At 44.6% G+C, this 139021-nt stretch overlaps 1 protein-coding gene across 5 annotated transcripts; it reads left to right on the forward strand.

The window, feature by feature from the left end:
- Positions 1–66171: 66171 nt before the first annotated feature.
- Positions 66172–120644, forward strand: ESD (esterase D). Of its 5 annotated transcripts, XM_029602880.1 has the most exons (10): positions 66232–66310; positions 78244–78299; positions 79011–79088; positions 79493–79581; positions 84435–84533; positions 89434–89558; positions 96525–96644; positions 105862–105960; positions 114872–115039; positions 119505–120644. In XM_029602880.1, the coding sequence occupies exons 3-10, from the start codon at positions 79021–79023 to the stop codon at positions 119583–119585; spliced, it is 849 nt and encodes a 282-aa protein (XP_029458740.1). In that variant the 5' UTR covers positions 66232–66310; positions 78244–78299; positions 79011–79020; the 3' UTR covers positions 119586–120644. The 5 variants fall into 5 exon arrangements, with proteins under 5 accessions (XP_029458738.1, XP_029458740.1, XP_029458742.1 ...); XM_029602878.1 differs by lacking the exon at positions 78244–78299 and having other exon boundaries at positions 66172–66310; XM_029602882.1 differs by lacking the exons at positions 66232–66310; positions 78244–78299 and adding an exon at positions 66420–66527.
- The last annotated feature ends 18377 nt before the right edge of the window (positions 120645–139021 follow it).

Genomic DNA, 139021 nt, shown 5'->3' on the forward strand with positions numbered 1-139021 from the left:
CGCTACTGCCAGTCGCGCTTCTGGCGCTCGGCTCTCACCCTCCTCGTCTGAGCTTGACGCGCCTTCGCCAATGTCCATCCCTGCCGACGCTTCCGCATTGCTCTTGTTCTGCGCCGCGATTCGTTTTCCGTGTTGTTGTCCCTTCTTGGTCGTCCTTCCGCGCGTTTGCGCTGACCCGGCCGATTTCTGTGCTCCGGAGTCACTGTCCTGTGTAGCCGCCGCTCCGCCGACTACCGGGCTGTACCATGGCGGTGGTACCTGCCACCATGGGGGGTACATGTGTTGCTGCCATTGCTGTGAGCCGTATGTGCTTCCGCCCTGGCCGCCTTGGGTCAATGCTTCCGGAGGTGGGCAAGATGCCCCCATCGCTGACATGGCCCCTGCACCCATCGCTGGCATGGCTCCTGGACCCATCGCTGTCCACATGGGCCATCCCCACTGCGGCACTCCGCCCGTTCCCATTTCCCGCTGCGGCGTGGGCCCTCCGGGGTTGTTTTGTCCAGCCGGGGCTGAGTTATGCTGCCGCTGCCTGCCTCGACCCTTCTCCGCCCGGGCCGTCTCCGTCGGTCCTGCTCCCTTCTTGCTCCTGTTCGGCGGTCTCGGGGTCCTCAGGGCTCCCCCTCTGCCCTTCCCTTCGCCTAGAGCAGGTTCTGCCTGCTTGCCGCGTGGCTTTACGGCCTGCCGCTGCCGTGCACCCCCCCGTGCCCTTGCTGCTCCTCTGCCCGGCATGCTCGTGATTAATCCACACACGAAACTCTTTTAAATTTATTATTGTTATTGTTATTTTGTTGTACTCACAGTTCGCAGTTTGCGGGGTGGGAGGGGGCGCTGGCCGAGTCCTTGCGTCGCTGCTGGCTCCGTCCCGGGTCCTTGTGCCGGCTGCCGTCTGCCTGCTCCGCTCCGAGGGTCGTTCTGCGCCTTCCTAGGCTGCCCTCTCGCTGCTGTCTCCTAGTATTCTCTCTGCTTCCGTCTCCCTTACTCACGTGGCCGCAGCGTCTGGTTCCTGCTGCCTGGTGTGCTGGCTCCTGCTGGCCAAAACTCACCGCTCCGGGAATCGGGGCTCGTGTCCTGCTCCCCCACGTGGTCGGTCCTCCCCACGTGGTCACCGGGCTCGCTCGCTACCGTGGGTCTCCCTCGGGTCTCCCCCGGATCTTCCACTGGCCTCCGCTTCGCTCCGTTCGCGTGGTTTATTTATTTATATATATATATTTTTTTTTTTTTTTTTTTTTTTGCTGGGTAGCGATTGGGCTCCGGGCTCCGAGGTACTCGCGCCGCCGATCGCTGTCCGGCCGCCGTTCGGGCCCTCTCTGCTTGCCCTTCCGCCTGCCGACCCCGATCCGAAGATTGCAAGCGCTGTCCCGGAAAAAGACCGGGCTCAGCGCTCGCTGCTGGTTAAAGGGGGCGCCAGCCTCGCGATACCAGCGAGGCTGACGTCACCCGCGTGATGACGCGGCGGCCTCGCCGTGCCGCGTCATCACGCTCCTCCCCCGCCCCCACGCTGCAGCGGCCTTGCCGGGCCGCGCTTGCGATCGCGCCCCTCCTCCGGACCCGTGCCGCCCTTGCGCCGCCGCGCGGCCTCCCGGTCCCCCAGGTAAGCGCCGTCGGGGGGGGGGGGGAAGGAAACCGGCGGGGGGGGCCCTCCCCTCGGCAAGCGCCATGTTAAAGGGGGGGCCCTCCCCGCATGGCGCGACTCGGCCCCTACTTTCCTGGGTGGTAGCTCCTAATATGGAACCTAACATCGTGTAACTAAGCAAGGGTTATTTTTCCCTATATGCAGCTCCTTGCACTTGTCCACATTAAATTTCATCTGCCATTTGGATGCCCAATCTTCAAGTCTTGCAAGGTCCTCCTGTAATGTATCACAGTCTGCTTGTGATTTAACTACTCTGAATAATTTTGTATCATCTGCAAATTTGATAACCTCACTCGTCGAGTGAGTGGTAGAGCAATACAGATTTCGTTTGCTATCTAAGAGTTAGTGCATATAGATGTTACAAATTATATACAAGATTTGTGAGCACGTATAGGTGTTATAAGTACATATAAGAATTAAAAGTACATCTCAGTGTCGTAGGTATTATTGTCCATAAGTGTTATAGTATAATAAGTTAGTGCCCATGTAAAGGCATTACAGTACAAATTCTGGGTGTGTGTAAACAATGTTGGTTATATATTTTCACAGGGTTGCAAGTGTTTTTATCGAAAAGGTTTGAGTTACCGGATAATAAAGTTGAGGGGGTTATTGATTCACTGTGTTATTTAATAATCTTATTTCTGTTTATTTTCAGTTTTATTAAACTTGATCCAGTTCTGGCATGACTTGTAACTGCCACATTCATATACTGTACAAGAATGAAGATATATAGTGTGTGCCCTTGAAAATAAGGAGCCTATGAGCTAAAAGTATCACCTGGCACCATCATATTCCAGATCATCAAAAGGACAACAATGCCCATTACATCTTACTTAGAGGATTTCTGCCATCCCTCTGATTTTCCTATGAGCAGACCTAAGTGAGGTGGGATTATATATGCATACACACTCACAAAGACATACACATACAATCTCAGATATATCTATGCGTTCTGTGAGATACACATGCAGCCTAACCTAGATCTTCCACACCCACCTAAAGCATCGGTCTTTCCCCACTCTCACCCAATGGATGCCAGACACTTTCTAGCCATCCTCTGTCTTTTCCCTATTCTCACCTCTGCTCAACCCCCACCCCCTTCTTTATTTAACCCCTGATCTTCCCTGGGTTTCCATCAATCTGACTTTTTGTGCAATCATCCAATAATTTTTCCTTTTGGTCTGCATGGACCACTGAAGCAGCCACCAAGCCATCTCTTCCAGTAGGCCCCAGCAATCCTCACCACTGCTAATTGTATATTCATGACAATCTCTAAACACATTAGGTGCAGTTTTCAGCTGCCTGCAGTACTGCAAAGTACATGAGTACTTTTGTACTCATGCATCTTTTACATGCATAGTTTTCCTTTGAAAAGTTATGTGGCGGAGGAAAAGGGGGAGGTGAGGGCAAAACTCTGCGCATTTGAAAATGAAACCTATGCACAAACTCTCTCCCTCCCTCACCCTGAACACCCCCCTGGCTAACAGTCCATGCACTGTGGAAGTAGTTTTAGTTGCAATTAGACTGCAATTTTCATGCGGTGGGGCTAACTTTAGTTTCCAGACTTGCTCCCTTTGAAAATAGTCCTCCTAATAAATATTAGCAGTGTAATTCAAGCTTGTTACACAGTCTAATTTTATGAAGTAAGTGAAAAGTTTGGAAATTGGTCCTAAATCTGCAAATATTAGATTACAATATATCATAAACGTTTACATTAGGGGTGACCAATTTCAGTCCTCAAGAGCCACAAATAGTTCTGGTTTTAAGGATAGCCACAATTAATATGCATGAGTTAAATTTGCATGTACTGCCTCTACTGTATGCAGATATATCTCATGCATATTAATTGTGGCTATTCTGAAAACCAGGCCTGTCTGTGGCTCTTGAAGACTGAGGTTGGCCAGCCCTGATACATATCCTATTTATAAACAGGTTCTGAGCCATCAGACAGAAAGCATGGAGGTTGAGGAATAAATTTCAGGGTGGCTGACATCAATATGTGCAAGAATAAAAAGTGGTATCTCTTAGCTCAGATACCGTGGTGAATCATAATTCTAAAATTCCAGCATGGTTGTACCTTTCACTTTTATTGCTTCTGTTTCGGGATGGTTTTCATAAGATTATACTATAAAACTGTTTTTTCTGATTGTGAAAGTCTTTCTAACTGTAATTTAAGATTAGCAATTATTTTGACTAGGTGTTCAGTCTTTATTCTCTTAACTTACCTAAAAAATCTGAATTATTAGCCAGCTGTGTATGTTTCTTATATGATACTAAAGTGCAAGTGGTTAATGCATGAAAACTAGTTTACACACTTTATCAATGCTGTTTGCAGATAGTGTTAACAAGAAATCTATGATAAGGAAGTAATGAAATGGAAAACAAAGCAAAACACCTCATTATCTTTTATTGCAGTTTAAAGGTATGTGCACAATTGCTTGCAGACACAATGCAAAAATCCTTAATTACACATCAGAGACAGGTAATTAAGTTTTTATAATACCGTCCACATGCATGCACATACTTGTATATACATACTGTAGCATCTGTGGTAAAACATGCCTCATTTACATCTCATTAACATCGACCATTAACACGTGGGATAAAAATAATGTTTACACATGTTAACGACTAATATTAGTGCATGTTAGTATACCGGCTCCTTAAAGTCATCATTTAATATTCTACACGTGGACACTGGAATGTTAATTAAATTCAGAAAACTTAATTAAAGTAATCTTAAAAGGGCTAGTTTAAGTTGTCAGAACATGAAGCCCAACAAGGGTAACGTCATTGAATTAGGTCCAGCAGGCAGCTATCTAAAGCCATTAGTGACTGTCCAGTAGCCATAACCAATGTAAAACACTTTAGTAGAATGAGTTAAAAAAATAAAACTGAAGAAAAGGATGTAGCTCATAATTGGTGATGAATGACTACAAATGTCAAGCTTTGGAAAGCAGGGCAGCAGACATACCTTGCTGCATAAAATGAGAAATTACATACAGGAATTGTTTTCTAATTCCACAAATGCATTATGCAAACTCTTAGAAGAGCTGAGTGAAATGCTTCCCTAAGGATGTACTATCATATCTAACACTGTGTGATCTAGGAGGAGAAAATAATAATACCCTCAAAGTTCTTGTTTAAAAAAAACCAAACTATTTTATTTGTAATTTGGAGCTTGGTACATGCTGCAAAGAAACCTGCTTTTCTCCCCTGCAGTCATACAGCCCCTTCCAGAGCCTACAAAACAGACATTCAACCAACAGCAGCTTTCTCCTTCATTCAGTATATGTTAGATGAATCCCAGCTGGTGTTGGCAGTCACAGCATCATGTCCAGTGTGACATGACATTTTATGCAAGATGTGGTTAAAAGTTTTCATAATTCACTTAAAAAAATTATTTAAAAAATACTCCCCTCTTTTTTAGTACACAAAAAGCCTGTCATGGTCCCATGTTTTGCTGCTCTGATTCAGGAACAAAATCTTCATTACAATGTACATTGTGCTGGCTCTCTTGTCCCAAATCTTTTAAGTACCTAGCAATTCCTCTGGCCTCTAGGATCAAGTTTAGAATCAATGAGCCTGATTTTCAAAAGCATTTGCACACTTAAAACTGGGTTTTGCATGTGTAAGTGCCCTTTACCCATGTAAGTGGGCTTTGAAAATTGCTACAATATATGCCACTGAATTGTCAATAGGTTTTACCTGTGTTACCTGCACTTAATGCCGGTAAATGGCTTTTGAAAATTGCTATGATTGTATGTTACATTTACATATGTAACTCATTTGAAAATTTATCTGCAAGTGTAGAATGTCAGCCTGTTTTGAAACATAGTTCCAAACATACTAACCATTTTTTTCTATAGATACAGAATGGGAAAAAAAAATCCTAGTAAATCAAACCCAAAATGGGGAAATTCTTTAGCAGATCTGGGCCATAGTATGTTAGAAAGCAGAAAATTCACCCCCAAAGCAGATGTTAGCAATGCTACAAGGGAAAATCAGTCTTTGAACTAGGCAATTTTCTGGAAGGATTTGGAGTTCAGCTAATAGATGAAGGTAAGAAGGAGTAAATTAAGGGAGCAGGTAATGTATTTCTGTATGCTTTTATGCCGGGCTGTCTGTACAAAGCTTCCCGGTGTGAATTCCAAGAAGAGTATGCAACTTAGTTATGTTTACCTGAAAAGCAGCCTGCATAAAACAAATAGATATTTCCAAAGGTCTGAATCAACCCATTTATGAGATTATTAAAATATAACCTTAGTTATCAATAGTTTTTGGAATAATCCTTTTCCTTCATTTTATTCAATTGATAGAACTATCAAATTGCATCGCTAAAATAAAGGAGCCAACTCACCCTGGCTAAGATGGAGGATGTCATCATATTTTTGGGACTTTATTGTGAATATGTTTCATTCAAAAAAATTTTTAAAAAATGAATATGGAGGCGGTAGGAGGTTAATGATTATAACTTGCAACAAATTGGTGCAGGGACACCTACACTATATATGAAACCTTCTACTTTTTCCAAAAAGGTTTTTCTTTGATAGTAAAATTTTTTTTTTTTAAAACAACATAGACTCACATGGTGTGTAGATATTGGATTTAACAATGGAAGCAATATAAGACAGTTATAAAATAAATAAAAAAAATTTTCTCCACAGCGATAGAACAGTATTCTGTTCTTGATTTGATTATAAATTAGTGGATCACTGTTTCTAGTGGTGGTTATATAGAGTAAGATGGAGGAAGGCCACAAAAGGGGAGGTGCTCTTGCTTCTGGAACAAGTGAGGAGGCAGAAGCTTGGGGGTGGGCTGGTGAGCATAATTTAAAGGTGGACCACCAGCCTCTTTCAGTGTTTTTTTCAGGGTAAGGGTTTGCTTCCTCTGCTTTCCCTCAATGTGCTCCCCCCTCGCGGCCTACCTTGTTTCCTGCCCCATTCCACAATGGAGGTCTTCAGCATCTTGTTGCATCTGCAATTGATCAAATATGAGAGGGCCAATGGTTTGAGAGCCTTGCTGGCTCCAAGTCGCCCAGCTGCGGACAAGCTTAAGGAGTCAGACACGAGATCGTAGCACATGAAGCCATGAAGTTTTCAGGTGAGACAGAGGGTCCGGGTGAATAGCTGTGGATTTAATTTTAAAAAAGGATCTACTTTTTCCTGTCTTAGTGGTGTTCGCTCTTGGTGTCCCTGGCTGCAGAGCTTTCCCTACCCACCCTGACCAGTGGTTGGTGGTCTTTTCTGCTTGGTATGGGCTGAAGCTGAGAAGGCTCGGGGAGTGGAATCTGTGGAGGAGTGGGCATTTTGTGGTTCAACCGGGTCAAGTCAGCAGTGGCACAGGTTCTATGAGTACAGAATTGTGTGTGGGAGGTTCATGTTGATCAGCCCTCATCGAGTTCTGCGTGGGCCTCGATTGAGTATAGGTGGGGGGAGGGTCCCAGTTGCAGCTGCTACCATCTAAAAGGAGGCATGAGAGCACAGATTGCAAGCCAGTGAGTGATGGTACCCAATCCCTGTTTGGGAAGTTGCTTCAGTCCTGTAGTCATGGCTAAGACCATCCGTGAATGTGCATGCTAAGGGCCATCACCGTATTTGGAATATGGGAGTTGTAGGTTGGTCAAAGCAGCACACACTGGACCGAGAATTGGCTGATCAGCCTCAGAAGTGAACAGAATTTATTCCTGTGGCTGGCTCATTCGGGCAAAGTTGGAGGCCTTATGTCATCAGGCCATACAGCGGGTCATGCAAAGCTTACAGATCCTAGGTTGGGTGCAATCTAGTCACATCCCAATTGCTAGAGTACCTGAGGATGCGATTCAACACTAGGTTGGGCAAGGTGTTCCTCACGTCGGATAGGGTGACAAAGTTGCAAGTTCAGGTCCGCCAGCTACTGCGGCTTTTGGTACCCAGGGTTTGAGATTATTTGCAGGTCCTGGTTTCTATCGCATCTACACTAGATTTATTTCCATGGGCATTTGCACACGTGGCCTCTTCAGAGAGCACTTTTGTCTCGCTAGAATCCGTAATCTGAGGAATTTTGGCTTCCACCACCACTTCAGGAACACTCCCGGTCCAGTCTCTTGTGGTGGCTTTGTCAAGCCAATTAGGAGAAAGGGGTGGAGCTGGAGATCAAGATTGGGTGATGGTGACCATCAATGCCAGCCTGAGGAGTTGGTGGACCATTTGCCAAGGGCAAACAGGTCAAGGTCGGTGGCTGACAATCAAAGCATTGTAGTTTGTCAATCAGTTAGAGACAAAATTGGTTCATATGGTGGTGCTCTCATTTCTTCCGCAGTTGCAAGGTCGTGTGGTGCAAATCTTGTCAGACAATGTGATGACGGTGATGTTCTAGGGATATCCCAAGTCTTACTAACAGGACAAGCAGCTAAGATGGACTCTGATGTCAAAAAATAGACATTGGCCTGTATAGCTATCTGCACCCAAATGCAGATATGAGAGAGAGACTTTGCAGTTGCTGTGAACGAGATCAGCTTGACAGATTTATAGGCCCTGCATATATGTATGGATCCAGAGAGGTAAGAAAACATAAGAACAATGGGTGCTGCATGAATCTGTGCAGCCAGAATACTAGGGTCCTCTTTTTATGACTCTGGAGCCAATCCCAGAGCAGGACTTATCAGTTCACTGTCAGATGTGAACAACTGGCAGTTGTCACGATGTCCCCTCTCTGAACCTGGAGAAAGAAACAAAGGACTCTTCAAGAGCAGGAAGCCATAGCCTATCAAAACCTTAATTGCATATTCACCTGACTATGCATGAAGCTGCTGAATTATGCATAGGTGAGCCATTTAAAGCAACAGGGAGCAAACACTACCCATAGAGAAGAAGAAGAGGACCCATCCAAGTGCTGCTGCCTCCCCAGTGCACCTGAGCTGAAAGAAAGATTAATCTCCTCTGAGTTGTTCATGAGTAGAGGAGCCAAGTGTACCTTGTTGCTTGCCAGTAATAAGATGAAGCCCTTCTCAGCTCTGGGTGCCCTTACCTGGAGTCAGATCCTGCCACAGCATTTCACAGAGATCAGACTTCACTGAATGTCCGCTGCATTGGTAAGAAATTAAGAATTCCCATCTTGCTCCCTAGCAGTGGGTCAGAAAGATAGGTTTTTTAGCTCAATAAGCAAGTCTATGCTAGGGGATGTCAAGCTAGCATTAACTCTAATCTGATAAGCACTGGATATCAAGCATGCTTTTGTAACTATTGTTTTCTTATTGTTGATCCCTAATGATAAGTGCTGTCCTTATATTAGTCAAAATACGAAAAAATCCAGCTATATATGGAACTCTATGGAAAACTATGGAAAACACTTACATTGCAACCGTCATACGTAGCCGCAGTAGAATAATGGCTTATATGTGTCAAGCCCTTGCAACTCTGGGCTTGAATAATCATAGGTTGCTGTAAGTGTTAAGATGCAAACATTGTGTGAACACTACTAATGTCTGCATACCGCTTTCCACCAGTTGGGTAAATGGTATCTTACGTCCTGAAGTACTCGCTCCAACACAGCAGTGTTTCGGAGTGTAGACTCCTTCCTCAGGGAACTTCAGGGAGGTAGTTTACTGGTGCAATTTGTAAGATGATGGTTATGGTCAGTCAATTAGCGGTGAATAACACTGGCTGAGATCGGTGCCCCAAAAGTGAGCAGCCTTGCCGTGATTCTTGCCGCTGCTCACTTTTGGGGCACCGATCTCAGCCAGTGTTATTCACCGCTAATTGACTGACCATAACCATCATCTTACAAATTGCACCAGTAAACTACCTCCCTGAAGTTCCCTGAGGAAGGAGTCTACACTCCGAAACACTGCTGTGTTGGAGCGAGCACTTCAGGACGTAAGATACCATTTACCCAACTGGTGGAAAGCGGTATGCAGACATTAGTAGTGTTCACACAATGTTTGCATCTTAACACTTACAGCAACCTATGATTATTCAAGCCCAGAGTTGCAAGGGCTTGACACATATAAGCCATTATTCTACTGCGGCTACGTATGACGGTTGCAATGTAAGTGTTTTCCATAGTTTTCCATAGAGTTCCATATATAGCTGGATTTTTTCGTATTTTGACAAGTTCTGATTTTCAGCTATCTCGAGTTTCTATAACCACTGTCCTTATATTAGTGCCATTATGATAGCTCCTGAATAAATAAGATTTTACTGAGACAAAATGGTCCACATGTGTATCTCATATTAATTGGAAGGATCACTGGAAAAAGGAAGCCGTGTGAAGGGGGTAAGACCCAGAAATCCCCCTAAAGTATATATCAAATGCCCAGGAGGAAACAAAAGATGCATGGTGTCTCAGGAAGCCTAGGAGCTTTTTGCTTGTGCAGAATGACACCTGGAAGCTTTGGTGGCATCTCATGTGACCAGAGTGGACAATGTACAGGTGGATTATCTCAATCGGCAGGTGGTGGTTCCTGGTGAATGGGAGTTGTCCACAAAGGCAATGGATCTCATACAAGTCAGGTGGGGGTTCCCCTAAGCTGGATCTAATGATTTATTTATATTTTTATATTCCACTTTTCTTGTTTTTTATGATTTTGAGGCAGAATGCCAAGGAAGATCGGTTCTCCAGTCACAGGCAAGAGGTTAGCTCCAAAGGGCTCGATGCAGTGGTCCTTCCATGGCCAATGGGAGTTTTGTTGTATGTCTTTCGTCATAGGCAGAGTATTACATCATATCAAGAGACATCCAGGAAGTGTGATTCTAGTGGTTCCGGTGTGGCCTCACCAGCTATGGTTTGCAGATCTGATAAATCTTGTAGTAAATGGATCCCTAAGGCTAGAACATCTGCAGGAATTTCTTCGTCAGGGACCAATCTTCTCATATCAGGTGGATTACTCTTGTCTCATGGTCTGGCTTTTGAAAGGAAGCATTTGTACCTGAAGGGATACTCAGAAGCAGTTATTATTACCTTCCTTCAAGCCAGAAGGGCTTCCACTTCCTTGACTTATGTCAGTGTGTGGAAAGTGTTTGAGACATAGTGTCTCAAAGAAGAATTTAACTATGCATGTGTCAGTGTCTCACTTTTTGGCCTTTTTGCAGAAGGGTCTAGTGAAGGATTTAGTGAAGGATCTGGCTTATAACTCACTTTGAGTTCAGATAGCAGCTTTAGTCTGTTTTCGAGGTAAGGTATTTGGGGTATGTCTGGCTTCGCATCCAGATGTAGTCCATTTTCTTAGAGGAGTGAAACATTTGTGTCCTCTGGTATGCAGAATGTGCCCCTCATGGAACCTTAATCTGGTCTTTCGGATTCTCTGTGAATCACCATTTGAGCAGTTGAGACAGATATCTCTAAAGGATTTTCCTAGTGCCAATTTATTCAGCCAGGAGGATTTTAGACCTTCAGGCCTTGTTGTGTAGAGATCCTTTTCTTCAGATTTTGGATGATGGGGTATAGTTGCATATAGTATCTTTTTTTTTACCGAAGATAGTCTCCCCCTTTCATCACAGTCAGATGGTGGAAATCTCCACCTTTCAAAATTTAGATGCGGCAACACCATATGTGAGGGAACTCCATTTATTGGATGTCTGCCAGGCTTTGCTGCAATATCTCAATGTCACCAATGATTTTTGAAGATCTGATCACCTCTTTATACTGTTTAGTGGCACAAAGAAAGGGTATAAGGCTTCCAAGGCTACAATTGTGCGGTAGCCAACATCCTGCCTAGTTTAGGGGAGCTTTTGTATATCCCATGCATCTGGACTGATCTGGGGTATGAACAGGAAAGGAAAATTGATTCTTACCTGCTAATTTTCATTCCTGGAATACCACAGATCAGTTCAGAGCCTCCACCCTATTCAGAAAGACCAATATCTCTTCTATGTAAGTAGTGAAGTTGTTTCATTGATTGTGGCTTGAGAGTTTTAGATTCCCGTGAGGGTCTCTATCTTTCCCCTACTCAGCATAGAGGGGGTATTTCATCTTGGCTTGGATACAGGTCAATACTGAGGGACTGCAGGTGGCACACTATGTAGCAGTAATACAAAAGTTTTTATTCTGGGCATCTATCTGCAGGTATGGATGAAAACCCATGAGCCTGAATTGATCTGTGATATTCCAGGAATAAAAATTAGCAGGTAAGACCCATTTTTCTTTTCTCACACAAATTAGATGGTGGCTACATCGCCATCATCTTGGAGATTATTCCTTGCTTACATACTTTCTATGTCAATGTTTTCTTGTATGTGAACCTTTTCTTTTTTTTTTTATAATTAAGAGTTTTATTGAGTGTCAAACAAGCATACAACAATAAAATACAGTTTTAACAATAACAAAAAAGTGTTGACTTTCTTTTATACAGATAGAAAAAGAATCCAAATTCCCCCCCCCCCCCCCACCTTAACTCATGAGCTCAAAGTAGATGCATGAATAGGAGTACACAGTATTGTGGCATTACAGAAAAGAAAGAAAATACAAACCGGTCCAGTTAGGAACCTTAATGATTTCAACTTCAATAACAATATAATTTTGTATGTTCCCAAATCAGAAAATGTCTCCACCTGTCACAAAACCTTGCCTTGCTTTTTAATAAAGTAGCTGAAATGGCTGCCATTCTACAACAGAAGTGTGTTCTCTGCTGAACTTTCTGTACTGAGGGGATGTCACGCGACTTCCACTGAAGAGCCAGCTAAATTCTAGTTGCGATAAATACATGTGAACCATTTCTGCTTGACATTTTCCCTCTTTCCTAAGCAGGTCAGGTCCCTGGGATTCATCCCCGTCAATAGCACATATCACTTGGTCAATAAGTTATTTACCTTATCCGAAGCATTTGTTTTTTAGGTGCTCATTCTTACAGTTGCCAGCAGACTGTAGAATGTGTTGATCTACTACACCACCTACCACACCTCGGAAAAGATTGCTGCACACTCTTATGCTTTCAGTTATACAGATATCCTTGAGGATGCATGTCACTTTGCCCTAAGATGACTCAGGCATGTAAGGCAGCATTGTTTGCACATTATCTTTCTCTTTTCTCCAGCAGACCATTTTCAGTATTGAGGGTCATTCATTGCAAGTGATGGCTTGCCCCAGGCAGTGGTGCTTTTTTTTTTTTTTTCTCAGCATTCAGAGTGTGCACATGTCAGGTGATATTATGAAATTCTCTGTCAGCACATTGTAAGTATTTTACTGTGCTTGGGGCAGCATCCTGCAGTGCCAACAGTTCTTTCCTCATTCTTTCAATGGCTTCTATGGCTAAGTCTAAAAGCAAAGAACATCAAGTAGCATTGTCTGAATTATCAAGAAGGCTCCTCACCCAATAAAAATGTTGCTAGCAGTAATTTATTGGTTTGACAATTGCTTGGTTTCCATTGTAAATATTACTACCCTTATTATAAGGCTTCGTAGTAACTGCATGGAGCGGCAAATACTATCATAATAAGCTTGCTGGGAAGACTGGATGGACCATCTGAACCTTTTCTGTCATCATTAGTATGTTATGTTATTACTATCTATATCTATATGATCCCACTATGCAAACTACTGGTGGATAGGAATTACATTCTTCTTATACACCGATGACATACAGTTCTATATTCCATTCTCCAAATCTGTTGAAAATACAGTAGCAACACTTTCAACCTATATGAAAACAATTCAGCAGGAACTATTGCAACTTTAACATTAAACCCTAAAAAGACTGAAATCATCTGGTTAAGCAGACGCTCTTTGATAGCTAAACCACTGGCTCTAGACCTAGGTAACTTCCAAATTACTCCCTCAAATCAAGTAAGGGATCTAGGTATACAGCTAGATGAGAACTTACTATGAAAAAGCACATCAACAAATTAATTAATACAGATTAAGCCAAGATGCATATATTACATTGGCTGAAACCTCTATTAACTTTTGAAGACTTCAGAACTGTATTACAAACTCTAATATTCTCAAACCTAGACTACTGTAACTCCTTATTTCTCAGCCTTCCCGGTTGCCTCTTAAAACCATTATAAATACTACAAAATGCCTCAGCAAGGCTCTTGTTAGGATCCAGGAAATTCAATCACATTATACCCTCGGTAATTTCTCTATGCTGGCTGCCAATACAATCCAGAATCTATTTTAAAGTATTAACGCTAATTTTCAAAATAATTCACTCTAGTAACACCAGTATGATAGATGTGACATTACAACCATAGACACCGCAGAGAATACTAAGATCATAAATAAAGGACTACTGACTTTTCCAACAATACGGAGCACACATCTGAAGCAGGTAAGAGAACGTGTATTTTCCATAGCGGGCCCAAAACTCTGGAACTCTTTACCTGAAATGCTACGATTGAAACCAGACAGAAAGAGATTTAAAAGTGAACTATAAACATGGCTATTCAAAAATGCATACAACCTAATTTTAACATCAGAAAGTAAAGATCTACAATAAAAGAAAGACAGGAGATACTAATGATGCTTGTGAAACAAATTAACGAGAGATTGTAAGAATCTCAATACAAAAGACAGAATAATATGCAAAATTTACTTTGTTAATTTTTATTTCTACTTTAATTTATTCTATTTTATTTTTGTACTTCACATACTATTGTCCTGAATCTTTAACTAATAAGTAATTAAACAATTCAACTGATAGATGTTAATACCTGGTAATGAATACTTCCTATGTAATGCATCATTATTTGCAGATTTATACCTATGAATGTCATTATTGTAAACTGTTGTGATCTTTATTTGGAATGACAGTATATAAAATGTCTAAATAAATAAATATTATGTTATTCCTGTGGATAAATTCCATCACTCATTCTAACCTCTCTGCATTTGCTAATGCAGCCTTAATATCTTCCCATGACCCCTACAACCTTGCGCAGGGGTCATGGGAAGATGAGCATATTATCACAAGGTCTGCAGATCAGCACTCTACACTTTCAGTAGATCTATCCTCACACATTGCATTATTTATCGGGGCCATTTCTAAACTTCCATAAGCAAGGGTGTGCATTGTTTGTGTTTGACAAAGGTGGCCTTTTCTTCCCCCCAATACTGAGATTTTTCATTTGGCTGCATAATTCCAATTAGGCTTGCTGGGAAACTATGGTATCCTTCCAGAAGCATAATGCTACATACCTTCCAGCAGGGTTCTCCAGTTGTACCATATTCCAGTACTGATGATTATCATTGCCTTGGTTTTCATCACATTCTCACCGGGCATCTTGGAATTGTGGCATATAGCTGCTAATATGGGCCAAGGCCTGACATTTTACAATACAATGCAGATTGGGTTTTCCCCCCACTGAATTAGCATTTCAATAAACTGTATGTTGAATACCCTATAGCACTGTTTCTACTCTTCTGTCCTTCCTTGTATTGCTCACCATCACTGTTTTGTTGATTGGATTTCTTGGGTCATCAGTCTAGGGCTCATACGCCTTCCTATGGGTGATTACAGGTATGGTTACTCTATGCTCCTGGTCCGGTATCATGGGGTAGATGGGTAAGCTGTAGAGATCCTGAAAAGCAATGCAGAAACATGGCAGTTGTGTCAACACATCTCAGGTCTTCCACCAGGCATTCCAGAGCCTGCTGTGAGGTATCACAGCTGGGATGTCTTCCCTCAGTCTCTGCGGCTCTTGCAATCTCACACTTAAGGGTATGGTTGTTCTACTACAATGTTTCTGGACTCATTGCTTTCCTGCATGGGAGGTCTATGCATGCATATCACTTAGTGCATGCATCTTGTCTCGGAATTTGCACAGCTGATAAGGGCTTGCCTTCATCTTGGGGAGCTAATGGTGACTAGACATGGACCACAAGACAGGCAGTATGAGCTAAGGGCATCCTTAAAGCAGCCAAAAGTGAGTTGCGATGCTCAGCACTATGGGCTCTTTCCCAGCAGGCTATGAACTGGGGAGACCAGGATTCAAGTCCCACTGTCACTCCTTGTGACCTTGGGCAAGTTACGTTACCCTCCATTGCCTCAGGTACAAGCTTAGGGGATCATTTATCAAAGGGCCTTTTCGCATGCGATAGAATGCAAATTAGGGGGAGGGGAGGAGTCGGGACAGGGAGGGGAGGAGACGGGGCGGGGAAGGGTGGAGTCGGCTGTGTCTTCGCTGCTGGCGATAATGTTACTAACATTATCGCCGGCAGTAGCAAGCCGAATAGCACTACCTTTCATGGTGGCGCTATTTGGTGCGAAAGCCGGCACACCACCGTGGTGCAAAGGCTGCGGGCTTTTGCAGGCCCGCCCCCCCCCCTTCACCCTCCCCCCCCCCCATTTTCACAGGCCTTAGATTGTAAGCCCTCTGGAGATAGGGAAATACCTTCAGTACCTGAATGTTATCCTCTGAAGTGCCAAAAAGCAGAATATTAAAAAAATCTAAATAAATAAAATAAATTATTAACATGAGGTAGGTAATATACAGGCCATGGGCACTGTGCATTTAGTATTACTGTTCTGAATGTGGGCAAGCGTGTATGTGGGTGCCATATAACATTATGCTTATCCTTTTTTGGATGGGGCTTGGTTATTCCATGAAGTAATAGGCAATATGTTTACAGAAATATTGTGGCTTTATCTAGTTGAGACATGGGACCATGAAGGCCATTGATGCTTATGGGACATGGCTGCAGCTAGGTTGGTGGGGAGCCCTTGGCAAATGAGATGTTGCTACCATGGGCATGTGGCGGGGTTGACCACATGCTGGGGTGCACGTCAAGTGCAATGTTTGAAAGCTGGCCAGGCAGAAAATACAAAGTAGTGTGATATCCCTACTCCTATATTGCATTGGTAGCTGAGAGCAAAACGAGTTGCCTGTCAAGTCTATGGCTTTGATGGCTGGGATTGGCCCCCTTTCCACCCAAAATTGTGTTAGCTTGCTAGAATAGACTAGAACATCATTGCACAGCAGAGAACTTCATCAGTAATCAAGGATCGAATTGCAGGATAACCTGAAGGGCGAGCCTTCAATGTCGCTGTGTCTTATGGAGCATTTGATGAATGGAAATTCAGCAGGTGAGGGCACAGTCACCCCTGGGATTTGAGAATATGTTAGTAATTGATCTTTAGTAATTGAATTGTATGCAATTGACCTATGCTGTGGCCATATCCTATCCATCCAGTAAAGATCCTTTCAAATAATGGTGTGATAGAGTTGTCTCTTACAAATATGATAGGAAATTTGGGATGGGGGGTGGTTAATTATAGGTAGGCGATAGGAGGTGGTCACATCTGAGATGGTTGATTTAAAAAGCTTATGTGTATCATATAGAGTAGAATGAGGTGTGCTCTTCCACTGTCAATAGTATCCTAAATTATTATTCTTTCCCTACTGCTATAAATAACATTTCATAACTTAGGAGACAAGAAAGCTATTTTATCTCAATGGAAGAATAACCCTTATATTCTTCATGTGATGTTTTGAAAAGAGGATTAAGAAATAGCAGGAGGCTTGAAAATGCAAGAATGCTTTTACAGCCAAAATTGTATATTCAGTTATAACAAAGAACAAAAAAATTGTCTTTGAATGAAGGTATTTTATCCAAATTATCCTGAATCATCAAGATAAATACAGAGATTAAATGAAAAAGCAAAGCTATCTTTCTCCGTCATTTGTAATTTCTCAGTCTATTCTATAACACTTTTTTTTTCTTTTGTGTTTTATTGTAAGATTTTTGAACAGGGTGGAAAAATATTTGGAAAAAGCTAGGCTCTGGCCACACATTATAAGAGCCAGGAAAAATATGGGTTTTTTTCTCTTTATAATGTACTCCTTTTTATTGCTTTAACTTTTTTTATGGTTCTTTTAGTTTCTTTTCCTCTTTTTGAAGAATGCTCTTCCTCTTTCTTCCTTCCATTAGCTAGCTCCCTCCTCTCAGCCCCTTCCTCTCCTCTTCCCTAAAGCTCTCTCCCATGGCCATTAACCATATCTTAACTTTGGCAGGCTGGCAAGGCCCACACTCGCCCTCAGGTGCATGTCTTCCTCCAGTGGCCCATTGGGAACCAAAACTGTGACTCTTCCTCGGCCAGTTTAATAGGGAGTCCCTCCATCATGCTCTCCTCCGGTGGCTCTGCCAGCAGGGCTTTCCTAGCTAGGGTGCTCTTTTTTTTTTTCAGTTGCCCTGCACTGGGCCAAACCAGCACGCTCCCCTCTCCTAGTGGGGCTCTGCTGGGCTAAGTCAGCATGCTGTGCACTCCCATGAGGGTCCCACATCAGATGCGCCAACATGTTGTCTTCCCCTAGTAACCCTGCACTGAACCATGCTGCCATGTGCTCCTCCCCAGAAGTTCCACACAGGTAAATCTCCTCAGTATAGCCCTTACACCGTGTATCTGACTTTCAAAGGGAAAGTACACGGATAGTTTCCTATGAAAATTGCTTATAAGGTCTATAAATGAAAAGTACGAATGGACTTTGTGTGGAAAAACAATTGGTGCAAAACATTGCTTGTAGGTGTGAAAATCAAATCTACGTGTGCTGTTTTCCTAACAAGCCCTACCCGATCCCACAAATATTAATTCTCTGTCATCCTAAATAAATATGCACTGTGGAAGCCTGAATGTACTTATAGCCAAGCAGAAGGGGAAACTTTCAGAAAAACAGCTTACTCATAGCTCTGAAAATTGTCCTTCCTCTGAACCTACCCTATCCACATGCACTCACACATACCCACAAATACACACACAAACATGCATATATATACACAGACACACCTTACTAACCCTCGGGGAAAAATGCAAAAGACACCAAATGTCACCATAACCAAAGCAGATTTTAAAAAAAATACAAAAATAAATTCATGTTTTAAATTCTAATATTTTCTTTCTTTCTGGGGAGGTGGTCCCAGCACCTCTTCATGGGCAGAAGTTGACTGAGGGCTGTCTGCTTGTCTTTGGGGTAGGGCTGCCTTTAGGGAGAAGCAAATAGGGGCAAATGCCTTGGGCCCTGTCCTTAGGGGAGCCCCATACCCCATGCTAGCCCCATTCCTAGCACTATAATTTCAGCATTCCAGGGCCCCACTGTAGTTAATTTGACCTGAGCCTGCACTCTCCTGACGTCAGGCCAGCTCAGGGGCCTCCTCCTCCTCCATCTGCTGCTCCACAGATGGAGCAGCAGAGCGTCATGGCAATGCTATAAGAAAGAAAAAAAAAATGGTTAGTCAAGATGCCACATCGACAACACAGAAATAGAAGTTGTTAAACAGAAAAGAAGGCAACAAATACAGTTATGCCTAGAAAAGGGGGCATCTTCTCCAGGGAAATTCCCAGAGAATGCATGCATGCTTCCACAGGTGCAAGCTGCACTAGAAGATTCTGCGCCTTTAGAGAGGCTGCTGGCTTCTTTAAGTATTCAATAATAATAATAATAATAATAACAAAAGATGTGGAAAAAAGTCTGATATAAGGGGTGAGAGTTACACTTATGGGCATTTCCAAAGAATGGTAGAATGCACAAAAGAGAGCAGACATATATTTATATCAAGAAAGAAAAAGACAAGGCACATTACTTAGGAAAAAAGAAACAGTATTCCATTGCATAAAACAAAAGACTGTATCTAAAATATAGAAAAGTAATCCACAACACGCATACACAAGCATGCACACAACAGCGGGAGAAAGAAGGAAAGAGGTATTGTGGAAAAGTTAGACTAAATGATATACACAAAACAGGAGCAAACATCAGATTACACTTTGCCATGCCAGAACCACCCAAGAAAAGGTAGATATATAGACTAGCACCATGCACAAACGTGCACAGAGAAATAATCACAGGCTGGATCCCTTCCACCAGCCAAAGCAAGTTTTTGCAGCCCTTGTACTCATGAAGGTCCTCTAGCAATCACTGAAGGTCTCTTGCCCTCACCATTATAACCTCCCACTCCAACTACCAACCAAGAGCAGAACACCCATGGGGTCCTGATCAGTTTGAAAAACATCAAATAAAGAAGGCACTCAGTGTACAGAGTTCAGAACTTCCAAAGAAAAGTATTAGCCTATGGAAAAGGCTCATTCATACTCTGGAAACACATACTGGAATTATCAATAGCATATGCCAACCCTACCCTTCTCGTAGTAACATAGTAATGATGGCAGAAAAAGACCATATGGTCCATCTAGTCTGCCCAGCAAGTTTCTTATGGTAGTAACTGCTAGGGGTGTGCATTCATTTCCTACATATTTGTAATCCGCAACATATAGGGCCATATTCGTTGTATTCGTGGGGAAGCGAAACGTATTGCGATTCCCCACGAATACAACAAATCTTCGCCGAATTATTCAGCCGTCTAAAGGAGCCAATTTAAACAACCTCCCCCCACACCCTCCTGACCCCCCCCCCAAGGCTTACCAGAACTCCCTGGTGGTTCAGCAGGGGGTCCGGGAGCCATCTCCTGCACTCACACCCTCGGCTGCCGGTATTCAAAATGGCGCCGATAGCCTTTGACCTACTATGTCACAGGGGCTACCGGTGCCATTGGTCAGCCCCTGTCACATGGTAGGAGCAATGGATGGCCGGCACCATCTTGTGCTCCTAGCATGTGACAGGGGCTGACCAATGGCACCGGTAGCCCCAGTGACATTGTAAGGGCAAAGGCTATCAGTGCCATTTTGATTACTGGCAGCCGACGGCCCGAGTGCAGGAGATTGCTCCCGAACCCCCGCTGGACCACCAGGGACTTTTGGCAAGTCTTGGGGGACCATCCTGACCCGCACAAGACTTGCCAAAAGTCCAGCAGGAGTCCGGGAGCAACCTCCTGCTCTCAGGCCATTGGATGCCAGTATTCAAAATGGCGCCAATAGCCTTTGCCCTCACTATGTCACAGGGGCCGGCGGTCAGCCCCTGTGACATGGCGCCGGCCATCCATTGCTCCTACTATGTCACAGGGGCTGACCAATGGCACCGGTAGCCCCTGTGACATAGAAGGTCAAACGCTATCAGTGCCATTTTGAATACCAGCAGCCGAAGGTGTGAGTGCAGGAGATGGCTCCGGACCTCCCGCTGGACCACCAGGGAGTTTTGGTAAGTCTTGGGGGGGTCAGGAGGGTGGGGGATTGTACTTAATTCAATTAACGCATGTATGTATCGGGGGCCTCCCTTACCGAATGCAACATATCTGCCCCCCGACGAATACGAATCCCAAATGCAATGTATGGCATCCCTCTGCACATCCCTAGTAACTGCCAGTCCATGCAGGTTACCCCCAAGCCTTTTATGGGGTGAGCAGCCTTGATAATTCAGATAATGCTGCTTGAACATGCTTTGCTGTTAGACTTGGCTGTAAAAGCAGTCCTGCGCTTTCTCCCTAATGTCTGCATATCAGTACCCTGGACCATAAAAGTCAGGGCCCAGTGTTGGCTGTCATCTGAATCCAATTCCTCTTTCACCTCCACCATTGAAGCGGAGAGCGATTTTGCAATTGCGTCAAAATCAGAAAAGCTAATTGTTTAAGGGTACTAACTGACGCTCCATAAAGTTACCCCCATGCACCCTTTACTTCATTTCCATGCTTTAGCCTTGAGGGATCCATAGTTTTTATCCCATGCCTTTTTGAATTTGCTTACTGTTTTTGTCCTCACCACTTCTTCTAGAAGGGTATTCTAGGCATCCACCAAGAAGAAATGTTTCCTGATGTTGGTTCTGAGTCATCCCCACTGGAGTTTCAATTAGTGACCCCTAGTTCTACTATCTGCTTTCCAAAGGAAAAGGTTTGAAATTCATTCATCATTAAAACCTTTCAGGTATCTGAAGGTCTATAATCACATCTCTCCTGCATCTCCTTGTTATGTTCTGTGTGTCTAGAGTTAGACAGTGGGCCCCTGGGTCGTGGTAAGGGTAGACTCCAACCACAGGGAGGAGCCCTGTGGTGACTCACCATGACAGGCGGAGTCTCAGTGATGATGGACAACAGAGAAATAACTTTATTATACTGCAATGATTCCCAAGGAACGGGTAATGGACTTAGTCCAAGATGTAGGACCTGCAAGCAGGTCTTTTCCGATGATAGCCCGCAGCGCGGGATGGTCCTAGAAATACTTCCTCTCAGTGGTACTTGTGTAAGCTATCTCTGGTAGAGGCCCATAGTGCAGAATAGGCCGGAGATAGTAGATGGATGTACACAAGGTAATAGAGAGCCGGTGGTAACCCGCAGCACGGGGTGCCTGAAGAATACCTTCTCTTGCTGGTGTCTGTGCAGGCGATATCTGGTAGTGGTCCGCAATGTGGGGTAGACCGGACGCTGGTGGCAAGTTGCACAAAATGGTATGGATCCGGTAGTGGTCCGCAGAGCGGGGTAAGCCGAGAATCTATACAGTGAAGGTAGAGGCAGGTGGAGAGCAGGCACTGTACTCACTCGGCACTGAAGAAGTAAATTGAAGCATAGGCACCGAGAAGACCTGGAATGGAGCAGGGCCAGGTTGTCCAAGGAAAGATGCAGGGCTCACTGAAAGAGAGCAGACGCAGTGAGAGAGGCCCTCCGAGGAGTGGATAGCCCTGAGTGTGAGCAAGGCCCCTGAGGAGCGGGTACCGAGAACACTCAGACAGGAACAGCAACCAGAGTCGCAGGAAGGCAGAATAAGCAGGACTGGAATCCTTGCTAACTCATTATACTGAAGGTCAGCTGAGCTTAAGTAGTAGAAGCAGGTGTCATCATGCGGTGGGGACGCCCCCGAGGTTCTCGCCATTTCGTGCTCAAGAAGGGGCCAGTCGTGCGCGCTCGTGCCCTAGGCTACCCTGGAAGTAAGATGGCTGCCAGGAGTGACAAGCCGTCCCGGGAACACCATGAGGGTCAGCATGGAGAAACAGAGACAGCTTTCTTCCCCAGACTAGAAGCAGAGGAGAGAAAAGAGGTGAGCAGTAGAGGTCGCAGCCACCTGCGACTGACGGGCGCAACACTCCTCTCCTTCAGGGTATACATATTTAGTTCCTTCAGCCTCTCCTCATAAGTCTTCTGAAACACACCATTTTGGTCACCCTTCTCTGGACCATCCTGTCTCTATCCCTTTTGAGATATGGTCTCCAGAACTGAACACAGTACTCCAGGTGAGGCCTCACCAAGGACATGTACAAGGGCATTATCACCTCCTTTTCCTTACTGATTATGCAACCCAGCATGCTTTTGGCTTTAGCTACCACCTTGTCATATTGCTTCACTGCCTTCAGATTGCCAGACACTATCATCACTAGGTCCCTCTCCCAGTCTGTGCACATTAGACTTTCACCTCAATCCAAAAGAGCTGTATGTGATGACCATAACCCAGAGGTATGACTCTGCATTTCTAGGCATTGAATCCCAGCTGCCAAGTCTTCAACCAACCTTCAAGCTTTCTTAAATCACTTTTCATTTTCTCTACTCCTTCAGGTGTATCCACTCTGTTTCAGATCTTAGTATCATCCGCAAATAGACAAACTTTACCTTCTGTCCCTTCCACAATGTCACTCACAACAATATTGAACAGAGCTAGTGCCAAAACAGATTTCTGTGGAACTCCACTTAACACGGTTCTCTCTTCAGAGTAGATTCCATTTACCATTACACACTGTTTCCTGTCAAGTCAACCAGTTTTTAATCCATCCACCACCTTGGCGCCAATTCCAAAGCTTCTCATTTTATTCACAAGCCTCCTATGCGGTATCGTATCAAAAGCTTTGCAGAAATCCAAGTAAATCGCATTGAGTGCTCTTCCTTGATCCAATTCTTAAGTCATCTACTCAAAAAAATCAATCAGATTTGTCTGACAGGAACTTCCCCTGGTAAATCCATGCTGCCTTGGGTCTAGCAACCCACCATATTGTAGATAGTTCAGTAAGATGAGACATGCCAGGCTTACCTGAGTTTGGAGAATGACTCATTAATGGTTGTCATCCTTCTACTGTTAATCCAAAAGACTAGCTGGGGGAGGCTGAGCTGCTGGCTGGGGTGCTGCCCATTATAAGCTCCTAGGCAATGAGCATCAGTATGCACTGTCTACATTTTATACCACGTCCAGCATCACTGCTAAGGCACTTCCTTACTAGTATTTTTAAGAGACCACATATGTTTATACTGCTGTTTTGTAAGAATAAAAGTTTTCAGAGAAAGGGCAAAACAATCACTTTTTGGCTTCTAGATGTGTCCATTTATGTGACATGGTTCTTTATATTCATCCCTGTTCAGAGCAGTGACAGCAGGAAGTGTGCATAGCATTCTGTTATACAGAACACTATGCCAATATATATGACGGATGTAGTATAGAAGGTGGCAAGATGTGTAAAAGGTGGAAGGTATGAAGATAGAACCCTTATTATGATGACTGCTGGGGATGCACAGAAGGTGATGCAGGAGAAATCACTTGTATATAATAGAGGAGGCCCAAGTGCCTAGTACTCCTAGCCTTGCTGCCCTCCTTGTATTCATGTGGGAATGGGGTAGTAAGATAGAATGGCCATAACAGCAAAGTAGAGATTGAGGATTGCATGGTGTGTGTAAGCAGCTAAATTCCTGTGAATGTTGTCCCTTTATGGACAAGACAATTGTTAGTGCAGGATAGAGACTAAAGAATGTGTAAGTTGAAAAAGATATCCTTAACATTTTAATGCATGCTGACCCTGTATGGCAGCAGTTCCTCATGCACTGCATCTTGCTAAGCTATTTGTGTATTTGTTTTTCACTAAGCAGTTTTGTACGTACGTGTAAGTGGTGGCAGTTTCCCTAATGAATCCTATAGAGCTAGGGCAAATAAATGATGTACCATCTTTAAAAATGGCACGGGCCATCCAGTGCTCCTACCATGTGACAGGGGCCGGCCAATGGCACTGATACCCTGTCACATGGTAAGGGCAAAGGGCCATCGGCGCCATTTTGATTAGTGGCAGCTGACGGCCCGAGAGCGGGAGATCACACCCGGGACCCCCACTGGACCACCAGGTACCTGTAAAATGTTTTTGGGGGGGGTCGGGAGGGTGGCGAAGCAAAGGGATTAGTTTTAAAGGGTCGGGGTGGGTTTTTTGTTTATCGGCTCGGGCACAGCCGATAAACAAAACCACGATCGGGCCCGATGAAAAAAACCCCACATGTGAATCGGAACCGGAATCCAAACCGATTCCGGTTCCGATTCACATCTCTACTTCATAACAACTTTGTTTTAGATATAATAAGGAAGGAAAAACATACACCTAAGTAAGGAGTACTTCAATGCCCAGAAATTAGACTATTAAAAAACAAAAGTCTTCAAAATAGCCTAAAATAGCCTAAAATATCCTAGACTCTGAAGGTCAATTTCTAAAAAATTTAGTCCGAACAGATAAATTCTCAGCAAATGGATTCTGTGCTTGGACAGGGCCTCAGATCAGCTATGTGAGTGAAGGTGGTGTCAGCATCTAAGCAAGCAGCTGTAGGAGTCAGCGTTGTTATTTTGTGTGGTCCAGTGTATACCGGATCTTTTATCAATGCATGATAAAGCCTTTAAGGAATTTTTGCTGGCTAAATGGCATGCTTTTGAGATGCAAAATAAGCAACATCAGTCTGAGCCTATTCTCTTTTGGGAGATGGCGAAAGTCGTGCGTAGGGGTGAAATTATTGGCTATTCCCTTCATCATAAATGGGAGTTAGATGGACCTTACCAATCAACTGAATCAATGAAAGTGGGATCTTAATGCCCATTCAACTCCAGAGCTCCAGTGCAGACTTCTTTTTTTTAAAGAAAACTTTAAATGAGAATTTACATAAGAGAGCAACAACATCTTTGTATTCGTTGAAACAAAGTATTTCTTTTTGGAAATCCTTCTGGTAAGATGCTGGCTAATTTAATAAGGGGAAAACGTAAGTCAGTATTTGACTAAAGCCTAAGGGGTAGTGATGGGAAATTGGTCACTTCCACCGCTGACATAGGTGCTATTTTCCAGGATTATTATCACCGATTGTATACTGCAGACAAGGAAGATCTTGCTGCTAGAATCCAGTTATGGAGAAGATCTCCTTACTGACTTTGTCCCCTGAGCAGTTGGAAAGTCTGAATGTACCATTTAGGGTAGAAGAGATTGCTTCCGTGGTTAAAGCTTGTTGCTGCATTATGTTCTAATGTAAACCGAGGTGATGTTCCCATACGTTCCGGCTGTATATAAAAAACCCTTAAATAAATAAATAAATAAGGAACTAACAAATTTCAAAGCATCTGGTCCCAATGGGCTGACATCTCTTTTCTACAAAACGCTGAATCCTGCTGTGTTGCTGAGTATGAAGCGTTTGTTTGATGCCATGGTTGTACAGGGTGAGATGCCTGATACGCTTCATATGGCGAATATAGTTGTGCTCCCTAAGCCTGGACAAGACTCTCAGTGTTGTGTCCGTCAGTGCCCGACTCCCTCTCTCCGACCTCCTTACTTCTCTGGCGCCTCCCTCTCCGTCCGCGGGAAGATTGGCTGCCGCGGCGTTCTCCTGCCACTTGTCCTCGAGAGTTCCCGGACCGGCTCGACGCTGCAACCGCCATGTTTCCTGGAGGCCTAGGGGCGCGTGTGCGCGGCGCAGCTCCGATTGAAGTACCTGCATTGGCGCAAACCTCAGGGGCGTCCCCCGAAGATGACGACACCCGCGACAGATATTTAAGGTCTTGGAATTTGCTAACACATCGAGTTAGCAAGGGTTTCGCTACCTAAGCTACTCTGCCTCCTCAGACTTACCAGAGGTACCCGTTCCTCAGGGGCCTCGCTCTCTCCTTGTTTTTTCAGGTGACAGTCTGGAACCGGTACTCGCTCCTCGAGGGCCCTGATCCCAGATTTGCTTTGTATACTCCTCTGCCTGGAAGTCTTCACTACCAACTATATCAGCTACATCAGTGAGTTATCATCATTCTCTCTGAGCTGTCCCTGGAACCAGGTACTCGCTCCGAGGGCCTATACTTTCCAGCTCCTGGGCTTCATGGGGACATTGTGTGAATGTTACCATCTGCATACCCTGCCTACTCACTATATCTCAGTCTCTCTTCAGCTCAGCCTCCAGGGATCGCTGTTCCAGTATCTGAGGGACTACAACCCAGCCGGGCTTACCAGCTCACTACTGCCATCTCTGGTGGTTCAGTATATTAATAAAAGAACTAGTGTGTGTCTCCTAACTCTGAGCCTGACCGGTGGTCCCTCTCGGGATCATCCCCTGGGGGCGTGGTCATCTGCAACTGGTCCAAGGATCCACCCTCAACTCTCTTATATAACTACAGATCCCGAACAGATTGCTAACTACTCTCTGATTGCTTCTCCCATCTGTCATCAGATCAATAACAGAATAACACTCAGGAATCATCTGCTTATAGACCAGTTTCTTTATTAAATGTAGACATTTAAGTTTATGCTGAGGTTTTGGCTAATTGTCTGGCTGATATTCTACTATTCTTGATCTCACCAGAACAAGCGGGTTTTGTTAAAGGTAGATGCTCCAGTATTAATATTCGACGTATTTCCCTACTGTTTGACTTATGTAAATGCCACCATCTTATCGACCGAGTCCTGGTTGGGTTCGATGCCAAAAAGGCCTTTGACAGAGTCTCATGGTCTTTTTTGAACTCTGTTCTGGGTAAATTTGGGTTTTTGGGTTTTTTCTTCCAGGCAATCCGGGAGCTCAAATCTAGGTTAACTGCTCCTTTGCAGTTATATACACACACACACATATATATACACACACACACACACACACACACACACACACACACACACACACACATATATATATATATATATATATACACACACAAATATATATATATACACATACACACACACATATATATATATATGCACACACATATATATATATATATACATACACACACACACATATATATATATATACAGACACACACACACACACATATATATATATATTTATATATATATATATACTAGTGGTACCCCGCCATGCGTTGGAGTGGCAGAGTCAGGTTCTTTTCCCTCCCTCCCCCTTCCCCTTGCTCATTTACCTCAGTCACTCATCCTCCTCCCCCTTGGTCACTCACCCCCCCTTCCCTTCCCTCCCCTGTCCCCACTCCAACTCTCTCCCCTCACACTCACCTCTCCCCTCATTCTCCCTCCCCTGAAAGACTTTAGTCTTTCTATTTCTGTGGGAACCCCCCCACCCCAAAAAAACCCCCCAATCCCAACCCTTTAAATCAAATAATAACCCCCCCCCAAGACCTGGGAAATTAAAATTGTTGGTGCTACATGTGGTCTGTCCCTGGGCGTCTGTGCGCATTATGCAGCCAAATAGAGGAGTGCCTAACCATATTTGCACTCCCAAATTTGTTTTGTGGTCTGGGGAGGGCTATTTTGGTGCGTTCCCGAGATCGTGCAAGTTTAGTGTATGTATTTGTGTGTGAACCTCCCCCTTCCCCCAAAAAACAACCCTATGAGAAACGTTCTCTTAAACTAACCACCCCACACTCTCCTGCCCCCCCTCCCCCAGCCCTGTGAAAAACAGTAGCCCCCCCCTGCCCCCCCCCAGAATTGCCAAATGAATGAAACCTGCCCCCCCCCTTGTGACCCCTCCCCAAGATGTTCGCAATAAATTCATTACCACCCCCAACTCTCCAGACCCCCCGAGACCTGATAAAAATGTCAGTCGGTGGAGCGGGTGTTCAGGAGTGGTCCGGGAGCGATGTATTGGCGTTGGTCCGTCAGCTGCGAGCACTGAAACAGGTTCCGACGGCCCTTTGCCCTTACTATGTCAGTGGGGTGGAGCAATGGCAGCGGTAGGTCCTCTGACATAGTAAGGGCAAAGGGCCGCCGGCTGCCAGTCCTGAAAATGGCACCGAGGGGCCCTCGCCCTTACTATGTCACATGGGCTACTGCCGCCATTGGTGTCCCCGAGTGGCCTAGTAAGGGAAAGGTTCGCCGGCGCCATTTTGATTGCTGGCAGGCGACGTCCGTAGTGCATGCGATGTGTCCCGGACCGGTCCTGGCTCCCAGCTGGAGTAGCCTGGACTTTTGTCCGGGTTTGTGTGTGCTCGGAGGGTGTGGGAAGTAAGTAAAAATGGCATGTGCGTGGGGGGTGTGAGGAGGGTGTTTTTGAGTGTGGTGGGAGGCTGTGGGAAGTAAATCAATTTGGCATGTGCGTGGGGGGTGTGAGGAGGGTGTTTTTGAGTGTGGTGGGAGGCTGTGGGAAGTAAATCAATTTGGCATGTGTGTGGGGGGTGTGAGGAGGGTGGTGGGTGTATTTTATCTGTAAAGGAAATAGTTATCTTCCGGCGAAAAAAGTGTGCGAATGTGTTAAAATGGAAGTGAAACGTGGACCTTGACTGGCGAAATGATTAGTGTAGCGTGTGTTAGTATAAGGTGTAACAGATGGCGCTTACGTCCAGCAGATGTCACTGTTTTCTGGAAAACATCTTTAAACCTATTTTACCTGTCACAGGTGTGACATATCTGTAATGTAAGTACAGAAGAACCTTCCTGTATGTGAAATGAATGTTGTGTCCAAATTTGAAAGCAATTGGTTCAGTGGTTTCTGAGATTAGCGATTTTGTCCAAACTTTAACATTTTTACTTATATAGATATACACACACACACACACATATATATACCCAGATTAGTCTCCTTGCGTTCCCTGCCTCCAGGCCTGTCTTCTAGGCTCTTACTGACTTGTTCATCCTGCCTATAGACACCCCTTATTCCTCTTCCTTGAAGCTTTTACCCCCCTCTTACTGTACTTCTTGATCCAAGCTTTTACATTGTGAACCTCATGCTCTCTCCTTTTAGTTCCCCCCTTTTAATACAATGTAATCTCTGAGTATCATCTTCTCTATTCTTTTGTAATTATCATGTTGAATTGTTGTAATTTCAGTTTTGAATTCGCCATTTGATTGTGTTATTTATTCGCTCTTCTTCAAACCTGAACTATCGTTGCCCAGTTGGCATTGATTCCCCACCCTTATCTCCTTGTTTCAATGTATTTTCCACTCATTTTGTTAAAATGTGAACCGGCATGATGTTTCACACTAATGCTGGTATATAAAAGCTATTAAATAAATAAAAAAAAAAATATATATATATAGATATAGATATATATATACATACACACACATATATATATACACACGTACAGACACACACACACACATATATGTATATATATATATATATATATATATATACACACACACACGTACACACACATATATATACATACACACACACACACACACACACACATATATATACGTACACACACATACACATATATACATACACACGTACACACACATATATATATACACACACACACACACACACACACATATAGGAAAATTAGTTTCTTACCTGATAATTTTCATTCCTGTAGTACCACGGATCAGTCCACACTGGGTTTTGCCCCCCCTCTAGCAGATGGAGACAGAGAAGTTTTCAAAACAAAACTCTGCCTTATATAGGATGGTGTCACCTACAGTCCGGCAGTATTACTAATGTCAAAGCAGAATGGCTCTCAAAAACCACCGTAACTATGTACAATAACCCTTCAACAAGAAAAATAACTGGCTCACTTAACACACATAGGAACCGAACCTGTAGAACCACTTGAGGACAGTCAATCAAATTTCTGCAGATCTGAAAGCAAATCAATCAATAACGGAGCGGACTCACCTTTACTTCCATGTCTCCCACGGGCGGGACTTTGGACTGATCTGTGGTACTACAGGAACAAAAATTATCAGGTAAGAAACTAGTTTTCCTTTCCCTGTACGTACTCAGATCAGTCCAGACTCCTGGGATGTACCAGAGCTTTTTCACCTGGGATGGGATCCGGAGAGGCCCGCTCGAAGCATTGCTTCTCCAAAGCCTCCTTCACCCGGTACCTGAACATCCTTTTCGCACCGAGTCAATGATGGACTGTAACGTCACCATGCGAAAACGAGGTACCCTGAGGCAGCGGTTTACGTGCTTCAAATCCAGAATGGGTCTTTCTTGGGTACTATGAAGTAAATGGAATACCACCCTTTTCGCTATTTCGCCTGAGGAACTGGGGTAACGGCGCCAAGCTGCAGAAGGCATTGCAAGGTATCTTATACTGCCTGCTGTTTCTCTTTGTAACCGCATGGGGAGACCAGAAACCGATCCGGAAGGCAGTGTGCAAAATCTGAAACGTAGCCTTGATTTATCACAGTAAGGACCCACTGGTCCGACGTCACCTTGACCCATTCCTCGTAAAACAGGGACAATCTGCCCTGACAGCTGGTACCGAGGAATGGGTCGGCGTCCCTTCATTGTGAAGACTTGGCCCCAGATGCGGACTGGGTAGTACCGATTCTGCCAAAGCGCCAGCCACAAAAGGGCTGAGACCAGATCTGTTGCCGACTTGACACTTGCCGAAAGGAAGAATCTGGAGCTCTGGATGGATGAAATCTCCAATTCCCTCTGAATCAAGACCGTGAAGAAAAAGAACCCCTCGACTTGGGCCTGTCCTCTGGCAGTCGGTGAACCTTATTCTCCCCCAGGGAATGAATCATATCCTCGAGGTCCTTTCCAAAAAGCAACTTACCCTTGAAAGGCAACGACCCTTGGATGAAATATCCACCGACAAGTTCCTTAACCACAGGAGCCGACGAGCTGAGACCGCCAACACCATGGATCTGGTCGAAGTCCGTAACAGATCATAGAGTGCATCCGCACTGTAAGCAATTGAAGCTTCCAGACGCTCTGCTTGCTGGGCTTCTGCATCGGAAAGACCAGCGTTAGCCTGTTGTTGCTGAACCCAGCGAAGGCCCGCTCTTAACGAAAAACTGCTGCACATAGCTGCCCGCTCTCCCAGTGCCAAGACATCAAAAATTTTCTTGAGCTGAAGCTCCAAGTTTCTATCCTGCAGGTCCTTTAACGGCTGTAGCACCCGTAACCGGGATCGTGGTCTTTTTGGTGACTGCAGACACCGCCGCGTCCATCTTGGGCACCCGCAGCAGGTCAATTGCTTCCTCCGGCAGAGGATATAGCTTATCCATAGCCTTGCTAACTTTCAATTCCAGATCTGGAGTATCCCATTCTCTGAATAGCAAGTCCGTGACAGAAAAATGAAAAGAAAAGGAAGTAGCCTGGCCCCTCAGGCCCAACAACACTGGGTCCATGGCCCCTAGTCTAGACTCCTCTGGCAGCCCATCTATGCCTAGCTCTCCGAGTATGGCAGGGATAAGCAGAGCCAATTCCTCCCTCCTAAACAGACGGACTACTTTAGGGTCATCTCCTTCCACAATATGAGAGCCCCGTGCTGGATTCTGTGGATGCTGATCAGGGTCTGTATCCACCCCCATCAGAGGCTTGCCCTGCGAGTCCCGGTCCCCTGGGTCTGTATCCTGACCTATGGAATCAGTATTGGTCTGAGGAGCCCCTGTACGCAAAGGGCGCTTAGCTTTTGAGGACCCGGAGTCTCCCTTAGACTTGGACCATTTACGAGAGACTTAAGACCATTTGAGGAAGTTTTACCCCCAGCCTGCAGTTTCCCTACCTTCCTGGCTTTAAAAGACTTATAGAGAAATAAAATAAACTCCGAGGAGAAAGAGGAAGAAGAGGAGTCAGAAACCCCCTTGGGGCTATCCTCCGTTGCAGGTGATAAGGCTGTAAAGATTCGCTCCCTCCGGGAACCCCTGGCTGAGGAGAGAGAGGAGGCGGGATAATTCCCTCCCCCATCGCTGCACGATTCGCTGATCTAAAAGACAGCGTGGGATCAGATCTGCCTCAGCTGATCGCGATGCAGCTAACACCGAAGGAGCTCGGGCAGACTTGCCTTTAACCATTTTCACAGCCCCGGAGTATCCCTCCCCCCCCCCGGGAAGATACGCCGAGCACAGACCCTCCCGGGAAAGATGCGCGCGGGCCGAGCCACACGCAGAAGATCGCGGCATCGGGCCTGAGGAAGCTAAAATTCAATTCTGATAAAAATAGAATTTTCAAATGCTACAAAATGCAGCTGCACGCTTGATTACTAACACACACCGCCACGAACACATTACTCCAGCTCTACAACTCCTACACTGGCTTCCGATTGCATCTAGGATAATATTCAAAGTTCTCACCCTTATACACAAGACATTATATAACTAAGACATGCATTGGTATTCCGAGTTCTTTACATTCCATACATCGGACAGACCAATTAGAAAAATGCACCAGGCTAAGCTAAATACTCCAACGCTGAAACAAATAAGATATGTCACAACGAGAGAACGAACATTTACGATAGCTGGAATTAACATGTGGAACAAACTTCCCACTGATCTACGCCTGAAACCCTGCCACAAGAAATTCAAACAGAATTTAAAAACATGGCTGTTCAAACAAGCCTACAATTTGTGAACCTTTCTCTTCAAACTAAAATTTAACATGACATTATATAATACTATCTTCTCATTCCAATCAGTTACTATTAATTACATTAAACACACTATGGTGTCCTATTTACCTGCAATATGATTAATATTGTAATTATCTCCCATCTAATTCTGATCTGAAAATATCTGTATTGTTAACAATGGACTATTAAGTTGATCCGCCAGTCTTATACCCCTAGCTAATTTCTAATTTGATTTATTTCAATTATTGTAAGTTCTATGTTATCAGCTATATAGCATTACTTATATCTGTTGGATTGTAAAGCTTGTTGCTAATTTAATGTTCATTGTAAACCGAGGTGATGTTTGCTAACGAGCCGCGGTATATAAAATTCCTTAAATAAATAAATAAATAGAAAAACAATCACAGTCCGCCAATGCGCCAAATCAGGGAGGGAAGAGAGAGCCGCAGCGCCGCTAACACCGATCGAAAACGAAAGAAAATCAAAACTTTTTTTTTCAACACTTGCCCGGCAGGTCCAAAGCCCTGATCCGGCTGGGTGGAGTGAACCGGGCTCCCCGGTATCGCACCCAGAGCTGCCAGCTGGGAGCAGGAGGGCTTTCAACCATGTAATGCAGCTGCCTCAAGACCAGTGGGGGATGGTCCCCTCAGGACCTTACAAACCCCCTGGGAGGCTCAGGACAGACATTGCTCCTTTTTCTTTTCTTTTAAACAAAGTAAAAAGGTTTTAAAGAACAAAATCTCTCTAACTCTCACAAATCTCTCTACTCTAACTCCAATGAGCAATCAGCACAGACTGTAGGTTTTGCACCTCCACCATCTGCTGGAGAGAGAGAAATACTGCCAGACTGTAGGTGGCACCATCCTATATAAGGCAGTTTTGTTTTGAAAACTTCTCTGTCTCCATCTGCTAGGGGGGGGGGGGGGGGGCAAAACACAGGAGTCTAGACTGATCTGGGTACATACAGGAAAATATATATACACATACATACACATATATAGACACACACATAAACACATATATATATATATATATATATATATATATACACACACATACATACACACATATATATATACACACATACACATATATACTCACAAGCTCACACACACATTCTTTCTCTCTCACAGACACTCAGGTGTCTCCAGCTCTTCTTTGGTTGGGATTTGCCAGCAGCCCTGGTCCCTCCTCTTCATTTCAGCTGCTGACAGAATGAGCCACGGCACGCACAGCAACAGCAGGTTGGCAGCACTGTCAGAAAACAAGGCAGCAGTTCCTACAACCCTGATTACAAGCAGGGAGAAGTCTGGTAGTGAAAAATGGCTAAATCATTGAGTTTGTTATTTTAAAACTTGCTCGCAGCGGAAGTTATATTTTTAAGACATAACTTCCATGGCAAGCAAGTTGCAGAAAAGGGGGAGGATCAGAGCACAACTCATGAGCATTGTAGTTGCTGGGGCCATGGCCCCTCTGGACGACCCGACGCCCATGATCTACAGTCTGAACATGCGCAAATTTCTTTCTGTTGTCTCCCACCTATGATCAGTGCCTAAAAGAGCATGCAGCTGATTGGTGCGGCAGCTCAGAGCAACAGGTAAGAACATAAGAACATAAGAAAATGACATACTGGGTCAGACCAAGGGTCCATCAAGCCCAGCATCCTGTTTCCAACAGTGGCCAATCCAGGCCATAAGAACCTGGCAAGTACCCAAAAACTAAGTCTATTCCATGTAACCATTGCTAATGGCAGTGGCTATTCTCTAAGTGAACTTAATAGCAGGTAATGGACTTCTCCTCCAAGAACTTATCCAATCCTTTTTTAAACACAGCTATACTAACTGCACGAACCACATTCTCTGGCAACAAATTCCAGAGTTTAATTGTGCGTTGAGTAAAAAAGAACTTTCTCCGATTAGTTTTAAATGTGCCCCATGCTAACTTCATGGAGTGCCCCCTAGTCTTTCTACTATCCGAAAGAGTAAATAACCGATTCACATCTACCCGTTCTAGACCTCTCATGATTTTAAACACCTCTATCATATCCCCCCTCAGTTGTCTCTTCTCTAAGCTGAAAAGTCCTAACCTCTTTAGTCTTTCCTCATAGGGGAGTTGTTCCATTCCCTTTATCATTTTGGTAGCCCTTCTCTGTACCTTCTCCATTGCAATTATATCTTTTTTGAGATGCGGCGACCAGAATTGTACCCAGTATTCAAGGTGCGGTCTCACCATGGAGCGATACAGAGGCATTATGACATTTTCCGTTTTATTCATCATTCCTTTTCTAATAATTCCCAACATTCTGTTTGCTTCTTTGACTGCCGCAGCACACTGCACCGACGATTTCAATGTGTTATCCACTATGACACCTAGATCTCTTTCTTGGGTTGTAGCACCTAATATGGAACCCAACATTGTGTAATTATAGCATGGGTTATTTTTCCCTATATGCATCACCTTGCACTTATCCACATTAAATTTCATCTGCCATTTGGATGCCCAATTTTCCAGTCTCACAAGGTCTTCCTGCAATTTATCACAATCTGCTTGTGATTTAACGACTCTGAACAATTTTGTGTCATCTGCAAATTTGATTATCTCACTCGTCGTATTTCTTTCCAGATCATTTATAAATATATTGAAAAGTAAGGTCCTAATACAGATCCCTGAGGCACTCCACTGTCTACTCCCTTCCACTGAGAAAATTGTCCATTTAATCCTACTCTCTGTTTCCTGTCTTTTAGCCAGTTTGCAATCCACGAAAGGACATCGCCACCTATCCCATGACTTTTTACTTTTCCTAGAAGCCTCTCATGAGGAACTTTGTCAAACGCCTTCTGAAAATCCAAGTATACTATATCTACCGGTTCACCTTTATCCACATGTTTATTAACTCCTTCAAAAAAGTGAAGCAGATTTGTGAGGCAAGACTTGCCCTGGGTAAAGCCATGCTGACTTTGTTCCATTAAACCATGTCTTTCTATATGTTCTGTGATTTTGATGTTTAGAACACAGTTTCCACTATTTTTCCTGGCACTGAAGTCAGGCTAACCGGTCTGTAGTTTCCCGGATCGCCCCTGGAGCCCTTTTTAAATATTGGGGTTACATTTGCTATCCTCCAGTCTTCAGGTACAATGGATGATTTTAATGATAAGTTACAAATTTTTACTAATAGGTCTGAAATTTCATTTTTTAGTTCCTTCAGAACTCTGGGGTGTATACCATCCGGTCCAGGTGATTTACTACTCTTCAGTTTGTCAATCAGGCCTACCACATCTTCTAGGTTCACCGTGATTTGATTCAGTCCATCTGAATCATTACCCATGAAAACCTTCTCCATTACGGGTACCTCCCCAACATCCTCTTCAGTAAACACCGAAGCAAAGAAATCATTTAATCTTTCCGCGATGGCCTTATCTTCTCTAAGTGCCCCTTTAACCCCTCGATCATCTAACGGTCCAACTGACTCCCTCACAGGCTTTCTGCTTCGGATATATTTTAAAAAGTTTTTACTGTGAGTTTTTGCCTCTACAGCCAACTTCTTTTCAAATTCTCTCTTAGCCTGTCTTATCCATGTCTTACATTTAACTTGCCAATGTTTATGCTTTATCCTATTTTCTTCTGTTGGATCCTTCTTCCAATTTTTGAATGAAGATCTTTTGGCTAAAATAGCTTCTTTCACCTCCCCTTTTAACCATGCCGGTAATCGTTTTGCCTTCTTTCCACCTTTCTTAATGTGTGGAATACATCTGGACTGTGCTTCTAGAATGGTATTTTTTAACAATGACCACGCCTCTTGGACATTTTTTACTTTTGTAGCTGCTCCTTTCAGTTTTTTTCTAACAATTTTTCTCATTTTATCAAAGTTTCCCTTTTGAAAGTTTAGCACGAGAGCCTTGGATTTGCACACTGTTCCTTTTCCAGTCATTAAATCAAATTTGATCATATTATGATCACTATTGCCAAGCGGCCCCACCACCGTTACCTCTCTCACCAAGTCCTGTGCTCCACTGAGAATTAGATCTAAAATTTCTCCCTCTCTCGTCGGTTCCTGAACCAATTGCTCCATAAAGCTATCATTTATTCCATCCAGGAACGTTATCTCTCTAGTGTGACTCGATGATACATTTACCCGGTCTATATTGGGGTAATTGAAGTCTACTATATAAGAACAGTTAATTATTAAGTGCAACGAACTACACTTGTCTCACAAAATAAACGTCGCATAGATTATAATTTTTTAGATTTTTTTATGTGCATAGAATTTATCTGGAACAGTGGACCATCATAACACCCTTGGTTTTTTAGGCAGTAAGCCACACTTTCAACCTTACAGGGTCATGTTTAATCATCGGTCCATTAAATGTCTTTTGTCTTCTTTATTCAAATGTTCTCTTTCTCCTTCTTTTTTATCTTTTTTATAATTAGTAAAATCCTTTGCAATAAATTTAAAGACGGAATTGCCTTACTTGTGCGGAGCGCCGCTGCGCTTCCGACCTTTATCTCCTGTGCCGCCGCGCTATTATCTCCAGCGCTGTCGTGCTTTGTAGGCGAAGAATACTTCTGGGTTTTATGTTGAACTTCCGATTGAATGTGCTCACACACTTTAGAGCTCCTGCAGTCCGACGTACGTTTCGCAATTTGCGCTGCTTCAGGGACTGATCGGGAAGTTGTAGGGTCTAGGCTTGAAAAAATGCAAGGTTAATTCCTGCCGAGATAGCTTCGATATTTAAATGCTGCTATCCAGTTCATATGGTATTTAATACCGCAGTCAGCCGCCTAATCCTCACAACGCCGACAAGAGGATTAGGCGGCTGACTGCGGTATTAAATACCATATGAACTGGATAGCAGCATTTAAATATCGAAGTTATCTCGGCGGGAATTAACCTTGCATTTTTTCAAGCCTAGACCCTACAACTTCCCGATCAGTCCCTGAAGCAGCGCAAATTGCGAAACGTACGTCGGACTGCAGGAGCTCTAAAGTGTGTGAGCACATTCAATCGGAAGTTCAACATAAAACCCAGAAGTATTCTTCGCCTACAAAGCACGACAGCGCTGGAGATAATAGCGCGGCGGCACAGGAGATAAAGGTCGGAAGCGCAGCGGCGCTCCGCACAAGTAAGGCAATTCCGTCTTTAAATTTATTGCAAAGGATTTTACTAATTATAAAAAAGATAAAAAAGAAGGAGAAAGAGAACATTTGAATAAAGAAGACAAAAGACATTTAATGGACCGATGATTAAACATGACCCTGTAAGGTTGAAAGTGTGGCTTACTGCCTAAAAAACCAAGGGTGTTATGATGGTCCACTGTTCCAGATAAATTCTATGCACATAAAAAAATCTAAAAAATTATAATCTATGCGACGTTTATTTTGTGAGGTAATTGAAGTCTCCCATTATTACCGCACTACCAATTTGGTTAGCTTCCCTAATTTCTCTTAGCATTTCACTGTCCATCTCACCATCTTGACCAGGTGGACGGTAGTATACCCCTATCACTGTAGTCTTCCCTGACACACAAGGGATTTCTATCCATAAAGATTCAATTTTGTATTTAGTCTCATGCAGGATGTTTATCCTGTTGGACTCTATGCCATCCCGGACATAAAGCGCCACACCTCCTCCCGACTGCTTCTCTCTGTCATTGCGATATAATTTGTACCCCGGTATAGCACTGTCCCATTGGTTATCCTCTTTCCACCATGTCTCTGAGATGCCAATTAAGTCTATGTCATCATTTACTGCTATACATTCTAATTCTCCCATCTTACTTCTTAGACTTCTGGCATTAGCATACAAACATTTCAAAGTTTGTTTTTTGTTTGTATTTTTATTCTGCTTTTTAATTGATAGGGATAAGTTAGAATTTTTTAGCTCAGGTGAGTTTTTAGTTACAGGCACTTGGACTACTTTTCTAATTATTGGAACCTCACTGTCGGGTGCCCTAATTCTAATGCATCATTAGTATCCTTTAAAGATACCTCTCTCCGAACCATGCGCTGCTGAGCGACTGTCGGCTTTCCCCTTTGTTCTAGTTTAAAAGCTGCTCTATCTCCTTTTTAAAGGTTAGCGCCAGCAGCCTGGTTCCACCCTGGTTAAGGTGGAGCCCATCCCTTCGGAAGAGACTCCCCCTTCCCCAAAAGGTTCCCCAGTTCCTAACAAAACTGAATCCCTCTTCCTTGCACCATCGTCTCATCCACGCATTGAGACTCCAGAGCTCTGCCTGCCTCTGGTGACCTGCGCGTGGAACAGGGAGCATTTCAGAGAATGCTACCCTGGAGGTTCTGGATTTAATCTTTCTACCTAAGAGCCTAAATTTGGCTTCCAGAACCTCCCTCCCACATTTTCCTATGTCGTTGGTGCCCTCATGTAATATGATTGGCCCCCGGCCCAGCCACCATATTCTAGATTTCTGCAACCTACGTTGATCAGGTTTTATTTATTTATTTATTTATTTATTTACGGATTTATATACCGAAGGTTCCTGTATAATATACATATCACCCCGGTTTACAATGAACAGTAACTATCGCTTCAAGTTAGCGGTTTACAATGAACATAGTTAATCCAAGAAACAGAAAAAAATATATATATATAACAATGCTAACAATTAATAAATAACAATTAATAGATGAAAAATAAATGCAATAACAATTAATAAATAATTAATAAATAAACAACAATAAATATCAATGAAAAATGGCAATAAAAAATGACAATAAATAAAATACAATAGCAGTTGGTAAAATAACATGAGGGTTAATGAGAAAAATAACATGGTTAAATAACAAGGTTATGTGAAATATGCTGGGGTAATCGGAAAATATGTGACTGATTTTCTTCCTGCTCTTGGTTCTACGGGAATGCTTGTTTGAATAACCAAGTCTTAAGTTTCTTTTTGAATGTAGCGTGGCATGGTTCAAGGCGAAGGTCTGGAGGAAGCGAGTTCCAGAGTGAAGGGCCCGCTGTGGATAGAGCGCGTTTCCTCAGCGAGGATTTAGCCGGTTGGGTGGTTAGTCTGTTTTGATAAGCGCTTCTGGTCGGTTTTGTAGATGTGTGTAGTTGAATTTGGAATGTTAACTTGAGCGGTGCGATGTTGTGCAAAGCTTTATGTATCATCATTAAGGATTTGAATTGGATCCTGAATTTAATCGGGAGCCAGTGGAGATGAAGAAGGATTGGGGTAATATGATCTCTTTTTTTGGCATTTGAGAGGATTCTTGCTGAGGCATTAAGGACCATCTGAAGTGGTTTTGTGGTGCATGCTGGTAGGCCTAGAAGGAGGGAGTTGCAGTAGTCCAGTTTTGGGAGTATGATGGCCTGTAGTACCATGCGGAAGTCTCTGTATAGGAGGAGTGGTTTTAGTTTCTTTAAGGTTTGTAGTTTAAAGAAACATTCTTTTGTAGTGTTATTAACGAATTTGTTGAGGCTGAATCCACTGTCTAGGATGACTCCCAGGTCTTTTATTTGTTGCGAAAAGGTATCTTGGCTTTGGCTAGCATTAAGAGGTGTGGGTGGGACATAGTTTTCCGGTGCTATAATGAGAATTTCAGTTTTGTTTGTGTTTAGGACTAGGTTGAGGCTGGAGAGAAGATTGTTGATAGTTGACAGACAATTATTCCAGTGTGACATAGCTTTGTGTAGTGAGTCTTCTATAGGGATGAGGATTTGTATGTCATCCGCATATAGAAAGTGACTATTTTACACTGTCTGGTTACATTTCCCACCAAAACATTTTTTAAACCCACAAGCATTTTACTTACTCAAAATTGGGCAAAAGTAAAGGACTCCACTGAAGAGCCAAATTTAATTGAAGCAAGCCTCTTATTCTCCATTTTTATTTACTGTCCCAGTATCTGTAACTTCAACATCGCACGTTTTCCCACCAACATATTTAAAAACATATAGCTATGCAGTAACACATTTTTGCAAACCTCCGATATCTGTTAAAGTTTTGGCTTTCGATATAGTTTTATTGGGGGGGTTCAGGAAAGAAAAACTTATTTTTAATTCCATATACCAGGGGCCTCCTTCTACTTCAATATCGTTCATCATATGAGCTACACCCACAGCTCTGATCTCCTTTTACAGGTTCTAAGTTCACTTGACTACAAGGCGTGGCATTGACTTAACTGTGACCACCTGACATGAGGTTGCATAGAATGACAACCATTTTTTTTAAAATACGAGTTTCCTTCTGTTATTTTGCTAAGTCGAACATTTACGTGAATCAGAGATCTGGCAGGGGTGGTGGGGAGTCGGGTTGCGTTGTGCAAGGCTATAAGAGTCGCCAAGGGCACCTAAGACAAACATGTATGTGAACCAGAGATCTACATTTGTAACCGGACACTAAATATCTGTGGGGAAAACCGGACTGTTCGGTTCAAAATCGGGCAGTTGATCACTCGACGCCCACTGCCTTTCCCGACCAGCCACAAAACTAGCGCAGAGAGAGAGACTATCGAGCAGGGTGACTACACTGAGCACACCTGACACTATGTCCCTGAGTTGCTCGGGGGTCGCAAAGTGTTCTGTTGGAAAAGGTTTGAAAGCGCCGAGTTGGCAGTTGGTAGCGGGATATGCTAAAATCCTCTGGTTAAAGGCATCTCTACCCTGAGGATACCAAGGAGCCAGGCGGCCAAGCACGCACTTTGTATCAATAAAGATTGCTTAAACCTGGCAGCTCTGCCACTGCAGCCTGCCGCGACCACGCTGCACGCTGCCCCCACAGCCCGAGTCGGCCCTCCCTGCACGATCGGGGCAGGCCCATCGGGGCCAGGGGAGGTGGACCTGAGGCAAGGCACCCGCGAGGTCACCGCTCCAGATACAGGCAAGGCTCTTTAAATAAACATCCTAAATAAAAGTGAACCGTGCATCCCGGCAAGCCCTCCCCCGGAAGCCCCGACGTCATGACCGGCTCTACAAAGCCCTTTAAAGGGCGCACACGACTCCAGGCATCGCGCGCCTGGCGTCGCTCGCCTAAGGAGCACGACAAAGGGGCCACCCCCTTTGTGCGCCCCTTCGTGCACACCTCATCGAAGAATCACTTTTTTACAGATCGTCTCTCAGCATTCAGCATTCAATCAGCATCAAACTACAATCACCCAGCACGCAGCATTCAATCAGCATCAAACTACAATCGCCCAGCACGCAGCATTCAATCAGCATCAAACTACAATCACCCAGCACGCAGCATTCAATCAGCATCAAACTACAATCGCCCAGCTCGCAGCATTCAATCAGCAAACTACAATCGCCCAGCACGCAGCATTCAACCAGCATCAAACTACAATCGCCCAGCACGCAGCATTCAATCAGCATCAAACTACAATCGCCCAGCACGCAGCATTCAATCAGCATCAAACTACAATCGCCCAGCACGCAGCATTCAACCAGCATCAAACTACAATTGCCCAACACGCAGCATACAACCAGCTTCAGACTTCAATCACCCAGCACTCAACACTCTACCAGCCTCAAAATTAGGCTCTTCCGTACTTGACTTCATCTTCTTTCAAACATCCACCTCAGTAATCGATCTTTACTAGACCAATCACATTCATCATGATCACCTCCTACATTCCAGTTCTAAAATACTCGAACTTCACCACCAATATAATGAGAACAAAGTCTAACACTTCATACTACAAGTCTCTCATTCCAATAATGACTTCCCCCATCACTCAAATCATAGGATTAATGACGTTTTCCATCCTGCTTCTGAACACACAATCCCTACTAAAAAAGGCCATACTATTAGGTGATATACTCACTGATGAGTCCCCTGACATATGTGCAATTACAGAGACCTGGCTCAAAGGCTCAGACGTCTCCATAATAAATCAACTACCAACAGACTTATACGATATGTTCTCCATTCCGAGACCTAAAAAGAAAGGAGGGGGACTTCTCCTGGCTGCAAAAAAGAAATTCAGTCTCACCCTGCAACCCACCTTACCTCCTCACAAGATTGAAATTGGTCTCTTTAAATCAAAAGACCTTCAAATTTGTTTGATTTATGCCCCTCCCTGGCATAATGGAAAAAAACCCTTCTCCCCTTGTGGAATACATTACAAAACACATTGACATCAGCATACCTGCCATCATCCTAGGAGATCTAAACCTCCATTTTGACCGCTCCCCTCTCACACCAGCATGTGAAGCCACACTCGCTACACTAAATGCAATCGGATTTAAGCAAATGGTCCCAGGCCCAACTCACAAGGCAGGCCATACCCTGGATGTCATATTCACGAACTCTCTCTTACACCCTGACCACCCCCAATGCACCCCCATACCTTGGTCAGACCACTACCGAGTAGACACTCGCTGTACTCTCAACTGTAACCCCCATGCGACACCCCCTAAGAAAAGAACCATAGAATTTAGAAAAAAATGCCAAACGGAAGACATCATTGAAGTGCTTACAGAAGATCTCCATAAATTAGATCTCTCTGATGCCAATTCTGCCTGCCTCTCTTGGCACCAACTCACCAGCTGCATTGCAAATCGACTCTGTCCTATACTAACGAAAGAGATCAGCTCTGAAAAGAAAAATAAAAAACCATGGTACACCATGGACCTTAGAAATATGAAACGCGAACTCCGTAAACTGGAAAAGAGATGGCGTAGAAACCAAGATCAAACACATCTACAAAAATTCAAATCTCTACTCCACGAGTATCATAAAACAACAGATGAAGTCAAGAAAAACTTTTACACAGCAAAAATTCATCAATACCAGTTTAACCCGCGTGCCCTCTTCCAATACGTTTCTAACATAATTTCCCCCCCAATAAACATCAACCCAGAAAATGAAGATAAAAATAAATGTGAGAAACCAGCTACCTATTTTCACGACAAGGTTGCTAATATCATGGCTCGCTTCACCTCTCCCGCTCCACCGGTATCCCTATTTTCCACAAGCACCATGATCCTCTCACCCACACTCTCAAATTTCGAAACTACAACTGCATCAGAAATTGAATCAATTCTTAAAAAAATCAAACCTGCCATGCACCCCATTGATATCATGCCAACAAAAACTCTCCTTTCCATTCCTACAAGGATTGCCCCTCCCATTTCTAACATCATCAACAAATCCATAACGGCTGGTGTTTTTCCTACGCAACTCAAGCACGCAATAATAAAGCCTACACTCAAAAAATCAGACCTGGATCCCTCTGAACCCGCCAACTATCGTCCAGTTTCGAACCTCCCTTTCTTGTCAAAAATCATAGAGAAAGTCATCAACAAGCAACTCACAGACTTTCTAGACGAAAATCGATTACTATTCCCTTCACAATATGGTTTCCGTAAGAACCATAGCACTGAAACTCTGCTAGTGTCCCTCTCAGATTCAATACTAAAAACCCTAGATACTGGTCATTCTTACTTACTGGCTCTACTTGATATTTCTTCTGCTTTTGACACTGTCAACCACAATACCCTTCTTTCCCTCCTCTCACAAATTGGCATCGCCGGCACTGCCTTATGCTGGATCCAATCTTTCCTGAAAGACAGGACATACAGTGTCAAGATGGGATGCCAAGTTTCGAAACCCAGAAATCTATCTCAAGGTGTCCCACAAGGATCGTCTCTTTCTTCAACACTGTTCAACATATACCTTTCTCCTCTCTGTCGACTCCTGGTGAAACTGGACCTTCGTCATTTCATATACGCCGATGATGTACAGATCCTCATCCCCATCAATGATTCACTCGCTAATGCTCTGAAAACTTGGGATATGGCACTGGCTGAAATAAAAAAATCTTCTCACAGAAAACTTCCTAGCAATAAACACTGCCAAGACAGAGCTCCTCATCATCACGCCACACAATAACATCTCCTCTAACACCACACTACTTTCAACATCAGACCCTCCCCATTTGCAGCAAGTCCGCAGCCTTGGCGTTGATTGACAATCATTTTTCCTTAAAGAAATTCATCTCGGCCACAATCAAGAATGGTTTCTTCAAGCTACATACACTAAAAAGAATTAAACCGCTTCTACATTCACATGACTTCCGGACAGTGTTACAATCAACAATACTGCCGAAACTAGACTACTGTAACGCCTTACTACTAGGTCTCCCTAAAAACACAATTCAACCTTTACAGATGCTACAAAATGCTGCAGCACGCTTACTCACCAATACTCGCCGACATGAACACATCACACCAGCGCTCATGTTCCTGCACTGGCTTCCTGTAGCATCCAGAATTATATTCAAAGTACTATCCCTCATTCATAAGTCGATCCATAACCAAGAGATGCAATGGTTCTCCGAACATTTTATTTTCCGTACATCGAAGAGACCAATAAGAAATATCCACCAAGCTAAACTGGCCTATTCTCCTCTTAAACACATCAGACACGTTGCCACAAGAGACCGCGCTTTCTCCATAGCCGGAATTAACATCTGGAACAAAATGCCCACGGACCTGCGTCTCGAACCCTGCCATAAGAAATTCAAACAAAACCTCAAAACCTGGTTGTTCGAACAAGCTTACACGTAATGAACACCGATTAATCTGAAATGCTGTTTACTTGTATTCTTCTTCCCTATCTCCCTACCCCTATTTCTCTCCCCAATTAATTTTGCTCGCTGCAAAATTCTCCCTTTTTCCTATACTCCCGGCCACTTTATGTTTATGATTTTTGACTTGGCATCAACGAATGGAATAGGACTTTCAACAGTTTAATTGCCTTTTGTTCTTAACTAATTCGCTATTGATTTATATTATGTATTTGTTCTTAATAGTTCTTAAATGATTTATTTTATGTACACTTTAATTTCTTTTGTCTGTAAAGCCTGTTGCTAATTTATTGTTTAATGTAAACCGAGGTGATGTATTTTTTTACGTACCGCGGTATATAAAAATCACAAAATAAATAAATAAATAAATAAACCGCAACATGTAAAAAATAAATAAATAAATAAAAATTGCCCTGAAGATCTCGCGAGAGCATCGGTTGCTGCACGACATTGCTGGTCTCTGTTCCATGAAGCATTAGGGTTTGATTTCTAGGATACAGTTATGGAGGGGAACCAATACGTTAACTCTGCGGTTTCCCAGTACTGCGTTCTGTTTTGGGAAGAAAATGTGTTAGATCTCTGGTTCGCATAAATGTTCTTCTTAGCAAAACAACAGAAGGAAGTTCCCATAAAAAAAAATGGTTGTCGATCTACAGAACGCCATCTCACGTGGTCGCAATTACGTCTGATGTCACGTGCTGTAGTCATGTGATCTTAGTACCTATAAAAGGAGATCAGAGCGGCGGGTGCAATTCTTGCATATGGAAGTGGAAGAAAACCTTCGGTATACGGAGCTAAATATAATTTTGTCTATCTCGACCATCCGCCCCAGTAAAACTATATCGAAAGCCCATAGCTTGAACAGATAAGGGGGGTTAGCAAAAAATGTGTTGCTTTACCGCATAGGTATATTTTATTAAATATATGTGTGGGAAAGAAGGCGGGAAAATTTAATAGTGGGAAAACAGTTTTAATGCGCCATGCTGAGGTTACAGGTACTGGGACGGTAAAAAAAATGGGGACTAAGAGGCTTGCTTTTTTAGTCTCTTCAGTGGAGCCCTTTACTTTTTGCCCAATTTTGAGTAGGTAAAATGCTTGTGGGTTTAAAAAATATTTTGGAGAGGAATGTTGAAAATGCAAATGCTTAGACTGCGAGGAAGATAGGGAAGTGGCTTCTTTGGTACGACTTGAATCCAGTTGTTTCCTATTACCAAATCTTATATAGGAGAAACAAGGTTAGATGTAGGTGGGGATGGGGCACAGTTGTAGAGATCCTAGCAATTTTGTAAGATTGCATATATACAAATTAATAAATTTGAGGATTTGTACTCCATACCTGCTACCTGTGTTTTTTTTTTTATCTGTATAAGGTTAAGTTATGATATAGCCAAAATTGTAAAATGTTAAATGTAGATCATATTTTCAAGGTGAACTATGGCCTATATCCTTTCTTTTATCACTTGGTAGACAGTGACAAATAGGGCTGCATTTTTTTGCTTTGCTATTAAAGACCTTTAAAATGTTAACATATTGTCTGCGTTCTTTATGTACCTGAACATTCACTTTTCCAACACGTAAATGAAGGCAATGTACCTATTGTACTGTTGGGAATTACTCTTTACTTGCCTCTCTGTCTTCCTACTCTGGACCCTCCTCTCCCTTTATAATCTGTAATTCTTATACTGTGTTAATATAAAGCTGCTGTACCTGTGGTGCTATTGGAAATTGCTGTTTTTATTTGCATCTCTGCCTTACTGCCTAACATTGTTTTCCCCTCCCCTCTCACTTTACAATTGGTAAATGTGCAGCTCTGTCTTAATATAAGAATATTTGTGCTTGCAGTATACACCCGTTGTATTATTAGTAATTGCTGGTTTTAACAGCATAATCTGTCTTGCTTCCTACATTCTCCTTCCCGCTCCCCTCTCTTTCTTTACAATTGGTAATTGTGTTTTGGTTGCAGTTTATTCCTGTTCTATTATTGGGAATTGCTCTTTTTAAGTGCCTCTGTCTTGCTTCCTACCTTAGCAATCAACTCCTCTCCCTTTATAGTTGTCAAATGTACTTTATGTAAATCCAATATGTATGCTTGCAATATATTCCTGCTTTATTATTAAGAACATAAGAACATGCCATACTGGGTCAGACCAAGGGTCCATCAAGCCCAGCATCCTGTTTCCAACAGTGGCCAATCCAGGCCATAAGAACCTGGCAAGTACCCCAAAACTAATTTTTGGGAATTACTTTTTCTTCTTATCTTCATCTGTCTTGCTTTCTAGGGATGTGAATCGTTTTCCATATCGTCTTAACGATAGAAATCATGTGGCAGGGCAAGAAAATCGTCTTAGGCACGATTATTTCATTGAAAAATCGTTAAAAATCGTTTTTTCCGATTAGTGCGCACTAACTCGAGTTAGTGCGCACTAACTCCCCGTTAGTGCGCACTAACTCGAGTTAGTGCGCACTAACTGAAAATGATACAAATAAACACTTTCCAGGTCACTGAAGGTCAGTTAGGAATGAATATGTGTTCCTATTGGCTGGCTGCCCTCTTATCTATTGATGTTACCACTGAGGTGATGGTTGGGGGGATGGGAAATGGAACTGGAAACTCACGAACACCAACAGAAAATGAAACAAAGTGTTGACACTTCCCAGGTCAGTAAAGGTCACTTAGGAATGAATATGTATTCCTATTGGCTGGCTGTGCTCTTATCTATTGATGTTACCAAGGTTTCCACTGAGGTAATGGTTGGGGGGATGTGAAATGGAAACAGTTGCAAGCTTGACAAAAAAAGTAATGTGATGATCAGCACTTCTTTGTTTATTATTTTTGTTAGCAGGCACCTGAAATGCTAGTGCATGTTGAATTTGCCAATCACTGTGCATTTTAGAAAGGTGGTCCTGGCTGGAACTGTACACAGTTCAAATATATGTAATTGATTGTTGGTAAGTGTATTTTTTAAGTAGCCACACTGGCACCAGTATGTTTACTTATCCTCTTACTTAACTCACTAGCTCAGCTTTGTAAGAAGGGTTTCTCTGCTTGTGTGTTGCTTTTCTTTGCTGTGAGGAGAGCAGAAACATCAGATCTGTATTCAATCTACTACAGTCATCTCTTATATTAACCTACTCAATTTTTTTTAAATGATTTGTTATATCACTGAATTAATAATTCATTATTATTAGGTGGTGGTGAATGTCTGGACCCCCGCTGGGCTTTTGGCAAGTCTTGTGGGGGTCAGGAGGCCCCCCCAAGGTGGCCAAAAGTCCCTGGGAGTCCAGCGGGGGTCTGGGAGCGATCTCCTGTCGCAAATCGTTTTTTCGTAAGGAAAATGGCGCCGGCCATAGCAGGGTGGGTTTTAGGGTTGCTTTAGCGTGCCGGTTTCCCCGCCCTCCCCCCCACTGGACCCCAGGTAATATAAGGCACTTTGGGGGGGTTCGGGAGGGTGGGGGATTTATTTTCAAGGGTCAGGGTGTTGTGATCTTCCTGCACACAGTGCCCTAACCCTGGCAGGAGGGTGGGGGATTTATTTTCAAGGGTCGGGGTGTTGTGATCTTCCTGCACACAGTGCCCTAACCCTGGCAGGAGGGTGGGGGATTTATTTTAAAGGGTCGGGGTGTGTTTTAGGTTTGCTTTAGCGTACCGGTTTCCCCGCCCTGCCCCCCACTGGACCCCAGGTAATATAAGGCACTTTGGGGGGGTTCGGGAGGGTGGGGGATTTATTTTCAAGGGTCAGGGTGTTGTGATCTTCCTGCACACAGTGCCCTAACCCTGATAGGAGGGTGGGGGATTTATTTTCAAGGGTCGGGGTGTTGTGATCTTCCTGCACACAGTGCCCTAACCCTGGCAGGAGGGTGGGGGATTTATTTTAAAGGGTCGGGGTGTGTTTTAGGTTTGCTTTAGCGTGCCGGTTTCCCCGCCCTGCCCCCCACTGGACCCCAGGTAATATAAGGCACTTTGGGGGGGATCGGGAGGGTGGGGGATTTATTTTCAAGGGTCAGGGTGTTTTGATCTTCCTGCACACAGTGCCCTAACCCTGGCAGGAGGGTGGGGGATTTATTTTCAAGGGTCGGGGTGTTGTGATCTTCCTGCACACAGTGCCCTAACCCTGGCAGGAGGGTGGGGGATTTATTTTCAAGGGTCGGGGTGTTGTGATCTTCCTGCACACAGTGCCCTAACCCTGGCAGGAGGGTGGGGGATTTATTTTCAAGGGTCGGGGTGTTGTGATCTTCCTGCACACAGTGCCCTAACCCTGGCAGGAGGGTGGGGGATTTATTTTCAAGGGTCGGGGTGTTGTGATCTTCCTGCACACAGTGCCCTAACCCTGGCAGGAGGGTGGGGGATTTATTTTCAAGGGTCGGGGTGTTGTGATCTTCCTGCACACAGTGCCCTAACCCTGGCAGGAGGGTGGGGGATTTATTTTTAAGGGTCGGGGTGTGTTTTAGGTTTGCTTTAGCGTGCCGGTTTCCCCGCCCTGCCCCCCACTGGACCCCAGGTAATATAAGGCACTTTGGGGGGGTTCGGGAGGGTGGGGGATTTATTTTCAAGGGTCGGGGTGGGTTTTAGGGTTGCTTTAGCGTGCCGGTTTCCCCGCCCTGCCCCCCATTGGACCCCAGGTAATTTAAGGCACTTTGGGGGGGTTCGGGAGGGTGGGGGATTTATTTTCAAGGGTCAGGGTGTTGTGATCTTCCTGCACACAGTGCCCTAACCCTGGCACCAGGGGTGTTGTGATCTTCCTGCACCCAGTGCCCTAACCCTGGCACCAGGGGTGTTGTGATCTTCCTGCACACACAGTGCCCTAACCCTGGCACCAGGGGTGTTGTGATCTTCCTGCACACAGTGCCTGACCCTGACTCCTCCCCTCCCCCATGTCCCAGCCAGTGAATAGTGTGTGGGTGAGTGGTGGGGGGGGGGGGAGGGATGGGAAGGGAGAGACAGCCCCTGCATTCAGGGGCTGTCTCTCCCTTCCTATCCCTCCCAGGGAGTGGGGCTGGCTCTCCCTTCCCATCCCTCACAGGGAGTGGGGCTGCTTGCCCCTTCACCTCCCCCCACCCCCTCCCCTTCCCCTTCTCTCTCCCATATACCAGCAGTGGGGGATGTGAAGGGTGGGATACTTCAGCCCTTTCCAGTCTGAGCTTCTGAACTTACTTTTTTTCATCTTCTTTTTTATTTTCTCATTGTAGATGGATCATGATAGGGAGTCAGCCCAACCGTCCTCCTCAAAGGCCGATCGTGATGCTAGGTCCCGGAAGCCACGGTTCACACAGGCAGATGTGGACCTCCTAGCCCGGCTACTCCTCCTGGATGAGGAGCATCTCTACACCCCCTCAGGCAGCAGGCCTAACCTTCAAAGGGAGTCTGCAGCCTGGGTGGCTCTCCAGGAGGAGTTCTGCCGGAGAGCCTCTTACCCGCGTGAGATCGAAGATCTCAAGAAGAAAGGTGAGAGATAATGTTAGTGGTGTATTATATTTATTTATATTTATTTATCATTTTGAAATGATGTGATTTGTATTTGGGAATTTTGAATGCCACATTAAAAGATAGCTAATTTTTTTTTTATTACTAAATGTTATATATTGCATAAAAAAATAACCTAGCAGGGCATGTTGTGTTTGTAAGTAATTTATTAATCAATTAATGTTATTCTATTTCCTTTCTACCTCTAATTCTCAGGTCGGCATCTGAGACTTCACGAGGGTGATTGGCTTGAGGAGGTCCGCCTGACTTTAGCGCGTCCTTCGCCTGGTAGGCTGTTTGAGAATACTCCACAAGTACACAAATATTATTCAATTAATTGTAATGGAATTTGTGTTTAATATTGTTTGTGTCAGTTCCAATTCCTTTTTTTTAAATTTTAACTGTTGTTCTGTGAAATTTGATCTGTGTCTTCGTACAGAACCACACACCAGCAGGGACGAGGCAGGGCTTCCTGGGCCCAGTAGCTGTCAGCAGAGGAGGACGGAGCAAACCGTCACTGGTGGGCCAGGTATTATATTATTAGATAATTGAGCCCTGACCATTGACCAACATGCTGCAAATGTGAATGGGGGATAAATGTGAGACTGAGGGAAGGGGGTATTAGTCACTGTGAGAGGGGAGGGAGGCAGTGGGAGAAAGAGGATGAGTGAGGAAGAAGAACTGTAGAAGAGTGCCATGTTAAAAAATGAACTGAAAAACATTTTTTTTTAATGTAGCACGTGTGTACGGGCTTAATGGCTTGTATTTTGGCCCACAGGGCCAGTATGTATGTTGTAGTACTAGTAGTAGTAGTTTGTCTAGTATCTGTCTGAGGCAGAAAATCAAAATTATTGTTTGTGATCAGTCAGTTATATAGGGTGGGATAGATGTATGTTATGTTATATATTTATATAATATTATCTCTAATTATCTAGAATGATATCCCTCCACTCTCCCTCTCCGAGGTTGTAGACTATAAACTCATTTTTCCAAAACCCTACAATTTAGTAAACTAAGGGGTTGAATGTATTTTAATATTGTAAACTTGCTGGTGCGTACAATACTGGTTTGTGGCCCTCGAGGACCATAACTGCCCACCCCTGTTCTATATCTTATGTAGAATTTTTTACATTTCTTTACAGGGCAAGAAGAGGCAGCCACAGCCACCAGTGCCACTGCCAGTGCCCAAAGGATGGAGGCAGCCACAGCCGGGCCCAGCAGCACCAGCACCAGCACTGCTGCTGTACTCCCTGCAGGATCTCCTCCAAGCTGCGTATGTACTGCACATGCGCAGTTTGGCATACTGAAGGAGCTCCTGCAGGGAGGAAACAGCATCAGGGCAGATGTCAAGGATGTGCAGAGGAGGCTGTCAGCCATGGAGGAGGCCTTTCAGGAGCTGAGGGCACAGGTATCTCCTCCTCATGAGATGCCTCGTGAGGAGGAGATGCCACTGCCCTCTGCTCCAGAGCAGGATCCTCCTCTCGGGTTGCCATTCTCCTCTCCACATCCTTGAGTACTGGGTGCTAAAACACATAATTTTTTTTTGGTATGTTGTCATTGTAAAGTTATATTTTTATAACAGTGTTATTTAATTTCGTTATAGTTTTGTAGTTAATAAAATGTTTTAAATTTGAGAAATATTAGTGGACTCAATTATTAAAATTATTATAAATTGGGATTTATAGTCAACAGATTTTCTAACATGCACAGACACAGCAATAAAATTACCAGTGTTATCAATTAGTCTTTCAGTTTCCAATCCAGTCCATCTGCAACTCATCAAGATCAGCCTCAGCTTCCCCCATTTCTCCCAGACCACGACCTAGTCATGATTTGACTGTTAAGACTTCTTATACTATCACTTACTCCAGATAAAGAGCGAGAGTAAATATAAAGCTGCCAAATCTACACATACAGTAAATCTCTTATAAAATAGCGACTAACATACATAAATGTTGGCCTCCACTTGGGAACACCTAGACCATCCCTTTTTTCACACGTGTAGATTTACTCATGTTGTACTATATGTATATAAAGAAGTATATGCTATTTATGTAAACACGTAAATGCTGTTTTTTATTAATGCAACTTGAAAATTCAACTTAACATGTATCTGCTCCGCAGGGAGAAATAATTAAATCTCGGCCAGAGAAACCTTTTACTGACCACAGGGAGGTTAGGTAACTCATGACACAACTGGAGATGGTTTTGATTTAGGCACTAACTTACGTGGTCAGGCTTTATTTAGAGAGTGAGACAAATTGGTCCCTACAAACCAGGGTTTCCAAATAAATAACCACTCACTCAGCAGGATTTTATGCATGATGTAAATTTGCATATACTGAGTCCCCATGATATGCAAATGTATTTCATGCATAATTCTTTGTGGATATTCTAAAAATCCAACTGGTTGTGGAATCCCCAGGACCGGTTTGGTAAGCTGAGCTATAAACTGTCTCAGCCTGAAAAATAAACCATGCCCCTATCACAGTATGATATACATTAACTGCTTAGAGAGACTATGGTCAAAACTCAAAAGTACTTTAACTGCCTGTTTTCTAACAGCTGCTAAATAAGCGCACACAGTTGATAGACACAAACTTAGGTTTCTTTCTTGCACATACAAAGTCCTTATTCATCAAGCTGACAAGATAGATGATAACAGCACAGCAGACACCTGAGGTGAAGAGGCAGGGGCAGTTCTATCATGAGGCACTGGCAGTGCTTCTGCTGAATGCTCCATCCTGCTGTGTTCCCAAATGACCTTGCATCCCCATCCTAGACAAGAGACTCACTCCTCCTCCCAGTCACAGCGAATTTTCACATTATGAAGCAGCGGAAGGTTGATTTTGATGAAAACCAATTCCTCTACTAAGTCTGGATTCAAACGTGCACGGAGTGGACTCACAATATTCCCTGTCAATGAAAATACTCGTTCACTTTGCACACTGGTGGGTGGGCAGGAAAGAAAGTGTTGTGCTACTCTGGTAAGATAAGGCCACATTGAAGCTTTTTCTGCCCAATATCTCAGGGGATCTGACTCCATGCTCTCAACTGGCTCAGAGAGAAAATTATTCACATGAATTTCTGCAACCTTCTCTTGCAGGTGCTGCTGGTTCGCAGCCCCACCACTCTGAAATGTGACAAATTTTGCTCTTGCTATTGAAATAGGACCAGTTTCATGAAATTTGGGAGGAGAATGGGTTGTCATCATGGGAGGGAAGCAGCTGGTGGAACTGGAAGCAGCTGAGCAGGATGGAGTGGGAGGAGTTGAAATCTTTTTAACCATTTCAATCAACTTATTTGTCCAGGATGCAAGAGTATTGCACTTGAGAGCAACATTGCCTTTCACACGTGGGTCACACATAGTAGCTAAGATATAGCTATCCTTCTCCATTAGAGGTTTCAACCTTTTCTGTACTTGCTCTTTTAAGCATCTCACAAGCTGCAACACTTCCTTCGACAAATCTGTCTGATGCAGATATTCCTGTAATACCTGCTCCAGATCATATATTACAGGAATGATATCACCTAACGTGGCTGTAGCTGCACTCAGTGCATCAGTATATACTTTGAAAGGCTTGAGGACATGCACCATCTGTGCAATGTTTGTCCAGTCCTGACATCCAAGTGGATTTTCCAATCCAATTTCAGATTCCATTGCCAAATCATGCAGAGGTGTCTGTTGTTCAGACAACCTCTCCAACATAAGATAGGTGGAATTCCATCTGGTAGGCACATCCTGTACGAGGTTATGCAATGGTGCCCTAACTGCTTTTTGTTTTTCTCTGAGTTCCTTCCCACTTTTCACACTGCGATTGAAATGCCCAGTTATTTTGCGGCACTTTTCAATCAACCGCTTCAGGGCTCGACGACTAGTACCTTGCACTTCCTTGGCACCTAGCCCCAACGCATCCCTCACTACCAGGTGCAGTGTATGTGCAAAGCATCGGATGCCTTTGAATCCACCATCCTCCAGAGCCTTAATCATATTGGCAGCATTGTCAGTAATGATATATCCATTTAAACATTCCATATCACTGCTTCTAAGTAGCCCTTTCCATCCTTCCATCATCCCCTGAATTGTTTGTAAGATATTTGCAGAAGTATGTCTCTGGTCTAGCACTTGAGCATGCAGTAAAGCCCACCGGTATCCTGGAGAAAGCTTTTTGGAGCTGCTGGTGCTACTGCCACTGCTTGTGCTTGTGCTGTCAGTTAATGCCTCATCCAGCTGCCACCAATGTGCTGTTAGAGACAAATATGCATGTGTTGCATTCTTACTAGTCCAAAGATCAGTGGTGAGATGTATGCTCCTTCCCTTTGCCCTTGCCATCACAATCTGCATTTCAGCACGACATTGTGAGTACAGGGAAGGAATCACCTGACGGGTAAATGTAGTTCTTGAAGGAATTTTGTAGTCAGGGGCTAAAAGATGGATCAGCTTCTTAATCCACTATTCTCTACAATCTGCAGTGGCTGATCATCCTCAGCAATCATTACAGCAATTTGTCGTGTCACCACTTTGGATACTACTTGCTTCCTAGTCTGTGAAATTGAAGAAGGACACCACCCCATCTGCTCAACAGTAGCTTGCCGCTGCTGCCGGGGAAGAGGAGAAGAAGAAGACTGCTTCTGCTTCACATACACACAATCTTCTGAAGTAATTTCCTTCTGTGGCTTCCCTGCAGCTTCTTCTGCAAGCAACAGTGCTTTATGTTCTCTTTCAAGGTGATATTTCATGTTGGTGGTAGTAAGATGTCCAATAGTTCTTCCACGGCTCACCATCCTTTTACAATGGATACATTGAGCACATCTCCAATCATCCGTAACATTAAAATGATTCCAAACCTTAGATGTTTTTCTACTGTCCCTTACTCTAGGCTGGACATTTCTTGTCAGTGTTGTCATCAGAGTAGGAGTAGTAGTACTAGGAGTAGAAGTAGCAGAAGTTGTTCTTGTAGTAACCTGCAAAAGTTCAACTGGTTTAGGACTAGAGAGGATACTACTGGCGCTGACAGTGGTTTTTTTGACAATCGGACTACCATCATCTGATTCATCATCACTACTATCACTGTCATTGGCGGTGTTTTTCTCCTCATCCTGATTATCATCATTGTCATCCTCCTCCTCAGACTCAGAGTCCTCTGATTCTCTATTCAGCACTTTCTGTAGCACTTCATCCATCAATAAACTTTGCTGCTGCCGCACAGATTTCACTTTCACCTTTCCAGATTTTGCTCCTTCCTTGTCCTGCAAGTTACCTTGCTCCTTTACATTCGCTGAAGTAGAAGGGGTATCATCAAATCGCAGTTTTTTCCTACTGACTGGAATTTTCTTTCCAGTAGCACTCTTCTTCTTACCAGCAAACATTTTAAAACGTTATGGCTGCAAGTCCAGTCCAGTACCAACAAGTAAGCTGGCACAGCAGTGTACTGAGCAGCACCTAATAGATAAGATATATAGAAGGGTTAAATACAGTTAGTGAGTGACTTCGTCAGTCAGTGACAGGTCACTGTGTGATTAGTAATCTGACTAGTGGCTCACTGGCGTGGCTAGTAGCCAGCCACTAGCCAATGACACTAGGCTACCCCATAATATTATATTTACTTATACTTGCACTACTAACACAAACAATTTATTTATAAATTTAAGGCTCACGTGCATTTGCAAGTCCAGCACCAACACAGGGGTAGTGGCTGGCTAGTGTAAGACAACACACTAGTTTACTAGTAAATCGGGGGAAGTGGGAGGGGAAGGGGAGGGCGGGAAAACCGGCAGACTAAAGCAACCCTAAAACCCACCCCGACCCTTTAAAATAAATCCCCTACCCTCCCGAACCCCCCCAAAGTGCCTTATATTACCTGGGGTCCAGTGGGGGGGAGGGCAGGGAAACCGGCACACTAAAGCAGCCCTAAAACCCACCCCGACCCTTTAAAATAAATCCCCCACCCTCCCGAACCCCCACAAAGTGCCTTATATTACCTGGGGTCCAGTGGGGGGGAGGGCAGGGAAACCGGCACACTAAAGCAGCCCTAAAACCCACCCCGACCCTTTAAAATAAATCCCCCACCCTCCCGAACCCCCACAAAGTGCCTTATATTACCTGGGGTCCAGTGGGGGGGAGGGCAGGGAAACCGGCACACTAAAGCAGCCCTAAAACCCACCCCGACCCTTTAAAATAAATCCCCCACCCTCCCGAACCCCCACAAAGTGCCTTATATTACCTGGGGTCCAGTGGGGGGGAGGGCAGGGAAACCGGCACACTAAAGCAACCCTAAAACCCACCCCGACCCTTTAAAATAAATCCCCCACCCTCCCGAACCCCCCCAAAGTGCCTTATATTACCTGGGGTCCAGTGGGGGGGAGGGCAGGGAAACCGGCACACTAAAGCAACCCTAAAACCCACCCCGACCCTTTAAAATAAATCCCCCACCCTCCCGAACCCCCCCAAAGTGCCTTATATTACCTGGGGTCCAGTGGGGGGGAGGGCAGGGAAACCGGCACACTAAAGCAGCCCTAAAACCCACCCCGACCCTTTAAAATAAATCCCCCACCCTCCCGAACCCCCACAAAGTGCCTTATATTACCTGGGGTCCAGTGGGGGGGAGGGCAGGGAAAAGGGCACACTAAAGCAACCCTAAAACCCACCCCGACCCTTTAAAATAAATCCCCCACCCTCCCGAACCCCCCCAAAGTGCCTTATATTACCTGGGGTCCAGTGGGGGGGAGGGCAGGGAAACCGGCACACTAAAGCAACCCTAAAACCCACCCCGACCCTTTAAAATAAATCCCCCACCCTCCCGAACCCCCCCCAAAGTGCCTTATATTACCTGGGGTCCAGTGGGGGGGGAGGGCAGGGAAACCGGCACACTAAAGCAACCCTAAAACCCACCCCGACCCTTTAAAATAAATCCCCCACCCTCCCGAACCCCCCCCAAAGTGCCTTATATTACCTGGGGTCCAGTGGGGGGGAGGGCAGGGAAACCGGCACACTAAAGCAACCCTAAAACCCACCCCGACCCTTTAAAATAAATCCCCCACCCTCCCGAACCCCCACAAAGTGCCTTATATTACCTGGGGTCCAGTGGGGGGGAGGGCAGGGAAACCGGCACACTAAAGCAACCCTAAAACCCACCATGACCCTTTAAAATAAATCCCCCACCCTCCCGAACCCCCCCAAAGTGCCTTATATTACCTGGGGTCCAGTGGGGGGGAGGGCAGGGAAACCGGCACACTAAAGCAACCCTAAAACCCACCCCGACCCTTTAAAATAAATCCCCCACCCTCCCGAACCCCCCCCCCAAAGTGCCTTATATTACCTGGGGTCCAGTGGGGGGGGAGGGCAGGGAAACCGGCACACTAAAGCAACCCTAAAACCCACCCCGACCCTTTAAAATAAATCCCCCACCCTCCCGAACCCCCACAAAGTGCCTTATATTACCTGGGGTCCAGTGGGGGGGAGGGCAGGGAAACCGGCACACTAAAGCAACCCTAAAACCCACCATGACCCTTTAAAATAAATCCCCCACCCTCCCGAACCCCCCCAAAGTGCCTTATATTACCTGGGGTCCAGTGGGGGGGAGGGCAGGGAAACCGGCACACTAAAGCAACCCTAAAACCCACCCCGACCCTTTAAAATAAATCCCCCCACCCTCCCGAACCCCCACAAAGTGCCTTATATTACCTGGGGTCCAGTGGGGGGGAGGGCAGGGAAACCGGCACACTAAAGCAACCCTAAAACCCACCATGACCCTTTAAAATAAATCCCCCACCCTCCCGAACCCCCCCAAAGTGCCTTATATTACCTGGGGTCCAGTGGGGGGGAGGGCAGGGAAACCGGCACACTAAAGCAACCCTAAAACCCACCCCGACCCTTTAAAATAAATCCCCCACCCTCCCGAACCCCCACAAAGTGCCTTATATTACCTGGGGTCCAGTGGGGGGGAGGGCAGGGAAACCGGCACACTAAAGCAACCCTAAAACCCACCATGACCCTTTAAAATAAATCCCTCACACCAAACAAAAGCAACACACAAGCAGAGAAGCCCTTCTTACAAAGCTGAGCTAGTGAGTTAAGTAGGAGGATAAGTAAACATACTGGTGCCACTGTGGCTACTTAAAAAATACACTTACCAACAATCAATTACATATATTTGAACTGTGTACAGTTCCAGCCAGGACCACCTTTCTAAAATGCACAGTGATTGGCAAATTTCACGTGCCTGCTAACAAAAATAATAAACAAACAAGTTCTAGTCACGTGAGTGCTGATCATCACATGTCAAGCTTGCAACTGTTTCCATTTCACATCCCCCCAACCATTACCTCAGTGGAAACCTTGGTAACATCAATAGATAAGAGCACAGCCAGCCAATAGGAATACATATTCATTCCTAAGTGACCTTTACTGACCTGGGAAGTGTCAACACTTTGTTTCATTTTCTGTTGGTGTTCGTGAGTTTCCAGTTCCATTTCCCATCCCCCCAACCATCACCTCAGTGGTAACATCAATAGATAAGAGGGCAGCCAGCCAATAGGAACACATATTCATTCCTAACTGACCTTCAGTGACCTGGAAAGTGTTTATTTGTATCATTTTCAGTTAGTGCGCACTAACTCGAGTTAGTGCGCACTAACGGGGAGTTAGTGCGCACTAACTCGAGTTAGTGCGCACTAACACGATTTAACGATTTTTAACGATAAATCGTTAGAATTTCTATTGTATCGTGTTCTATAACGATTTAAGACGATATAAACATTATCGGACGATAATTTTAATCGTTGAAAAACGATTCACATCCCTATGCTTTCTACCTTTACCTCATCCTCTCCTCCTCTCATATACGTGCTTTGCAATATATACTTTTATTGTTGAGAATTGTTCTTTTTACCTTCATCTTTGTCTTCCTGCTTTGAGGGGCCTCTTCCCCCTTTGCAATCTGTAATTCTTCTGCTCTTTGTTAATGTAAGGCTATTTACCTGTGCTGCTGTTGGAAATTGCTCTTTTTACCTGTTTGTCTTGCTGCCCATCTTGATCTTTCTCTCTCCTCTCATTTTACAGTTGGCAATTATACCGCTCTGCCTTAATATAAAGCTGATATTTGTTTACAGAATACATCTGTTGTATTATTGGGATTATTTCTTTGCTTGCACCTCATGTCTTGCATCCTCAACTTGCTTCATCCTTTCCTTCTCTAGTATTTATGCTTGTAGTATATGGCTTAATGGTATAATCAGTAATCACACAAGGGTCAAACAACAACCATCCTCTTCACCAAAGTAATACTAAGTATACACAAGAAGAGGGTTTCAACAAAAGTTACATTCGTTTTTTATTTTTATATTTATTAACCTGTCTAACATTAAAATCTATCTAACACACTCATCCTGCACACATGCACACACATATAAAAACAAAGTTCATCAATAAACATGAAAATACACAATGTATATAATAATGTAAATGTACAATATCAATTTTCATACAATTTTTTCAATTATTTAATAATTTATATAAAGAGCAAATGTTCATAAATATTTAAATGTTATAAACAAACTGAATATAGGTCCAAAATATCCAACAAAGATCTTCATTTCGCCAAGCTTATCTCAATGGCTTCATCAGGGATGGACTTAACTCAATAAGCAACCGCTTATATCCCGCCAGTATTCTCTTAATGCTTATCACAGACTGTATTTGTTCGTGTTGCCAATTCTTGAAGAGCCTTCCAACGACAAACTTATAAGCTGAATCGCAATTGTTGATATTATATCCAAACAAGGACTTTATAATATTCAAAAGTCTAAATGAAAATAAATCAAACAACAATAATTATCTTTTCAACGGACAGGTACCCCATTAACATATGCACTTCTACCAAATTTCTGTGATTCCACTGCGTCCTTACCGCAATTCTGCTGTTCTATTTCCCCATAGCTCACCCAATATCAAAATCTTACCTACTCCAATATTAATCCCCACTATCCCACAATCATAAGATCGCAAATACAAACTCACTCTCATAGCCTTCATATAATCACTTATAAAAACCATATCGCCATAGCAAATAAACGTAAAAAATACCCACCAATACTTTCAAACGTTCTCCAAGCAAATTTTTATGGGCAATTCAAGTTGTTCACATCGCAACCCACTATAACATCCAAAATGAAAAATGAGAAAAATCAGCTAATACAATTTCTCACCAATATTCATACCAGCAATGTTATAAAAGACTCATACCTTTAACGAAATACTTCAAGGAAACAATTATACTCAGCATGTAACCTCTTTTAACATCTTATGTCCCAAAAAGGGTTCATCATCTATAACACAGGAATGAAACAAAGTCAAACAAATTCATACCAACGCCAATTCTGAATGTACTCACCAACGCGTTCTCTCAACAGACACCTACCCGGAAGTGACGTCTACTTCATGTTTGAAAAAAGTTTAATGGACCGAAGTCTACCCTTTCCTTTATACAAATTCACACACCCAGCTGACATAGCGTTAAAGGGGCCCTCAAGATCACCAAAATGCACTCCATTCGACCGGTCCATTAAGACCATGAGGACTCGTAGTGTTCCATTTAAAAATGAAACTTTGTTCTGCACGTCGCAACGCTGCGGACAAATCTCCACCATTCCTTAAACTGATTTTTTTAATAACAAAGAATGTAATGTCCTTCCAAGAGTGATCAGCCTCTCTCCAGTGGTCAACTAGGGGGGCATGTTCTTTTAATACCTTGATCCTACTGCAGTGCTCTATAATACAAATTCTTACTGATCTACAAGTTTATCCCACATACATTAGACCGCATGGGCATTGAATAATATACACAATCCCACTACTTTCACACGAAAATAGCCCAGGTAACGTGTAGATGTAATTCGTGTTGGGAGGACGAAAACTTTGGCACTGAACAACATGTTGACAAACAGAACAGGAGCCGCAAACAACCTGACCCTTAACCTGATTATTCTCAATACCCTTAATAGTGAGTCCCTTTAATCTGTCACGTAATGATTGGCGTTTTTTTATAGCAAAAATAGGCGGTTGGTCAAAAATCTTTAATGGGGATAATATATGCCAATGGTTCAAAATTGAGTTTTTTATTGCAGACGTTTTTGCTATAAAAAGAGTTTTATAGCAAAGAGTTTTTGCTATAAAAAAACGCCAATCATTACGTGACAGATTAAAGGGACTCACTATTCAGGGTATTGAGAATAATCAGGTTCAGGGTCAGGTTGTGTATTTTCATGTTTATTGATGAACTTTGTTTTTATATGTGTGTGCATGTGTGCAGGATGAGTGTGTTAGATAGATTTTAATGTTAGACAGGTTAATAAATATAAAAATAAAAAACGAATGTAACTTTTGTTGAAACCCTCTTCTTGTGTATACTTTGTAGTATATGGCTGACATTTATGAAGTCTTTATTGAATGATTGGGAATTGTTTATCTGTCTTGCTTCCTGTCTTTTCCTTCCTCTCCTCTCTGTTTACAGTGGGTAACTGGGTGCTCTATCTTAATATAAGGCTATCTATGCTTACAGTACATGTCTGTTATGTTATTGGGATTTGCTCTCTGTATATCTTGCTGTTTACCTTTGCCACCTCTTCACTTTATGCCCCCTCTTTTCCTTTTCCTTTACAATTGATAAATGTGCTGCTCTGTCATATATGTGGTATTTGTGCTTGCAGTATATACCTGTTTTATTAGGAATTGTTCTTTTCACCTGCTTCTCTGCTTGCTTCCTCCCCACACCTTCACTTTTTGTTGATAATTGTGTTGATTTTTTTATGTTACAGTATACCTGTTCCATAATTGGGAATTACTCTTTTTAACTCTATATCATGTTTCCCGTCGATAGCAGGGCTGAATTAGCCATGTAGTCTGGGAGCATGCACGTGACTGAAGTAGGCTGTTTTCCTCAGTGAGTCACAGCGCTTTCTGTGTGCGGCTGTGCGGTCATCTTCCCGCGCGAATGTACCTCGTCCCCTTAGTCTTTTTTTTTCCGCTAGCCGTTTGCACGTGGGGTTTTTTCCTCTTAACATTGTCAGCTTTTTCAAATTTTTGCCGCTGTGATGGCTCCCAAGCCATCAGGTTTCAAATATTGTCAATGTGGCAAAGTTATGTCCATCACAGATGGGCATAACTATTGCTACATTTGCCTCAGGCCGGACCACGACCAGGTCTCTTGCCGAGACTGTGATTGGATATCCCCTCCAGGTGCAGCGTCAGCGTGCCGAAAAAATGGCGCGACTTCACTCGACTCTTATGCCCCGACACAGTCGACGCACTCCTCGCCAACACCGGCGAAGAAGAAGACGTCGACGAAGAGGGCCTCCTCACTTGGCCCACGGGACCCCCTTTGCGCCACTCCAGGTGCCGGGCCTAGGTTAGATCAACCTCCAGCGCCCATTAAAAAATCTCAGGCACAGACTGAGTTGCCTCCTTGAGAAAAAAGGCCTAAGATGCATCAACCGGGACTCAGGGACCTGTTCCAGACCGTCCGCTCCCTTCGGCGTCGAAGCGATCGACGCAACCGGAGCGTCCGAAGCCTTCGTCGCACATGATGCATTTGGCACACAAAGAGCATTCGATGCACACCTCAATGCAAGCCACGACGCATATGACGTGGACTGCGCATTCCAGCCATAAAGACCACTCATCGCGTCTTAAGCAGTCGGAACATGCCAAGCATGCCACTCAGGGGCTTCCATCCACTCATTCTGAACACTCTGGGCACTCCATGCAATGTAAGCGACCATGAGAAAGCCCTGACGTGGACATAGAACTGCTGTCAGACCCGGACTCCACATCAAGATGTCCTTCGGGAAGTGGAGACTCCTCCTCCAACTTATCGTCTGTATCCTGAAGAAAGAGGTTGTCGTCTCGGATGCAGGTACCGCTCCGACAGACATACAGTCTCCTATCATTCCTCCGGGTTGTCATTTGAAGCACACTGATACACAGGATATACTTCTGGCAGCACTACCTACAAGACCCCCATCAAATGGTCAGATGCCTCCACAAGCAGGTAATCTGGCATCTCGAGCCATGCTGCAGATTTCGCAGGCTCTAAGTTCCTTCTTTGAGGATCTGGAGTCTATGCAAGTGGGGTCAAAACAACCATTAATGTCTCCAGCGGGTTCACTGTCGATGACAACCCCCTCCTAGACCAACTGACCCAGCCAACCTTCTGGCTCCAGTTTCTCTACGCAGCCTGGATTCGCAAATCTCAACCGCATCATCTGAGTGCCTCTACAGGCATGCCCTCAGATCCACCAGAGGGATTACCAGAACCCTATTCACCACCAGAGGACCTCTTCTATGTGAACTTCATTGAAAAAGTGGGAAATCTAACGTACAGACCGGAAAAATTCCAAATCCATGGGCTGAGGTGCTAGGCATATTAAAAAATCTTTCAGATGCCACCGGAACCAATGGCTTTACTGCCCCATCCAGTTTTGGACGGAGTCCTCCAAAAGATGTGGGAAACCCCTTTTTCAACCATGGCCACATCACGAAAGACGGATCTAAAATTTCTAATGAGGAACACTCCCATCTGACTCGACCCAAATACCGCACAGTTCTATTGTGGTGGAGTCTGCATTGGCAAAGGCAAAACTGTCGAAGCTTCACGCGAATGCACCTCCCGGTAAGGATCATAAATACTTAGATGACTTTGGACATAGTTTACCATGTTTCCATGTTGACTTCCAAAATCCACCACCATCAATTCTACATGATGCAGTACTTGTACAAGTGTCTAGAAAATTTGTGTCCAGTTTCTCTTGGCTCAGGACACCTTGCCGCAGCCCTTCCTGGATATGGAAGAGGGTCTACGCCATCTGCTTCGGTCAATTTACGAGGCGTTCGAATCCTCTTCGAGGTCTTCAGTTGCCATCGCTGCCCGACGCCTTGCCTGGTTGAGGGCAAGCGCAACTCGTGAAGATGTCCATGACAAGCTAACGAACATACCTTGCAGGGGAGACAACTTTGGGGAAACTATTTCCCACATTCGATCTCATCCATTGGGAGTACCTATTTAAGGCCCTGGAATTTATGGCACCACCATAGCAGTACATGTAAATATAATATACACAATGTTGAGATACTTTTACTTTAAAACTGTGCTTTGACTGTCCTATTATGGGATGCTGCTTTCTGTGGTTCCCCCTATGAGGAACCTCAGAAAACAGGATTTTGTTGTTGTTGAGGAGCCCTTGAGCGCCACATGATTCTGCTTTCTGTGGTTCTTCCTACATAGTATTGCGAGGATACTAATAGGAGGAATCACAAAAAGCAGAATTTAGGTTTTTGTTCTTTTTTTTTTTCGGTGAGCCCTTGAGCAGTGCATGCTTTAATGCCAGCTTCCGAGCAGATGTTAAATTTGCCCATTGAAATGGGCAACTTGGCTGCGTGGCAATTTTTGGTATTGCGGGTTAATAGCCAATAGTCTCATCTAAATGGAATGCAATTTGTATGTGATATGAGCTCGATTGGACATGCGTTTTGGACGTGCTAATTTCCGTATTGCATTGGGGGGGGGGGGGGGTATTTTAGCGTGTCCAAAATGCCCGTTACCCGGTGTGCTAGCCTGGGTGCACTATATTTCATTGACCTGAAAATGTTTTCAAGTGCGGCTTAAACTGTGCGTTTGATTGAGCGCACCTTTCTTCATCAGCCTATGAGAAGGCAGGTACAGATGGGTGAAAGGTACACATGAGACACAGGGAGGCATGGGGGGGGGGGGGGAGGAGAGAAGAGGCACAAATTAGGAAGAGAGACAGGGAGGCATGGAAGGAAGAGAAGAAAGAGACAAAAGACAAGGAGGGACATGGGGAGAGAAGGGGCACAGAGGAGGGAGACAGGAGGGCACGGGAGTGGGAGGGACAAAGAGGCTGTGGTTGCAATGTATGAGTGATTTATGATTTTTATTTTATTCATTTATTTGTATTCCGTCTTTTAGCACTGCAAAGATGCTTTTGAAATCATTTTTTAAATTTTATTTGTTAAAAAAAAAAGTGTGAAAAGCATAAGAGAGATGGTGGTGTCTGCGTCTTACAAATTGCTCCCTTTTAGTAGCTCAGCATTTGGCAACTACAGCTGCAGGCGTCTCCTTCTGTCTTCTTCGCTGCTTAAATCTCTGCTCCCGCCCACCCTCTCCGGCTCTGCCCAAACACGCTCTTCAGTCTTGTACCCTGTTGCGCAGGCGCATCCGCTCTACGACTCTGGCCCTCTCGTACGGGAGGTGGAGGAGGATGAAATAGCCATGGCTCTCCTTGTCTCCGCCCTCTGCTCCTCCCCTTCCCTCTGCAGCCTGCGGAAAAGCCCCTCCTCCAGTCCCTCTCTGTCGCGAGGCCTGCGTGGAGTCTTCTGCAGGTAGGTGCACGCGTGCTAGCGGCCTGCTGAAGTTCAGCTGCGGCTGGCAGAGGCTGAGGCGCAGGCTTTCGGCGTGCGGGGCTCGTAGCCCTACGCTGAAAGGTCGGGTCCGAGCCGCAGCGAGCGGCATTAATGTCTGATCCGGATGCATGAGCCTCGGCTGGCACTAGAGGGGCAGAAAGCGGTTGCACGGTTTTATATGCCCTCGGGCCTGAAGGTGAAAGCAAACTGATGAAAGGTTTATAAGCTCTTATCTCAAGTATATTAATTTATTAGTAGAATCATATTCAGCTTGTATGCTGACATCTGTAATATCTAAACAAATGAACATGCGGACCACGTCGCGTTATTCAAACTAATAATAATTGGGCCAACTTTTCTCTGTCAAAGCTTTTCTAATATAAACAGAACTATGAGTTTTCTCATCGTTCTAACCCGATGAAGAAAGTATAAATCCTGAAATGACTTTGTCCAATAAAAATGTATCGCCTGGGGTTTTTTTTGTTTGCTTTTGTTTTTAATGGACCTATTTCTACCCATTTATTGAAACACTCTCATTGATTTGTTGTAGCCTGTCTTTAACATAATCCCTTTAATCTTGAGCTTCCAGCCTGTGTATAAAAGTTCATCACACCCTATTTATCACCCACCTTGCCCTGGTTGCGATAACATGGTTGTTTACTTTTACAGCAATAAACGCATCTATTTTCTTCATCCCTGTAGTTGTAAATATTAAAATGCATGCACTTATGGTCAGAAATGACACAGAGATCAGTGGCACCTTTTATAAGCTATACAACAAAAAATTGTGCGGCAAATAATATATACTGATACAATATTTCTTAACATTTTTTAATAATACAGTCACCACAAAGGTACATTTTTATGTCACTCAAACAGTCGGAAAATAAAAATGGCCCTTTGTGGTGACTGTATTAAAAATTGTTGTTAAGAAGTATTGATCAGTATATATTATTTGCCACACATTTTTTTGTTGTATATTTTCTATATGTGTGTGCTCTTCACTCTGCCCCTCTTGAGACCTTTTATAAGCTAACAGATTTATTGATGCATACATTTTAGAAGACAAGAAGTCACTTTATCAAGTGGAAAACTTTGGGGTAGATTTTCAAAGGGGTACGCGCGTACCCCCCGAAAACCTACCCCAAACCCCCCCTGCTTGCGCCGAGTCTTAAGTCCCGGGGCTTGCATGGAGGGGCATGTTGGAGGGCGTAGCGGGAGTGATGCGGCGTTTCGGGGGCGTGTCCGGGAGCGTGGTTTCGGCCCGGGGCGTTCCGGGGGCGTGACAGTGGCCCCTGGACCAGCCCCCGGACTGGAACATGGAGCGCGGCAGCCGGCCTGGTGCGCGCAAAGTTACGCCTGCTAGAAGCAGGCGTAACTTTCGGGATAGAGGTGGGGAGGTTTAGATAGGGCTGGGGGGATGGGTTAGGTGGGGGGAGGGCGAAGGAAAGTTCCCTCCGAGGCAGGCTGCGCAGCTCGGCGCGCGCAGGCTGCAGATTTTGGGCAGCCTTGCGCGGGCCGACCCCGGATTTTAATGGATACGTGCGGCTATGCGCGTATCTATTGAAATCCCGCGTACTCTTGTTCGTGCCTGGTGCGCGAACAAAAGTACGCGTGTGCGCAGATTTATAAAATCTGCCTCTATGTGTTTTGGAGTTCAGCATATGCAGTGAAAGAGAGGATTGCATTGTTGAAAAGATGATATGAATGTGTATTTGAGATGGAGAACACTGAATTACATTAGTAAAGCTAGACTGCACTTGATTTCCTTATGGGATACCCTACCGTTTTGAGGGGCCGATGCAATAAAGTGCACTCAGCCTAGCACACAGGGATACACAGGGTTGGATGTGCTAGACTAGCACCTAATGCAATAAGGTGATTAGTGTGCCCAAAACTCATGTCCAAACAAATGTGTAACCGATAGCACCCATCACATGTAAATGCCATATACATAAGGCTATTAGCTCTTACCCCCATATGCAGAAAATCGCTGGATGCCAGCGCATGCTTTTTAACACAGCAAATTTAACTCCAGCCCCAGAGGTGGCATAAAGTCAATCCCTGAGTCAAGGGCTCATGAGAAATTTAAAAGTACAGACCTCTGAGTTTCCTTCTCCTTAGTATCATTGTGATATTTAAATTTACCGCTTGTGGTTTTGAAAAACAAATATATATTGTCTTGATTTACAAAAAAAATAAATTTATTCTGGACTCACAATTTAGACGCCCATAGCAAGGGGTGCTTAGCTATGGGCGTCTTTAGCAAAATCAGTATGAAGAAATAGGATAAAAACGGATGTTTATATTGAGCGCCCGTTGCAGTCGTAGGCGCCCGATGCATTTGAGCGCTAGGGTAACACAATTCTCCCCAGTGCCTCCGTTTTTACACAGCCCCTCATTTAAATACTGCGTTGGGTGGCTAGGGGATGTAGCTGTTGCGCATTAGGAAAATGGGCGCTCGATACGAGCACCCGTTTTCAACGCGCATCTTATTGCATTGGCCCTTCTGTGTGTGTACATTATCTCCCGAACCATTCAACCTACAGTAAGTAAATTTTCAGGATAGATGTATTTTAAAAGTAGAAACAACGTTTTACTGTAAAAGTTATGAATCTAGCCCAAAACTACAAAAAACCCACTCATGAAATGCTCTGCAATTTTCTTTGTCCTCGTTAAATGCATATTACAATATGTGTAGGCCTTTTCCTACTTGTTTATAGAATCCTGGGCCTTATTTGATAGTATGTTTCATTTGCAGATCTGAAAATAAGATTACACTCCATTATTCTGACACGTCTTTGTGAGCCTCCCAGCAACCCATCTACTGTAGGGAAAGACATTTCATACTGAACTGCAGTACCACTATGTGGCCCCCTGATGATTTTAATAACGATGGGAGCATGGAAGAGTTAAATGTCCTCAAGCACATATTCCAAGGAGTATTCGATCATAATTCCAAACACTTTATTGGTGAAAAACTCCAAAATTTCAAAATACGTTGGGCACAGTTAAAGTCTTCAATGTGTTTTGAAATTTTGGAGTTTTTCACCAGTAAAATGTTTGGAATTATGATCGAATTCTCCTTGGAATATGTGCATGAGGACATTAAACTCTCCCATGCTCCCATCGTTATTACAAAGATTTCCTTGAGCATGGACTGTTATTCCAATCTGTTTTTCGGCTCCATGATAATTGACAGGCCCTGAAGAGGACATGATTGGTGCAGAGAACAGTTTACTCCTTGGGGGGAATTTTGTGCTGTTGCGCAGCACAGAATTCCCCTCCTGTGCAGAATTTTTTTTTTTTTTGCGCAGAATTTGGAGATGCCCAGCAGGCTGCAAGCAGAGCTCATCCTGCTTGCAGCCAAAGTCGAGGGAGGCCTTGGGCCATGAGTTGAGCCCATCCCGCCCGCAGCTGAAGACAACAGAGACAGCGCACATGAGAATGTATGTGGTTTGCAGCCTATGTGCCTGAGTGAGGGGTGTGTGTGGGAGGGGGATTTTGTGAGGGGTGTGTGTTTGTGTGTGTGAGAGAGGGAGCTTGTGTGAAGGGATGTGTGAGAGAGAGAGCCTATATGCAGGGGTATGTGAGTGCAAGAGAGAAGGAACCTGTGAGTGTTTGCGAGATAGATGGAGCCTGTATGAGGGTATACGGGTGTGAGAGTGAGGGAGCCTATGAGAGGTTGTGTGTTTGCGAGAGAGGGAGCGTATGTGAGGGAAATGTATGTGTGCGAGAGGGAGCCTGTGAGAGAGGGACAGAGGAAACCTGTTTGAGGGTGTGTGTGAGAGAGGGAACCTGTGTTGAGGATGTGTGTGTATTGAGCCTTTGTGAAGGGCAGTAAGAGAGTGATCTTACTGTGGGATTGGAGGGCTGTGGGGTGGAGATATTGGAGCCTTGAGGAGAAGAGAGATAGTGGAGGAGTTAGAGCCTGAGAGGGCAGAGTAAAAGGGGTTTTGCTAGTGGAGTAGAGAGAGGGTGGAAGGGACACTTACAGGCCGATTCAGTAAAAGTCGCGGGAAAGCGGGCGAGTGCCCGCTTTCCTGTGCACACGATTCAGTATTTAAATGAGGGCCTGCGGTAAAAAGAGGCGCTAGGGACACTAGCGCGTCCCTAGCGCCTCTTTTTTGACAGGAAAGGCGGCTGTCAGCGGGTTTGACAGCCGACGCTCAATTTTGCCGGCGTCTGTTCTCAAACCTGCTGACAGCCACGGGTTCGGAAACCGGACGCCAGCAAAATTGAGCGTCCGGTTTTCAACTCGCGAGCCACGGGCCAATTTTACATTTTTTTTTTTTTTAATTATTTTTTACTTTGGGACCTCCGACTTAATATCATGGCGATATTAAGTCGGAGGGTTTACAGAAAAGCAGTTTTTACTGCTTTTCTGTGCACTTTCCTGGTGCCGGCAGAAATTAACGCCTACCTTTGGGTAGGCGCTAATTTCTGAAAGTAAAATGTGTGGCTTGGCTGCACATTTTACTTAGTGAATCTCGCGGGAATAACTAATAGGGCCATCAACATGCATTTGCATGTTGTGGGCGCTATTAGTTTCGGGGGGGGGGGGGGGGGGTTGGACGCGTGTTTTCGACACAATATTACCCCTTACTGAATAAGGGGTAAAGCTAGCGCGTCAGAAACACGCGCACAAACGCCGGATCGCACTGTACTATATCGGCCTGTTATAGTGCTCTTCTAGGGGAATTCTGCTCAAAATATTTAAAACTCTGTATTTTTGAGTAATAACTTTTCTGTATTACATTTTAAGTTAATTACTGAAAGACATGTTTATTGTTTTGACCACTATATAAAGTATGCAGAAGTTTGTAGAATTTTAAAATTTTGTGTGCAGAATTCCCCCAGGAGTAACAGTTGCTAGAAATGCTACAGGATGTGCTGCCAGCAGGGATCAGGATTTAGACATGGAGAATGGGCAAATGTGCCTGCAGAGCTCATTAGGCCTTTGCAGTATCTGGATGAGACCTCACATTAGACAAGCAAATAAAACAGCCTGTCACATGGCCCTAGATTTTAAAATGGGTAGGCTTTATTATGTAAAAATAAAATCTCATTAAAAAACATATATATTCAGAACATGTTTGACTGTAAAAATGTATGAAGCATTACTTTCAAACTCTGCCATTGCAACTGTTCTGAGACTTGGCCGGAGTGTACCCTGTCCTTGGCTAGCCAGGGCCCTATATTTCCCTTTATGTACCCAGATCAATCCAGACTCCTCTGTTTTGCATCCCTGCCAGCAGATAGCGACAGAGAAAGTTTTACTGATACTGTATATAACCCAATGTACCACCTGCAGTCCATCAGTATTTCTGTCTCCAGCAGATGGTAGATGGTGCAAATTCTGCAGTCTGGAGAGTTAAAAAAAAAACCACAAAACAAAAAAAGCAAACAAAAAACAGATGAATTGAAAAAAAGCAGAAGGGGTTAATAAACATCTGGATAAAGGTGAACTGGAAGGTGAATTTGGATTTTCCGAAGGCATTTGACAAAGTCCCTCATGAGAGGTTTCTAAAAAAAACTAAAAAGTTATGGGATAGGAGGTGATGTCCTTTCGTGGATTACAAACTGGTTAAAAGACAGGAAACAGAGAGTAGGATTAAATGGTCAATTTTCTCAATGGAAAAGGGTAGACAGTGGAGTGCCTGAGGGATCTGTATTTGGACCGGTGCTTTTCAATATATTTATAAATGATCTGGAAAGAAATACGATGAGTGAGGTAATCAAATTTGCAGATGATATAAAATTGTTCAGGGTAGTTAAATCACAAGCTGATTGTGATAAATTGCAGGAAGACCTTGTGAGACTGGAAAATTGGGCATCCAAATGGCAGATGAAATTTAATGTGGATAAGTGCAAGGTGATGCATATAGGGAAAAATAACCCATGCTATAGTTACACAATGTTAGGTTCCATATTAGGTGCTACCACCCAAGAAAGAGATCTAGGCGTCATTGTGGACAACACATTGAAATCGTCGGTGCAGTGTGCTGCGGCAGTCAAAAAACACACAGAATATTGGGAATTATTAGGAAGGGAATGGTGAATAAAACGGAAAATGTCATAATGCCTCTGTATCGCTCCATGGTGAGACCCCACATTGAATACTGTATATAATTCTGGTTGCCGCATCTCAAAAAAGGTATAATTGCGATGGAGGAGGTACAGAGAAGGGCGACCAAAATGGTTAGTGCAGTTAGTATAGCTTTGTTTAAAAAAGGACTGGATAAGTTCTTGGAGGAGAAGTCCATTATCTGCTATTAATTAAGTTGACTTAGAAAATAGCCACTGCTATTACTAGCAATGGTAACATGGAATAGACTTAGTTTTTGGGTACTTGACAGGTTCTTATGGCCTGGATTGGCCACTGTTGGAAACAGGATGTTGGGCTTGATGGACCCTTGGTCTGACCCAGTATGGCATGTTCTTATGTTCTTATATTCTTATGTTCAGAGGCTAGCAGATCCTTCCCAGCAGTGTGGGAACAGCAGCCAAATTAGATGCCGTTCCTGAAGGATATAGGGGAGGGCCTGACTCCGGGCTTCACTGGGGGGAGGGGGGGGTTTACAGGACTGTGACCCTACAGCCCCAGGGGTGTTTTTAGGCCCACCGGTGTTCCAGGGCTGAGTCCCTTCAGCCCCATGGGGGTTTCCAAGCCCAGTCAGAGTTTTCCAAGACTGTGTCCCTTCAGCCCACGGCTGTTTCCCGGATGGTGTCCCTTCAGCCCCACGGGTGTTTCCAGAACAGGATGGATCGCCAGAATGGAGCTCTGGAGCTGTTAAGTGGTGAAAACTTTTCAAGCCTTCGGTGATTGTCTGTGCCTGGCAATGAACAAGTCTGTCAGTGCAGGAGGTGTAGTAAGGCTGCAGTGGAGGTTTTTGCGCAAGGCTACAGCCTGGTTTTGAGCACGTACTTATATCTTGAGCGCATTTTTGCACAGGTTCGTATGCGTGTATGACCACGACTTTTCCTTGAGCACTTATTTGCGTGGAGGCTTGGATGCAGACGTCCACGACCTAGGCTTGACCACTGTTTTTGCATGGAGGCTTGTAAGCACATGACCATGATCTAGACCTGAGTGCATATTTGCATGGATGCATGTGAGCATATGACCGCAACCTAGTCTTGAGTGCATGTATTCCTGTGCAGAGTTGAGGGGCGCCCAGCAGGCCATCTAGAGCCTAACCTTATGAGAGTTAAGCACTGGGGATGAACAGATGAGCGCCTTGCGGTCAGGCTTGTCATTTGAGAGGAATTCAGCCCTTGCTTTCTTTGTCTTCGCCTGAGGCAGAAGCATCCATCATGGTGTCTCCCTATGGCAGAAGCTTCCATGAGAGAGGGAGGAGGGTGGGGCCTATGGGCTCGGTATGATCCATCCTTCTCCTGGGTGGAAGATTTTCAAGGCCTATAGTTCTCTCAGCAGGGGTGCCCAGTGAGGGTGCTGCAATCTGTTATTTAAGGATTGCAGGCTCAGACTTTCCATTTGTCAGTCATGGTGGCAATTGCTGCAGGGAGGCTGCTCCTGTGGAAGTTCATGGGGAAGTGGATCAGGATACATTGGAGGATTCTAGTGGTGATTTGGATTTCTCACTTTTAGGAGATATAGAAGTTACATCTGATAGGGAGCCCATGAATCATGATTCATTGGAGGATTCCTGTGAGGAATTGGTTTTCTCTCTTCGAGGGGGCAGAAATTACATCTGATGTGGAGTAACATCAAGCTCTACCCAGATTTTTTGTTTTCTTGTGTCACAAAGGGGACTTGTCGAGTTTGTTGGCTTAGTCCCTTTTAAGCTAAGTGCCCTTTACCTTTCTCCTCTGGATTCTAATTCAGAGTTAATGGAAAGCTTTAGAAGGGGTGGGGGGGAACCAATCTGTTTTCCCTGTTCCGAAAGAGGACGGGATGGTTATTGATGTTTGGGTGGATCCTTGGACACTGTGGCAGCTGACCATGCCCACGGGGAGGGGGGGGGGGGCAGTCCTATGAGGGACCATGGTGTTAGGCTAGACTCTGGACCCACAAACACAGATTTGAATCTTTATTTAAACAGTTTTGGAAACCACCAGAGGTGGCAGTAGTGAGTAGTAGATGTTGAGCCCAGCTGGGCGAGTATCCCACAGGACGCTGGAACAGCGAATTCTCTGCTTGGCTGTGCTGTAATGGAAAGAGACTGAGAGTTATGAGTACACAGTGAGAAACATACAGAGTCCCAGGTAGAACAGGAGAAGCTCCGAGACAGGGAGAGCAGGCCCTCGAGGAGCGAGTCCCTGATCCCTTAGAGGAGAGAGACTCAGTGGTATTGTACTCACACAGCGATTCCACAAGATGAGAGGTCTGGCACTGGAACAGAGGGCAGGCCCTCGAGGAGCGAGTACCTGGTTCCAGGGAAGCAGTACTGTGAAATAGATGGTAGTTGTACTCACAGATGGAAACTGTTAGTGAAGTCTTCCAAGTAGAAAGGGTTGTAGATGCAGGCAGTGACTCGGGGAACATGGGCCCTCGAGGAGCGAGTACCGGTTTCCTGATAGCACCTGAAAGAAGCAGAAGAGGCCCCCGAGGAGCGGGTACCCCATTAGCAATAAGAGTTCCAGATAACGCTGGAGTGGCAGAGTAGCTTCAGTACGGAGAGCAAATCCCATCCGTAGAGTTATGGTTGCTAACTCGATTAGCTAGCAAAAGTTGTAGGCTTAAATATCCGGGCAGTGTGATGTCATCTCAGGGGTCGCCCCTGAGGTTCACGCTAACGAGGAAATAAAAATGAGGGCAGCATGCGCGCCCTATGGTACCTTGGAGGAGCATGGCGGCAAGCAGCACCAAAGCCGGTCCAGGGACGCCGGAGAGGACGGCAGACAGATGCCGTGGCAGCCAGTAGTCCGAGGTGAGCGGGAGAAGCTGCAAGAAGAGTGAGGTAGGCGGGGCGAAGCCGTCGTAGACAGACGGTCGCAACATAGATATGGAATTTACAGAAGATTATTGTGGCTCTCAAGGTTCCCCTTTTCCGCATGGTTACTCTGAGGTCTGCCGTGGCGTGTAAGGGAGAGTTCTTGGCATCACTTGATTTGTCAGAGGTGTATCTGCATGTAGCTGTTAAGCCAGAGCACCAGAGATTCCTGGGGTTCACGGTCCTAGGGGAACATTTTCCGTTTTTGAGCCCTTCACTTTGGTTACCACCATCCTGATAATGGTGATGGCAGCCACATTGCACAGGTAGGGCGTGTTACATCTCTGTCTGGATGATTGCCTTTTTCAGATGAAATCAGTGGGATTTTGTCAACAATCAGTACAAAGGTACGAATGCGCTCGTAGTCTCTAGGATGGGTGATGGACCTAGCAAAGAGCTATTTAGTCCCCTCGTAAACTCTGGGGTTTCTTAAGGAGGGGAGGTTGCTGAAATTGCAGAGGTGGATTAAGCATCTGCTAGAGCTTTCGGTGCCCAAGGTAGACATTTGGCGTTTGCACTTGTACGGCCTCTTCAGAATGCTTTTCGTTTCCACTGGAATCCATTATTGAAAGTTTCATCTTCCTCTTTCCATTAGAGGAGGAAGCCAGGGGCAGTCTTTTATGATGGCTTCCTCAAACCAATCTCGAGCATGGTGCAGAATTGGAAGTTATGAATTGGTTAATAGTCACCACCGATGCAAGCCTCTTCAGTTGGAGGGCAGCGTGTCAAGAGCAGCCAGTGCAGGGTCAGTGATTGAGGCAGGAGTCCTCAAGGTCTATAAGTGAGTCAGATGAGAGCGTTGCATTTCGTGTCATTTGCCTCTTTGCCATGATTTTGCGGCCATCCAGTATAGATCCTTTCGGCCAATGCAACGACGATGGTCTACATCAACCATCAAGGCAGAACCAGGGAATCAGGCAGTGGCTCAAGAGACCTGGGAATTGTTTCTTTGGGCAGAGCAGCACTTGGAGCGGTTGGCATTTCATTGCCGGGGTGGACAACATTCTAGCGGGTTTCCTTAGTTGGAAAAAGATAGACCCTGTGGAAAGGGAGCTGCGGGGGCAGCGATGTGTTCTTCACAGAAGATGGGGCTTTACCCATATTTCTTTATTTAAGGCTTTTTTTTATACCGATAACTGTTTGCACATCGTATCTGTTTACATGGAACAGAAGAAAAAAAGTTACATGGAACGGTGTGTAACATAAAATAATAAGGATACGTATGTATTAGAGTAGGTAGTTAACTATGGGAAGTAGTAATTAAATATTAATGCTAGGACTTAATAGTGACCAGTAGAGAGCAACAAGGCATTGCGGTTTTACAACCGTTGATGAGATCACTGGATGGAAGGAATCTATGCTCTGGTTCTGCCATGGACTTGAGGAATTTTTCTTTAGGTCTTCCCATGGCCGCTGGTGGACAAGAGATTACGGCGGATAGTGGAGCTTCTGAGCATCGTGATAGTCCGGCTAGTCAAATTTTCTCTGCCAGGGTACAGTGTTTTCGGGTAGATTCTTCCCCACCAGGGCCCTCTGTTTTCGGGCAAGGCAGCCCATTTCTGTCTCATGGTTTGGTTTTTGAGAGGAGATGACTGAGATGGAAGGGATATTCCGAGGTAGTTGTTTCCACCTTATTGCAAGCTAGGTGACCTTAAACTTCCCTAGTGTATGTACGAGTTTGGGGGGTCTTTGAGTCCTGGTCTGCTGTTGGCTGATTGCAGCCTGTTTGAGCTACAGTGTTGCATATTTTGGCTATGTATAGAAAGGTTCTAATCACAGAACTAGCCTTTAACTTTTGGGAGTTCCAGGAGCGACATTGGGTTGTTTCCTGCATAAGGTGCAGCAGTATCCACCGTCTGCATGTCCTTTGGGGAGATAAGATCTTGTGTCCTCAGATGTGGAGCATTTGTTTATCTTTGAAAGCTGAATCTGGGTCTAGTCCTTAGATTGTGTGAGGCTCTGTTTGAAGCATTAAAGAGGCCTTGTTGAAAGTCTTGACTCTTAACATGGATGTTCTTGGTGTCTGGTTGTTCAGCCAAGAAAATTTTGGAGCTCTAGGCGCAGTCATGTCAAGATTCCAGGTTTTTCTGGATTTGGATTTGGAACTTTCATGGTTTTTTGGATTCCTCTATGCTTCATATGGTGGAGATTAAGCTCTTAGTTGTGAGGCGTGCGTTATTGCGGAATCTTAAGGTCACTAATGATTTCCATAGTTTGGTTTATCTCTTTGTAGATTGGATCACCTCTTTGGAGTGGCCCAAAGAAGGGAAGTAAAATATTTTAAGGCTACAATTTCATGGTGACTGAAGGGAAGCGGTCACGTCGACTTGCATTTCTAAAGGGTACCCAGTGCCAAGGGGTTTAGGGGCGCACTCGACGTGTTCTCAGCGACCTCCTGGGCTGAATCACATCAGGTGTTCTCTGCATGAAGTTTGAGGGGCAGCTACTGGGAGGTCATTGCACAATTTTGCTAGGCATTAACACTTAGAGGTCGGGGCTCCTGCTTTCATGTGTTTTGGTGGGAGTATTCTATGAGTAGAACTCTCCAGGTCCCACCCTAGTTAAAGGGAGCCTAGATTCATCCCAGGAGTCTGGACAGTTCTGGATATGTGCAGGGAAAGGAAAATTGGTTCTTTCCTGCTAATTTTTGTTCCTGTAGAACCAGAGATCAGTCCAGAGACCCGCCCATTTATGGGGGGGGGGGGGGGAGAATCTACCGCTTGTACTTTGTTTAATATTTTCTTTTATATATAGTGCCAAAGTGGTTTGAGGTTTTCTAATGCTGATCATTTATGATAAATTTAGGCAACTTCAACCTCCTCCTGCTCGTTGGAGGAGAGGAAGTTTGCTTAGACATTTATAGTTTTTGCTGTAATCTTGGCTTGGGTACAGGGGTTGCAGGTGGCACACTGAGTTATGTTCAATGTCAGTAAAACTTTCTCCATCTGCTGGCAGGGATGCAAAACCCAAGAGTTTGGACTGATCTGTGATACTACAGGAACAAACATTAGGTAAGAACCAAATTTCCTTTACTCATGCAGTCTTTTGAGGAGGTTGGAAAGGGAGAGAATGGGTGTAAGTAGGAAAAAAGTATACTCTCTCACACACACATGTATAATATATGGATATGCATGTATTAATTTGCTTTGTGGATTCTAGATTTTTTTTTGTAGGTTATGAAACCGATAACTTACAAAGGATTCCATTTTCTTCAGGACTAATATGGCTGTCAAGATCCCACACTTTATAGATATGGGATAGAACTATTGTGTGAATCCCACCTTGTGGGGTGGTCCTTACTGATCCATCAGAGATAGCATTTTAGGTGTACATTTATGAATAACCTAATAACCAAGCCAAAGGAACTGCTTAATAATGTTACTGGCAAAAAGGTTTGAATATTTGACACTACATATGGGTGATCTGTGCAACTGAAAGAAAGTCAACTAAACAATTACTTATAGAAACTTTAACAGTCTTAACTGTTGGTTATTGGTTAGTAGCACTTAAGCTGGATAAGACATTTGAATGTATTGGACATTCCTTGCTGCCATCTCATCTACTAATAGAAACATATAAATAGCTCTGTTAATGTGTACAAGATATAAATTACCTAGTTAGAAATCTGTTGGCCTAAAAGCTTACAGTCTTAAGCTTTAGCACAGGGAAGTTAGATGGCTGACTTCATCTCCAGTAATAAATAGATTCTTTTATTTAAACAGATTTACCGAAATGGCACTGAAACAGGTTTCAAGCAATAAGTGCTTTGATGGTTTCCAGAAGGTGTTTGAACATGACAGGTAAATGCTATGCAAGCATGGATTAAAAAAATACAAATAGGTTTTACAGTTCTACTTACTGATTTATTTGTGTTAATGGTAAATTCACAAGAAATTAATTGAGCTTTAGAGTAAATGAGCAAAAGTTAGGCTATTGAGAGTTTTGGCAGTCATAGGGGGAATAGACCCTGGGGAAGAGGTGGTAGTGCAGGGGGATGAGGTAAACTGGAGAGGATGATACATCGGGACTAGGGTAGGGTTTAGGATGTATAACAGGGTTGTAGAATCTTAAGCATTCTCATTCTTGGTGGAAAAATGGATTCGTAACTTATTTAAATTAAACTGTTTTCTTGCTAGCTGTAAAATGAATAACTGCTTCTTTCACTGGATTAATGTTACTAATAATGTGGTGTATTTTAATGTAGCACAGAACTGAAATGCAAAATGAGATTTGGAATCTATCTGCCACCCAAAGCTGACATTGGGAAGTGTCCTGTGCTGTACTGGCTTTCAGGTGCGTACTCCTGGTTTCTGTTTTCCTGTGGTTCAAATGGTCTAGAACAGTGGTTCCCAACCTGAGGTCGGCAAGACCATCTCGGGGGCTCCGCCAGAAAGAAGGCAACCAAAGGGCAGCTGCTGAGAAAAGAGCAGGCTGACCTCACCTCTGAGGAGCTCTAGTCTAAAGGTTGCTGCAGCAGCTTAATCCCACTCCCTGATCCCATGCTGAAAGGAGGAGAGGAAGATTGTGGCCTCTGAGCCTGCAACTGTGCTGCTGATAAACCGCCATGACTAGAGTGAATCTGTCCCAGGAGGAGGAGAGTTCTGCTGCCGTCACCTTCAACAGCTGCTGCTCCACATGTAAGAGGCGGAGGCAAGAATTTCCGGCCACTGCTGCTAGTGCTCTGGCTGGCCTGACTGAGGGGTCAATGCAACAAAAAGCACGGAAAAACAGCACCCACTTTCTTAATGTGCGCGTGGCGCCCGCAAGGGGGGCACCATGCTATACCCAAATTTGGGTGTCGAGCTAGCAAGAAGGCGCTAGGGTCGCTTGCGCGACCTTAGCGACCCCACCGCGGCTGCCGTTTTCATTACTGGCAGATGGCTGGTTATGAAAACCAACGCAGAGTTTACCGGCGTCGGTCTTCATAACTCAGCAGTCTGCCGAGGTTTGGTTTTTTTTAAAGTAAAAAATAAAAGTACAGAAAAGCTGTTTTTTCTGCTTTCCTGTACTTCTTTTACGTGCGCTCAGCTATTAATGCCTGCTCCAGGCAGGTGTTAATATCTGAGAGCAAAATGTGCGTCTGAGATGCATGCTTTTTTTTTTTTTAAATGCGGAGTGAATGAGCGTTATTGCATTTACTCCACGTCGGACGCGCGTTAAATAGGCACTAATCCCCCTATTGCATTAGGGGGTGGATTAGCGCCTATTTAACCTGCGTCTGAGTGCGGGTTATACAGTGCGCTTGGCTGCAACCTCCTCCCGTGGTTCCTCGGGGAGGGACCAGAACCTACTGAAGATGTTGCAGACATGGTGCCTGTAGAAGAGCGGCCAGCTATTTCATTAATCCTATGCCTGGAAGATTTTGGTGATCAGCTGGCGATTGAAATGATATGCAAACAGGAGCGGCATGACAGTTTTGTGTTTGAGGTATTGTATGAGGTGAGAGACTGTCGCCGCCATCGACAGATGGGATCAAAACATTGTCAATATGATTGTTGACCTTACCGGTGCAATAATGGTATTTACCATTGTCATTGAAAATGCCACCAGTTTGACTACTCTGGCGCTGCCTAACCGTGCTGTTTCCAGGTAAATGCTTTCCCTTTGCCACATCTTTGTGGTGTTTTTCTCCCTCCCTTGTTCGCCATCACTCATATTCTTTTTCTTGCATGCAACAGGTTCTTATTCTCTCCAAGGCTGCCTGTCTTCGCTTGTTATGCTCCTCCTCCGTACTGTTTCCTGATAAGCATTGTTTCAGTGTCGCCTCCTCATTTTGTCTTTTCTCCCTCCTCCTCTGCTTTCACGTCACTCATATGTTCTTGTTCTTGTACTCTGAAGTCACAAAAAATGCTGGATTAGAGTGATACAGTCCCAGACCTCAAATAGGTTTATATGTCCAAGAATTCTTTATTTAAAGGGCGGCAACTCCACTGTGTGTGAAAGATTATGCTGATTATATACAGTGGAGTTGCCGCCCTTTAAGCATGTAAATCTTTTGAAAATTACCCCCTAAGTGAACAGAAGCTGACATGGTACAAAGTTAAACATGATATCTTTCTGCAGTTTTTAATACAAAATCACTGTTTGCTGATTTTAGCAGATTGACAATAATGAAATAGTGAATATGGATACTTTTCCTGTTAATTCATTACTACTTAACTTTTTTTTTTTTTTTCATAAGTTCCAAAAAGTTGATTGGCTTATTAGGCCTTCAATAAATCAAGTGAAGACAATTCAACAGCTGAATAAATACTTTGGTCCTTCTAACCTCTTAGGTTGTGATTGTTCTCTCTGCTTTCAACACTATGGGCTCTTCTAAACAGCAGCCATCCTGAGCATTTGAAAATGAAGATAATTCACTCTTACAAAGCAGGGGATGACTAGTAAAAGAATTCAATGCTTCCATGTAAGTTACATGGAACTGTTGAAATCAAGGCAAGATTTGGAAGACCAAGAAAAATATGAAAGAACTGCCAGAAAGCTGGTCAGATTTGTAAAACAGAGCTCACAGATCACTAAACAGCCTGCTGAAAAGTTTAGCTGACGCTGGAGGTAGTTGCCAAAGGGCCACAGTACAGCCTTGCTTATAGATCAGTGATCTGCATGGTAGTTATCAGAAGGAAACCTTTTTTACAACCTCATCCTAAAAGTTATCAAAAAAGTGCAAAAAGCGGAATATAAAAAAAATCTAAATAAATAAATGTATACAAAACAAAACCTTGATAATGGCTGAAAGTTTTTGAAATGGTGTTTTGGACTAATGAAATGAAAATTGAACTGTTTGGCCACAACCATACAAGATACTGTAACTTCCATTTCTTAACAATGTTTCTGACAGTTGAAATAGAGATTTTTTTTTTTATAGCCTTTCCCTGCTTTGTAAGAATGAATTGTCTTCATTTTCATATGCTTGGCAGCTGCTGCTTCCAGGAGCCCACTGTTGTAGAAAAACAAATCACAACCTCAGAAGTTAGAAGGGTCAACGAATTTGTTCAACTGTGGAATCAACTTCACCTAATTGTAGGCCTAACAAGCAATTTTTTGAGCCCAATTAACTTTTTTAAAAAGTAGTAATGAATCAACTGGAAAGGTATCCAAACTTTTGCACTTGCCATGTTTGTTTTATTATTTTCAATCTGTTAAAATACTGCAGTTTTGAATGCAATATTATTTAAGATGCCATGTTTAATTACCGTATTTTTCGCTCCATAAGTCGCACTTTTTTTCCCCATAAGTGGGGGGAAAATGTCTGTGCATCTTATGGAGCGAATAAACAAACAAACAAACAAAAAAAACTAACTACAAACCCCCACCCTCCTGACCCCCCCCCCAAGACTTGCCAAAAGATGGTGTCGGCCCTTGCTCCTACCATGTGATAGGGGCCGACCAATGGCACCGGTAGCCCCTGTGACATAGTAAGGGCAAAGACTATCGGCGCCATTTTGAATACTAGCAGCCGACGGCCGAAGTGCAGGAGATCGCTCCTGGACCCCTGCTGGACCACCAGGGACTTTTGGCAGGTCTTGGGGGGGGGTCAGGAGGGTGGAGGGTTATAGTTAATTAAATGTGAAGGATTGGTATGGGGGTTTTTTTTGGGGGGGGGGGGGGGGTTTCAACAAAGAGAACACTAAAAGTTTTCTGATCTGGGGAGTGGACAGAAATGCCCCTCCCCAGACCTGCAAACGAAATGGGGACAAAAAAAATTATGCCCTCCCCTACTTTGCTCCATAAGACGCACAGACGCTCTGGAACAGAGCCTGATTAGCACACCATTTTTTTTTATTTTTTTTTTAAATTTTCCAGCTCTGAATCCTAGGTATGTCTTATATAGTCAGGGGCGTCTGATGGAGCGAAAAATACGGTAGGTACCTTATAAAGGTTGTGCCAGCTTCTGTTCACTTAGATATTCTTGAAAAACAGAATATAAATCAAATAAAATAAATACATTCATTGAAATATATAATTTGATCAGGAGTGCCTAAACGTTTACCCAGTTGTAGATGCCCGGTTTCCTAGTCTTACAAGATCTTCTGCAGTTCCTCACAATCTGTTGCAGTTTTCAACAACTTTTTTTTCTTTTCTTTTTTTTTTTTTTTTAAGTCATCTGTAAACTTGATCCCCTCATTGTTCCCTTTTCCAGATCATTTATGAATGTTAAACAGCCTGGGACACTCAGCTATTAACTTCTTGTCATTTGAAAAACTCTGTAGTCCTACTCTGCTTCCTATTTTTTAACTAGCTACCAGTCCAGAAAGTATTATGCTGTTGAAATTGCTCTGTAGGGAATTCTTTACATGTGATTTGGTTCTGCGGCAACTTTGTACTTCAACTTTGGCAATAAATGCTGGTTTTTGAGATCGTGTCTTGGGTAATTTTTCTGTGGGAGTTAGCTTCATTTTGTTCTGTAAGAGAGAAAAGGTCATGAGATTGCTTTGCATGCCCTGCATCTGCAATGTATATAAATCTATCTCATGCATATTCGTTATTAATATCCTGAAAACCTGACTGGAGAAGTTTGGGAAATACTGCCCAGTGCCCTAGTCATGTAAGCTTTGCTTGAAATGTAGCTGGGTACGGAGTCATTTTTTTCAACTTGTATATCAAAACATTTTATGTAAAATAGAAGGCATAATTGTCAAAACATTAACTACTTTGGGACAGGTACAATTATCTTAGGTTATAATTTCTTATTAGTTTGTGATTTGAATGACACATACAATGGATTTTGCAAGCTGGCAATGCCTGGTGTTAATGTGTGGGGGTTTTTTTGTTTTTGTTTTTGTTTTTTTAATTAAAAAGAAATAAAAACAGGACAGGCTCAATGGCTGTATACTGCTATGCAGAGAATTCAGATTTAATTTCTGGGTCAAACTAGGAATGATGGTAGAGGCCACAGTCACAGTCCTTGGGAGGGGAGGGAATCTAGGCCATCACAGTTAATACCGAGTGACTGGACTTGGGGTCAGTGTTAGCTGGGTTCTGCACTGTCACTGTGATGGCTTGGCTTAGTTAGGGGAGAATCCGTCTTCAGTCTGAAAGAGCCAGCATTTTTTTAAAAATGCACTTTTGATTATTAAAAAATATGTGCACCATATTGTAATTTGGAATACTCTGAACAGTATTTAATAACACGTTTTGATTTCTAGGATTAACCTGCACAGAACAGAATTTCATAACAAAAGCAGGTCATCAGCAAGCTGCAGCTGAACATGGCCTCATAGTGGTTGCACCAGACACAAGCCCTCGTAAGTGCTGCAAGAAAATATTATGACTCTTATTTTCAAGAATATTTAAAATTGCCTAGTGTTAGAACTATGGGGCCGATGCAATACAGTGCGCACAGCTGAGCGCACTGTATAAACCACAATCGGACGCGGGTTAAATAGGCGCTAATCCACCCCTTAATGCAATAGGGGGATTAGCGCTTATTTAACGCACGTCTGACGCAGAGTGAATGAGAGAGTGCTCATCACATGCAAATGCATGTGAATGAGGCTATTACTCATTCACTCCAAATGCAAAAAAATAAATGTGCATCTCAGATGCACATTTGTCGCTTAGCTATTAATGCCTGCCTGGAGCAGGCGTTAATAGCTGAGCGCATTGAAAAAAAGTAAGGAAAAGCAGAAAAAACTGCTTTTCTGTACTTTTTTTAAAAGTTAAAAAAAAAAAGAAAAAAAACCCTCTGCCGATGGCTTTGAAGACTGTTTTCATAACCAGCTGACTGCAGTTATGAAAACCAATGCCAAGTTTATCGGATTGCGCCCGCTTTCCACATATAATATTGCATCGGCCCCTATGCTACCATAGTACTGATTAGTACTGGAAACTTGCAATGCGCCTTCTTCTGAACCCAGACATCCAAACACATGGGACAACATACAGCTCCTCAGAGAATGGATTCAACTGGCTTTGCCAAATATTTGTATATTCAGCTACAAAATAGTAAATAAATGAAAACCATTTTTTAATAGAATTTTTTTTTTCTTTCTAAAATGCTTTTACCAGCTGGGCCAGTCAGCACCTCCATTGTGCTAGTGCAGCCTTGCCATGCACACCAGACCTTGGACTGCTTCTCATGCTCTGCTATTGTGGTTTGTTCAGTGGCTGCACCAATCCTTTGCTATCTCAATAATGAATTGCCCAGAGCATCATTGATGCCAGGCATGCCATATTGGATTATTTTGGTTTGGTTTTTTTTTAATTTGCCTTGTCATATGACATTGTTCATACTGTTCTTTCTTGCTAGCATCAATTCATTGCCATATTAGGTGCCTCATTTTGTTTTATTTTGTATCCTCTTGATAGACAAATCATTGACATTTTCAGAGAGAACAGAAGTACTTCTCTGGAGCTTGAATGTTTTGTAAACCTGATCAACTCACAATGTTGATTTTCAGACTGTTTCCCACTTGATGTCATCAGTGAGCAAAATTCTATAACCACAAAGGGCCTGATTCACTAAGCTTTTCTCCGATAGCTACAGAATGGGAGAAAAGCCTATCGGAGAAAAGCTTAGTGAATCCTGCCTAAAGCGCAGGAGAGAAAATGGAAAAACTGTCATACTTTGTAATTAAAGTAACTGCAACATATGTGAAGAGCAAGTAGGCTACAACTCTTGATTTGCTAAATAAAATGTATATCATTTGTGTACAAGTTAATGTATAAAGTTTAGTTGTTCTTGTCCTATTTAAAATTAACCTTCAAGCGTAAACACAAAATGAGGTGGTTTTCTTGAGGTCACAGAATGAGCTGGGAAGATAGAGAAATCTAACTAGTTTTCAGGTTTACAGCTGCATGCTCTACTTGGCGACTCTGATTCTGCACTGCCTCCTCAAAGCATACTAGCAGCTATGCAAAAAAATGTTGCAGTTACTTTAATTACAAAGTATAGCAAGTTTTTCCATGTTCTTTCCTGCACTTTATGACTGAATCACAAACTTCTCCACTCTATTGAAAGCCTACGAACCAGGGAAGCCAGGGTCCAAATCTCACTGCTGCTGCTTGTGACCTTGGGCAAGTTTCTTCACCTTCCATTGCCTCAGGTACAAACTTAGATTGTGAGTCCTCTGGGGACAGTACCTGGATGTAATCCGCTTTGAAGTGGCTGAAAGACGGAATATAAAATAAACTAGCCGTTAAGCCCGTAACAACGGGCTACATTAACATTTTTTTTTCGGTCCATTTCCTTACCCCTCATTCTTCCCTCCCTCCCCTCATTCTCCCCCTCCACCTCATTCTCCCTCAGTCACTCCCCCTCTCTCAATCCCCTCCCCTCCCAGCTCATTCACAACCCCTTCGGATGGTGCAGATGGAAGATCTCCGGGGGAGGTCCCTCCCTCCCTCGCGCGCGCCGCCACCGCTACTGCTACTGCTCCTCGCCGCGCCAGAGGTCCCTCCCTCCCTCGCGCGCACCGCTACTGCTCCTCGCCGCGCCAGAGGTCCCTCCTTCACTCCCTCCCTCGCGTGCGCCGCCGCCACTACTGCTACTGCTCCTCGCCGCGCCAGAGGTCCCTCCCTCCCTCGCGCGCACCGCTACTGCTCCTCGCCGCGCCAGAGGTCCCTCCCTCACTCCCTCGTGTGCGCCGCCGCCACTACTGCTACTGCTCCTCGCCGCGCCAGAGGTCCCTCCCTCGCACGCACTGCCGCTCCTGCTCCTCGCCGCACCAGAGGTCCCTCCCTCACGCATGCCGCCGCCGCTCCTGCTCCTCGCCGCGCCAGAGGTCCCTCCCTCGCGCGTGCCGCTGCTACTGCTCCTCGCCGCACCGTTTTTGTTACAGGCAAGCTCTGACCGACGTGCTGCCGCGCATGTGCGGTAGAGTTGCTCTCTACTGCGCATTTGCAGCACGTCGGTCAAGCTTCATTTATCTAGTAGATAGCTAAGTAATGATAGCTACTTAATGGCAGCAAAGTGAACTGTGTAGCAATTTCTTTCCCAGCCACTAGATGGCAGCAGAGAAGGAAAAAGGTGTAGTGCATTGCTACTGGATTCACTATGACTTTTTTCCATTGTGTCTATGGGAAAGATCTTAGTAAATCAGGCCTTTTTTTACAGTATGGTACAGAAGAAAAAGCTGTTCAGTGATTTAAAGAAAGACTTTGGTATCCTAGGGGTGGGTTTGAAAGTGTTAAGGTCTGGCAGTTGCACAGTTACTTGAAAGGGGAGAGAGAAATGAGGACGACAAGAGGACAAGGGACTATTTGACCCTTTCTTCTATAAATTTGATTTTGAGTCAGGCGAAACACAATTCCAACATTTTGTGGGAATCTTGTATATCGGGGAAAAAGTATGATTTTTAAAAAGTGAATGTTAGTAAATATTGTGTTCATGGTGATATATTTTTATCAAAAGAAATGCCTGATATTCTCAACAGTTTTTAAAATATTAACCTTTATTCATGTATTCCCATGTAGTAATTGGAGCAATTACAAGTCATTTAACCCAGGTTTTCTTTAGTCCAATCATTTATCCACTACATAACATTTTAGTGATGGGGTTTTCATGCTCAGTGTATTTTAGAGTGTGTATCTTCTAATTACTTCTGAAAAATCAATATATTATACTCGCCAAACAGCACTTATCACTCCCTATGCCCTTGCTGTCTTCACTCCCTCTTCACTCATGTTTTTTAAAACACATGCATTAACCAGGGAATTAACATCATAACTACTCTGCCAGTATACAACTGTTCAACTAATGCTACTTGCTGAAGAGCAAATTAAATGGCCGAAGATATAGGAGCTAGGATTTTTCAAACTGTCACAAATCAATGGAATGCTTCTAGGCCCTGTTAGATATCTTCCTTCCACTCACCCTTTCAGTCTCTTGCCATAAACCTGGATATCAGGAGTATTTATTTCCCATCCTTAAGGGCACAAACCATTAAGATAATCCAGAGCCACTGAGTTAAAATAAATGTGAATATTCGTTATGGGTATTCTATAAACCAGACCAGTTTGCGGTCTTTGAAGACCAGGGCTTGACACCCTCCACTCTTTAGTCTGTGAACCAGCTGTCTGGTTTATCCACTACTTTTTGGGGAACCGAGACTATCTGGATAGATAGGAAGCAGTTTGGCAAGTTAAGATTTGGACTATAGTGTAATCATGTATTTGCAAATGACATCATAAAAGCTGTCTGATTTAGGCTTGGATTTATCAAAATGCGATAAGTATCGCATGCGATAGCAAAAGGGGTGTGGTTTATGCTAATTTACAGTTTATCGCAATTTGCACTATTTACCTATGCGAAGAGCTAAGTTAGTGCACATTACGCTAACCTTGTCAGACTTTGTGATAAGTGCCAGACTGCATGCAACCAGTGGGGGACGAGAGTGAGTGAGAGAGAGAGAAGCTGTAGTGTCCTCTCCCTACATAGGTATTTGTATCCCTATAGTAGGCCCACCTAGTAACTCGAGGTGAGGTTTAGGTATTGGTGTAGGGGGTTAGGGGCCACTTTGACATTCAGTGTGAGACGTACGAACAGAACAGTGGTCTCTTGTGAAGATCTGAGTACCGACGGAGAGAGGAAACTCACTCCAAGATGAGATTTGGGCAATATTCTCTCCACCATCAAGCTAGGTGGAGAGAACAGTGCCCAAATGTCATCTTGGAGTGAGTTTCCTCTCTCCGTCGGTACTCAGATCTTCACAAGAGACCACTGTTCTGTTCGTACGTCTCAATTTGAATGTCAAAGTGGCTCAAAACCAATACCTAACCCTCACCTCGAGTTAGTAGGTGGGCCCACTATAGGGATACAAATACCTAACTAGGGAGAGGACACTATGGCTAGTCTCGCTCTCGTTATCGCTCTCTAAAACAGGCCTTTCAGGAGACATCACAAATTGCAATAAAACCTTACCACCCGGTAACGCAAGCTAGCGCACGGCTTAACGCTATTCAAAGAGGTGTAGTTAAAATCGGCGTTAAGTCTGTGCAATAGCATTTCGCACACTGGCATACCCAGCCCACTCCCCACCCCTAACTCCTCCTCTTTTCCAAATTTGCATCGCACCATACGATATGGTGCTATCGCATGCTCTAAAGACGTTTTTGCATGCGATAAGCCCTTAACGCATGCGAAAACACCTTGGCACATTTTGATAAATGACCCCCCTTAGTCCTGACTTTTTTTTTTTTGTCTAGGTGGCTGCAATATTGAAGGAGAAGATGAGAGCTGGGATTTTGGTACTGGAGCTAGCTTTTATGTGAATGCCACCGAAGAACCATGGAAAAACAACTACAGAATGTACTCTTACATAACAGAAGAGGTGATTCATGTTTAATATATTTTCATTTTTAGAAACAACTGATGACAAATACCAAGTTTATTAGTTTTGCACTGTTGGTGCATTTTAAAAAAAATATGTTGATGTAATATTAAATGAATAGTATTGGCCATACTTTAAGAAATCTATACTTCAGTTATCAATTTAATATGATATCTGAAAAAAATAGCACTGTAACATCGTTTGTCCAATATGGAATTGCTAAGTAGAAAACCAATTATTTTTCTGCTATTGTTCCATAGTGTTCAAAAGCAAAGTTTCTGTGAAGGCAAGCAGTTCATTGCAGTCATGCAAGTGGGTCATTCAGCACCAAAGAGAGATTCTTTCAGAGCTCTCTGGAAGAGGCAAAAACCTTCCTCTGCCTCCTATTTTGTCCAAGTTTTCTAATGCTGTGGCCTCAAAAAGCTCTGAAGAGAAACTTTTTCTGTTTCCTCATCTTCTCTGACAAAACTCCCTAGGGATTTACATTTTTCTATCTTAGGGATGTGCATTTGTTTTTTCTTGTTTGTTTTGTATTAATTAGAAAAAATAAAAATGGGAGTGGGATTTTTTTGGCTGCACGTCCCTTTTGAGTTTTACTTTTTGACTTTGATCCTGCTGAATCAGACCACATTTTTCTTCATTACCACCATTGCTAGCAGGCCCTCCTGGCAAAATATTTTTCATCTCTTTGGGTTGTTTTTCTAAGGAGGAAAATTTTGTTTTATATTGCCTTTCTGTTTTATTCATGATGTCGAAAAAGCAAGTCAGTGGTTTCCAGTTCTATCCCAAGTGCAAACAGAATATTCACATAAAAGACCATCACAAACCTCGTTTTAAATGTTTGGGACAAGACCATAGTGAATCTAGTTGATGATGTCATTCAGAGTGGTTCAGGCCTGGAAGGATAGGCTTAGTTTTCCTTGCTGGTTAACACACAGCTCAAGCTCTTCTTTCTCGCCTACAAAAAATACCTTCACTCTGCAGTCACTTCACTACCAATCCTCTCTTCTCTCTCTACACCCCTCCTCATGTTCTGCACTCATCTGATGGGTTATGCCTATCCATGCCCTTCTCTACCAATAATTCCCGACTCTGCATGTCCCTGTACCTCTTTATGTTGTTGTTTTGGAGAGACATATAATAGTACTTTTCAAGTGGAACATGTATTATATAATACCATATGTTAAGTACAGCTATTTCTCTGATTTCCTAGCGTGTAGACAGATGGACTCAGGACCAGTGGGTTTATGCTCCCCTGCCAGCAGATGGAGACGGAGCGAGCTGACGTCACAGTATATATAACCCTGCAGTGACCCCAGCCTGCCAGTATTCTCAGTCTCCAGTAGATGGTGGATGTGTATTTCCCTATGGGGACTGCTTTGAGGTTTTGAAAGGAGAAATTTGAAATTCTAAATTCAGGAAAAGAGAGCCCCGCTCTTCTGCGTTGATACCTAAAGGTCCTGACCCTGAGGCAATTTCCATGGTCCCTCAGAGGATTGTCTTGGTCCAGTAGCTGGGTTTCCCGGCATGGACTTAGCTGCTAGTTCAGTTGAAAGGCAGTGGGTGCCAGGAGGCTGAGCACGACAGTGACAGCAGGTGCCCTCTCCCCCCGCAGCCAGAGACTGTAAGTGCTGAGCTCAGGTAAGGTTTAGAAAGAGAAAGTTTTACCTGAATCAGAGACAGTTGGAGAGGTTTCAGGACGTTCTCCAGTCTCCGTTCTTGGCAAGCTGTGCTGATGTTCGTTCCCACTCGGGTTGGGGCATTGGGCAGCCTGGCGCGTTGAGCGGTCCCCAGTGGGCTAGGCCCTGCACTTAGGCTTTTTTCTTCATGCTGCATGATAGGCCATGGCGGCCTTTTTTATGCACTCTTTTGCATGTTCTCCTGCCCTCTATAGTTGGTGTGTGCAGTGTGTTGGCTCTGCGCACGTATTGTGCGCTCTGTTTTTGGGCATGCTTTTTATGCATACAAACTTTTTTTACACGCTTAATTTGGCACACAGTTTGTATGTGCGCCTTGCCTTGCTTTCTTCTAGGTGCTTATTTTTTTGGGCACATTTCATTTTTGAGCACGAGCTGTTCCAATGCACGTTTACCACAGCGATGGCGCCGGTAAGCAAGAAGCCTTAGCGTCTTCCTATTTGTGTTGCCTGTCATATTAGGGCTTCTCAGCCTTACCTGGCTTCTAATCTGTGTCAGTGCTGCTCAGATGCTCAGGGAGAGTTGTCTTCCTCGGATTTTGCTAAGCCTGGCTCCTCTCATTCTAATGATGGTTGTTCACAGTCTTGACTGGGGGGACTCCAGATCTTTGTTCTCCCTTGACTGGCTCCTCTGCTGGTGAGGGCAGTTCTGTAGGACTAGCTCCATTTCTTCTGGGCTTGGTCTGGACCCGACTGCTTTTTCTTGGGTGGAGGTTTTTCAGGGCTTACAAGCCTTTCTTAAGGCATTTTCCTCCACTTTCCCCATTTCTGTCCAATTGGACCCTCAGCTGGTGGCTCCACCCTCTTCAAGTCCTATGCTTAAGCGCCAGGTCTCACCTCAGCTCCCTGCAGGTGTTCCCGATGGGAATCCAGATGGCACTGATGATGAGGTTGATCTTGATTCCCTGGAAGATGGGGAAATTCCTCCAGGGCTGGAACCATATCAAACCATGTTGCAGTTCTTTCATAGAGATGAACTGCCGGCCCTGATTTCCCAGTCCTTGAAACAGCTTGGGTGTTCCTGGTTCAGATGCTCTGTCAGAGCTGAGGAAGAATCCCATTTTGGTTTCCTTACGTAAAGCCTCTTGTGTTTTTCCCAATGATGGATGCCATCAGGGAATTGATTGATCTGGAATGGGATGCCCCAGAGGCAAATTTTAAAGGGGGTCAGACATTGGAAGGTCTGTAACCCGTGGATCTGGCTGCAAGAGAGCATTTGTGTTTTCCCAAAGTGTATGCTCTGATATGTGTCATGTCTAAGTGGACGACTACCCCCGTAGAAGGAGGAGCAGCCTTGAAGGATGTACATGATAGAAGGATTAGGGCTATACTCAAGCAAGCCTTTGAGGCAGTGGCGATTAATTTACAGATTGCCTTATGTTGCGCCCTAGTGGCGAAATCTTGGCTGCTTCTCTCTCAGGAGGTTGATGAATCTGGAAGGAATTCCAGAGTGGTTATGCAGCCTGCTACCGCCTTTTTAGCAGACGCAGGCTGTGATTTGGTCCGGATCTTGGCCAGAGGAGTGGCTTCAGTGACAGCGGCTCCTCTGGTTGTGAAATTGATCAGCTGACACAGCTTCCAAAGCCAATCTTATCAAGATGCCCCTTAAAGGCTTGCACTTGTTTAGGAGCAAGTTGGAAAAACTGGCCAGTAATTGGGGCGAGTCTCCGGTGCCTTGGTTGCCAGAAAATAAGAAACAGTTACAGCGCCTCTTTAGTATGAGGGGTCGTTTCCGGGGTTCCAGGCATTTTCGACCCTATAAAGGGACGACCTTTCAGTGGACTCGGCCTTTGGTAGGTCTCAGTCCTTTTGTCCTCTGCAGCCCAAGAGAGGAGCGGGCTCGGGTGGTGGACCTTCCCGAGGTTCCCCCTCCGGTATTGAAACGGGCTCCTAGGTACTCCAGAGATTGAGATGGGACCAGGTGGCTCTTCGCCATATTGATCACCCATCCCAAGGAGCTCAGGAGATGCCTCACTTGCTGTCTTCGCCCAGCAAGTGAGGCACCCCTTCCCTCCTCAAGGCTGCCGCTACCACCACCATCACCTTCGTGAAGGCTCAAAGAGCCGTGGCCAGACCAAAGGGAAGGGCCTGAAACTGGAAATGCTGACCCAACACCTTCAACTGCAGGAACGTGTGGTGGTCCTTTTGAATGGGAATATGGAGATAAGCCACAGTGAGATCCAAAGATGCCAGGAACTCTCCTTTGCAGACTGCAGCAATTACAGTACGCAGCGTTTCCATCTGGAAGCACGGAACCCACAAGCTCAAGTTCACCTTCTGCAAATCCAAGATGGGACAGAAGGTGCCCTCTTTTCTTTGGAACCACAAAATAGATGGAATACCTTCCTGCCCCTGCTTGCTCAGATGTACAGAAGGATATCTTCCAAGCTTATCAACCTTTGCAGAGTTCCCTGTACCGCTTCCCGTTTGTTTCAAGAAAAACAGTGTGACTCCAGAAGGCGTCCCTGAGCGGATGAGAAAATTCTAAGGCGTAACTGTCCCTTATCACCTCCAGTACCCACCGGTCGAAGGTAATCTTGACCCACTCCTCGTAAAAACAGGACAACCTGCCCCACCCGCGACCAACGAGGAGTAGGTGACTCTGGCTTACTTCCTCCAGCCCCCTGACCGGAATGGCTCTGGAGAACTTGCTGGCCCCACAAAAGAAATACTGCCGACTCGACAACTGCTTAGGACCAGAGGAGGAAGATCCTCTACCGGATCGTAACCTCTTTGACTTCCAAAAGCGAGGACGAGAGGGAAAGTTCTTAATGTCTTTCTTGTCCTCTGGTAATCTATTGCCTTTGGTTTCCCCCAAGGACTTCATGAGCTGATCCAGGTTCTCCCCGAAGAGAAGCTTTCCATTAAAAGGAAGGTTACATAATTGAGTCTTGAACTACATGTCCACTGACCAATTGCGCAGCCATAGAAGCTGTCGTGCAGCCACCACAGAGACCATACTCTGAGCTGCGGTGCGCACCAGATCATATAAAGTATCCGCCACATATGCTACCCCCACCTCCAGATGAACCGCTTGTGCGGGGGATAATTCTCCCAAAGATACCTGTTTCTGCGACTTCTGGATCCAACATAAGTAGGCGTGCTGCATCATGCTAGCACACACCGCTGCCCGGAGACTCAAAGCTGACACCTCAAACATGCGCTTCAATTGAACCTCCAGCTTGCAATCCTGGATATCTTTCAGAGCAGCAGCTCCCGCCACCGGAATCATAGTCTTCTTGGTCGCTGCCGAAACTGCTGCATTCAAATTAGGCGTTTTAAGGCGATCCAAATGCTCTTCCAACAAAGGATAAAGCTTTGCCATTGTTCTTCCAACCTTCAAGCCTGCCGCCAAGGAGTCCCACTCCCAGCTAATAAGCTTCTGAATCTTCTTAGGGATGGGAAAGCCACTAGGTGGACCCTGCAAACCATCAAAGACCAGATTGACGCCCTCGTTGTCCAACTCCTGAGCCAATTTCACTCCCAATTCCTCCAACATCTGAGGAATAAGAGACCACAGTTCCTCTTTCTTAAACAGGCGGACCACCCAGGGGTCATCACCATCTGCCCTGGCTCCTTCAGTGAGGTCCGGTTCGTCCTTGCTCCCATCTGGATCCAGGTTCTGTTCTGCATCCGGGTCTCCCTCTGGATCCACAGCTGGAGAGGATGCCACATCTTCCTGCAGCTCATTAGTCATCCAGATCTCTGAGGTCTAACTCTGCATGTGCAGTCCGGAACCCTCGATGCTTGACAGACCTCCCCTAGGACACCCCTGAGGTTGCCTGAGATCTTTTGGACGGACCTGAAGACTTCTCCTTGGGTCTTCACTTAGCTGCCTTCCTCGCCAGAAAGGCCTCGTGCATAAGCAAAACAAACTCCGGGGAGGGACCCCCGCGAGCCCTCAACTATACTCTCAGGGCTACTGGGCTCTGACACCGTTCCCTCATCATCACCATCCTCGAGGTCCTGCCGCGCAGGGGAGAGAGGTGGAGGGGAGTCACCAGATTTGCAGCCTGCATGTGCCCCCTGACTGTGATCCCCCTCAGGTGCAGTGGGACCGGATTCCCCCACCTTGGATCCTGCTGCGGGCCCTGCTAAGTGAGAAGCCCTCCTGGCTTTTGGACCCCTAGCGGAGGATTCCCCCCCCCCCCCCCCGAGGCACACCCTGTGCACAGAGAATAGGGTATTTTGGTGGGCTAACCAAGTGCCATAGGCCCTGCAGGCCTCGATATGCAACTGAGCTGCCGCAAACACGCTCCACTCCGAAGTAGGCCGCACCACGTGGCCGCCGAGAGACCAAGACCCTACGGTGCGAGGCAGCAGCAGCGGGAAATGCGCACTCCAAAAAACAGCTCCGATAACTCCAAGGCCGCGACACACAGAAGCACTGACCCCCACTGGGAAATTTCCGTGATCGTGCGGCAGGAGCAGTAGCGGCCAGAAATCGCGCGTGCCAAAAGAGGCTGCCCAAATCAAAGCAAAAGCCATGGCGCACAAACAGGAACTGCTCCCCGCTGGGGAAATCCCAGGAAAAGCATGCTGGCACACGCTGCTCCCATTCCCTTAGCACCCCCGACACGGAGGTCATTTGCCACGGCACTGCACTGCAGGTCGAGTCTTCTGGCTCTCCCTCTTCTATCCTTATTAGAAAAGTAAACTTTTTTTTTTTTTTTTTTTTTTTAAACAAAACTTTACCGAAAGTCAAAGAGGCAAGAAAAACCCCAAAGGAGATTCTTCCCTGCGGGAGCCAGCTGCAGACAGGAGGGGACTTCAGGGCATGAAGAGGGAGCCAGTCCCCTGGCTATCAGGGTCCCTGGAACCAGCGGGCTGCCACAGTCAGTGGTATCCAACCTCTAGTTCACCCGGCTCAACCCGAGTGATGGCCCACTAAGGAAACTGGCACCTCTGGGAGCAGCTCCAAATCTCCAAAAACTCCAGATCAGTCAGGACTGCAGGTTTGCACCTCTGCCACCTGCTGGAGACAGAAATACTGAGGGCCTGCAGGGGCACAAAGGTTTTGTTCTCTGCCTTCATCTGCTGGTAGGGATGCATAAACCCACTTTTCTGCACTGATCTAGGTATGTTTAGGGATGTGAGTTTAACTACAGAATTGCATCAATCATATAATAACAAATGTATTAGAACCTTTATGTGTGGATTTAACAAAAAGTTGTTTGATCCAAGGGAACACATAATGGAAATGGTGTAATCCCTTGAAACATCCGATCATAGTGAATTCTTGTATATTTACTCCCTGCCACTTCTTTCAGTTGCCTCAGTTGATAAATGCCAATTTTCCGGCTGACACGGAGCGGACATCTATTTTTGGGCACTCAATGGGAGGCCATGGTGCGTTAATCTGTGCTCTGAAGAACCCTGGTAAATATAAGGTAAGGTAATTTCACATTTTATTTTTAATTCTTTAAGAAAGAAGCAAAGGGCAAATAAAATTTCTTTAAGTTTCCACATTTGAAAATGGAACTCTTTGACATTGGAAATTAGGGTTTATCAATTATTGGTGACAGTACATTGGTAAAATAATTTAAAAGTTTTAAACATAGAAACATAGAAATGACGGCAGAAGAAGACCAAACGGCCCATCCAGTCTGCCCAGCAAGCTTCACACATTTTTTTCTCATACTTATCTGTTTCTCTTAGCTCTTTGGTTCTATTTCCCTTCCACCCCCGCCATTAATGTAGAGAGCAGTGGTGGAGCTGCATCCGAGTGAAATATCAAGCTTGATTAGTTAGGGGTAGTAGGGGTAGTAACCGCCGCAATAAGCAAGCTACACCCATGCTTATTTGTTTTACCCAGACTGTTATTCAGCCCTTATTGGTTGTTTTTCTTCTCCCCTGCCGTTGAAGCAGAGAGCTATGCTGGATATGCGTGAACTATTAGTTTTACTTCTCCCCTGCCGTTGAAGCAGGGAGCTATGCTGGATATGCGTGAAGTATCAGTTTTTCTTCTCCCCTGCCGTTGAAGCAGAGAGCTATGCTGGATATGCGTGAAGTATCAGTTTTTCTTCTCCCCTGCCGTTGAAGCAGAGAGCTATGCTGGATATGCATGAAGTATCAGTTTTTCTTCTCCCCTGCCGTTGAAGCAGAGAGCTATGCTGGATATGCGTGAAGTATCAGTTTTCTTCTCTCCTGCCGTTGAAGCAGAGAGCTATGCTGGATATGCGTGAAGTATCAGTTTTTCTTCTCCCCTGCCTTTGAAGCAGAGAGCTATGCTGGATATGCGTGAAGTATCAGTTTTTCTTCTCCCCTGCCGTTGAAGCAGAGAGCTATGCTGGATATGCATTGAAAGTGAAGTATCAGGCTTATTTGGTTTAGGGTAGTAACCGCCGTAACAAGCCAGCTACTCCCTGCTTTGTGAGTGCAAATCCTTTTTTCCACATTTCCTCTTGCTGATGAAGCTTAGAGCGATGTTGGAGTCACAGTAACCATGTGTATGTTTATTGAATAAGGGTATTATCTCCAGGCAGTAGCCGTCATTCTGGCGAGCCACCCACTCTTCATTGACGGCCTCTTGACTTTATGGATCCACAGTGTTTATCCCACGCCCCTTTGAAGACCTTCACAGTTCTGGTCTTCACTGCTTCCTCCGGAAGGGCATTCCAGGCATCCACCACCCTCTCCGTGAAGAAATACTTCCTGACATTGGTTCTGAATCTTCCTCCCTGGAGCTTCAAATCGTGACCCCTGGTTCTGCTGATTTTTTTCCTAAGGAAAAGGTTTGTCGTTGTCTTTGGATCATTAAAACCTTTCAAGTATCTGAAAGTCTGTATCATATCACCTCTGCTCCTCCTTTCCTCCAGGGTGTACATATTTAGATTCTTCAATCTCTCCTCATAAGCCATTTGATGAAGACCTTCCACCTTTTTGGTCGCCCTTCTCTGGACCGCCTCCATCTTGTCTCTGTCTCTTCGGAGATACGGTCTCCAGAACTGAACACAATACTCCAGGTGAGGTCTCACCAAGGACCTGTACAAGGGGATAATCACTTCCCTTTTCTTACTCGACAATCCTCTCTCTATGCAGCCCAGCATTCTTCTGGCTTTAGCTATCGCCTTGTCACATTGTTTCGCTGACTTCAGATCATTAGACACCATCACCCCAAGGTCTCTCTCCTGCTCCGTGCACATCAGCCTTTCTCCCCCCATCGAATACAGTTCATTCGGATTTCCACTCTCCATATGCATGACTCTGCACTTCTTGGCATTGAATCTCAGCTGCCATATCTTCGACCACTCTTCCAGCTTCCTTAAATCCCATCTCATTCTCTCCACTCCTTCCAGCGTGTCCACTCTGTTGCAGATCTTAGTGTCATCCGCAAAAAGACATACCTTACCTTCTATCCCTTCCTGCTTTCTCCATCAGATCATACATCAGCAATTTTAGAAGTCAAAAATGAAAAAAATGCTGTCCCTAATTTTTGGTCATATCATTCCAGTATATTTTTTCCCCTGAGAATTTATTGAAGCAGTTGCTAATTCCATTATAGAAGAAAGATTAAATAATAATTTAAATCAGCTTTATGACTTGGTTGATCTGCATCAGATTAATGCTCACTTATCGCGCCAGATCCTCATACCATGTAGTTCTGGTCACTAGTTGGCCGTGATTAAGAAGCATTTCTGGGCACAAACCACAAAGCATTATGTAGGTTCCCCTCCTCAATCCCCTATGGAAACCTGAAACTACCTGAGGCAAGAGTCCTGCTGCAACAGACAGGATATTGTAAAGTGTTTAAAGACTCATATGTATGTCACCTTGTGTTTGCCCCTATGCTGAAGCAGGTTGAATTAGAGGCAAATAATACTGACCTGGTAATTCTAATAGCAGAGAAGCATTTTTAAAGTGTATAACAGTTAAACCCAGAGAACAGCAAGAAGCATGCAAGCAAGCTGTTCTGATTAGAAGTGGTTTACTGTAGGTTCTTGGATTATCTGATTGGTTTTGACTGGAAGTAAACAAATGGAAGAGTACATTTTATTCTGCATAGACACAGGCTTTGTACAGTGTAGATTACTGAAGCTTTCCGTAGGTGACTGACAGAAGCGTACAGGAAGCATCATTGATTTCCTTGGAGCTGTCTGTGGATCGCCACGCTTGGGGATTATTAGTGGTCTATTCTGTACACTAAAACTACACTACAATAACTTGTGCAAAAATTGGTTATAAAAACATAGCAAATAAGTAAAGGTGCACTGTGCAAGGAATCAGTTTGAGGGAAGATAATCAGATAAATATAACATTTTCAGGTACGGCTTCTGTAGATCAAGCGCAAAGCTGAAGATTTCTATGGGTATTGCACAGGCACTTCCTGGAAGTCAGCTTACTTTACAAGACGCTGCCTACATCTGCCTAGTCTTTGGCTACAGATCTCCAGAAACTTCTATGGCATTTTAAATCAATCTGTGCTGAATAGAAATTGCATTGCTGTCAGAAAACAGGTATTTAGTTGTAGATCCAGTAGCAATTCTACTTGCCCCTACTGGAATCAGAGTATTGGGCTAGATGAACCTTTGGTTGGGCCCAGTTTAGCCATTCGTATTCTTATTGCTATAGGAAGAAGTAACTTAATTAAGCAGTAGTATTACCAATGAATATATCATTTGAAAGCAGTTTCTTTTTCTGGTGGTATATAATAGTAATTAACATAGATTGATATTGTAAAAAAAAAAAAAAATGCTATTAAAATTTTTTACAAAATAAGGGCCAGATTCATTAAGACTTTTCTCCCATTTTGTGTCTATGGGAAAAACCTTTACAGATGAATTTTCAAAGAAGTTACACACGTAAATATAACTTTCCTAGCGTGTAGCCAGATGGACTCAGGACTAATGGGTATTGTGCTCTTCTGCTAGCAGATGGGAGATGGAGTCATATTTGAAGCTGTCGTCATCCTGGGTACATATACCCCTGTACTGACCTCACTTCCTCAGTATCTCTCAGTCTCCTAGCAGATGCGGACACTATACCACAAACTAGAGTAGAGATGTGCATTCATTTTAAATGAATTAGACAATTTCAACGAAAAGTTCCTTTTCCATTGGTGCACACTAATGTAATTAGTGCATACTAAGTTCCATTGGTGCGCACAAAGTTGCAGGCTTAATGCACTCTGACAGGGCTTAGAGCACACTAACTCTGTTAGTGCACGTTACGTCCCATTAGTGTGTACCACCTAGTTTTCTAATTCTGGAGTTAATGTGCCCTAATAGGACTCACTAACTGGTTGTTAGCATGCATTAACTAAAGTTAGTGCGCACTAACAAAAAATGTTACCAATAAGTTACAAAATGTGGCAATTAGGGAGTAGTTCGTTAGCTAGAGGTATGGTTCTGCATTCCCATTGGCTGTCTCCTTATTGTCTCTTTAGAAGGAAACAGCCATAGAGTTAGTGTGCACTAAAGTCCCGTTAGTGTGCACTGACATGAAATTAGGGAAACTCGAAAAAAAAAAAAACCACGGAAAAACTAAATTTACCACAGGGGACCCGAACCAAAGCACAAACCGTTAAAATAAAATGAAGCACATCTCTAATTGCAGAGTGGCTTTTTTGGGTTTTCATTCCAGTTTCTTTCTCCATATTTGTAATTTTTGGTCTTTCTGTTCTTGGTGAAGGTCAATCTTGTGTGTATGACCGAGGTGAGGTATTTAACTAGCATGTAGACTAGTAAAATACCTCACCTTATTCATTGTGTTTTTTTCAATAGGACATGCATTGGGGGTTAACTGCTGCTTTTTATAAGTAGAGCTATTGCTTCTGGTAGTAAGGGAGTTTGTGTTGCTGTTATTGAGGTAACACCAGAATATATCTTTTTTGTATGGTGAGTTGTACGGGGAATGTTCTGCCTCTGCTTTATACCCATTACTGAGGAGTGGAGGTGGGGTTAGCCTTGTGACTCGTGTTCAGTGTGTCATGCCTATGGGAACTATCTATCAGTTGCTTCCTGACAGAAAAAGGGTTGAGAACCACTGCTATAGAGGAGCGACCTTTCAGATGGCTTGACCTTTCGGTTAGTCTCAGTCCTTTTGTCCCAGACCAACCCAGAAGGGGGTGCAGGCTCGGGTAGTGGTGCCTCCCGAATAAGGTTTGCCGACCCACTCCTGGGAACAGGAGATGGGGAGACACCTCTCTCTTTTATCAATTACACAATTAAGCTCTGGAATTTGCTGCCAGAGGATGTGGTTAGTGTAGCTGGGTTTAAAAAAAGTTTGGCTAAGTTCTTGGAGGAGACATCCATTAATTCTATTAATCAAGTTGTCTTAGACAATAGCCACTGCTATTACTGGCATCAGTAGCATGAGATCTACTTAGTGTTTGAGTACTTGCCCCAGGTACTTGTAGCCTGGATTGGCCACTGTTGGAAACAGGATGCTGGGCTTGATGGACCCTTGGTCTGACCCAGTATGGCAAATTCTTATGTTCTTAGGTGGGTCGAAATCACATTGGATCCTTGGGTCCTGGAAGTCATAGGAGAAAGGATATGCGATTGGAGTTTCGCAGTGTTCCTTGGGACTTATTCATGGAGTCTCCAGGCCACTCCCCGCAGAAGCTAGTACTTTGGCAAGGCTCCTCAGTCTGAGGGCTGTGGTCCTAGTGCCCACATCTCAAGAAATTACAGGGCAATATTCCATTTATTTTGTCCTGCCAAAAGAGGGCTCCTTTCGTCCCATCCTGGACCTCAAGGTGTGAAATGTCATCTACGGGTGAAACATTTTCACATGGAAACCTTGCGCTTGGTTATAATGGCCGTGCAGTTGGAATTTTTGACCTCCCTGGATCTGTCCTAAGCGTATCTTCACATTCCTATCCGACTAAAACATTAATGCTTTCTGCGGTTCACAGTTCTGTGGTACCACTTTTTTCCAGGTGCTGCCCTTTGGTCTGGCCACTGCTCCCAGAACCTTTTCCAAGGTAATGGTGGTGATTTCCTTAGGATACTTTTTGGTCTTCATTTTCACAGCTTTCCTTCAGATTCACAGTCTGACCAATGGTATTGGAATTACCCTAAGAGCATACTGGTTTGCAATAAACGTATTGTCTGGTGCAATCTGTGGAAGTGTCATTTGTAAACCATACCTTTTTCTTATTACCAGTTCTTTCGCACCAAAAAGAACAGCAAGGACAGTTCTTAGAGATGATCTGCCTCCATGTCAGAGCAGTGAGGACTTGGAGGCCCGTCCGCAGGTACTAGAGATAGGCGGATGTCTTTTCCTATTTTATCATGGGTGGGCCCAGCTCACAACTGACCAATGGGTCCTTGAGATTGTGCAACATGTTTATGCCTTTCGAATTTGAGCATGCAGTTTCCGACGCTTTTATGGTTTCTCCTTTCCGAGAAGAAAGCTGCGGTTTTGGTTCACTCTTCAAAGACTTGTTGCGTGAGAGGCAGTGGTTCCAGTGCCAGAAGACCAGTAGGGTCTAGGGTGTTAATCCATTTACTTTGTGGTTCCAGAAAAGGAAGGTTGATTTCACCCTTTCCTGGATATGAAGGGAGTACATAAAGTCTTAAAAGTTACCCACTTCAGAATGGAGACCTTACGATTAGTGACCATGGTAGTCCAAAAAGGGGAATTCCTCACCTCCTTAGATTTGATGGAAGCGTATCTTCATGTCCCCATTTGAGAGGAATACCGGCGGTATCTCTATTTTGCAGTATTGGATCGTCATTTTCAGTTTCAGGCACTAGTTTCGGGCTGGCGACAACACCAGCCCCCTCAGTATGGCTTTACCTCCAGACCCTGGGGTCCATGGCAGCAACCTTGAACTTAGCTCCCTGGGCATGGGTGCACATGCATCCTTTACAGAAGGCCTTATTCTCTGTGGAATTCCCAGTCAGGATTACTTGGTGAGGCTATCTCTTCCAAAGGAGGTTGTGTAGAGCCTTCAATGGTGGCTGGTTCGCAAGCATTTGCTAAAGGGGGTGGAATTGATGACTCCTGTTTGGATGGTGGTGACCATGGATACCAGTCCATCCAGTTGGGGAGCTCACTGTCAGGAGCTTACAGCACAGGGTCGGTAGTCCAGCATAGAGGAAAACTGGTCCATTAACCATCTGGAGGCTCGGGTGATTCATTTGGTGCTCCTTCTGTTCACACCCTTGTTGATTGGAAGGGCAGTAAGAAATATCAGACAACACCATTGTGGTGGAGTACATCAATCAAGAAGGAATGCAAAGTCTGCAGGTCTCCCAGGAAATGGACATGCTTCTTCCTTAAGTGGAGAAACATCTTCAGACCTTGTCAGCATTCTACATAGCAGGAGCAGACAATGTGCAGGCCAATTATCTCATTTGTCATGTGCTGGATCCAGGGTAGTAATGTCTCTCCGACAGTGCTTTTGACCACATAGTGGCCAGATGGGGGGGTCCACTGTTCATGAATTTGATGGTAACAAGCAAGAATTTGAAGATGCGCAGGTTCATCAGTCGCAGGAGAGACTTGAAATCCTCCGGCATCAATGCTGTAATTCAGGAGTGGCCAGGAACGAAAACCTTATATATGTTTCCCTCTTAGCCCACGATAGGCAGAATGATTCAGAAAATCGCAGGGCATCTGGGTCTTGTTCTCTTGGTGGCTCTAGATTGGCCTTGACAGCCATGGTACACAAACCTGTCATGCCTTTTGTGCAACAGTCTGCTGCACTTCCCACCTCTCTGGAACTTACTCAGCCAGGGTTCTGTGTTTCACAGGGATCCAGGTCAATTCTGTCTTATGGTTTGACCCTTAAAAGGGCACGTATGTGAAGAAAGGTTACTCAGTGGACATAGTTGCTACGCTTTTGAAGGCCAGAAAGTTTTCCACTTCCTTGTGCGTGTTTTCGAGGATTGGTGTGCCAAGTGTTGGTGCATGCCTGGCCGGACTTTGGTATCACAGGTCTTGGATTTCCTGCAGGGAGGGTCTTTCCAAATGTTGGGTCCTCAATGCATTAAAAGTATAGGTGCAGTGCTCTCAAGGTTGTTTTCTATTCTATCACCCTGATGGTTCTCGTGTCTTATGAGGAGTTAAACACATTTGGCCATTGCTGCAGATTCCAGTTCTTTTGAGGGATCTGAATTTAGTTCTGTCTTTTTTATTTTTATTTTTATTTTTTTTAGCAGGATCTCAATTTGCTCCGCTTAAAAGGGAGTCTCTGCAGTTTCTCACTTTGAAGATGATGTTCCTGGTTGCCATATATTCAGCACATAGGATATCAGACACTTTCTTGTAGAGAGCCCTTTCTGACGATTACTCAGAATAGGTACAGCTTCGCACAGTGCCCTCCTTTCTTCCAAAGGTGGTCTCAAGTTGACTTATGAATCAAGTGATATCCGTCTTGTCCTTGGATAAGCAGCAGGATGTGGAAGAGTATGTGCTTTTGCATCCCTTGGTGTGCAGCACCATCTCTTGCAGTATCTCAAGGTCACTATTGAGTGTCGGACATTTGATCATCTCTTTATGCTGTACAGAGGTGTGTGAAAAGATGAAGCGGCATCTAGAGTTACAGTAGTGCACTGGATCACGGTTGCATACATAGAAGCTGGAGTGCTTTTACCGAAGCAGATCCGAGCTCTTTTCCATATGAGCGCAATCTGTGTCATGGGCGGAGCTTCAGTTGGTGTCTGATAGAGATTTGCAAGGCTGCAACTTCGTCATCGCATATTTTTGCAAAGCCCTATCGTTTGGATGTCTTGAGTTAAGGAGGAAGCCTCATTTTCTGCAGTGGTTTTGTGAGGGACTTGAGCAGCTTCCCGCCCACATAAGGAATAGCTTTGGCACATCCCATGTGTAATGGACTGACCTGACTGCACGGAAGGTGAAATTACTACTTACCTGATAATTTCCTTTCCTCTAAGCAGTCAGGCCAGTCCATGCTCCCTCCTGACACGCAGATTTCTGGCCTTGTTCAGTTTTGAGAGCCTTTTTTAGTGTGAGGTTGCAGAGAAAATAAGACACATGACTGAGTACGAATCATCTGTGTTTTGGTAGTTTAAAAAAAAAAGGGGGGGTTTCACCTCTTCCTGGTTATTTGTTGGTGGTAGTTTTTGCTTGTTTCCTGTCCTCCCCTGGTCCTTAGAATTCTTGACCTTCTGGAAGTTTAAAAAAAAAAAGTGTGTGGTGGGGATAATAGTGTATATACATTCCAGTGTAATTTGTATCTGGGTTTTTTTTTCAAAGTTGTCCACAGTTAACTTTTACAGAAAATACTGGCAGGCTGGTGTCAGCATGAGATTATGTCATCAAGCCTGTGGATCTCTGTCTCCATCTGCTGTTAGGCCAATACAACCCATGCGTAATGGACTGGCCTGACTGCTCTAAAGGAAAGGAAATTATCAGGTAAGTAGAGAAGAACACAAAATTAAAATGTTCATGAGAGATTCTGGAATCTTGAACTCTTACCTATAAATTGATAAATTGTTCCTGTTGTAATAAAAATTTAATCATGATTGTCTCCCCCACCTGCGCCTCCCCCCCCCCCTCCTATTAAATCAATGGCCTCATCTTATCCCTTTCATTTCCCTCCAAGGACTGGCATTTTCAGAGATGTGGGTTCATAGTTTGCTGATCAGTGGAATAGATTTTTGATCAGCATTTCTTTTTTGTGTTTCTAAACAGTCTGTGTCTGCATTCGCTCCGATTTGTAATCCAGTCCAGTGCCCATGGGGGAGAAAAGCCTTCGGTGGATATTTGGGATTGGATCAAACCAAATGGGAGGTAGGCCTCAAAGCTATTGGCTTCGTAAGGCAGCATTTGCAAATGTCCATTAGCTTTTGTAAGAATCTGCTTGCAACTAATGCCTTTTATCATTCAAATAGTCCTGTATTTTTTTTTTCAAAATACTGAGTCTTGTGCTAAAGTAGTAGTATTAGCTGGATTCTTCAAAATATCAACCTGTTTAGTTCTGTTCTTCCTTTTTTATTATTCATGTGTTCCATTATCCTAATACATTTTAGCTCTTGTATTATTTTTCTCTTTCTGTGCACTGTATTTTTAAAAAAATCTTTCCCTGAATTCACACACTGTGCATAGGAAGAGTAATTTTCAAAACTATTTTCCCAAGTAAAGCAGTGCTTTACCTACAAAGGACTTTTTAAAAGCTGCTCTCTTTGTAGGTAGGTAAACTTAAGCACATAGTGCCACTATGGGTGTAACTTCATGCAGTAAGGGCATTCCTGGGGACAGGGTTGGGAAAGGGGCTTGCACATTTATATACTTAGAAATTTCAAAAGTGTGTGCACATTTTTTTTCTTGGGGAAAACTACTCGAACAAATAAGCAGTAACAACTGTGGGTAATTTTTCTAGGATAATTTTCAAAGTGAAAGTATACATATGCTTTAAAACTGGGGCAAAGTCTGTGGGTAAAAAGTTCCTGCGAACTTTGCTCCAGTTTGGGCTGTTAGGAAATTACCCTATTCCTTGTCATCCTGCTAGACCAATCCAGGCACATGGATCTATGCCACCTTATCAGTGGATAGAGACAGAGAACCACAAACATTTTAGTGACATCACTCCCTTTAAAGAGTGATACAGGCTGAGCATTTGTCTCCAGCAGATGGTAGTATGTGCTGGACTGGTGCAGCAGAATTCATCAACTCCCAGGTCTGTGGTCTTTGAGTTTTTGTTCCTGGTAGAGCTCACTCCCAGGACAACAGCGTGTGGGCTGATTCTCCTGTTGAAGCAGGATCTTCAGCCACTAGGGAACAATTTTTTATGATAGTTCCTCTAGGGGAGTGAGCCCTCTGTTCTGGCTCGGGAGTTTCTCTTGTTTTCTGGTGGAGTGGGACTTCAGTTGGTGGCTCTCAGGATTCTACAGGACTTGGTTGAGCCAAGACTGGTCAAGTGGACCTAGGAAAGTAGGCTTTTAATTAGGCTTCTCCTTTATTCCGTGGTTGTGGGTTGCACCCATTCTCTCCCCTTCTATGTCTCCTCCCCCTATATTTTGCTTGCCTCTGCTCTGGCTAAACCTCCATTTCTTAGCGTCCAGTCAGATGATTCCAGAACCAGTGGGTTTATGCACTCCTACCAGCAGATGGACATGGAGCAAACTGACCTCACAGTATATATATATATATATATATATATATATATATATATATATATATATATATATATATATATATATATATATATATATATATATATATATATACACACACACCTACAGTGACATCAGCCTGCCAGTATTCTCCGTCTCCAGCAGATGATGGACATGCTTCTCCTCTCTGGGGATTGCTTCAGTTTAAATTTAACGCCCCTCTCTCCTGCAGTGATACAGATTGGTCTCTCCCCCAGTTGAGAATTCCTGAGGTGATTTCCGTGGTCCCTCAGGTGTGTGCCTTGGACTGGTACTGGTTTTGCCGGTGTGGACTTAGCTGCTTGAGCAGCTGAAAGGCAGCAGGTGCAGGAAGCAGAGTATAGCAGTGATGGCAATTGCCCTCTCCCTTGCCAGCCAGAGACCGTCTCTGTGCTCAGCCAGGTAAGCTTGAGCTCTGATAAGTTAAAAAAAAAAAAATAAAAAAAAAAAAATATATATATATATACACACACACACACATATATATATATATATATATATACACACACACACACACATATATATATATATATATATATATATATATATATATATGTGTGTGTGTATATATATATATATATATATATATACACACACACACACATATATATATATATATATATATATATATATATATATATATATACACACACACACACACACACACATATATATATATATATATATATATATACACACACACACACACACATATATATATATATATATATATATATATATATATATATATATATATACACACACACACACACACACATATATATATATGTATGTATATATATATATATATATATATATATATACACACACACACACACATATGTATGTATGTATATATATATATATATATATATATATACACACACACACACACAGAGAGACTTAGCGGGAGGTTTTACCGTGCAGGGCTTCCTTTTCCCTTTTGGTGTCAGAGCTCGGCACACCGTTCCAATGCTCATCCTGCTCCATGGGAGATCAAGGGATGTGGGCCAGCCTGGCGGGTTGAGCAGCCTCTGGAGGCTAGGCCCAGCTCTGGGGCTTTTTGCTGCACGCAGTATGGTAGGCCTCAACAGCTTTTCAGAGGCTGCCCTCTACTGGCTTGTCGTTCCACCATGTGCATCTCACTGTGAGTCCAGTTTTTTGGCGCACAGAAATGCCTTGAATTCTGAGCGCCCATGTTAAGCGCTGCCTATTGGCCGTGCGCTTCCGTCAGCACTCAAGTGGCACTATGTGCTTGAGTGTTTTGTATGCTCTCATTTTGGTTGCCTGGGTGAGTACTGAGGTGTGCACACATAAGTCTTGGCTGCATACTTTTTGAATGCATAGGTGAGCGTCGAGTTGTTTGCGCACCAGTATTGGACGAATAGTTCTTGGGCACCTAGTTGAGCGCATATATAAAAAATTTTAAAAAAGAGGCAAAAAGCAGCTAGATGCATGCCTCCAGCCACCACTCAAGCACATTGTCGACCATGATAGTGCCTGTGTCTCAGAAGCCTAAGCACCTTTTGCACTGTTGTTCTTTTCGGGCAGCTCCTGGAATGCCTGCTGCTTTGTGCCAGTGCTGCTTGGAGGCTGAGTGCCTTGTCTTCCTCTTTGTTTGGCTAAGCCTGGTTCTTCCCAGCTGGATGAGGTCTGGTTGAAGATGTCTCAGGTGGGGTGCCTGACCTTGGCCCTCCCCTAAGTGTTCCTCCGCAGGGGAAGGTGGCTCACTAAGTAGTCCTCGGATGCCTCTCGGTCTGGATGCTTCTTCCTTTTTTCAGTGCCGCAGTGCCCCTCAAGCAGCAGCGGGTCCTCTGGAAGGAGCTGAGTCTGGCTCAGAGGATGTCGCCGTTACTGCCTCTCTTGAAGGAGGGGAACACACACCCCACCCCCGCAGATTGGAGCTGTATAGAACTATGTGACGGTTCTTTCATAGAGATGAACTGCCAGCTGTGTTTTCCCAGACCTTGATGATGCTTGGAATTCCTGGGGCAGATTCCATTTCTGAGCCACGGAGAAATCCTAGTTTGGTTTCCTTGCGTAAAGCCTCTTGTCTTTCCCCGTGATGGAAGCCATTCAAGAATTGATTGAGCTTGAGTGCGGTGCCCCAGAGGCTATTTCCAAAGGAGTCGGATTTTGGAAGGCCTATACCCTCTGGATCCAGTGTTGAAAGAGCACTTCCATTTTCCCAAGGTAGATGCACTTGTGTGTGCAGTCTCCAAGCAGACGGCAATTCCCGTGGAAGGAGGAAAGGCCTTGAAGAATGCCCATGTTACCATGATTGAGACTGTCCTTGAGCAGGCATTTGCAGCTGTAGCAGTGACCTTGCATCGCTTCACTTTGTTCTTTGGTGGCTCGCTTTTGTTTGCTTCTCTCCCAGGAGGTTGATGACTAGCGTAAATCCTAGCACAGTTATGGAACCAGCCGCTGCCTTTTTGGCTAAAGCGGATTGTGCTTTGGTCAGCACCTTGTCCAGAGGGCTGACTTTGATTGTGGCAGCCAGGAGTCAGTTATGGTTAAGAAATTAGTCGGCCGATGCGACGTCCAAGGTTAATTTTACCAAATTGCCTTTTAATGGCTCACTCTTGTTTGTCAGTGAGTTAGAGAAACTGGCTGGTAAGTGGGGCAAATCTCCGGTTCCTTGTTTGCCAGAGGTTAAGAGGCGCAACGCTCCCTTATCATGAGAGGTCGTGCTGGAGGATCCAGGTGTTTGTGACCCTATAGAGGAATGACCTTTCAGAGGACTCGGACCTTTGGTGGGTCTTAGTCCTTTCATTCCAGAAAACCCAGATGTGGTGCAGGCTCAGGTGGTTGACTCTCCCGTGCCTCTCAATGAAGGATTGCCAACCCACCCCCAGCAACAGGAGATGGGAATCCTCTCTCTCTTTCATCAGGGGTGGGTCGAAATCACATCGGATCAGTGGATCCTGGAGGTGATACAAGAAGGATATATGATGGAGTTTTGCAGTATTCCTCAGGACGTGTTCATGGCATCCCCCTGCCACTCCCTGCAGATGAAACAAGCAATGGAATTTACATTGGCAAGGCTCCTCAGTCTGAGGGCTGTGCTCCCAGTGCCCCTGTCTGAAGGCCATACGGGGTGATATTCCACTTATTTCAGTGTGCCAAAGAAGGAGAGCTCATTTCTTCCATCCCGACTCTCAAAGGCATCAGCCATCATATGCGAGTGAAGCACAATGATAATGGCTGTGCAGTCAGGGGAGTTTCTGACCTCTCTGGATCTCTCCGAGGCGTGTATCCACATTCCCATCAGACTAGAGCATCCCCGTTTTCTGCGGTTCGCAGTTCTGGTACGCCGCTTTCAGTTTCGGGCGCTGCCCTTTGATATGACCACTGTTCCCATTACCTTTTCCACAGTAATGGTGGTAGTTGCAGCAGAGTTGAGATGATGGAATCCTAGTATTCCTGTGTTTGAGCGCCTGACTGCCTCGCGCCGGGTCGCTGGAAGAGCCGCCTAGTGACTTGCAGGGTAAATTCCCTGTAGCAGGAACTCGGCTGGGTGGTAAACCTAGCCTAGAGCAGCCTTCAACCTACTCAGCCACTAGAATCCCTGGGAGTTCGGTTCGACACCAAGCAGGACAAGCTGTTCCTGCCAGAAGCTTGAATTCAGAAGTTTCTAGATCAATGCCATCTGTGGTTGAACACTCTGCGCCCGACTGTGTGGTCTTTCCTGAAGGTCCTTGGCCTAATGACGGCAACCCTGGCAGTGGTACCATGGGTGAGGGCGTATGTGTGTTCTCTGCAGTGTTCCCTGCTGTCTTGGTGGAATCTACAGACTCAAGATTATTTGATTTGGCTCCACCTGCCAATTTAGGTCTCCTCCCAACTGCAGTGGTGGCTGTAGGCAGATCATCTCTATCTCCACCAGACTGGCCAGTATTGACAATGAATGCGAGTCTGGGGGAGCTCACTGTCAGGAGTTCACGGTGCAAGGCTCTGGAGTGCAGAAGAGTCTCTCTGGCACATCAATTGGCTGGAAGCCAGGGCAGTCCAGTAGGCATGTCTACAGTTTGGCGACAGGCTGCAGGGCCGATCGGTCCGAATAATGTTGGACAATGCAACAACTGTGGCTTACATCACTCGGCAGGGAGGAACCAAAAGCCACCAAGTGCCGCAGGAAATGGATCAACTTCTGCAATGGGCAGAGATGCATCTCCAGATGATCTCAGCCTCGCACATTGCAGGCCAAGGCAATGCAAGAGAAGACTTCTCAGCAAGGAAAGTCTGGACCCAGGAGAAGTGGGCATTGTCAGACAAGGCGTTTTGGCTGATTCGGGATCGCAAGGGTCTTCCGGGCCTGGACCTGTTGGTGACTTTGCACGATGCCACAGTTGCACAATTTTTCAGCCGCAGAAGAGATCCGCAGTCATTGGGGATCGATGCCTTAGTGCAGGTGTGGCTGGAAAATAAGATGCTGTGTGCTTTTCCTCCATGGCTCATGTTGGACAGATTGATTTGAAGAACTGAATGCCACCTTTTCGACTCCCAGCATACTGGAGCCTGTTACATTAGCGACCTGTCCTTCACGAAAATCAGACTCAATTTTGTCTTATGACATGGCATTTGAAAGGGCTCGCTTGCTGAAACGTGGATACCCTGCGACAGCTATTTCCACCTTGCTAAGAGCTAGAAAGTTCTCCTTTTCCTTGGCCTAAATACGGGGTTGGAGAGTGTTTTGAGGCCTGGTGTGTGAGGATCAAGGTACTCTTCGTATCTTGGTCAAAAATTCCACTCATGTTGGGAGATTTTGCTGGATGACTTGAATATCGGCTTGGCTCTATTCCTTGAAAGTGCAGGTTCTTGCCTGTTTCAAGGGTCTGGTAAATGGTGGATCCTTGTCATCCTGAGGTGGCTCATTTTCTGAAAGGAGTGAACCATCTTCTTTGTCATTTGCAATATCCTGTTCTCTTATGGAGTCTTGGTTTGGTCTTGGATTTTTTTGGCAGGGTCTACGTTTAGACCGCTATGTACTCTGTCCTTGCGATTGCTGCCCTTGAAAACGTGTTTTCCTATGGCAATTTGTTCGGCACGTAGGGTTTCCGAACTGCAGGTCTTGTTTTGCCGGGAGCCATTTCTCCAGGTGACTCAAGGGGTGGTTCAGCTGACTACTGTTCCTTCCTTTTTACCGAAGGTGTTCAGTGAGTTTCTTTTGAATCGGTCCCTCTCCCTGCCATCTCTGGACAGAGAGATGCAGAGGTGTATCATTTGTTGCCACCCTTGGATGTCAAGCTACATATTTTCAGGTTTCTGGAGGTTGAATCTTTATGGAAGTCGGATCGCCAGTTTGTCCTTCATGGCTGTACTGGACAGGAAGAGCCAGCCTCGCAGACTACAATAGCTCGCTGGATTAAGGAAATAGTCACAGCTGCATACGTGGATGCTGAGAAGCCTTTGCTGAGTCAGGTTAGGGCCCATTCCACTCGTACTCAGGTAGTGTCATGGGCAGAAGTTAGATTGTTGTCTCCTGTCGACATTTTCCGAGCTGCAACGTGGTCCTCCTTACACACCTTTTCCAGGTATTATCCTCTGGCTGTTCAGGCCAAGGAGGATGCAGCTTTTGCATGTGTGGTTTTGTCTGGACCATGGGCAGCCTCCTGCCCTATTAGGAAGTAGCTTGATTACATACCATTGGTTCTGGATTCATCTGACTGGACGCTAAGAAATGAGAAATTACTACTTACCTGATAATTTCCTTTTCTTTAGGACAGTCAGATGAATCCAGCTTCCCTTCCTTGGCTGCCTATTGATTGCATAATGATCCTCCTATATTACAGGGATTACTGGTAAGTGTTACTCTAGTCCTTGCTCTAGTGTTATTGCATTCTTGTCTGAGTATAGTGTTACCTGTTGGCTGAGTATTGCAGTGGTTATCTGTTTTTAATCATATTTTTTGCTAACAGTTGCTTTTGAAGAGAATACTGGCAGGCTGAGTGTGATCTGTCTCCATCTGCTGGTAGAAGTGCATAAATCCACTGGTTCTGTATTCATCTGACTGTTCTAAAGAAAAGGTAATTATCAGGTAAGAGGTAATTTCTCATTGTTAGGGATGCAGTGTTAAAATTGTTTTTTTAAACACAGCTTTTGTTTGAGAAGAAAAGCAGTTACGACAGCAATGCCATGAGCAGCATGGAGAACAATGACATATTCTCCATGGTAGTGGACGCTGGAAGGTCCTTGTATGAGGCTAGTGCTGTTGAGGAGGAGATGATTTCTGGTGGATTTGCCACCAGCAAGCATCTCATTGTAATCTCTTTAACCAGTTGTGACCAGTATTCCAAGGAAGGGCTAGTCTTCTGAAAGGTTGATGTTGTATGTTTGACACACCAAAATATAAAAAAATCTCCACTCAGGTGACTAAAATGATACAAAACTACAAAGAAGAAAAATGACCCACTTTAATGCTTAGAAAAATTGATGTTATTGTAGAAAATACTGCTTAATTTCTGCTCAGCTGATATGTAAAAATGGTGGACAATGGTTGTTTCATACTTTCACAATCTATGGTACCAACCAAGTTACCTAGTGTTTAGAATTGTAATCATTAACTTACCACCAGCCTTTTTTTTTTTTTTTTTTAAATAATAGCAGTATCTTAGAAATATGTTTTTACTCTTAAATTAACTGTCAAAAGTCTCTGAATAAAGTTTGATAATTCACCAGTTACTTAATCACCACTCCGAAACTGATATCCAATATGATTACTGAATCAAACGTTGCACTATATATTATAAACGATCCCAGATGTTCAACTAACTTATTATTGAAATGTCTCATAGAGGTACTTATCTTAATATTCCTGAATTAGCAGTTTTTTCAACAATAACATTGATTTTTCTAAGCTTTAAAGTGGGTCAATTTTCTGCTTTGTAGTGTAGTATGTTTTGAAGCATGAAACATGTTTTTCAAGTTTGACACCGTATCAGTTTAAAGGATCCCATCATTTTTGGCTATTTGTGTATGATATTAGAAGGGTCCACTTCTCCACCAACATGAGGACTGAAGAAAATGATGTATCTTAAATACAGAATGATAACTTCAGGAGTTCTTCTTTATGACAAGTACAGACTTTGCAGGGGCATCTTCAATCTGCTTTCTCCATCTCCGGTCTCAACGCCATAACTTAAGTTACAGGGAAAGTATATGTGCCCTTGCTATCCAGGAGAGCTAGAGGAAACTCTCCTCCTAGCCTAAACTCAGCACCACTCCTTCAACTGACGGGTGTTTCTGCAGTAGCAGCAGCCAAATTACCTCGTCCCCCACTTCCAATCAAACATGCCATTTCCTGAGTGCAGCCAGTCCATTAGACATTTGCCCCATTTTTAACAGTGATATCTGTTCTCTTATGCACAATTACAATCCTTAAACCCAAACAAGTACACCAAGGGCCTCCTTTACTAAGCTTTTTCCCATAGACACAGAATGGGAGGCCCTTAATTAATATAGACTTACAAATACATCTTAATTAAGGAGATTAGGATTTGCAAGCATTTTTTAATTCACTGTATGACTTTTGCTTTATTTTTTTACAGTCCCATGATGCGACACTCCTTGCAAAGTCCTATTCAGGTTCCCAGCTGGACATATTAATTGATCAAGGCAAAGATGACCAGTTTCTTGCAGCAGGACAGTTACTTCCTGATAACTTTATTGCTGCTTGCACAGAAAGGAAAATCCCTGTTGTTTTCAGACTGCGACAGGCAAGTATCGAAAAACAGTTCGTTTTATTTGGAAAATAGGAGTGAGCGTTTTTCTGTTAAGCAATTATGAATATATTTTGGCATACTTCTGTACTTATATCCTGGTAATTGACTGTGTAGCGCAGTACTTTATAATACTTGATTTCCATTTGAGCTAAATAGTTAGGGTTATTTTATGCCTAATTTTTGTCACCATATTTCTCCAATTTTTAATTTGTATTTTCTTGACCTTTCCCAAGAGGTTTGCACTTATTGTCAGGTTCCCCAGCCATGCAGATATTTACAGGTAGGAGTTGGGGGTTGAGGCAGAAAGAGGGATTCCTGCATGCTGACATAAAGGCGGAAAGCTCAGATTGGAACTAGAATGAGAAGCAGGAAACTGGAGCCTGCACTGGAATGTGGAGCTGGAGCTGGGACTTGGAGTTGGAACCAGAGTTTGAGGCAGGGACTAGAGCCTGAAACTTGGTGCAAAGGCTGTGCCGAAGCTTGAGGCAAATATTGAGATTGAAGCTCTGTGTGGGAACTGGAGACCAGACTTGAATGTAGAGTTGGAGTCACAGATGCAGGAGTGTCTGAGGCAGAACCTGGATCTGGAAGCTTAGGAGCTTGGAGGTTTGACAGACTGGAACCAGGCAGGGACATAAAATAGGAGAAAGTGAGACTGGAACCAGGAGCTCCAGTGTAGAGCTTGGCCATCTGGAAACACTACAAGTACTGAGGCCAGGAGTTGCAGCTGGAACTTGAAACCTGGTAAGCTGGAAACAAGGCAGAACTGGAACATGGTAGAGAATATGGCTGAAGCAAAAGACAAGGCAGACTGGTTCCCTGTACGTACCTGGATCAGTCCAGACCGTGGGTTGAGCCTCCTGTCCAGCAGATGGAGACAGACCAAAACTGAAAGGGTATCCTATATCAGGACAGAGCCTACCCTGCAGCCCTTCAGTATTTGTCTGTCTCCAGCAGATGCAGGTCCTCCACCAACTAAAATTCCACGGATTCCCACTCCGCTCGTCCCCGCAGCACCAGATGTGCAAGGGTAGTCCCGGGGATTCCCCCTCCTCCGGATCAGACTCTGCCTCCCGTGCCCTTAGATCAGGATCCAGATGCGGACTTGTCCTTGCCAGCCCCCCCTCTTGAGGGAGATGATCCCTGAGTGCTCCGCTTGTTTCAAAGGGAGGAGCTGGAGCCCCTCATCCCCTTCATCCTACAGGAGCTGGGGATTGAAATTCCTCCAGAGGATAAGGTCTCGGCCACGATGCCAGCTAACGTGGACCCGGTCCTGGTGGGACTCAGGGCGCCTCCACGCACGTTTCCGTTCCATGCTATGCGTAAGCTGCTGCTCCTTCGAGAATGGGAAGCCCCCGAGACGGGTCTGCGAATTCTTCCATGTCTGCGGTCACTAAGCACACCACTATTCCTGTAGTGGGGGCCACAGCTCTGAAAGACGTCCAGGATCGCAAACTCGAATTTTATCTAAAGCGGATCTTTGAAGTCCTGGCTTTAGGGGTCCAGGTGACTATCTGCAGCAGTCTCATGCAGTGGGCAAGTCTTAGGTGGGTCCAACATTTGCTCAGCACCCAGGACCTTCCGTCTGCAGAGGCGAAGCAGGCTGAGAGACTGGAGGGCGCGGTGGCGTATGGAGCGGACGCTCTTTACGACTTACTCCGTGTGCAGGCCAAGGCGATGGTTTCTGCAGTGTCCGCCAGACGGCTCCTCTGGCTGCGTAACTGATGGCGACCTTGAGCAATGCCAAAGCTCCCCGGTTCTTCAGCCGTTGGAGGGAGCACTGCTCAGAAGGAGTGAATGCTCTAGTCCTCCCATGGCCTCACGACATCCTTCTGTACGTGTTTCCTCCTTGGCCTCTAATGCGAAAGGTTCTCCGATGACTAGAACTTCACGGGGGACCGGTCATCCTTGTGGCACCTGAATGGCCCCACAGACTGGTTCGTGGATCTGGTAAACCTGGTGACGGACGGTCCTCTTTGCCTCTGCCAACTTCCTCGCTTGCTCCAGCAGGGTCCCGTATTTTTCGACCAGGCGGATCGCTTCTGTCTAGCGGCCTGGCTTTTTTGAACAGCGAAGACTAAGAAAGAAGGGATATAAAGAGAAGGTTATATCCACTCTGCTTCAAGCCCGTAAGCCGTCTACTTCTCTGGCTTATGTCCGCGTTTTTGGAAAGTTTTCAAAAATGTCTGTGTGGAATCGGGTATCTCGGCTCGTTCAGCTCCGGTTTCTATGATTCTTTCCTTCCTCCAGAAGGGACTCTCCAAGCGTCTCTCCTCCAGCTCTTTGCGCGTCCAAGTGTCTGACTTTGGCCAATCTCTTCACCAATACGGAAGAGACCAATCCCTGTTCGGCACTTACTGACAAAGGAGCCAATCCGCATTCAGTACTGAGTTTTGAACAAGAGTTTGCTGCTTTACCCAGAAGTGGTGAATAAATTAATGTTATGGGCCAGTACTGTCAGTTGTTCCGGCATTTAGTATTCAGCAGAGCAGGAGGAGTTAAGAGTCTCTCCTCCTCCTGTTCTGCTTTGGGAACACTTTTGCTGGTATGGGAAGGGGATAGAGGTGGGGATTTTTGCCACAAAATTTTGACGTTACAGGATGGGAGGGATGAGCACTTCTTAGTTCATACAATTTATAAAGATACTCTGAGTGGACAGGGGATCACCTGGGCCATGCTGCAATTTTTGAGGATATTGGGAGGGTGCAGTGGGTGGATCGGCTTCTGCAAGGTGTGTGTTTGGTTTTGGATTTTTTTTTTTTTTGTTATCAATGTTCACAAACTGGTGAGTGGCAAAGTTAGTCAAATAACTTTAGCCAATTAAATTCAGCGGAACACTTGTGCGGATATGTTCCACTGAATATTCAGCTAAAGTTATCCAGATAACGTCTCTGCTCACCAGCTTACTGTATATTGAGCTCTGTGGGCCTTATTCATACCCTTCATTTGCCTTTGTTAGATTTTAAATGATATACATTGGAAGGATAGGGCACCTTTGTAACTGCATCCATTAGTGTGAGAATATTGTTTCCTTGTTTATGTTCAAGGGTAAACCACTGGTGTGTAAATGACAATTTGAATTGACAATTCGTGTTTTATTGCCTTGCGATGTTGTGGTTAGAAAATACCTTGAGTCGGATTCTATGAGCTTAAGGTGCAGAGCAATTTTTTTTGCAGTAATTAGTTTCCCAGTAAACAAACCCTGCACATATTAGAGAGAGATTTGTGAAGTAACAGGAGCACTTTGCATGCATATCTTATTTAATTATATGCTTTGACTTTTCTTTTTATATTGCAATGTATGTGTGGGAAGGAAGTGCCCCAAATTATGTCAGTAACAAGCTTAATAGGATGACTTTGTGGAGAAAAGCAGATTGTTTTGTGTGTGCCTGAAATTTAACTGCTTTTACATCTGGGGTGTAGATATCTAAAACCAAAATGACTAAGTAACTTAGCCGGATAAGTGTTATGTCACTAAGGGTGTCATTTTCTATGCGGATCGCACGCGAAAAGGGACTTTTCGCGTGCGATAGTTAAATCGGGGCGGGTTCTGGACGGCGGACGCCACGAAGACACCGCTGACGGTGAAAAGGTAAGGACCCTTTTCGCCGCCAGTTTTGCACCCAATAGCACCACCTTTTACGATGGCGCTATTGAGTGTGAAAGCCAGCAGCGATCGCACCGCGGAGGTGCGATCGCTGCTGGCTTTCGCAGGCCCGCCCCCGCTTCACATCCTCGTTATCACCGGATTTTCTAAGGTCTGCGACCTTAGAAAATCCAGGCCTAAATCTAGACATGCTCCATCGAAGATCTAGACTTAGCCACATAAGTTATGCAGCTACGTCCCATTATCGCTACTTAACCGGATAACTTATCAGGCTAAGTAACGCCACCCGGATTGCCCATTGCCTGCCCACTTTTTCTCCGGATAAGTGACTTATCCAGCTATCTAGTGGCCGCTGAGTTACTTGGATATTCAGCGGCTGCTAGATAGCTGGAAAAATACTACTTCTCTGGCTATCTGCCATTTGAATATTGGGCCCTTGGGTTCTTAGTAATTTAGGCACGATTGTGGCTCGTGCTTTCTGTTTATGAACAGAATAGGTATGCAACGAGGACTGAAATCAAGACTGTTTAAGGTTCAAATGCTTTCTTGATAAAAGAAAACAAATGGTAAGCAAACTACTTGCTTCTCCCACAAATACTATTTTCTAGTGCAGATTGTTTTGCACCAAATTGATTTTTAGCAAGTCAGTGTTTTTCTTCCTGTCATTGTTTACATTGTAGTAGTTAGTCTCACAACTACATCCGGATGTCCTTGTTTTAACTTTCTCACATGAGGAGGCATTCCATTTTCTTCTGTAGGTAATTGAAGCTATGAAAAGCCACTTTTTCAATAACGTGTTTATTTTATATGTGAATGTTGTCATGCTGATAGTACTTTTGTTTTCTCTTCTAGGGCTACGATCACAGCTACTTCTTCATTTCTACATTTATTAGTGATCACATAAAGCATCACGCAAAATACCTTAATGCTTAAATACAGCAGAATTAGGATAATGTTTTAAATGCTTCAGGATTATGTGAATCAAGACCTCCAAAAGATTTCATTTGCTGATTTGTACAGTGAATCAGAAATAGTAGCTAGCAAGACCTTGCCATTAGTTTTTTTTTGTTTTTTTTTGTTTTACTCTTCAATTCGTCTTTTAAAATAAAATGCTCTTGATATTGAATTTAAACAGATTTCAAACATATTTTTGTGTATAAAGAAAAAATATTGATGTGGTTGAGTTTAACCTATGTTGTATGTATGTACATCAGTGGAAAAATGTACCCTAGAGAGAAATGTAGTTATTTTATCTGAAAATAATGCATATGACATGAGGCATTAAGCAAAAACAAAGAACAAAACAACTCATTATGGGTGCTTAATGCTTATTCAGTGGTAGCACACTCCTGGCTTGAGTGCTGGAAGTGTCGCTCGTAGCCAGTTCTGGCAAAATTTTCACCTGAAAATAAATGAATTCCTACTGATGTTGGCCATCCACCAATTTCTGGTTCGTGTGGCAAACTACTGTGTGCACATGCAAAAAGGTTTGCTATCAATGACCTAATTCATCTGGTCTTGGAGCTGTTTGGTTGACTAAATAGCCTTGCATATATTTGCTTGCCGACATGCTGGGATATTTCTGTGTTATAGGCCTATTACAATATTCACTGCGTGTGTGTGTATGCTCTTTCCGCTTTCTTGAAGTCTGTGAAGAAACCTCAACTCCCTATCATTGTCAACATTTAACATGAATGAAAGTGAACGCAAACATGGATTCTGATTTATCCTAATAGATTGTTTTTCTGTTGTAAACGAATGCATACGGTTTTGATATATGAAAACAATTTCATAAGCTGAAGTATATATTCAGTAGATCATACAAACCATGAAAAGCTAAAAACCTTGTGAAAGTTCAGAAGTGCCTTTTTCCTCTTGTGTGTCACTAGTATATTTGAAAACATGGATCTTATGACTTTACAGAATAAAGCATACTCTGTGAGCTATGAAACATATATCAATTAAAAAAATACTATTAGGCCATTATTTTTATTAAGCTTTTGCTCTGCAGTTCTTTTGCATGCCTATCATCTGCTAAATTTAAATGAGTGTCACAAATTGCCTCACATCCAGTGAAAACCCGTTTGGTTCATGCAATGAAGGTGATATTTATGAAATATCCATTAAGTGATGAGGAAGTATATAGTAGTTCTCTGGGGTGTGAAAATAGACAATTTGCCAGGCAGAATGAAAAAGGGAGTCTACAGCTATCCCCTCACTAGCACAGTGCTAGCGGGATTACAAAAAAAAAAAGAAGCATTTTATTTTAAAGAAGATTTAGCCCCGCTCTCCTGCGGTGATACTTAAGGGTCCCTCCCCCAGTCGAGAATTCCTCAGGTGATTTCCAATCCCTCAGAGGTGTGCTTTGGGCTGGTAGCTGGCTCCCAGCGTGGACTTAGCCGCTGAAGTGGCTGAAAGGCAGCAGGTGCAAAGCCAAGCATGGCGGTGAAGGCCAAGGCCCTCTACCCCCACAGCTGGAGACCGGTAAGCGCTGAGACCAGGTAAAAAAAAATATCTTCAATCCAGAGGAAAAGGGCTACGGTGACTCTTCTCCGGTCTCATTGCTCGGCACACCATATCGACTCCGTTCTCGATCCCAATGATGTAAAAAGGGGGGCTCCCAACGAGTTGAGCAGCCTTCGATGGGCTAGGCCCCCATTTTTGGCTCAGTGGGTCAGCCATGTGGCGACCCACGGCAGCGCCATCTTCCCCCCCCCCCCCCCCCCTTCGGCCGTCGGTATACACAGGTGAGTTTGGCTTCTTGGGCGCACAACGTGTGCTTTTACACAAGCGCATAGCCATGTGCACAACCACGCATAAAAACACATATCGAGGCGCATTACCTGTGCATGCCGGACACCAAATGCACATACACAGGCGATGGCCCCGGTAGCAAAGAAGCTCAGACGACTCCCTATGCGCGGCCTGCCACATCAGAGTAGCACAGCTTGACCTGGAGTCCTGCCTGTGTCAACACTGTGAGGAAGCCTAGGGGAGGACTAGATTCTCAAATGTTTTCCAAGTGTGGTCCATCCCAGTCGGAGGACGGGTCTGCAATGACCTTATCCGACAGCTCCCCGAACTGAGCAATTCCGAGATGGCGTCCTCACCACAAGAGGGGCATTTCAGTAACCTCTACTCCAGCTCCCTCAGGGACAAACAAGGACCCAGGGGCCTTTTCTTGGTTGGACTTTTTCCAGGGACTAAAAGCCTTTGTTAGGCGCAGTCAGCCCCGGCCACGATCTGGGTGGAACACCAGCTGGGGGCACCTGACCCTCCCGGCCCGTCGGGGACTTCGAAACATTCCTCGCCTCACCACAAGTATCCCTGACGGACCCAGACACCACATGACGATGAGGCTCACTGGAGAAAGGGGAAATCCAGGCCTGAAACCATACAGAACCATGGTTCGCTTCTTCCACAGGGATGAATTGCCAGCCTTTGTCTCCCAGTCTCTGGAGATTCCAGTCACTGACCCTATGGCGGAACCAAAGAAGAACCCCATCCTGGTGTCCCTTCATAAGGCCTCTTGCTATTTCCCAATGCTGGAAGCCATCCAGGAACTGATTGACCTGGAATGGGATGCTCTGGAGGCGAACTTTAAAGGAGGGTGGGCCTTGGAAACTTTGTTTCTCACAGGACAAGCAGGATGGTAGCCCTTACATATGGGTGACATCATCAGGATAGAGCCCAATCACTGAAAACTTCTGTCAAAGTTTCCAGAACTTTGACTGGCCCCTACTGGACTTTTCAGCTTGGAGAAGAGATGACTGAGGGGGGGATATGATAGAGATGTTTAAAATCATGAGAGGTCTAGAACGGGTAGATGTGAATCAGTTATTTACTCTTGGATAGTAGAAAGACTAGGGGGCACTCCATGAAATTAGCATGGGGCACATTTAAAACTAATCGGAGAAAGTTCTTTTTTACTCAACGCACAATTAAACTCTGGAATTTGTTGCCAGAGGATGTGGTTAGTGCAGTTAGTGTAGCTGTGTTTAAAAAAGGATTGGATAAGTTCTTGGAGGAGAAGTCCATTACCTGCTATTAAGTTCACTTAGGGATTGATTTTATAAATTTGCGCACCAGGGGCGAACAAAAGTACGCTGGATTTTATAAGATACACGCGTATCTTATAAAATCTGGGGTCGGCACGCGCAAGGGGGTGCACATTTGCGCGCTGCCTGTTCCCTCTGAGGCGTAAATCTGCGCGCGCCAGGGGGCTGCTGGCGCGCCATAACCCGACCCGGGGGCTGGTCCGGAGGCCTCGACCGTGCCCCTGGGCCGGTGCCACGCCCCCGATTCCGCCCCAAACCGCCCCTTTTACGAAGCCCCGGGACTTACACGCGTGCCGGCGGCCTATGCAAAATAGGCACGCCAGCGCGCAAGTGTCCGTGCGTAAATCCAGCCGGATTTACGCGTGCGGGGCTTTTAAAATCCGGCCCTTAGAGAATAGCCACTGCCATTAGCAATGGTTACATGGAATAGACTTAGTTTTTGGGTACTTGCCAGGTTCTTATGGCCTGGATTGGCCCCTGTTGGAAACAGGATGCTGGGCTTGATGGACCCTTGGTCTGACCCAGTATGGCTTTTTCTTATGTTCTTAAGCATTATTTTTTTCACACCATGACTTTGAGCAGTATAGAGATGTAAATGTATACCCACTGCTCCAGCTGTTGTCGTCCTGGAGCTAAGCTTCCCTTAAGTCTCAGCAATCAGAAATCCCAAACAGTGCTGCACATCACTCACTTGTAAAGACTTATTCATCACATTGGGCAGGAAACCAGAAGAATCAACAATTCTGGATGTTAAATGATTCATCTTACTTCCTTAGAGGATAGAATGAGCCTACTGGTCGAAGTACACATTCAGATATATTCATCAAACACAAAATGATGTAAAAGCAATCAATTATCTAATTCTGTGCACTTTAAAGGTGTATCCAGTCCCCGAAGAATATAATTTACTGAAAACAAAATGATATACTAATGCAAAGTGTGAAATCCATCCATGCGTTTATTTGGTTGCTATGGTGCCAAGTGAAGTTACCAGGACACAATAATTTAGTTCATTAGATAGGGACTGTTGGATATTGAGGGGGTAGATCAGAGCTTTCCAAACTTTTCATGTTGGTGACACACTTTTTAGACAAACATAATTTCACAGCACAGTAATTCAGTCTACTAGAAAACCAGAGGTTAAAGGTTAAACGAACAAAATGTATTTCGACAATTTATGTATGTTTCCTTAAATATATGCATAAATAAAATGTTTCACGACACAACCTATCTCATGTCTGTCCCCCACACACTCCTCTCTCTCCTCCCCAAGCACGTCTGTCCCCTTCACACTCATCTCTCTCTCCCCTAAGCACGTCTGTCCCCCACACTCCTCTCTCTCCCCCGCCCCCAAGAATGTCTGTCATCCACACACTCATCTCTCTCCCCCCCAAGCACATGCCTGTCCCTCACACACTCATCTCTCTCCCCCCCCAAGCACATGCCTGTCCCTCACACACTCATCTCTCTCCCCCCTAAGCACATCTGTCCCCCACACACTCATCTCTCCCCCCCCAAGCACGTCTGTCCCTCACACACTCATCTCTCCCCCCCAAGCACGTTTGTCCCCTACACACTCATCTCTCTCCCCCCCAAGCACATGTCTGTCATCCACACACTCATCTCTCTCCCCCTCAAGCACGTCTGTTCCCCCCACACTCATCTCTCTCCCCCCCCAGAATGTCTGTCCCCCACACACTCATCTCTCTCCACCCCAAGCACGTCTGTTCCCCCCACACTCATCTCTCTCCCCCCCCCAGAATCTGTCCCCCACACACTCATCTCTCTCCCCCCCAAGCACATCTGTTCCCCCCACACTCATCTCTCTCCACCCCCAGAATGTCTGTCCCCCACACACTCATCTCTCTCCTCCCCAAGCACGTCTGTTCCCCCCACACTCATCTCTCCCCCCCCAAGCACGTCTGTCCCTCACACATTATCTCTCTCCCCCCTAAGCACGTCTGTCCCCCACACACTCATCTCTCTCCCCCCCAAGCACATGTCTGTCCCTCACACACTCATCTCTCTCCCCCCCAAGCACGTCTGTCCCTCACACACTCATCTCTCCCCCCCCCCCCAAGCACGTCTGTCCCCCACATACTCATCTCTCTCCCCCCCAAGCACGTCTGTTCCCCACACACTCATCTCTCTCCCCTCCCCAGAATGTCTGTCCCCCACACACTCATCTCTCTCCCCCCTAAGCACATCTGTCCCCTACACTCATCTCTCTCCCAAGCATGTCTGTCCCCTACACACTCATCTCTCACCCCCCCAAGCACGTCTGTCCCCCACACACTGATCTCTCCCCCCCCCCCCCCCCCCCCTCAGCATGTCTGGCCCCCACACTCATGTACCTCTTCTTTTTGATTGTTGCTAGTTAAGTGCTTCACTCCCTTCAGGGTTCAAGCCTGCTGTGGTGCTCCTCATGGCCAGGCCTCATCGGCAGCAGCAGCCAATGACAGGGATAGCTGGGCTCAAGTCCCACCCATCAAGCCTACGTTCGCATTGGAGTTGACAGTGCGGTGTCACGTGCCGTCGCATGCTCGTGACGCTGGAGGGGAGCAGCTTCCGAGGTGCCGACTGCTATGTGGACCGGGTGACACACTAACGTGTCGCGACACACAGTTTGGAAAGCTCTGGGCTAGATACACAGTATTGCACTGGAATTATCTTTTAGATGGTGGCATCTATACAGCATCCTTCCCTTTGAAACTTAAGGAGCCTTGCAGGTGGTATAAGTGTGTTAGCAGCAAGCTAGAACATACCAAGAACATTCTATAGCACTTTAAAACACATCAGGTGCTACTGACAAAAGGAACTCCAGCACAATTATTTGCCCTGTACTTCTTGAGGAATCTGTGCAGTTGGCAACGAGTCCCTTGTTTTCAGTTTATGGAAATAAACATAAAGCTCAGGTGCTGAGTCAATAAAGCCTGCTACCACTTAATGTGCACACTAAATAGCTTGCTAATCACTAATAGTTTAGCATGGGTAGAAATCTGAGCTAAACTGCATGTGAGCATGCATATAAAATATTAGCATACAGGCACACGCATGATATGCAAATGGATTGATAATGAGGTTATGAGCTCTTATCATCCCAGTGTCAAAGGGCCACTAAATTTACTGATTCTGCTGGACCCCAGTAACTGTTAGTCTGCTGGGAACTGTATTTAACACAGGGAAGGCTGGGCTATCAGGAATCTTCCCCCACCCTAACAGCTCCCCTGTCAGTGGTGGCCAGTCAAGAGTCATTTTGGGCCCCTTGGAGGTTTAGTTTTGATGACCTACAAGCCTCTTACTCACGACTTCTATGCAAGCATTAAACATTTGCAGGCAGTAGGAATTCAAGCAGAAGTTGTCACAATAATGCTCTTTTAAATATTGTGTAACTTTATATAATGTTATATATACCTTTAATGTCATATTCTTGCACATTTTAATAAAGTGGAGATATTTTTCCAACTTTTTTGCCATACCATCAACCTAAATTTAGACACGAAGTGAAAGCATCTTAAAAATGTTTATATTTACCGATAAAATCATAAATACACTCCCAGCCTCTTCTACCCTGATTGAAGATCAAGGCCCCTCAAAGTTTGCCATCCACCCTCTCCCTCCACCAATCACCGTGGCTGAAGAAAACAGCCCTTCTGAGGACACCAAAGTATCTTTTATTCCAACAGAATGCAGGACTGCCAACTCATTAAAATGTTTGGGTTTTTTTTTTACCGACCGTTTGCTGGATTTTTAAGGACAACCTAGGTTTTTGACAGACACATTTTATTGTTGCCATTTTGTGCACAGCTGGACTTACCATGCCAAGATTCACCACCTCCTTTATGCATCAAGACATCGCCACAAACTTCCAAATCATGCAGCCTCCCATAGGTTGAGCTCATGGCACCAGAGGCAGGCCGCTTTGCTCATGACTTTTTTACTGGCACAAGTTATTTTTACGGATGTAATTTTTGTTTTGCATTTTTAACAGTTGGCAACGCTGCCGGAATGGCTATTATTTACCATTCTGGGGGGGTGGTCCCCACAGTGTGCAGTGGTAGGATGGACCGTGGTGTTGGCACAGCTGCCGCATTCCAATTGCCACTGCTTGGTGGGGCTTCCCCACCCCTTCCCACCATGCAGCTTGATGTGTTATGAAGCCCCACTAGGCAATGTCATTTTTTTTTTTTGTAAAACAATTTTTTATTGAGTTTAGGCAAAAAAAAACAGATAACACAGAGACGGGTGTGCTCAGATCCCTCTCTGAATTAACCGACCCAACAACCTACAAAGCTTTCCCCCCCCCCCCCCCCCCCTCCCCCCGTAACCCGTCCAACCCTCCCACCCCCACCCCATACCCCACTCAGTACAGAACAGACATCAACCATTGCGCATTAGCAACCAGTTCTCAAGACGACTAGCCAAAAAGCCACGACCCCATTCAATCATTCAGGACCAGACTGCGTGCTTGTGAAGGGAATTCCCTGCTTCATGACGGGTTTACTTACAGTCTGCAATACAGCTGTAATTAGGACATTGAGAAACTCTCTGTCAGCACATTGCACATTTGAAACTCTCTGTCAGCACATTGCACATTTTCATTTTTTTTGGCTTCGCTGTTCTTATTCTCTGATAAGCTTTCACTGCTGTAACCTAGATTAGAACAATGGATGTATTATGTGATGGGCTGTATTACTGCAGACTCGCGAATTCCTTTCCAGAACTGCAAGTCCCAGCAGCCTCTCCTGCAGAACATGGGAGAAGTTTCACGAAAGTTCCAGGGTGTCTAGGGAGGGGGTCAGTAGCCCCTTCAGCCGGAATATGCTTGCTCAGCAATGCTTAGAACGCATGTGTAAAAGATAAGAACTGTAAAGTGCATAAGAGTCTGCTCCTGAAGGGGAGGGGCATGCAGTTGTACTGAGCCTTTGTCTTAGCTGCATCTTGCTGGCAATAAAAGTCTATCTTTACGGATCAGTTGTCTGGACCTCCTTACTGACTAAAAAGAGACGGTTACATTTGGCGAGCCAGCCAGGAGGTACCGGGGACGCTATTTTAGCCCCCCAGTTGGTCCAGGAGATTTTGTGGCGGAGTGATCCCCCAGACTTGCCTGGTGAGTGGCCACCGCTGAGTTCAGTGATCAGGTATCTGAGGGGGTCATTCCACGGAGATCCTCTGAGACCTTTGGGCTGGTGATCCGGGAAGAAGGCTTTCATGACGTTCGGAAGAACCCTGCAGGCGAGTATTATGGGAATGATGGGAAAAGTGAAGAATAGCTAAAAGAGTAGCAAATAACCGGTCCATCCGTGAGGGGACCGAGGGGGCTTTGATCACACCCCAAGCGGTGGTTTGGTAGGAATTGCATTCCGAAAGCCACGCGCATAAAAAGAGGAAAAAGAAGTAACGCATACGATAGTGGGAATAGGTTTCTTGTTGTGTGAAAGAGAGTGAATGGCCTCGCAGTTCTAGGCCGGGCTGACCGCGTCCTAGTCGGGGCGATTGTGACCCTTTTGTGTCTGACGGGTACAGACCCCTTACCTATCCGTCTTCCCTTCCCTCCTTTGTCTGTGAATTCTATCCTGATGGGAGGGGGCGGTTCGACTCCATTAAAAGTCATGACGGAACACTATAGGGAAGTGTTCGATAGACATAAATGTACTAAACCCGGAATGATTCAACGATGCACCCATAGGTGGCCCAGTTTGTGTGTAAATTGGCCTCCGGTAGGAACTTTCGATTTCCAAACGGCCACGAGGGTCCAGAAAATAGTTAGTGAAGAAGGGAATCCGGGTTGCCCTGAGGATATACCGTACATAACTGCTTGGATTGCAGTTATTGAAAATCCTCCGTCGTGGGCAAAGAAGTTAGTGGAGGGAGCCGCCCTCGTAATGGTGGCTCAGGCGCACAAAATGGGGAACTGGAAGTCCCCATTATTAATTAAGGATTGTAATGTATGTAACTGCTATCTGTGAATTGCAAGCACATGTACCAGGGATTTTTTGTTTTTAATTGTTTTAAACCCTAATAAGAAGAGATTTTGGTTTACAGATGCTGCACAAGACTACTATACAACAAATTAATGTACAGTGTTAAGTTAAAATACTGATTTGATTACTGGAGAATGCATTTACTGGTGTTGAAGTTTAGAACTTGATGGCAGTTAAGGGTTAACGGCAGAGATAATTACAGGAGAGAGGAGGGAATCGAGCCAGAGGAAAAAAAAAAAAAAAAAAGACGTTGAGCCAGTGCGTAGTGCATTCAATATGGCTGTGCGTTTCAATGCTGACGTTATTAATCAGAAGCTTTCAGTTTTCTCATATCTTCTATCCCAGTGTCCTCCCTATGCTTATCTTTCTATTCTCTAATACCATGTTAATTATTGTTCTTACTTGTCTCCTATATATTATCTGTTATTTAAAAGTTACATTGGAACGCATGATAAAGTATGAACTCCCTTTTGCTGACGCAGTTTATTTTGAAGCTGTCTCTGGGAAATTTAGAGAAATGATTAAGAATGGGTTCTTTGTTAAAGTTTTTCTTGTTGCTTCTTTGGCTAGCAGTAGTTAAATATGCAGAGCTACTCCCTGTTTTAAGGAACTGGCAAGATAAGACAGCCAAGCATGTGCAGCGCTGACTGTGGGAATTACAGGATGCCGTTTGTAAAAAAAAACAAAAAACGGAGAAAACAAAGACTTAATATTAAAAATTTTGATTCAGTGGCAGGCGCAAGATAAGGATTATTGGAAGTTGTGGGCAAGAAAAGGGACCACTATGCAAGATTAGGAACAAGAGCAAATATGAGTCGGCCCAAATGATAAAGTAGTGGCCCACACACACACACACACATATATATATATATATATATATTGCAATTATGTTCTTTGACCACTGGTGGGGGCTGGGCTCTGGCTATTACCATATGTTCTTAGTGTTTGCAATGTAATTGATACAAGGCTTCCAAGGGTTTGATCATCACTCCTGCACACCTAAAGCGCCCCCCTTGGATCCTTGCCTGCAGATCCAGGTTTACTTTATTGAATTAACCCAATGCCAAACTTACAAGTATGAAGGAAGCAATGTTTTGCAGCTTCTCAGCCTCGTCAGAACTGATTTGCCTCCAGGCGCAGGTCACCTATTCAATTTCCAGATGGACTGTGATCTTTTCATCATATTTTGAGGTGTATTGGAACAGGGATCAGGAAGAGAAGAAAAGGGCCCGTCCCTGCAACCAGGAACTTAATAATAATAGACCTGACATCCGAAAGAACCTGCAGAAGGCCGAAGGCTTTGAGGGCATGAGCCTCAGCCAGTTAAAAGCTATAGCAGACCAGGTATGTGGAAATAGAGAAGTGGAAGAGAAAAGAGAGAAGCAAGTAGAGACATGAAGGAGAAAGTGACTGTTAGCCGCCGCTCTCGAGGACACGCGGACGGGAAGGAGCCAAGACAATGGCAGACCGCGAAGAGGAGGGGGAACAAGACCCCCCCCTTTGGGAAAGAATCAGTGTGCGTACTGCAAAAATGAAGGCCATTGGAAGAGAGACTGTGAAGAATGGCAAAAGAAATACGGGAGCCCTGCAGTGAATACTAACGACAAAAATGGACCTGCACCGACACAAAGGGGCCAAGGAGGAAGGAGATCGGACAACCCCCACTGGCAGATGGCGGGGGAGGCGACAAGGAGCATACAGCCTGAAGAGACCGGGAGGGAAGAATCCCCACTGACCCTCTGGTGGAGATCCACGAGGTAACACAACAAAAATCAGGGGCCTGTTGGACTCAGAGGCCAACGATCTGTCATGACTGCACCAATCGGCCCCCCCGACGAAAGAGACTGTTTCTATAGTGGGTGCCTCAGGTCAGGTACTCACTGCCCCTCTGCAGAAAGAATGAACTATACAAGTAGGCGGGACCATGGTATCCCTTATCGGATGGAACCTGCTGTGTAAGCCTCAGACCACATTGAGATTTCAACCAACAGGGGAAGTTAAAGCCTCCTTCGGGGACCATCCAGTGATACTCATCTGTCCCCTCCAAGAAGAATGGAGACTACATCTTCCCATAGTCGAACGAACCATCGAACATCGATATGAAAACAACACCCCCCTCAACAAAAACGAAGACAACTGATGGATAGTGTACCCCAAGTATGGTTCGAACAGAACCCGGGAGGAATAGCTATCGACGCTACCCCCATATGGATAGAGATGAAACAGAATGCACAGGTGATTAATCAACCTCAATACCCCATTCCATATATGGCCAGACAAGGAATCCAGATACACCTGCAAAGACTGTATGATTTGGGCATTCTTCGGCGAATCCGATCTGCTTGGAACACCCCTTTGTTGCCAGTAAAGAAGCCTGGATCTAATGACTATCGACCAGTACAAGACTTAAGAAAAGTGAATAGTCAAGTAGCAGATCTAGTAGCCCTCGTCCCAAATCCGTATTCAATCTTGGCTCAAGTCTCTCCTGCATCAAAGTGGTACAGTGTCATTGATCTCAAAGATGCCTTCTTCTCCGTCCCGGTGGCGGAGGAATGTCAAAAGATTTTTGCTTTCACATGGGAAGATGCAGATACTGGAGTAAAGCAGCAGTACACATGGACTCGGTTGCCTCAAGGGTTTAGGCACTCACCTACGCTGTTCGGTGAGCAACTGGCAAAAGATTTAAAGATGTATCAAGTAAAGTATGGGCCAGTCATACAATACGTGGATGACCTTCTGTTGTTTCGAGAGACGTACCTCGAATGTGCGGTATCCACTCTTCAGCTGCTAAAGACGTTGTACTCAAAAGGGTATCGTGCAAGTAAAAAGAAAGCGCAAATCTGTGAATTGGAAGTAGAGTATTTAGGCTTCCAAATACGTGGAGGAACCCGATGTCTGGGGATTTCTCGCACCAGTTCTATAAGAGATCAACCTGTACCCACTTGCAAGAAAGAGCTCCGGGCGTTCCTTGGAGCTGCAGGATACTGTAGGCTGTGGATTGCTAACTATGCAGTTATTGCCCAACCCCTGTACGACAAGCTGCGGGGTAAAGAGGCAGAATCTCAACCCTTCCAATGGGAAGGAAACGAACTGGCAAGCTTACGTCAATTAAAAGAAGCCTTAATTGAACCACCTGCTTTAGGATTGCCAGATGTAATGAAACCATTCCATCTATTCGTCGATGAAAAGAAAGGAATGGCCATTGGGGTATTGACTCAAACTTTAGAATCATAGGAACGACCTGTTGCATATCTGTCAAAAGGAATGGACAATGTTGCAAAAGGATGGCCAGGTTGTCTTCGAAGCATTGCGGCTGCATGCTTACTAATTCCAGAAGCAGTCAAATTAACTTTTGGACAAACCTTGAACGTAACAACTCCTCATACTATCCAAGGACTACTAGAAACTCATGGGCCAAAATGGATGACTAATTCACGTCTTGTAAAGTATCAAGCTCTGTTATGTGAAACTCCTGAAATTCAAATACAAGACAGCAAAAACTTGAACCCGGCCACTCTTATGCCGGCACCTGAACCAGTTGCCCATGATTGTGAAGAAGTCATGACTACAATACATTCCAGTAGACCAGACCTGAGGGATCAACCCTGGCAGGGAGCTTGGACTTTATTCACTGATGGGAGCAGCCAAATCATTCATGAGATACGTTCTGCTGGATATGCTGTTGTATCCGAAGATGAAATCGTTGAGGCTCAACCTCTTCCCCCAGGAACGTCTGCACAAAAAGCTTAACTAATTGCTCTTACTCGAGCTCTGCAGTTGGCAGAAGGAAAACTGTAAATATCTAAACAGACTCTAAATATGCCTTTCTTACAATTCAAGTGCATGGAGCATTATAGAGGGAAAACAACTGAACAATCAGGCTTCAGGCAGTCCTGGAGCTCATCACCAACGACTGCTTTCGCTCTTAAACTCTGGGCAAAACAAAATACCAAAATTATGACTGCAGTGTACCAGAATAGATTGGTTTTAGATTATCCTCTGGCCCAGGAAGGAGGGTTTGTGGAACATTTAACCTCTCCAATTGTTGTTTACAGGTAGATGACCAAAACAAGGTTATCCAAGACATCACTGATCGCATGGTCAAGATGGCACACGTCCCTGTCCAGCAATGGAATAGTGCTTGGGACTGGACCAATGGATTCCGTGGTTGGTTTTCCATGATCGGTGGATTTAAGAGCTTGTTTGTTATCCCAGCCAGTTTAATTCTGTTTTGTCTTTTAGGACCCTGAATTATTCCTTTCTTGCTCAAACCGCCTTCGTCGGGTGATGAAGGACATTGCTGAACGCAAAACAGCCACGCAGCTCCTGTTACTGTACATGTATTCCTCTGAGCCTATAGAACCTGTTTAACCATCCTCATGTTTTATCCTGGGCCATCTTCCCATACATGACAAGTTCGGGCTACAAAGGGGGGTGGAGCCAATAGGGCCCATCCGTCTCAAACCCGTGAAGAAACCATCGGACTGTTTGGGAAATTAGGGCCCCCTGAGAACTCAAATTGCTAATTTTTCTTCTTTCTGTTTCTTTCAGCTCCACAGTTGCGTTGTGATGGTGTGATACTTTTCATAGAGAATGATAAGTATCAAAGGGGGGAATGAAGGGGTCTGAACGCTTCAACCTGACAAAGGACTTCATGTACCAGAATTCCCTGCTTCATGACGGGTTTACTTACAGTCTGCAATACAGCTGTAATTAGGACATTGAGAAACTCTCTGTCAGCACATTGCACATTTGAAACTCTCTGTCAGCACATTGCACATTTTCATTTTTTTTGGCTTCGCTGTTCTTATTCTCTGATAAGCTTTCACTGCTGTAACCTAGATTAGAACAATGGATGTATTATGTGATGGGCTGTATTACTGCAGACTCGCGAATTCCTTTCCAGAACTGCAAGTCCCAGCAGCCTCTCCTGCAGAACATGGGAGAAGTTTCACGAAAGTTCCAGGGTGTCTAGGGAGGGGGTCAGTAGCCCCTTCAGCCGGAATATGCTTGCTCAGCAATGCTTAGAACGCATGTGTAAAAGATAAGAACTGTAAAGTGCATAAGAGTCTGCTCCTGAAGGGGAGGGGCATGCAGTTGTACTGAGCCTTTGTCTTAGCTGCATCTTGCTGGCAATAAAAGTCTATCTTTACGGATCAGTTGTCTGGACCTCCTTACTGACTAAAAAGAGACGGTTACACTTGGGGAGTAAGTTGCTGGAGATAACAGTTCCACGTATTGGAAAAGATACGTCGTCTACGTGGAGAGCCTCGCGCCCCCATGCTCTCCATAGTCATCATCGCATGGAAATGGTTCCTCCACGCTCCAAAGGACGGGGCAACGTCATTTTAAGTGTGATGCCATCTGGAAGGATGGCTCTCAAGTCCTACCTGCTGGTAAAGACTGGGGGATCCTCTGGAATGGGAAGTAGCCGTTCAGGAGAGGGAGGGGTGTTTGGGTGGCCCCAAAAGGTCCTTTTTTTGGGCCAGTGCCTAGAGGGAGCTTGATCTTGGATTTAGGAGTCCAAGAGCTCTGGAGGGGTTTGACCTTGCATTGGGAAGGGCTGGGGGCTAAGTGCCACCAGATGGGCTTCTTCGTGGCTGTGGCCGAGATTGGGAAGGTTTTCCCATGCTATCCGGCCCTTCCATTATGGATTGCTTAAAGTGGTGGATTTGGATTTAGCAGACACTAAAAGGCCTTTTAGCACGTGCAGTCTGTGAATATCATCAGCTTAGTGACTAGGACATTAAACGTGACTTTGGTGTATGTGCTAACACATTTTTAGAATCAATTTTAGTGACGCGATTGCTAAGGATTGGATGCATATTTAAACAAGAGTTTCCCCCCACTAAGCCCAGTGGATAACTCTAAGAAGTAGTAATAATAATTCTGGACGCAGCCTTCTTTTCAAAATAAAAGTTAACGAAGGAGACTGGGGAATCTACTTCCCATTTTTTTTTTTTTACCACTTTGCTAGTCTTCTTTCAAAGCGTTCCCTCGGTTTTCAGTTGTCCAAGGGTTATGCAGAATAAACGCTACTTTTGGCGCTTGACGTGATCAAGACAGTGACACAAATTAGCTTCCATTTCCAGCCCTTGGTTCATTTATTTCCCCAGAGCCGCCAAACTCCTCAGGGAATAATATGCAGAAGCTTCAAGAAACAGCACACATCACAACACGGTTTGTACAAATAAAAATGTTTTAATCATTGTTAAATAAAGTAATGGGGGGTTCCCCCCTCCCCCTATGTACAGTATATACACTGCTTTTGGTATGGTACTGTCAGCTGGCTTATTGCACATACAAACAGATTACAAAGATTCTTGAAGACTACTTTTTTTTTTTACCTCAGCCATACCAATGGACTGCATATAAAAGCTACAGTAAAAGAGAAAATATTTTTGAAGCATTTTTTTTTAATATAGCCCAGTTTAAAGCACACAGTGAAAGACATTATCAAAAGAAACCTTCCTAATTTTGACTCTGAAACCTCTCCCCCTCCCCCAAAAGGATCTTTCAGCTGCATAATGATGAAAAGAGTTCCGGTTCCTCTATCCGCATTAATAAAAAAAACAAAACACTACCTCTGAAAACTGCCTTGTGTCTTCCAAGATGCAGCCGTCAATATTCTTGTTCCTACAACCAATCTGAACGTGTCTTGCCATGAGCTTAAAGCCTTTACTGTTCCTACATTGTTCATGCTTACATTGTTCCTTGTTTATAAAAAAAAATAAAAAAAAATGCATAGGACAGAGTGCTGCATGGAAAAATAGGACAATAATTTTTAATTTAGTGTTAAAGTGCACAGTACATTTTATAGCAAAGAATAGGCTAGGTGCCCGACCAACACTGCTGTGTCCAATGCCCTAGATTCCCTCCACAGAGCAAAAACTTTTCTTTTTCCTAAAAGTTGCTGTGTGTTATTTAACACTACCCCCTTTTCTCCCTTCAGGCTACTAACAAATACAGTTATCATCCGAAACTGTTTCCGATAGCAGAAATGTACGGACTGCCCTGGAAAAGCAACATTTGTAATCGAAAAGCAACTGGCAAGTGCAGCAAAGCTGCTGCTGCTGCTTCATGCTGTGCCTGCTGCAGAGCGCCCATGTAGGACTGCGGAAAGGCACGGTCTGAGATCTCTCTGCTGGCTCTTATTTTCTGTAATCCTTGTCCTCGCCCCCCCCTTCTTACTGATTGTGCTTCTGGTTCTCTTGTCTTTCCTTTCACTCTATTTGCCTCTGTCCATTTTACCTCCTTCCTGCCATCCCTTTTTACCACATACAGCCGCCCTCTCTTGGTGGCCTAGCCATTGAAATCACTATTTTCACGCACCAGCCTTGCACTTACAGACAAGATTAACGTGTAATATTTATTAACAAAATTGTGCTCTAGGTTTAGCTATGTCATTATAGTTTGCTACTGCAAAAGTACAATTTCATTTCCCCTGATTACTTTACAACAGGGCCACCCTGTTCAAAAACAGCAGAGTTCTGGTACAGGAGTTCTCACCGGCAGGATACCAAATTAACTCTCAGTCTGGCTCAAGTGATTAGCAATCAAGTTCACAAACTGCTCCGTTTTTCATGACATTCCCCAACCTGAACTAAAAAACATGCTCATTTTGAATTATTTAATCCAAGTAAGAAGATTAATCAAAGCCCCGTCCCTTGCGAGGACATTAAAGTAACAGTTAAAAATGATTCATATGCCCCTTTATCTTTCTGAATTATATTTGAGCTGATCCTAGAGTATAATATTCCTGTTATAAATGCCAGCAACGTGAAAACTGCTGCTACAGTCTATGAGAGCCTCACACAAAGTACAAACGCGACGGAAACAGCTGAAGTGGTGTCTCGGGGAAAGAAATTGTTAAGGAATATGAGGCATGGCCATAATAAAAAGGGTAAAACTTTCATTCCAAAGAAATACCAGCATTTAAAAACTTAAAAACCATTTGGCCAAAAAAAAAAAGAAAAAGAAAGGAATTTCCAGACAGGAGCCTAAAAGGGAACATCAGAACTATCCAAGATTGAAAGTCGATCAGAATTTAAATGATCAGACACTTCGGGGTAGATTTTAAAAGAAGCGCGATCAGCCTACTTTTGCTTGCGCATCAGACTCAAGCAAAAGTACGCTGGATTTTAGTAGATACGCGCGGAGCCGCGCGTATCCACTAAAATCCTGGATCGGCGCGCGCAAGGCTATCGATTTTGTATAGCCTGCGCGCGCCGAGCCGCGCTGCCTCCCCCCGTTCCCTCCAAGGCCGCTCCGAAATCGGAGCGGCCTCGGAGGGAACTTTCCTTTGCCCTCCCCTCACCTTACCCTCCCTTCCCCTACCTAACCCACCCGCCCGGCCCTGTCTAAACCCCCCCCTTACCTTTGTCGGGGGATTTACGCCTCCCTCTGGGAGGCGTAAATCCCCGCGCGCCAGCGGGCCTCCTGCGCGCCGGGCCGCGACCTGGGGGCGGGTACGGAGGGCGTGGCCACGCCCCCTGGCCATAGCCACGCCCCCGTACCCGCCCCCAAAACGCTGCCGACACGCCCCCGAAACGCCGCGACGACCGGGCCCGCCCCCCGACACGCCCCCGACACTCCCCCCTCCGAGAACCCCGGGACTTACGCGAGTCCCGTGGCTCTGCGCACGCCGGGAGGCCTATGTAAAATAGGCTTCCCGGCGCGCAGGGCCCTGCTCGCGTAAATCCGCCCGGTTTTGGGCGGATTTACGCGAGCAGGGCTCTGAAAATCCGCCCCTTCATGAACAAGCACAAAGGGGGGCATTCTTGGTGTCCACTAGTAGGGATATGCCTTCCTTTTACCTGAATGAGTAAAGTGGGATGAATGAGGCCATTTTCGGTGTGATCCAAATGGAAGGAAGTAAAAATAGTCTTTTCCCAAAATACCTGAACATTATCGTGTATTTTCTCTTCGTAAAACCACCCCCCAGCCCCGCTAAAATAAAAAAGTCTAAACGGATTCTGGGAGGCCCTCGACACCCCTCCTATCCCCAGGAAAGCCTCCAGCCCCAATCTTACCAGGCCGGGCCCAGCCAGCACTTCCCCCGAGCCCCTCTGCCAAGTGAAAATCAAGGCCCGGGGCCCAGGTCTCTCCGGCAGGGCCTCTCTAGGTCCCTTTTGCCCCCCACTCCCTCACCGATGGCACCATTTCTTGGGGGCTGGTCACCTCCCCCCACCCACCTACCCTCTCTCATAAGGTCTTTAGGATGGAAAGGGCAGGAGTAACGCCATTCACCCCCGCCCCGTTGATCGCAGATTTAAAAAAATGGCACTGGCCACATGGCAAGTAGCGCTGAAGTGATGTCAATTTGGCACCTGGCTCAGCTGCAGCTGGCACCAGTAGGTTGTAGAGTTATAGAGCCCTTTGCTTCTGGGTTACTGGATCAAACCCAGTTCAAGTTGGTAGTGAGATCACAAGTCATTACCATCTGAAAGCTTTTCTCCTATTCCGTGTCTTTTCTCCTTTGCTGACCAAAGGTGAAATAAGTGGGTGGTCAGTTCCCAGTGGACAGGAGTTCTCATTTCTAAAAAGCTGCCATCACATTTTGCTACTGTTGATAGCAATAAGGCCAAAAACTGCACAAGCATGTATTATCTTCTAGAGGTGGCCTTTTCTGAGCACCGTTCGGGGGCACTTTGGCGGGCTAGAATGGGGAAGCTTACACTGCCGCTGCCTGTGTTGTACTTATTCTGCAGATAAATGACAGACTTCAGTTTACAGTGATGTCAATCTGGTAGCTTTAACAAGAAATAAATTCACTAAATACCACCAGGTAGGGCTGTTTTTTTCAGGGTTATCATGAATTACAAAAAAAGATCTTGTAAAGTTGTAGGCAATGTAACAGAGTCTCCAGTATGATCCGGGACTTCCCTAAATTTGCAGAGATTTTCTGGATCTTTTTTTTTTTTGTCATCTGTGATCAAGAAAAACAAGCCCAAACAAAACATCCTGGATTAAGGGAGGAGTTTTAGATTATGATCACAGGTCGCATTATTTTTTTGCCCATCCCTACTTCAGAATTATCCAGCAAGTCATACTGCAAACTTCCCAGACTAACTTTCTGTCACTGCCAACTGCAAACGTCCATTTACTAAGGATTTTTCCTCATTCTAAGGTGAATTTTAAAAGCCTGGTGCGCCACAAAATTGGGAGATGTATGCACATGTAGGGCTTACCCGCACCTGCCGTATTTTAAAAGCCATCCACATGTGCGCGTATCTCCCGCTGCTCGCAGAGCTCACTCACAATTAAAAAGGGGTGTGGTGAGGGCCTGGTGTTGGCAGGGCATGAGCATTCCAGGGCGGAGCCAAGA

Source organism: Rhinatrema bivittatum, chromosome 5 (genome assembly GCF_901001135.1).
Source record: "Rhinatrema bivittatum chromosome 5, aRhiBiv1.1, whole genome shotgun sequence".
Taxonomy (NCBI): domain Eukaryota; kingdom Metazoa; phylum Chordata; class Amphibia; order Gymnophiona; family Rhinatrematidae; genus Rhinatrema; species Rhinatrema bivittatum.

Excerpts from the sequence above, each read along its gene's own strand:
- ESD (XM_029602878.1), top strand. The coding sequence starts at position 66,201 with ATGGCTCTCCTTGTCTCCGCCCTCTGCTCCTCCCCTTCCCTCTGCAGC. Across the intron at positions 89,559-96,524 it reads ACTCTTACATAACAGAAGAG|TTGCCTCAGTTGATAAATGC; the intron begins GTGATTCATGTT and ends CACTTCTTTCAG. Across the intron at positions 115,040-119,504 it reads TTGTTTTCAGACTGCGACAG|GGCTACGATCACAGCTACTT; the intron begins GCAAGTATCGAA and ends TTTCTCTTCTAG.